This window comes from Dipodomys spectabilis, unplaced genomic scaffold, assembly GCF_019054845.1.
Source record: "Dipodomys spectabilis isolate Male_0828 unplaced genomic scaffold, ASM1905484v1 ptg000002l, whole genome shotgun sequence".
NCBI classification, from domain to species: domain Eukaryota; kingdom Metazoa; phylum Chordata; class Mammalia; order Rodentia; family Heteromyidae; genus Dipodomys; species Dipodomys spectabilis.
Genome location: NW_024870679.1, coordinates 16,521,393 through 16,649,779, shown reverse-complemented (window position 1 = coordinate 16,649,779; position 128,387 = coordinate 16,521,393). Strand labels below are relative to the sequence as shown.

The window sequence follows — 128,387 nt, the reverse complement described above, 5'->3', positions numbered from 1 at the left end:
AGTGAAGTTTTCAGGGTCCTTTCACCTCTCCTAGATCCATCAGCTATTCCAATCTCTATTCTTCAGATCTCCAACCAATCACCCAGTCTTAGTCAATGCTACCTACTCCAGCTGCTTTCTCACTGAGGTCATTAAAGGGACAAAGACTTGGAGAGGCATCCAGTGTCCCCTCTGCAAATACCACTGCTCACTCGCTATTTCTAAGGTGGTTGGGGCAGATCTTCATAGTATTCTCTTACCCGCCCAAGGACATTGCTGTTGTGTTCCCACCTCATGCTTCTTCCTCCTCCATAGCTGTCAACCTACAAACTAGTTTTTCTGGAAATTAAATTTTGAGAGAATTTGTGATTTCCTTCTTCATGTTAGAACAGGACGAGGCTCAAGCATCCAGGTTAGCTTCCCAAGGAGTGGGCAGCAGAGCTGGAAATCCTATTCCCGCTTTGTTGAAACATTTGTTTTGATTTTACCTTTTTGTATTCTAGGTTGTAGCTTTTTTTTAAAATGTCTACATGGTTGAAAATTTTTTTTACTCTTTTGTTGAAAATTTTTAGCTTTTTTTTTTAAAGAAAGATAAAACTTTCCCCTAAAGTATGCAATTCAGTGTCTTTTAGTATAGTCACTAAAGGAGAATTTTTATTTATAATTATTTTGTTTCTTTATAATTTTATATATTCTGGATCTTAACATGTTGTATTACAAATATTGTCACTTTATCACTTGTTAACTTACTATTTTGTATATAATTATGTAGAAATAAACAGTCAAAACCAATTTTCCAGTTCAAAAATTATAAGTCATTTATACATGATTATATGCAATTATTTCTTTTACAGTATTTTTTAAATTTTTTATTGTTATTGGAAAGGTGATGTACCAGAGGGGTTACAGTTCATAAGTCAGGTAACAGTACATTTCTTTTTGGACAATGTCATCCCTTCCTTGCTCTTTCCCAGTTTTCCCTTATTTTATAGTATTTTATTTATTTTCATTGTGTTGGTACTAGGGCTTGAATTCAGAGCCTCTTGCTCTCCAACAGGCTTTTTTTTTGCTCATGGCTGGTACTCTACTACTCTAGCCATGCTTCTAGCCCACCTTCTGGATGGTTAATTGCAGACTTTTCTACCTGGACTGGCTTCAAACCAGGTCTCGGCCTATTGAGTAGCTTAATTATAAGCGTGAGCCTCTGGCTCACAAGCTATTAGAAATGAGTTTCATGTAAAATTCAGAGATATTGAGAGGTTTTCCTTGCACTTTCCTAGAAGCATAAGACACTAGATTAAATCCACAGCACCATAAAATTAAATAAGAGGGGCTGGGAAGTTGGCTCAGTGGTAGAGTACTTGCATGAAGTCCTGGGTTTGATTCCTCAGCACCACATAAGCAGAAAAAAGCCGGAAGTGGTGCTGTGGCTCAAGTGGTAGGGCACTAGCCTTGAGCTGAAGAGCTGGAGGACAGTGCCCAGGCCCAGAGTTCAGGCCCCACAGCTGACAAAAATAAATAAGAATTAGATACATAATGGTTCACTGGTGGCTAACACCTGTAATCCTAGCTACTTGGGAGGCTGAGAACAGAGGACTGAGGTTGGAAGCCAACCTGGGCTATACCCCATCTGTAATTAGAAAAAAATACCATACTAGGCACAGGACCCAAGTGGCATAGTGACAGCTATGAACAAGCAGATCCAATGTGTATAAGGCCCTGAATTCAAGCCATGCTACCAGCACAAATAACAATATATTAGCTAAATATGTATGACTGAGCATGGTGGTGCATACCTGTAGTCCCATCTACTCAGGAAGTGGCGATCAGGAGGATTGCAGTTCAAGGCCAACCTAGACAAAAATTAGTAAGATTTTTGTCTCAATATACATATCAGACATGAATATTTAGTCCTAGCTACCTGGAAGGCCATAGATAGAAGATAACAGCCCAAGATCAGTCAATCCAGGAAAAGTATACAAGATCCTATATAAAAAAACAAAGCAAGGAAAGACTGAGAGCAGACTCCAGTACTGCAAAAAAGTATAAGTAAAACTCTTTCCTTCTACCCCAATTATAGGCAAGACAAAGCTTACACACTATTTTTTTTGAGGGGGTCCGGTCGTGGGGCCTGAACTCTGGGCTTGGGCGCTGTCCCTCAGCTCTTCAGCTCAAGGCAAGAGCTCTACCGCTTGAGTCACAGCTCCACTTCCGGTTTTCTAGTGGTTTATTGGAGATAAGAGTCTCATGGCCTTTCCTGCCTGGGCTGGCTTTGAACCACAATCCTCAGATCTCAGCCTCCTGAGCAGCTAGGATTACAGTCATGAGCTACCGGTGCCTGGCTAATACATTCTTTTTTAAGGCTATATATATCATTCTCTAGTATCAACATAAACTGTCACATTGATTCAGTTACAAACAACAGAGATATAAGTCTACTATTACATACACAACCTTACGTAATCAAGCTTCTGTTTATAAGTGACAGGGCTCCTGAACTGGGAAGGCTAGGTCAGAGGACAGTCACAGGGGTTGGAAGGCTTTTTTTTTCTTCTTCTTCTTCTACTTTTGTGCTGGTCCTGGAGCTTGAACTCAGGGCCTGGGACCTATCCCTAAATGTTTTTTGCTTAAGGCTAGCACTCTACCACTTGAGCCACAGAAAGCTCCACTTCTGGCTTTTTTGGTAGTTAACTGGAGATAAATGTCTCACAGACTTTCCTGTCTGGGCTAGCTTTGAATCTGGATCCTCAGATCTCAGCTTCCTGAGTAGCTAAGATTACAGATGTGAGTCTCCATTGCCTGGAAAATTGCTGTCAGATAACTGAGAAGTGTTCAGAGTCCTGCAAGCTTGAAAATACCACTTCCCCATTATCCTTTCATTGTGCATTATTGTCCTCAGTTTTTAAATATTGGTATGAAAAGAAACTATAATTTGTTTCTTTCATTTGTTTCCTCAGATATGTGTGAAGTTAATTTGCTTTTATTTATTTGCCATATGAGTCAGTGGTCATTCTTTGTCCTCTTTTTGTTTTTTGTTACTTTTAGTGTTGGCCTTTTGTTTGGGGAACATTTTCCCATAATCTATTATTTCTTTTTTTGAAGCTTACTGTCTTTTTACCCCCAATCTCAATCCCAGCTGGATGTGGCAGCCTATACTCCTAGCTGCCTGGGAGATGGACATCAAGATGATTGTGGTTTAAGGCAAGCCTGAGCCAGAAGTTCCAGTGACTCCATCCCAACCAATAAAAGCTGGGCATGGTGGTGTGTACCTGACATCCCACATACACAGGAAGCATCAAAATAGGATTGTGGATCCAGGAGGCCCCTAATAAATGGCAAGATCCTACTAAAAAATAACGAGACAAAAGGGGTTAGGGTGTGGCTCAAGTGGTAGAGTGTCTGTCTGCCTAGAAAGTTCAAGGCCCCCAAGTTCAAGCCCTAGTATTGAATAAAAAAATTTAGCCCTATAGAGTCATATGTCTTTATAGTGTCTAGAAATTCTCCCATGTCAGGAATGTGTCCCCACATCAAGATGATAAAGTACTAATCACACACACACACACACACACACACACACACACACACACACAGAGATGCACTTAGATTTCAGACACAATTTTTACACTAGCACTCCAGATGTATTATTTTTAGCTATGATATGAGGTGAGAAATTAGCTGCATTTCTTCCACATGAATTGCCCTTTATGCTACCACAATTTCTTTACTGTTAATGTATCACATTTCTAATCACTAATTCTGAGGTTGGACCTGGACCTCACACAAGAACTTTACCAAATAAGTTATACCCCAAGTCCTTTTGTTTTTGAAATAGAGCTCCACTAACTTTGCTTGGGCTGGCCTTGAACTCTTGATCCTCCTTCCTCCATCTCCCAAGTAGCTGTAATTACAGGAGTGTGTGATTTGATTTGTAAAAGCTAAATGAATTCAACACCATTAGGATTTTGACTGAAATTAGAATTAAAGGTAGAATGCTACCAGCTTTATAAATATACCCATTACAGAATGCATTTTTTTTAGTCCTGCCAGTCGAAAGAAGAAGAAGAAGATGGAGAGTTCTCTTTGGTTTGCTACCCCAGAGTTAGTTGGCACAGAGCAGTAAGCACCTGGATGGTGGGAATTCCTCAGAGTCAGATGCTTTGAACACATTCGCTGCTAACTGCATGTGGAGCCCTGGGAAGGAGGGCAAATTGAAGGAAGATCTTTAGAAGCTCTGGGACTAGAGGCAGATGCAGAATCACCACACATGAGAATCAAGAAATTTAAGATCACAGATGAATGATGTGTAAAAATAAAAACTAGTAAAAGTAGCAACAATAACACACCCTCTCACCCCACTCCCGGAATTTGGCAGAAGCCACTTTTTTGTAAAGTGTATGAAAAATGACATTTTTGGTAGTAAATGGGGGAGGGGAGAAACACCTAGAAAAGAAAGTGTTGAAATAGACTGAAAATCTCAGTGGAGCCGGGCGCCAGTGGTTCACACCTATAATCCTAGCTACTCAGAAAGCTGAGCTCTGAGGATTGCGGTTCAAAGCCAGCCAAGGCAGGAATGTCCATGGGACTCATCTCCAATTAACCACCAGAAAAGCTGGCGCTGTGGCTCAAGCGGTAGAGCGCTAGCCTTGAGCTGAAGAGCCTAGCCCAGAGTTCAAGACTCACAACCAAAGAACAACAAAAAATCTCAATGGATGGGTTAAAATAATGTACCACAGGTTACAAATAATAATAAATGAGGTAGGCCTGAGGTTGTAGTTCAATGGGAAAACATTTGCTTTGCATGCAAAAGGTCCTGGACTCAACCCCCAGCACCGTACACACAAGAAGTGAGCCAGAAGATAATGCATCCCAATAAGTATATCAGGATATAGCACAGAGAAAAAAGGAAGATGTAAATGAGATGAGAGATGACAGATGATGCACAGTCAGATCCAACCTGCTGCCTTGCTTTGTAAAGTTTTATTGGTACACAGTCATCCATTATTTACATGATGTCAGTGGCTGCTTTGGTACAATATATGGTAGAGTGCCTTGACTGACAAATCTCATGGTCCTCAGAAACAAAAAGATTTACTGTCTGTCCACTTGTTGAGAAAGTGTGCCATCCCCAGCCAGATCTTCAGAATAAAAGGAAAGGCCTCACACACACCAAGTGAAAGTCCCTGAAAACAACCAGTAGAATAAGAGGATCGTTTTCCAGGAAACAGTAATTGTGATTTCCTTAAAATCTCAGGAGATGTACTTTCACACCTAAGACATTTCTCAGTGGTCACCACAACACCCCAGAAACAAAGATTTTGCTAGTAGTCATGGAAAAGAAACTAAAGAAGCTTGTTTTTATTTTACCAAATAGAAATAAAAATGCGTTATCAGCCACAATAAGCGATGCGAATAAACCTTCAAAGTTTTGAGAGCAAAGTAACTGCTGGGCTGAATGGTAGAGAATTTTGGAGGGCTATGGTTTTCCCATCATTAAACATGCATACAGGCTGGTGGATCACGCCTGTAATCCTAGCTACTCAAGAGTCTGAGATCTGAGGATTGGGATTCAAAGCCAGACTGGACAGAAATGTCTGAGACTCTTATCTCCCATTAACCAGCAAAAATTTGGAAGTGAAGGGGCTAGCCTTGAGCACAAAAGCCAAAGGGCAGTGCCCAGTTGCCCAGTTCAAGGCCCAGTTTGGGGGGGGGGAGGGGAGCAGGCTGGGGGAATGAATGCCTGCCTTCATCTCACTATTTAGTTTTTCATTTTGCATTTATATATAAGTTTTCTCTCCTGTTTCTGTCAGAGCCCTTTGAATCACCACTGGTTATCAGGAACTGTTAAGTGTTAAGTATGAAGATACTTCTTAATAGGGTCTGCTCCTGTTTTTCCATGAACAGTTGATGCTATGTGAGCATGTAGTGTCTACCCATCCTAGCTGAAGGCCTCTCTGCAGGAAAGTGTGCTGACAGGCTCTAAGTGGTGTCATTTTCCTGCTGGAGTGAGGGAAGGAAAAGCTGTTTGCAAGTCACTGCTGACCACAGGCTTCTTTCATATTGAGATCAAATGTCTAGGTGTCCACAATAAGAATATTATGAAGTACTTGTGCTGTTTCTGATTACCCTAGGCTTTAATTAAATAAAAAAGGAAAGTGGGGTAGAGGTGGGAAGTGCTGTCAGCCTGGAATTCTGAACTCAGTAAAACTATCAATGTGAGAGTGCAATTTTAAAAAAAAAGTTGCCACAAAAAGTGTTTTATCCTAAAGGAAATGTATAAGGGGATATTCAATGGTTCTGGAAAGAAGACAGTGTGAATGCTTTGTTCCATTCTTACACCACATGGTCTGGTCTCTAAGGTTGAAGGAGCACAGAAAGATGGCTTCAGAGGATAGCACAGGGAGCTTGTAATGGCCAGACTTCCACTCACATCCTTACACCCTTCCACTCACATCCTGCTCACCAGAACTCAAAAGACCTGGCCCCAACCAATTACAAGGTTCCAAATTGCCCAGCGACACCCTGGCCCGCCACTTACAGGCTCTTCACCGTAGAGGCATTGTAGATGGCTAATGAACACGAGGAGACGTTCAGCTTCCGTAATATCATGGCCATAAGTGATCATAATCTTTACACAGCAAATTAGCTAAAATGATATTTCTGTTAACTATCAGGATCTGTGGGAACTCGTGTGGACATAAGTACAATCTCATGTGGACATAAATACAATCATTCTGTAAAGCAATTTGACATTATTTTGTAAAACTGAATAGGTGTATCATCAAAAAGCCAATTCCTTCCAGCTTCCTGCCCTAGAGAAATCATTACAAGCCAGGAAGACACGCGTATAAGAACACACAAACAGTGTACAAACAAGAGTCATAATAGGAAGACCAACTCAATACCTAGATATCAAACAAATGGAACAGGGATTGCAGAAATAAAAGAATATGATACAGGTACAATCCAACAGAGGAAGGATGGACCTTTCAAAAAATAGCACTGGATATCCATGAGGATAAGGGTTGGGAATCACAACCTAATGTCATGCTTAATTAAAAAAAAATGAACCCCAAATGGAACATGAACTTGTATATAAAATACAAAACCATAAAACTGTATGGCTAGTCAAAGAGGTTTTTTTTGTTTTGTTTTGCCAGTGGTGGGGCCTGAACTCTAGACCTCAGCTCTTCAGCTCAAGGTGAGCGCTCTACCACTTGAGCAACAGCGCCACTTTCAGCTTCTGCTTATGTGGTGCTGAGGAATCGAACCCAGGGCCTCATGCATGCAAGGCAAGCATTCTACCACTGAGCCACCTTCCCAGCCCTAGCAAAGAGTTTTTAAGACATCCAAAGCATGGTTTACAAATGGAAAAAAATGACCAACTTTATCCTAATGAAAACTTTTCTTTGAAGAGACAAGCTACAGACTAGGGGGGGAATACTTGGGAGGGGGGATCACATTATGTACAATAGTATTTTGCAAACCAGAAGCTTTCAAGAAAACCGAATTAAAAAAAAAGTAGCTGTGGATGTAGATCAGTGCTGGAGCACTCATGCAATGGCAGGGTTTCAAATCCTTCCAGAAAATGAAAGTTTGGAAACTGTTGACAAAGAAGACTATACCCTGAAATTCTGCTGCCAGCTCATGGATGGCTAAAATTAAAAAGACTTTTTTTGTTGTTATTGTTTTCTGTTTTAACAATCTCCAGTGATTTCAAGAATGCGACTAACACAGATTGCTGCTGGTATTTCAAAATTATGCATCCACTTGTGTGTGTGTGTGTGTGTGCGTGTGTGTGTGCGCGTGCTAGTTCTGAGACTTAAACTTAGGACATGGGCACTCGCAGATTTTTTTTTATTTGCACAAGGCTGGTGCTCTACCACTTGAGCCACACCTTTACTTAAGGCTTTTTTTCTAGTTAATTGGAAATAAGAGTCTCATGGACTTCTCTGCCTTATCTGGCTTGGAACAGTGATCCTCAGATCATAGCCTACTGAGTAGGTAAGATTACAGGCCTGAGCTGGGCCACTTTTTTTAAAGTAAGAATCAAACTCAGGGCCTCAAGCAGGCCAGGCATAGATCAGCTCTTACAAGTAGCTACACCCCCGGCCCTGTGCAGTCTTTTTGAAAACCTACTTGTTTTCCATAGTCAAAGGTGAACTTGTCACCTAACCAAGCCAACCCGTTTCTCCCTGTTTACCTGGAGGGAATGTGCGTGTGACAGTTTGTAGAGCAAGATTATTCCTAACAGCCCCAAAGTAGACGGAAAAAAAAATAAAGTTAATATTCCTTAACTGAGGATAGGATCAAGACACCTGAGCTGGGAGCCCATTGACACAGATTTCTTCCTAAGAAAGGGACTTTGTGAGAACAGAAGCAGCCGTTTGCCAAGGGCGGGACGGTGGCCCTGCTCTGGGGCTAGAGACTCTGGTCCTAAACATTGTCACCTTTAGGAGATATATACGTATGTATGTATGTGTATGTATGTATGTGTGTGTATGAATGTATGTATGTTCTTATACATACACAATAATGACCCCACCTTTCCCTCCAGGGGCCAAGCCAGCCGGGCGCTGGGGTCGCCCGCACCTAGGTCGCACCGCCCGCGGGGGCGTCTGCGGTGCTCCGCACGGTGAGTCTTGCTTTTATTTTTGGCCACAGTTTTAGCGATGGGCAAACAGATCGCGGAAGAAGCCCGCAGACGCCCCTCGGCGGCGGCTGGGATGCGGGCTCTGTGAGCCGCGGGCAGGCGGAGGGCCCGGCGGAGGCGCGCGGGGCCTCGCGGGCGCGGGGCCTCGCGGGAGGCGTGCGGGGCTTCGCGAGCGGCCGGGAGCAGGTGGAGGCGCAGGCGCGCGGGACCGCGGCGCGCGGGGATCCGGTGGAGCGCGCGGGGGCGTGGGCGCGGGAGCGAGGACCCGGCGGAGGCGCGCGGGGACCCGGTGGAGGCGCGCGGGGGCGCGGGCGCGGGAGCGAGGACCCGGCGGAGGCGCGCGGGGCCGCAGCGCGCGGAGACCCGGCGGAGGCGCGCGGGGGCCCGCGGCGCGGGCGCGGGCGCGGGCGCGGGGATGGCGGGGCTGCGGGGCGGCCGGCCGGGCCTGGGGGCGGCCGTGCGCTCCCTGCTCTTCTGGGCGCTTGTCTACGGCTACTGCGGGCTCTGCGCCGCCGTCCACCTGCTCAAACTTTTGTGGAGCATCGGCCGGGGGCCGGCGCGGACCTTCCGGCGGGCGGCGCGGGAGCAGCCCCCCGCCTGCCTCAGCGACCCCTCGCTGGGCACCCACTGCTACGTGCGGATCAAGGTGAAGGCCGTGCGGGAGGGGGCCAGAGGGGGGAGCCGGCGCGCGGGGTGGGGGTGGGGGGCAGAGGGGAGATCCGGAGCGTGTGCCTGGTGTGTGTCGTTGTGTCCTCTGCTTAGTGTATGTGAGAGAGACAGACTGACAGAGTGAGCGCACGGCCGTCCCTGCGCGCAGGCCCCCTCGGCGGGCTTGCGGACGCGGGGTCCCCGGGCGGCCCGCAGCCGTCCCCGCTTCCTTTCCTGCCCTCGCCCTTTTGCCCTTTGGCGCGCGGGGCCGCGGTCGGGCGCCGACCCCGGGGCTGCGCCGACCCGGGAGCCGCCCCGACCCCTGAGCTAGGACGAGGCGGCCCGTGGAGTCGCTGCGATCGGGTCGCCGGGCGGGGAAGCCGGGGAAGCGGCAGGCGGGCGGCAGCGACGCTCGCCACCGAGCACCGAAGGAGTGGACTCCGGAGTCAGTGTCGGCCGAGCGCCACGACCCCGATGGTTCCGGGCCCCGGAGCTCCGGGCGGAGGCGGGAAAGCGCGCGGGGCTGGGGCACCGCGGGAGCCCCGCGGGACGCGCAGAAAACCCGCCCGGAACCGGGGTCCGGACCCAGCGAACATTTGCCACAAAGAGACAAACTTGGAACTTAGCGCACAGGATCACTACAGTTGTTCATTAAATCCAGTCCGTCCCCCAGCATTTCATCCTCCGAGGAGGGGGGGGGGGGGAAGAGAGGGAGGAAGAGGAGAGAGGAGGAGGAAGAGAAGAGGAGGAAGAGGGAGAGAAGGAAGAGGAGAGGAGGAGGAAGAGGGAGAGAAGGAATAGGGAGGAGGAGGGGAAGAGGGAGAGGAGGAGAAAGGGAGAAGGGAGAAGAGAGGAGGAAGAAGAGGGGGAGGAGGAAGAGGAGAAGAGGAAGAGTAGCGACAGGATAAGCATTTTCAGGGATTCTGCATTTGAGGAAAAAATCCTGTTAGTTCTGTCCAGCTCAAGGAGTGAAAAGAGGTTTAGCCCCTGGACTGCTTTAAATGCCTTTCCTCTGACGGTGGCCATCTGAAGAGCTTCCCTAGCCCAGACATCAGAACCAAAGAGTGGGTGGAATATGGTCCTAGGAGTCAGGACAAGAGAGACCTAGTCACTAGTCACTAGCCACTGCCTCCCCCTCCCCCTTCCCTTCCCCGACATCCCACCCCCCTCCCCTAGGATTGCTAAGAAAGGCCCCAGGGCCCTGTGCATGCTAGGCAAGCCTTATCACCCTCTCAAGTACCTTTATGATCCGAATTAACATACCTAGGCCTTATTTAAATCTGTAAAATAATGAAGCTGAACTAGATGGTCATATATATATATATATATATATATATATATAATCTTTAAGCGGTTGTATATATGGATATTATATATAAGTGTGTGTATGTGTGTGTGTGTGTTGGTTCTGGGCTTGAACTCAGGGCCTGGGCACTGTCCCTGAGCTTCTTTTGTTCAAGTCTAGTGCTTTACCAGTGAAGCCACAGCTCCACTTCCAGCTTTTTCTGTGATTAATTGGAGATGAGTCTCCAGGACATAACTGCCCAGGCTGGCTTTGAACCATTATCCTCAGATCTCAGCCTCCTGATTGGCTAGGATTATGGGCATGAGCCACTGGTGCCAGACTTATATATCATCTTAAAGTAGTAGTTTCCCTTCAGCAAAGCAGTTTATGAATGCAATGCATCTTGGACAATGTCACCAACATTTTCATCCATCCCGCCCAACTCACCCTTTCCTTCACTTCTTTTAATTTTGTAGGATAGTCAATTTTTCTTTCCTCCTCCTCCTCCTCCTCCTCCTTCTTTTTGTAGGCTGGTGTTCTGCCATCTGAGCCGTACCTCCAACCCAAGATATTTTCCCAACTATTTTTTGCCTCCTGAATTTTTACATTGAATTTTTGACTGCGTTGTTCCCACCCACTTCTACCCTAGAGGATCTTTAAGACTCTTGCACATCTGAGTCAGTTACTTGAGTAATCTCATGCAAAAGCTAGTGTCTGTGTTCAGCTTTTGCTTCCTAGTTTTCCCTAGCTTGCTTTCTTTTAGAATGTTTGCTTTTCTTTCTTATTAGCTTCTCTACTTTGCTGTCTTCCATTTGTTTAGTATTTGACCTCTGCCTTCCCTACCCACCCCCCTCTATTTTATTTTCCTTTGGCTATCTTATTTCTACTTTGCAGAGGGAAGTCTTGAACACTCAGGATGCAGTTTGATGTGAGGCGCAGGCAGCCAAGGAAACAGTACAATGCAACACCCCAAATAATAATGTGGGAAGGAGACACCTAAAAATAAGAGAAGGAGGTGTGAATTATGTAATGGATGGCACAGCTTTTGACGGGCAAGCTGAGAAAAGTACATGGCTAGGGGGTGAGGTTGGCAGGAATATAAATCGCATCAGATTTATTTACATGGCCTACGGAAGTTGAGAGAGATAAAACGTGACACATCAGTAAGAGGAGAGCTACAAAAAGGTGACATTGCCTCAGAAGCTCAAAATATTTAAATTGACTTTGGAGAACAAGAAGGGAAGGGACTAGAAAGGAAATGTCAACAAAAGTCAATCATTCCATTCATTTGATGGATAAATCATCATTTAAAAAAAAACTGATGTCTTGAAAATGAGTAATAGTTACTTTATTTTGATGTCAAGATTAATGCAAATAAGGGTTTTGTTTGGTATTGGTTTTTGTGCTGGGACTGGGACTTGAACTTAGGTTCTAGGCGCTGTCACCTAGTTTTTTCTGCTCAAGGCTGATACTCTTAACACTTGATCCACACCTCTGCTTCTGGTTTTTTTGGGTGGTTAATTGGAAATAAGAGTCTCACAGGCCTTCTGCCTGGGCTAGCTTCCTGAGTAGTTAGAGATGTAAGCCATAGGCACCTGGCCGTAAATGAAAGGAAATGGAAACACTAAATATCATAGTTTGATAGCCAGCATCAAACATCACTGACATTCCATGTGTTCTGTTTTTAGGATTCAGGGTTAAGATTTCACTACGTTGCTGCTGGAGAAAGAGGCAAACCACTTATGCTGCTGCTTCATGGCTTTCCAGAATTCTGGTAAATTTGCCCATTGGTTTTTTCTTTTGCATCAAAACTCTATTCTGTGCAGTGATCACAGCGTGCCATTGATGGTGTAGATTCTCTTACACTTCTGGAGACTACAAAGTCAAAGATGAAAGTGCTTGTAGCCGGTAGTAAGTTCTCATTGCGTCATCCTATGGCAGAAGCTGGAAGGGCAGGGATGCAGGATGAGACCTTGTCCTCTTAGATCGGATCCCTCGTGGCCTCTTAGGGGTTCCATTTTTTAATACAATCACAATGGCATTCAGCTTGAGTTTTGGAGGGAGCAAACATTCAGACCATAGCCCTTACCACGAATTTTTTTTCTTTCAGAAAACCATCTTATTTGCACACAGTAATAGTGGAAGGGAGCTTTCACTGCTATAACTCCATAGATATGCTCCAGACAAGTTCATTCCCTCTATTAATGTCCATATAACTTCTTCCTCCCCTCCTCATTTTTCAAATGGCTTTAAACAGAATAATCATTTCCTTGTAATCACTTTTGCCGTGTCTATGAACACTCCCGCATGTTCCTGAACCACAACAATGGTTTTCTTCTTAAAGAAACATACATACACTGGGCACTGGTGGCTCACACCTGTAATCCTAGTTACTCAGGAGGCTGAGATCTGAGGATCGCAGTTCAAAGCCAGCCTGGGCAGGAAAGTCCAAGAGACTCTTATCTCCAATAAACCACCAGAAAACTGGAGGTGGTGCTGTGGCTCAAGCAGTAGAGTGTTCGTCTTGAGCTGAAGAGCGCAAGGACAGCACCCAAGCCCAGAGTTCAAGCCCAACAACCAACAAAAAAAAAAAGAAAAGAAACCTACATACTAGCCAGGCACCTGTGGCTCCTGCCTGTAATCCAAGCTACTCAGGAGGCTGAGATCTGAGGATCTCTCAGTTCAAAGCCAACCCAGGCAGGAAACTCTATGAGACTCTTATCTCCAATAAATCACTAGAAAACTGGAAGTGGCGCTGTGGTTCAAGTGGTAAAGCTCTAGCAGTGAGTTAAAGAGCTAAGGGACAGTGCTCAGGCCTAGAGTTCAAGCCCCATGACCAACAAAAAGAAAAGAAAGAAAGAAACCTACATACTACCATCCTAAATTTTTTTTAGTATTATAAAATATAGGTTTTAATGCCTCAGATTTCTGAAATAGTTTCCCAACATTTTCTCTAGGTTAACTATTATGGGCAAAGTACAACACTGTATTGGGCAAGTAGATTCTAAATGTTAAGAGTATAGAAAACCATACCGACATCCAAGTAGAAAGAATAAAGAAAAGGTTTATTGCTGGTAAAGGGACCAGCAAGACCCCTTCTCACAAGAGAGAAGTGAGAAGAGGTGCCAGCTATTGTCTGAGGTGACCTATATAATCTGCTAAGGCTAGGGGGGGCTAGAAGGGTCTAGGAGGCGGAGACCGGGCTTCATCATGGCGGACTAGGTTGATGGCTGCTGCCTAGGTAGTAGATAAGGGGTCTTGCAGCTACCTAGAGCTGAAGGTCACTCTAAGGGGCTCTTGTTGCCTTATATGGTGGTAGTTGCCCCAGAGGAGTGCCATCCCAAGGTAAAGGGGGTTGGAGGCTGATTATTTACTGCCTTTGCTACATAGGTCTAGTGTTGCCTAGGAAAGGAGCGTGCTAAGCTGTGGGAAGGGAGTGCTCTGGGCTAACACCAAACAAACCAAAATCTTTGAGTGTTTGTTAGCAAGAAGGTTTTGATGAGGCTTAGGGTGGGTTGGAGAACATAAAAAAGAAGACATGGGGTGGGAGGCATGGCAGAGCACCTACGAATGAGTGGAAACATCTCCCTAGTTCAAATCCTGGTCTAAAAAAAGGAAGGAAAGGAAGGAAGGAAGGAAGGAAGGAAGGAAACTAATATAAACTATTTCCTGTGCACAAGACTAGAGCTCATATGAACAAAGGGTAAATTCGGAGAACAACTCCGTTTGCTTTCCATGGGGGATTTTTTTATAGGAAGGGGTTTCATGTAGGTGATGTTTATCAAAGCAAGCAAGCAAGGTTACAGAAGCAAAACAGCCTCGAGTCACAAGAACATAGGCAAAACATAATCTTGACTGGTCAGCATAATCGATACTCTCAATCCTATTGACGCTATTGATACTTGATTACAAAAAGTCAAAACATATCCTTGGATTACAGAAGTCAAAATACAACCTTGGGTGGGGGTAGTCTATTTTACAGAAATGGTTTTTATTGTAAGCTCCTGACGAATACAGCAACTCAGTACAGCTGGTGAGAAGCCTCAAGGTTATCAGTGGCTTCAGCAAAGTTTGTGGTAAACTGCAGAGCTGCCGGGCCTGGGAAGCTTGAGGGAGGGAGAGATGTTCTTTTGCTTTTTAGCAAGGATGGAAAGGGGCTAAGTCTGACCAGCAGTCAACCTCAGCTGGTCAGCCTTAGCCTGGGGTTTTTCTTTACCAAGAGGTTTTGCCTTTTATCAAAAATGTTGTTCTATTTTCTGACTTCACATTTTTGTTCCCATGGATATCCTTCTTCTCCAAGGGAAAAGGGGCTCAGGGGAGAGAAGGAGGGACTGAGGCCAGACAATAGAAGGAACTTTCTGCCAATGAATGGTAACTCAGATACCTTGAATTTTTGGTGAGGATTATCCCAAAAGTTAGAGCCATGCATTTGGCTCTGGAATTGTTAGTGTTTTATTCATGAAAGGGACTCAGTGTACAAATGTACTAGGAATGTTGGTGTGCTTAGAAGTATTAGTCCTTATAAAAAGGAATGGAGACAGGTGTCGGTGGCTCAAGCCTGTCATCCTAGCTACTCAGGAGGCTGAAATCTGAGGATCATGGTTCAAAGCCAGCCCAGGCAGGAAAGTCCATGAGACAGTTGTTTTTTTGTTTTTTTGTCAGTTGTGGAGCTTGCACTTTGGGTCTGGCCACTGTCCTTCAGCTCTTCAGCCGGTCATCATAGCTACACAGGAAGCTGAGATCTGAGGATCATGGTTCAAAGCCAGCCTGGGCAGGAGCATCTTTGAGACTCTTATGCCAGATAACCCCCAAAAGCCAGAAGTGGAGCTGTGGCTCAAGTGGTAGAGTGCTAGCCTTAAGCACAAAAATGCTGGGGACAGCACTCGGGCCCTGAGTTCAAGCCTCAGTACAGACACAAAAAATGAAAACGTTTTAAAAAGGGAATGAAGGCTACCAAGGATCCATCCTCCTCATTGTTTTTCTAGAGCAGGAAGCCTGTGGGTGCCTCTTCCTGAGAAGACTTTCCCTTCATGAAGATCCCCTCTCCGGATTTAGCTGTATGAATAAACATAAGCCATTTTCATCTGTTCTTCCATCTGGAGACAACCTAATTAGGTGGTGTAGAAAAAACTGCCTCCTGCCTCTCGAGCAAATGTGTGCAGCCTCACCTCAGGGCGTACATAACACGACTGGCTCACCATAAAGCGCTCCTTGGAAGCCGTCATCCCATCTGCCCCGAGTCACCTGGGCAGTGGATCCTGGCTTAGCCACATGGTAGTTAATTCCAAAGTCAAAACATAGGAAAGACTTGTCACATGGTCCCTAATGAATACTCCAAAAATGTGGCCGACCCCATGAGTCCCCAGTTCTAGAGATGATAATAACAACAGGCAGCATTGACTGGAGCCATGGCCAGGTATCCTCACAAGGTATTTCCATGTAGTCTCAGTGGATCATCATAGCTGCCCTTCTGAAGTCGACCATGCCAGAAAGTAAGAGTCCCTTTGTTCTTTGAAACTTATTGCTGATCTCTGTTACTTGGCCTCAGTCCAAGGCCTGATCACATACATGGATTTTTTTGTTTTGTTTTGTTTAATCCTTCCAATTTCACATCATCTACAGAGATTCAAGAAGGTGTTAGAAAGCCCAGCAACAATAAAGGAATGCCTTAACTTAAACATTTTAAATTGCCACTCTAATATCTAAATACTTAGGTATTTGCTTATTTAGGTGATTATTTAAATAAGATGAGTTTTATTTGGAATGGTGGGGATAGTGAGGGTACTTGCTTCAATAAATACCCATGCTTCTTTTCCTTCTGAAATGCTGATTTCATTATGTGTGGAACAATCTACGTAAACATAAAAATGACTCTACAAGAACTTTAACCATTTGGCAATTGTCTCAGAGTCCCAGAAAAAGACACTGATATGTATTTGATATGGGGAGGTGGGTGCTGTGTGTTTTATGTTGGGATGACAGCTTTTTATATGTCGTTCATACTATTGCTCCATTATTTACTCATTATCAGAGTCTTTTTGCAAAACTTCAATGCCTGATAATTCTTTTATTTTTCTGGTCCTGGGGCTTGAACTTTGAGTGTGGGTGCTGTCCCTGAGATCCTTTTGCTCAGGGCTAGTGCTCTGCCACTTGAACCACAGCTCCACTTCCAGCTTTTTCTGTGATTAATTGCAAAGTCTCACAGACTTTCCTGCCTGGGCTGGCTTCAAACTGCAATCCTCAGAACTCAGCCTCCTGAGTAGCTAGGCATGCGCCATCGGCACCCACCATGAAATGCCTGATGATTCTTGTACATGTCCTAGAATCTTCAGTGGCCAAAACAAACTAGGAAGGGCCCGGCACTGGCCCTAGGACATTTGCCTCATTTGCTCTAGTAGTCCAGTCCTGAATGTGTCCAAAGGGATCTCATCCTTGTGAGAATACGAAGGCTCTTTTCACCCTGTATGTTAGGAAATACACTCATATATTGGGAAGTATATGCACATTATCAATAGGAACAAGTCCCCTATATTTACCATATCCAGCCTTTCTCATTCCGGCAACAGCCTTGCTATAAATGTGAAACATCAGCACACCCAAAGAACTCAGTTGCTCAAAGAAACCACACAATGTAATGAACTATATTGACCACCAATCTGAAAGCAACCTGGTTGCTCAGAGAAAGGGTCTTAAGCAAGTTCATGCAAAGTACTGGTAGCAAAATACCTCTTTTTGACTATGTCATACCCTAAACCAAGATTTTTACCTTGATGCTTATTCATTCTGCCCTTCCTTCTCATGAGAATACATCTGTTACTGTCTTCAGTGGGTCTAGTCCATTCCACTCAGGTAATCTGGAAGGACTCAACCAAAACCTGGGATGTAAGTTTTAGGACAAATCTCTTTCTTTTTTCTTCCTTCCTTCCCTCCTTCCTTCCCTTCCTTCCTTCCCTCCCTCCCTCCCTCCCTTCTTTCCTTCCTTCTTTCCTTCCTTCTTTCTCTCTTTCTTTCTTTTTCTCTATTTCTTTCTCTTCCTTTCTTTTTCTTTCCTTCCTTCCTTTCTTTTGTACATTCTTTCTCTCTTTCCCAATTAAGTTTTGCCCAAACCCACATAGATTATAAGCTTGTTTGCCTACCTGGTGGGTCAGAAATATTTGATAGAGTGAAACAAAATGACCATTGGTGCAGTGTGTGAAAATGCTTTAGAAAGAGAGGCATGCTGGGGCTGGGAAGGTGGCTCAGTGGTAGAGCGCTTGCCTTGCATGCATGAGGCCCTGGGTTCAATTCCTCAGCACCACATAAGCAAAAAGAAAAAAGCCGGAAGTGGCGCTGTGGCTCAAGTGGTAGAGCGCTAGCCTTGAGCTGAAGAGCTGAGGGACAGCGCCCAGGCCCAGAGTTCAGGCCCCACGACCGGACCCAAAAAAAAAAAAAAAAGAAAGAAAGAAAGAGAGGCATGCCATATGAGTGTAATGTATTCGCTGCATGCATCATCACTGCCTAAGAATAGCTGTGACAAGTGGTGATATTTAATGCATTCATGGTACACAGGAACAAATCCTGGGTCTTTCTTAGAACTCAAAGGAAATAGGAAAGAAGATACACATCTGTGAGAACTTGAGCTAAATTAGCCCCAAATGAGGCTGTTTGTCTGAGGATGATTTTTTTTTCTTGAGCTCTCTTCTTTTTTTCTCTTCACCTCAATTTGCATCTCTTTTAAAAATATTTTGAGCTGACCCAAGCAATTTCTGTGAGCCTTCTCCGTCCCCAGCTGTAAGGAATGCATGTGTCATCACTCAGTGCTGAAGCAAGTACAAGGCTCTTGGTGCAGACAGCTGAGCACAGAGGCCACGGAAAGAAGCCAAGAGCAGAGACCCTTCTTTGTGATGGAGCTACAGAGGACACTTGCATCTGAAAATGGCTGCCCTTGTAAAACCTGGAGCCTTCCTACGTTAAGAGTAGTAACTAAAGCCCAGCACCAGTGGCTCATGCCTGTAATCCTAGATACTCAGGAGGCTGAGATCTGAGGATCACAGTTCAAACAGCCCCTGCAGGAAAGGCCATGAGACTCTTATCTCCAGTGAACTACCAAAAGAGAAGGAAGGAAGAGAGGAAGAAAGGAAGGAAGGGAGGGAGGGTTAGGGAGGATGGGAGGGAGGCCGGAAGGCCAGAAGGCTGGAAGTGGAGCTTATCTCAAGTGGTAAGAGCACTAGTCTTGAGCAAAAGCAGCTTAGGGACAGTACCAGGTTCTGAGTTCAAACTCCAGGACACACACACACACACACACACACACACGAGTAGTAACTGAGAAAGAGGTTAATTTCTTCCAAATACCTCTGCAGTTATCCTAAGGTTACTATCCAGAAAAAAAGCTCATGACAGTGGTGTTGTTTATTTATGATATTTTCAGGATTAGTTCTTCTGTAGCATGTTTCATTCCTGTATCAAGGGACTGTTTCTGTCATATGAATGACATGCTCACCCATCTAACACCAGAGTGACTTCAGTTAGAGATAAAGTATGAATCACAATATATTATTAGTTATAAATTCCAGGAAGGGGAAATTTGTGAAGTATTCTTCTATAATTGAATAAAATTTGCAGTTGCTTCATTTCTTACAATTATTTATGATGTTGCTCAGTTCCACTCAATGTTAACAGTCATAGGTGCTTTTGTTTTTGTTTTTGTGCTGGTTCTACAGCTTGAACTCAGAGACTTAGTGCTGTCCTTTAGCTTTCTTGCTCAAGGCTGGCACTTTACCACTTGAGCCATAGCTCTACTTCTAACATATCCTACTAGTAGATTGGAGATGCTGTAACTTTTCACAATTCCAACTATATGTGTGAGTGTGTATCTGTTATATAAGGTGATAGACCTGTATTGATCTTACTGCCTGACGTCACTTCCTCTGGTGGTCTCCTCACTATGTATGGCTCCAGAATCTTATATCCTTGTGTTTGTCTGGTGCACTTCAGAAAGTTCCAGACAAGAATCTCCTACTTAGGTTATGTCAGGTAATTTCACATGTGTTTTCCTGAACAGATGTGCATGAGCATGCTTTTGTAAGATGCAGATTTTGAGTTCTATAACAGTGAGTCGCTTTGAAAAGGCTGTATCCTTTCCAGTTATCTAAAATAATTTAACTTATTTGGAGATGATCTCTTGAGTTTCTGTGTTTTCAGTTGGTTCTGTGCTTCTCTGATGAAGTATGGAGGCATGCCTGTCTCAGCAGAGGCCTTCAGTGCTTGCTATAACATTATGGCCATTATAGCTGGTCACTGAAGGGCCATTTTGTTTGCTCAATGTTTTGAATATGACCATTGCTTGTACTTATGGCTTATGATTGACTCACAGAAGAACTTACATTGCAAACAGAGGCTTATCTTAAATGGCTGTTCTATTTGATTCTTCCAGTGACAGCCTTCATTTTCATCCTCAGGCTTTTTCTATTTATGAATAAACTATTATAATTACTAAAAACACCAAGCCCTACTTGATAGTGGGAAAAGTAAGCAAAAATCAGTTTCAGAAAATATACATAGGGCTGGGAAGATGGCTCAGTGGTAGAGTGCTTGCCTTGCATTTCTGAGGCCCTGCGTTCGATTCCTCAGCACCACATAAACAAAAAGAAAATAGCCGGAAGTAGCGCTGTGGCTCAAGTGGTAGAGCGCTAGCCTTGAGCTGAAGAGCTGAGGGACAGCGCCCAGGCCCAGAGTTCAGGCCCCACGACCGGACCCCCCCCAAAATAAATAAATAAAAATAAATAAATATTTAAAATCTAATAAATGTGCCAATTTAGAGAATCAAATAATTTTGTAGCAAATGTTCTGTTTTGTTTACATTACTCTAACCAAAGCCCTGGGCCAGATAAGTACTAAGACGTTTTGATAAAACTCTCGGAAACTCATCTGCCCTCTCCTCTCATTGTTGTAAGACTTTTATCATCCGTTTATTCTGTCTAGAAATTTAGGCTGCAGAATCTGTAACTGCTCTTAGTACAAATTCCTATGTCGTAAGTATCTTTTAAGAGAAGCTTACAAAATTTATTTATTAAATATATGTATAAGGGAGGAAGTAACAAGTTAGACAAGAAATGTACTCACTACCTTACTTATGTAACTGTCATCCTTCTGTACCTCATGTTGACAATAAAATTAAAATAAAATAAAAAGGCCTAATATGACACCAGACCAACTCAAATATATATGTATATGAAAGGATGACATCGATCAAGATGTGCTGTACTCACATTCTGACTTGTTGAACTGAAACCCTTTTGTATATTATATATAAACATACCAAGCATTGTCTGGTATTTTATAGCTTCTGTAAATATTCCATTGGAGCTGGTAGAAGGTGAAATCATTTTAGTGAAGATTATCAGCACTTCTTTCTATTTTTTTTCCTGTTGTAACATACAAATATCTAACCTTTTTGCAAAATAAGGAATTTTTACAATTTTCCACTTAATGTGACTGTTTGGGTTTTTTTGTTTTTTGTTTTATTTTGGTTGCTCATGGGGCTTGAACTCTAGGCCTGAGCGCTGTCCCTGTATTCTTCAGCTTAAGGCAAGCACTCTACCACTTGAGCTACAGCGCCACTTCCGGTTTTCTGGTGGTTTATTGGAGATAAGAGTCTCATGGACTTTTCTGCCTGGGCTGGCTTTGAACCGTGATCCTCAGATCTCAGCCTCTTGAGTAGCTAGGATTACAGGTGTAACTTGGCAACTGTTTAGTTTGGATGTTTGAGTTTGAGACAGGGATGTTTCTATTCTGACAAGGTAGGGTGTGAAGTCCTGGGTTCAAGTGACTTCTCTTGCATAACTAGCTAGGATTATAGGCATGTTCCACCATAGCCTGGCTACTGTTTGTCTGTGTTAGTTGGTGTTTTTGTTGTTTCTTTTTTTCACTGCAGGTATTCTTGGCGTCACCAACTGAGAGAATTTAAAAGTGAATATAGAGTTGTCGCATTGGATTTGAGAGGCTATGGAGAAACAGATGCTCCTATTCATCGAGAGAATTATAAGCTGGACTGCCTAATTACAGATATAAAGGATATTTTAGATTCCTTGGGTAGGTTAGTTTTTTTATGTATTAATTCTTTTTAAGGAACAATTGGCAAGTTGAGAATTGCCTTCTCTGCTTGGAAGGATGTGTTTTCCATCACTGCTGGGTGCCATCAGGAATCTGTCAGCTTAGTTTTAGCTATTTATATAGCAAAGTTACATGAACACCATCTTGAGGGCCTAGCTAAGGATGACTTTCAAATTTTAATTTTTTTAAATAGACCTTTCTAACTAAACACCAGTAGCTCACGCCTATAAATCCTAGCAACTCAGAATACTAAGCTATGAGGATCAAGGTTCAACGCTAGCCCCAGGCAGACAATACTCAAGACTCTTTATTAACCAGTAAAAAGCTGGCACTAGAGGCAGGGCTCAAGTAATAAAGCACCAACTATGAGCAAAAATGTTGAGCAAGAATGCAAGATCTTGAGTTCAAGCCCCACCACAGGCACACACACACTCTTTCTCTTTCTTTAGAGAATTGAGAAGGCTACACATACACACACACACACACACACATACACACACTCTTTCTCTTTCTTTAGAGAATTAAGAAGAGAAGGCTCCAGTCTGGGGAGAGGGTGGAATATGCCTAATGTCTTCTGTTTTTTTGTGGTTTTTTTTTTTTTTTTTTTTTGGTCAGTCATGGGCTTGAACTCTGAGCCTAGGCCCTGTCCTTCAATTCTTCAGTTCAAGGCGAGTGCTCTACCACTTGAGCCACAGTGCCACTTCTGGTTTTCTGGTGGCTTATTGGAGATAAGAGTTTCATGGCTTTTCCTGCCTGGGCTGGCTTTGAACTGCAATCCTCAGATCTCAGCCTCCTGAGTAGCTAGGATTACAGGCTTGAGCCACTGGAACCTGGCTCTGTTTATTATTTTCAGAACTAATTGTTGAATATTCATTGTTCCCTTGAGGTATTCATTTTAATATGTCATAAAGAGTCCCTGCATTGTCTCTGTAGTATTGATCAGCTATAATTATTGTGTCAGATATTCCCCAAGGTCAGTGTCACACACCCATGGTCATATATTCCCGTGTTCGTGCATGTTCATAGCCATCAAGAGATAGTAGCAGAGCACCTGGCCAAGTCTCACACCAAAGATGCAATAAAGCATACTTCTACCAGAATATCCTTGAACTCATAATTTACAGTCTGTTTCTCACAAGTGCTGGGATTACAGGTGTGTACCAACACGTCTGGTCTAAAATAATCTAATCTTCTACACTCCCTTTGACTAATGTCCTCCTGCTAACATCAGTATGTTAAGGAAACAATATAGTGAGAAACACCATGAAATCAAAGACCTTTTCCATATTGATCTAACAAGAACATATATATTTCTATAATAATCTAATGCCCATAGCCAAAATTTGAGAGAAGCAAAAATGAATGGGATCTAAAGTGTCAACCTGCAGTGTTGTTAATGAGTCTGATACTCAGATGCTACTTTTATACAGTTGGCTTCATTCAGATTTTGTGATAATTCTATCTGACCAGGCCTAATTTACCATCTCAAAAGATTTTGGGGTGTATGTGTGTGTGTTGATGGTAAGAAATTCTGAAAAGAAATAATGTAATTGTAACTATTACAGAAATAAATGACAAATTCCATCTACACAAGGAAAATCTTGTATAAATCTCTAGTAATCCATATTTTAATCCTCATGTAAATTATCATGATGATTACATGAAATGGATCTTACATAGTTATGATAATGTTCCTTAATAATAGGATTCATTCTGGGAAATACCTCGGTCAGCAGTTTGGTCCTTGTGCAAATATCATTGTATACGTATGTCAACCTAGATAGTATAAGCCATTTACTCAGTATGGCCTATTGATGCCATAGTAGAGACTTTGTGAACACAGCAGCATGAGGTTACTGCAGGCATTCCCTCAGCAGCCTGGCTTACAGCAAATGGTTTTAATTAGAGCCACTCTCTAAAATAATAATAACAGGATAATACACTAAGCATATAAACTAGTTACTAAGTCATTTATTATTCTGTACTGCATACAATGATGTCATACTTTCAGTCAACTGAGCAATAGGTTTTGTTTACATCAGCATCACCACAAACACCCAGGAATGGACTGCACGGTATTTTTTAGGACAGCTATGTTACTTGCTGATAGGAATTCTTCAGCGCCATTTTGATCTTATGGGACCACCATTATATACTCCAGCATCAATGGAAATGTCTTTCTGTAGCAGTGACTGTATGGAACTGAGGCTGTAATTAAGACTTTCTGCTAGTTTAATTTGATTTCATACTTCCCAATGAATGACTGTATTTATGACATTGGATTTATACAATTTGGGAGAAAATAGTTACTTCTTGGAAATAAAGATTTATAAAATGAATCTAAGGGCTAGGAATATGGCTTAGTGGTAGAGTGCTTGCCTAGCATGTATTAAGCCCTGGGTTCCATTTCTCAGTACCACATACACAGAAAAAAACAGAAGTGGCACTGTGGCTCAAGTGGTAGAGTGCCAGCTTGTGCAAAAGAAGCTCAGGGACAGTGCCCAGGCCCTGAGTTCAGGCCCCAGGACTGGCAAAAAAAAAAAAATTTAATTGGGACATTTATAACTTGCTATACCTAGTGATTTCTCAGTATTCAAAAGTGATTCCACATAATTTTATTTATGACCTAACTTAACTACACTTGGTCTTTACCATCGTTTCCAAATTCTGGAAATGCTTAGATGGCAATTTAAGATTAAACAAATTTGTAGACTTCCTGGCAAAGAGATTCTGAATTTCTAAGTACAACATGGAACCTGGGCATCTCAATTTTATAAAAAACTATCTAGCTGGGTGCCGGTGGTTCACGTGTGTAATCCTAGCTACTCAGGAGGCTGAGATTTGAGGATCATGGTTCAAAGCCAGCCTGCGCAGGAAAGTCTGAGAAACTCTAATCTCCAATAAACCACTAGAAAACCGGAAGTGGTGCTGTGCCTCAAGTGGTATAGTGCTCACCTTGAGTTGAAGAGTGCAGGGACAGCGCCCAGGCCCAGAGTTCAAGCCCCACGACTTTATTTTTATTTATTTATAAAAATAAATAAAAAGCTATCTAGCTGACTTAGACATACGGACAAGTTTTGGAACCACTAAACTTAATATTTTTATTTCCATTTTGATTTTTATTTATATGTCAGTGCTAAAGCTTGAAAGCAGGGCCTGGTGACTGTCCCTGAGCTTTTTCAGTTCAAGGCTAGTACTACTTAAGCCATACCACTACTTCTGACTGTTTGGGTGGTTAATTGGAAATATAAGTCTCACAGACTTTCCTGCCTGGGCTGGCTTCAAACTCTAGTCCTTAGATCTCAGCCTCTTGAGTAGCTAGGATTATAGGCATTAGCCACTGGCGCTCATCTCTCAATATATTTCTAAAAGTATATCATTTATAGAGTAAATAGGGCAGAAAGGTGGAGAAGAAGGTTCTAGAAGGAAAACGATTTTATGTGAGAAAGTGATGCACCTACTTATCTCTTTTCAGTTACATGAACATTTTTCCCCTTCCTTACAGGATATAGCAAATGTGTTCTGATTGGCCATGACTGGGGGGGTATGATTGCTTGGCTAATCGCCATCTGTTATCCAGAAATGGTGATGAAGCTGATTGCTATTAACTTCCCTCATCCGAATGTCTTCACAGGTGAGTCTGAATTTTCATTAAAACGTATCTGCTGATGGGACAACTCACTATTGTTTTGGATTAAAAATAGCAAAAATTTGGTTAACATCCTCTTTTCAAAAGTTAACTGACTGGGCTAGGAAGGTAGCTCAGTGGTAGAGCTCTTGCCTTGCATGCATAAGGCCCTGGGTTCGATTCCTCAGCACCACATAAGCAGAAAGTAAAAAAAGCTGGAAGTGGTGCTATGGCTCAAGTGGTAGCCTGCTAGCCTTGAGCTGAAGAGCTGAGGGACAGCGCCCAGGCCCAGAGTTCAGGCCCCACGACCGGACCCCCCCAAAAAAAAAGTTAACTGACTAAGCTGGGTACCCGCAGTTCACCCCTATAATCCTGGCTACTCATGAGGCTATGATCTAGAGGATCACTATTGAAGACTAGCATGGGAAAAAACGTCCATGAGCCTTGCTCTCTAGAATACCAGGAAAGAGGCAGGGCCTAGAGTATGGCTCAGGTTGGTTCAACACTGGACAAATCTTGGTACAGTCAAAATAAATAAATCATAATAGCATGTGGCAATGTCATATACCTTGGTTTGGCAACCTTGGGCTTGTTAGGCAGATGTGCAACCACTTAAGTTAGACTCTTTTTGCTTTATTTACTTTCAAGATAAAGTCTTGCTTTCTGGCTGGCTGGCTTAGGCTGTGATCTTTCCCGATGCAGCTGGGGATAACACACTTGAGCCACTGCTCCCTGCTATTGCTTGAAATGAAGTCTCACAAACCTCTTTTTGTCCAGGCTGGCCTCAAACCAATCCTCTCATCTCTACCCTCAAATTAGCTAGGATTACAGGCTTGAGCCACTGTGGTCATCAATTCGTTTTCAGGTGTTGTGACTCAAGCAAGCCTGTAATCCTAGCTACTTGGGAGGCAGAGATCAGGGGATTGCAGCTGGAGGCCAGCGTAACATAAAGTTTTTGAGATACACCATCTGACTTAATGGATAGACATGGTAGAACATGCCTGTTAGCTACAAGAGAGGCACAATGGCACTACAGTGGCACGTGCCTGTCATTCCCAGAGACACACAAAAAAATCACAAATAAGAGGACTGCAGTCCAGGCCAAGCCTTCAAAAATGACCAAAGCAAAAAGACGCTGGAGGTATGACTCAAGTGGTAGAGCACCTTCCTGGCATATACAGGTCCCCCTCCCCCAATTTAACACTTATTGCCCAAAACTTTTAAAAATATGTGCAACTAATTTACTTATTAAACCAAACATTTTCAGGAGTCTCAAAGTCCTTAAGACTATATTGTATTTGGGTCTGCAACCATACTGCTTGATGTGTACTGTATATTTCATCACATGGAGTGTTAAAAGATGAATGCTCAAAGGTTGGGAATGAAGGAAAATGACTCCTCTTTGCCTTTACACATCAGTAAGTGACCCTAGCATCTCATTGATGAGCTAGTTCATTTAGGACAGCAGGGCTAGCCGCATCGTTCACTGTACTGCTTTGATATGAGGACAGCCAGCCATTGGTTGTGGACCATCATTGCCATTTTCAACCCAGTGAACAAGACAAATAATGTCTTCATTCTGAAATGGCTCTGAACATCTGTGTCCCTTCAAAGAAACTCTACTTAGAGAACCTCTGCCTTAAAGGGAACTCAAAAATCTTAATAGTGAGCAATGACCTGTGAACAATGAGTTGGCACAGTCATAATAACGATAATGTGTTTACTCTCGTTAGGTTTTCTTTGTCTCCTTTTGTCTTTATTACATTTATATTATTTTCAGGTAGTTGCACAAAGGAGTTGTTCAACAGAGCAGTTTACAAATACAGCGCAGCTTGATGCACCTCTCTCCCCCCTTTTAGCATTGTTATGCAGCCCTCCCATTCCCACCCCTTCCCTCACTCTTCGCAATTTTGCAGGATATACATTGGAGTCAGGTTTAAGCACTGCTGAGATCTGCAACACCCTTTTAAGAAACAAAAATTCAGAGAAACATATTTCTATTTCTTCTTCGAAATTAGTGCCTGGGGAAGAAAGGGGCTTCAGTGACTACATTAAGTGCACACTGTAGGTGTATCTCAAGTTCACCTGAGGCACAGCTTCGCCTGTGCAGACCCTTGAGGCCCAGTAAAATAGCTGCTTAGGGTGCAAACACCCTGAGATGAGATTCACTTTTCTCCACTGAACTAGGCACCAAAGCCATATGTGCTGGAGTGGGGTTTTTTTGGTAGCAGTAATGTGTAGGTAAACAAACTGATGATTTCAGCAAGAATATTCTGGAACTACATTCTTAATTGCATCAGATCAATAAGATGTTTTCAGTAGCATGCCTGCATTTTTTCCTATAGTTAAATCTCTTAATACAGGAGTTATTCAATGAGGACTTCACAAAAGTCTATGAAAACAGTGCTCAACTCACCTAAAAATTATGTCTAAAAACTCTAAACTGTGAGTTGCACACCAGTGGCTCAAACCTATAACCCTAGCTATTCAGAAGGCTGAGATCTGAAGATCACAGTTCAAAGCCAGCCCAGGTATGAAAGACCTGAGACTCTTACCTCCAATTAACCACTAAATAGCTGAAAGTAGCATTGTGGCTCAAGTGGTAGAGTGCTAACCTTTAGAAAAAAAAAAAAAAAAAAACCCTCAGGAACAGAGCCCTGGCCTTAACTTCAAGCCCTAGAACTGGCAAGAAGAAACAAAAACAAACTCCAAAAAAAAAGCCCAAAATTCCAACGATGAATATCATTACAAAGTTAAGAGGAAAAGAACATAGAGATTATTCTAAAGAAAAATATAAAGAATCTTACTTGTGGATCCTCTTTTAGGATCTGGGTGAATGTCCTTAGAGGTCTTTCAATATGGAAGTAGCATACCTTTTGAATGAAGTCTAATCTGGCATTTTAATTTCAGAATACATTTTACGACACCCTGTCCAGCTGTTCAAATCCAGCTTTTACTACTTCTTCCAAATACCCCGGCTTCCAGAATTTATGTTCTCAATAAATGATTTCCAGGTAAGTCAAACAAATAACATTATTAATCATGCTTTAATTTTCAATTAAAGCCCATTTTTTAGGATGAAAACATGGAATCAAAAAGTTAAAATTTAATAAATAGGTTTAAGGACATGCTTGTTTTTTGTATTGTTTTTACCGTTTCTGTTCATGTAATGAAGAGAGCTTGTGAGAGCCTGTACTCCTGTAGGCTGAGCTTTTGGTAAAGAAGGGTCTCATAGAGAGATGAGGGCCGAGAACACCAGGTGAGAAAATTTGAAGGCAGCAGAAATAGAAGCCCTACGGAACAAATAAAACCCTTTTAAATGCAGTACTAGGTAGCTTTTGGTGTGTAAGTATCCTGGATGCTTTTTGAATTCTTGTCACAACACAATGGTGTTAGATATTGAAACAATCAAGCTCATTGGGGAAAAAAAAACCATCATTTTACTAGAAATAATTCTGGGTATATCTCTCTGACAGATGAGTGCTTTTTAAATTTTAATCATTTATTTTGGTTTCGGAGAAATGAAGCCAGCACCTCACATATGCTAAGCATCTCTCTGAGCCACACTCAGTCAAGAAAGGATTTTTTTTTCCCCAGCAAGGAGAAATTTCTTTCTATGCAGAAGGGTGCACCATAGCCAGAAATCTGGTAAGCCAGCCCACAGTGTAGGCAGTTGGCTTCGGTATTTATTGCTAATGTAGCAGGCCCTGCTCCTCTGCTCAGATTGGTTAAGCCTCAGGTTCACAATCTGCTCATGATTGGCTAGTTTGAATGAGGTGAAATGCATTTTTATAAGGTGATTTTGAGATAAGATGAACAGTATACAAGTAATCTCAAAATATACCCACACTCTCTTCTGTTCCTTTTTATATATGTTTTATTGTTACTGTAGAGGTTATATACAGGGGGGTTACAGTTACATGAGTCAGGTAATGAGTACAATTCTTCCCCATCCCTCGCTCTCCCCGTTTTTCCCTACCGTCCCCACAAACAAGATGTACACTTCATTTTCCACAGTGTCTAGTGAGTATCTGTTGTATTTGTTCACCCTTTCTTCCACCTTTTCTGTGCCACTCCTTACCCTCCTAAGACAAACAAGAAAAAAGGAAATGAAAACAAAAACAGCAACTAAAAAAAAAATCTCGTTTCCTTTTCTTAGAGTTTATCTCATTAAATACTATTTATATGATCATATGCACATAGCTGTAGAGCCTTTGTGATCTACTCCTTTCACCTCACTGTGTGAAAGACTTGTTTAATTTATCATATCCCAGTGTATTTTTTTAGATCATTGTGTTTACTTGGAGATGTATAAGCACATTCTTATTACCACAAATAAGGGAATCTGTGCAACTTACGTTTCTTTGGATCTGGCTTACTTTGCTTAATGTAATTTTTTCCAACTCTTTCCATTTCTGGTAATTCCATTGTGTCTATACACATTTTCTTGATACATTCATCCACTGAGGGGCATCTGGGTTGGTTCTCTATCTCGGCTATTTCTTGAACAGTCTGAGGTATGTCCTAATTCCACCTTGAATAGAAACCAGTTTAAGACAAAACCTTACATTTCAAAAATTCTTTTTGTAAAGAAGGGATTTTTTTTCACCTGATCCCAGTGACACTTTAAAAACCTCACAAAACCAATGGCAATTCCTTACTGTCATTTAGCACCTATTCAGATTCCCTTAATGCTTTTGTCTTGTTACATTTTATTTTAATCAAGAACAAAACAAGGCCCATACATTGTACATTGTTATTACAGCCTTTTTAAGTTTAATTTCATGTACTTGTTTATCTATATATTTACAGACAGGACTTTATTCCCAGATTGGCCTTAAACTTCTGGTCTCTAGTCCTTCTGTCACAGCCTTCCAGTGTAGCTGACACTATATAAGCACAGGCCACCACCCTGAGCTGTTAGGCTTTTAAACTTTATTAAAGTTTCCTTTTTTTCTTTTGATTATTTGTCCTAAGGGAGGGCCCCACACTTTGGATGGGATTAGTTGCCTCAAGGTGAGTTTCACCTGTTCTTCTAACCTTCATTTTCCTACTTCATTTGTTCTGCTTATCTAGGAATATTTCTTGATACCTAAGACATCACCAGCCCTGAAGTATGGGCTCCTGGGTCATCCCCGTCCAAACAAACATCCCTGACAACTTTTCAACAAATGGATGTTACTATGCAGGAATCATGATAGCTTAGGCCTACTATTTTATAGCAATGTGAAAAATGGTGATTTCCTAGTTCTATTTTTATCTTCTTTTTCAGTACTGGGGTTTCACTCAAGGCCCCTCACTCGTCACTTGAACCATACCCAAATTCTGCTGCATTTTTAGTTTGTTTTTCAGATAGGACCTCATGTAATTTGGCCCAGGGTTGCCTATTTCTGCCTCATGAGTAGCTAGGATTTCAGGCATTTGTCATTGTGCTCAGCTCCATTGCTTTCTTTTAAAAAGAACAATATTTTCCCATATGTTTTAGTTGGTTAATAAATTAGATAAATGTTTTTCCCCCTTTTACTAACCAGTTTTCAGCATAAAGAGTGTACTTTTGATATATGCCAATCAATTACAATTTTTTTTTTGGTTGGTCATCGGTCCTTGAACTCTGGGCCTGGGTGCCGTCCCTGAGCTCTTCAGCTCAAGGCAAGCACTCTACCACTTGAGCCACAGAGCCACTTCCGGTTTTTTGGTGGTTAATTGGAGATGAGTCTCATAGACTTTCCTGCCAGAGCTGGCTTTGAGCCAAGATCCTCATATTTCAGCCTCTTGAGTAGGTAGGCTTACAGGCATGAGCCACTGGCACCTGGGTCATTATTCTTTTTTGTTTTGTTTTGTTTTTGGGGGGAGTCCGGTCGTGGGGCCTGAACTCTGGGCCTGGGCACTGTCCCTCAGTTCTTCAGCTCAAGGCTAGCGCTCTACCACTTGAGCCACAGCACCACTTCCGGCTTTTTTCTTATGTGGTGCTGAGGAATCGAACCCAGGGCCTTGAGCATGCAAGGCGAGCGCTCTACCACTGAGCCACCTTCCCAGCCCTGGGTCATTATTCTTATTGGTGCTCAGATTTTTCCAGATTAGAGAAGTGGAATCCCTGTAAATTGGCTACCATTTCCTGTTATATATCCCTTAAATCAGTGACAGTGCTTCTTTCAGAGGAATTTGTGTAAATGTCACTTGGTACCTGACACTTTCACTCACCTCCAGCTCTGTTATTCATGAGTTATTTTTAGGGTGGGGGCTTGCTTCCCACCTGGGCCCACACCTGGAACGTGTTGCACTGACTGTAGACTTCTTCTTCTTGTTGGGATCATGGGTATGTGCCACTGCATCCAGTCTCTCTCTGTGGCGATGACATCTTACAGATGTTTCTGCCTGGACTGACCATACATCATGATCCTCCTAAACTCAACCTCCCGTGTTGTTGGGATGACAGATGTGTGCGACTACAGCCCAGCTTGGTTTTCTTTTTCCACTTAACCATATGTCTTGGAGATCACTCCAGAAAAGTATCTTTATTCTTAGGGTAGTAGGATCTTAGAACATTGCTGTTGCATGTACTGCTATATTGAATTTTATTTGACCCATCCCCCACTGATTGGTATTTGCTTCTAGTCAGTGTGTGTGTGTGTGTGTGTACCAGTACCAGGACTTGAACTCAGGGCCTCCACCTCTCATTCAGCTTGCTTGCTAGCTTGATGCTCTACTATTTCAGCCATGCCTCCTGCCTAGCTTTTTGCTGGTTAATTACAGATGAAGCCTGATGGACCACACAGGCCAGCACAGTCTGGCTTCAACTGTGATCCTCTAAATCTCAGCCTCCTCAGTAGAAAGGAATAAAGGTGTGATTCACCAGTGCCTGGCTCTTCAAGTCATTTCTATTACAATTAATCACGTATGCGATGTCATGTCATATTTTTGCAAGTGTGGTTTTGGAGTGAGGGATTTCTATTGTAATCCTAGGTCCTAGTTATTCTGTTTATTTACACGTATAGAAATGATGCATAGAACAGTGCTTTTCAAAGTTGGGGGGTGGGGCAGGGTATGAAATCAATGTCGTAGCTTGCAATTAGAATTCATAAAGAACTAAGCATAACAGAATTGAGTTGAAAATATCAGTGTACATTATAAGAATAAGAGCTGTTTACCTGTTTGTTGTTTATATTTATGAAGTGGGTCAGGCTGTGGAAGGCATTGGTTACTCTGGGAATGCTGGTAAATCATAGTTGGGATATAAAGGAAGGTTTTTTTTTTTGGTAGGACTAGCACTTGCGCTGGACCTTGTAGTATACGAATAGACACTAAGAAGACAGGATGCTTTGTCATAAGGTGGCATTTTCAAAGGCATTTGAAGAAATGCATAGGATGCATCATGAACAATGAGGCTTCTCACCCCGCTGGCTGGGAAACCCACCATTCACTGTACGACAACCCCCCCCACACCCCGCTTTTAGAGTCAGTGATTGAGTTTATTTGACAACTGAGAGGCTTTCTTTATTCCCTGTTCACTTATATTAGGCTTTGAAACACCTGTTTACCAGTCAAAGCACAGGCATTGGACACCGAGGCTGTCGATTAACAACAGAAGATCTTGAAGCTTATGTTTATGTCTTTTCTCAGCCTGGAGCACTAAGTGGTCCAATTAATCATTATCGAAGTATTTTCAGGTCAGTATAACTTGATTTTGGTTAAGTAAAATATTTCTATTTGGGAAGTAGAGCATGGTTCAAGTGGTAAAGTGCCAGCTTTGAGCACAAAAGCTAAGGAACAGCATCCAGGCCCTGAGTTCAAGCCCCAGTACTGACACACATAAAGTTAATTATAAAAAACTTTTAAAAGAAAATGCACACTATTTTCAGCACATAAATTATTTCTAAAGACTGATTACATAGTGGACTACAAAGTAACTCTTAGCCAGTACCAAAGAATTATTATCCTATGGATTAATATTCTTTGAACACAATACAGAAATTAAAAATAATGTTGGAGAGAACTTTGTATTTTCAGAAATTTGTAAAACACTACTGTGTCTAGAAGAAAAACAAAACTGCCTGCTTTTCCTCTTCTGTCACAATGCAATTAAGACTGAAGATTTCTCTGACTCCAAGTGTGGGAATTTCTCCCCATTAATAAACAAACAGGCCAGCCTTCTGTGGCTGATGCCTATAATCCTAGCCACCCAGGAGGCTAAGATCTGAGGTTCATGGCTCAAAGCCAAGCTAGGCAAACAAGACTGTTAGAATCTTATCTCCAATTAACCAACAAAAATAGTGGAGGTATGACTCAGGAAGAGAGTGATACCCTTGGGCATAAAAGCATAGGGACAGTCCCTGAGTTTGAGCCCCAGAACCACCTTCCCCCTACACACACACACACATACACACCTTTAAACTTCTTTAGTTGTGCAGATTGATTGCCTAATGAAGTTTTTTTCAAGTATTTTTTCATTAGCACTTCCTTTATAGACTTTAGTTTTCCCTCATCACCCTTAACCCACAAAATGTTCATGTATGTTTATATACTATATGTATATGCATATTTTATATTAAGCAAACAAAGTAAAAGTTATCACCCCTTTTGTGAATGCATGGCCTGATGGAACATTCATTTTTATAATGAATCCCAAGCTTGTGTATTTTATTTTTCTAGCTGCCTGCCTCTCAAGCATCACATGGTGAACACTCCAACACTACTCTTATGGGGAGAGAAAGATGCATTTATGGAGGTAGAGATGGCTGAGGTCACCAAGATTTATGTGAAGAACTATTTCAGACTGACCATTTTGACAGAAGCTAGTCACTGGCTTCAGCAAGACCAACCTGACATCGTAAACAAATTGATATGGACATTTCTAAAAGAAGAAACGAGAAAAAAAGAGTGACTTTTCTTTATCTTCTAGGGGGAAGAGGACTGTATTGAAATTTTGTTGTTGCTGTTTGTTTTTCTTGTGCCAGTATTGAGGTTTGAACTCAGGGCCTTGCACTCTTACTTGGCTTTTTTCACTCAAGGCTGGTGCTCTACCACTTGAGCTACCCTCCACTTTCAGCATTGTGCTGGTTAATTGGAGGTAAGAGTCTTTTGGGTTTTTCTGCCTGGGCTGGCTTCAAACCATGACCCTCAAATCTCAGCCTTTTGAGTAGTTAGGACTACAGGAGTGAGCCACCAATGCCCAGCGTGAAATATCGTTTTTAAATTTTCATGGACTTCTTTACATTTTATTAGGAAAAAAAGTTTTAATATGCTTTATGATAAATAAATATCCTGAAGAATGGTATCAGAATATCTGAGAATGTGTGAATATGTAATATAATTATATCCATTTGCTGTATTTTGCACAGAACAAGGTCTGCCTTAAAACTGCTACAACTTGTACACAAAGGAAATCAGGGAAAAGTAGCTCCCTTTTGGTTTCTTGCTTTCTTTGCCCTGTAAACATGTTGTGCCTTTCATAAATGTATGTTAAAGCTTAGCTGCTGCATATTATAATAGGCAAATCTGCAATGAAACGAACTGTTTTATTGTTAAAGGATTCTTTTTTTACTGTTTTTTTTACCCATTAAATTATATTATCAAATCTGTTGGATTTACAAAATATGTATGTTTGAAAGTAAACATAACTTGCTGAATATACATCTCTAAAATGGACTCTACATACTATGAGAAGATAAACTGTTTTCTGAAGCCAAGAAATGTGAAGATTCTCATATATATGTACACATACACACATATGTGTATATGTGTATGTGTGTGTGTGTGTGCACACACAGATTTGTTCAGCATTGCAAAGCAAGGACAGATATTTACTAAATTACTGGTCTTAATTCTCCAGATTAATAACTGTGATTTAGGAAAAGGGTCCCAAATTTCTTTTTGTGTCATTTCTTACAATGAGAATTGAATACTGGGCGCTGGGAAGATGGCTCGGTGGTAGAGTGCTTGCCTTGCATGCATGAGGCCCTGGGTTCGATTCCTCAGCACCACATAAGCAGAAAAAGCCAGAAGTGGGGCTGAGGCTCAAGTGGTAGAGCGCGGGTCTACAGCTGAAGAGCTGGGGGACAGCGCCCAGGCCCAGAGTTCAGGCCCCACAACTAAAAAAAAAAAAAATTGAATACTGTACATCTATGGGCACTAGCATCATTTCTCCCTAGAGCTGGAATTTGTTGTGTTTTTGAATTGATACATACTCAGATTATGATGTATTATAGGCAACTGAAAATCTGTTTATGAATAAATGCAGTGGTCCTTCTTGTCCATGGGGAACACCTTTCAAGACCCTTATTATTAGATGCCTGAAATTGCAATTAACTGAGCTCTTTAATATCACACCTTTTCCATTAAGCACTAACACACTGTGGCTGTGGCTTTTTCACTTTGAGGTGTGGCAGCAAAATTAGCACGACTTTCTTCTTTCCATTTTCAAAAAAAAGTTCTGGTTTGGTGTAAAAAATATATATGTGTGTGTGTGTGTATATATATATATATATATATATATGTCTTGGGGCTTTAACTCTGGGCCTGGGCGCTGTCCCTCAGCTCTTCAGCTTAAGGTTAGTGCTCTACCACTTGAGCCACTGCACCACTTCCAGTTTTCTGAGTGGTTTATTAGAGATAAATGTTTCACAGACTTTCCCACCTTGGCTGGCTTTGAACTTCGATCCTCAAATCTCAGCCTCCTGAGTAGCTAGGATTACAGGCATGAGTCACTGACTCCCGTCATATGATTTTTTTTTCTTCCCAATGGAAGCCCTTCTGTGGTTTCCCTTTGGCATATTCAGATTTCCACCATCGCTATGCTCACACTTTGGGGCCATTAGTACAGTTGGAACACCAACAGTGCACTGCCAGGGCCATGTATCTGTGGATTCCATCACTGGGATGGCTACGAAGTGAGCTATTAGTAAGGGAGTCACTGGTGGGTTAAGGAGTATTCAGCTCTGATATGCTACACAAAGAGGAGGAGCTGAAATAGTGCCTGACTTCTTCATACAACTCAAACAGGCACACAAATCAAAGCTTATGATTTGTGAAATCAAACTATGGTTGAGTACAGGTACCTGAAACCACAGATAAAGCCTATTGTTAATGTTATAGCAGAAGAGTTTTTTGTTTGTTTTGGTCGGTTGCGGGGCTTGAACTCTGGGCCTGGGCGCTGTCCCTCAGCTCTTCAGCTCAAGGCAAGCACTCTACCACTTGAGCCACAGGGCCACTTCGGGTTTTCTAGTGGTTTATTGGAGATAGGAGTCTCACGGTCTTTCCTGCCTGGGCTGGTTTTGAACCACGATCCTCAGATCTCAGCCTCCTGAGTAGCTAGGATTACAGGTGTGAGCCTCTGGTACCCGGTTATAACAGAAGAGTTTACCTGAACTTCTGCTCTGCTCTGTTGAAGAGATGTAAGAGAAAGATGGCTGTGGTAACATGGAACTTTTCCTTAAGAGATCTACTTAGAACGTGGTAACATGGAACTTTTCCTTAAGAGATCTACTTAGAACGAAGTTAAATAAAGCTTAAAGAGCAGAAATGAGCCAGGTGCTGGTGGCTCATGCCTATAATCCTAGTTCCTCAACAACCTGAGATCTGAGGATCACAGTTTGAAGTCTTCCTGGACAGAAAAGTCCATGAGACTCTTATCCCTAATAAACTACTCAGAAAAAAGCCAGAAGTGGTACTGTGGTTCAAGTGGTAGAGCACTATCCTTGAGCAAAAAGCAGCTCAGAGACAGTGCCCAGGCCCTGAATTCAAACCCTAGGACACACACACACACACACTAGAAATGAACATTCAAAGTAAGAGTGGGAAGAGCCACCAGAGAGAGAATAATGACAGCCTGAGCCAGGCACCCATGGCTCATGCCTGTAATCCGAGGATTACGGTTCAAAGCCAGCCAGGCTTAAAAGTCCATGAGACTCTTAGCTCCAGTTAATCACAGAAAAAGATGGAAGTGGTGCTATAGCTCAAGTAGTGGAGTGCTAGCCTTGAGCAAAAGGAGCTCAGAGATGGCACCTAGGCTCAGAATTCAAGTCCCAGGACTGGCACAATCAAAAACAAAGGACTACCTTCATTGTCTACGGTTGTTCTCCTATAGGAGACAAATGTGACACTGCCAAATCAGGGCATGGTACAAACTACTCAGATCCCATCACACATGTTCTAATTGTGACAGAAGTAGAATGTCTCCAGGAATTCTCACTATACCATAGCAACCTGTACTGTCAACAGAAGTTCAGTTCTTCATGTACTACATTATACTGGAGCCTCGGGAACACATTACAAGGTAAGGAGTGTCATCAACTTCTAGACATGAAAATGAGTTTGAATGAGTCCCCTTGCCAGTGGCCCCAGTGTAAGCTCTGCAGCCAGAAGCTGAGCTGGATCCTTGGTGGTAAAGCCGAGGATTTCCCACCTGCATCTCATTTTTATTTATTTTAGTAGAGTGCCAGACTTGAGTGAAAAAGCTCAGGGATAGCTCCCGGCCCTGAGTTCAAACCCCAGAACTATCATAAGAATGAAGGAGGGGTGGGAAGAGGGAGGGAAGGTGGGAAAGAAGGAAGGATGGAAAGGAGGCAGGGAAGGAAGGAAGGAAGGAAGGAAGGAAGGAAGGAAAGATGGAAAGGACGGGAGAGAAGGAAGGGATCGAGGGAGCGATAGGAGGAAACATGGAAAGGGAGGGAGAGAGGAAGGGAAACGGAGGAAGAGATGGAAGCGAACATGGAAAGGAGGGGAGGGAGGAAGGAAGGAAAGAAGGAAGGAGGAAGCATATCCTCTCTGACTCTCCAGACTTTGCGGGCCCTACGCCCCCGCCGCCCCCCCTCCCGCGTCTGCCCAGCAGGGTCGTGATTATTGATTATGGGCAAACAGAAGGAGCACGGGGACGTGGAGGACGGGTGTGCGGGGAGCCAGGCCGGCCCCGAGCCGCTTGCCACCCGCCTGCAGCTGAGCCCCCCACGCCCCGGGCTCCATGGCGCTGCCCACCGGCAGCCAGAAGGAGACGTGGACGCCCAGAGTAGTGCACGACAGGACCCGCTCCCTGTTCCCGCCGGCCGTGGACAACCCCTTCCTGCAGCAGACCCGCCTGAGCCGGTGGCGCTGGGCCTCCACCATCCTCCTGGGCCTGGTGCTGGTGCCGGTACGCGTGTCGTGCATCGCCGTCCTCTTCCTCTTCCTCTGGCCCGTGGCGGCGCTGTCGGTGCTCAACCTCCCCGCGCGGCCGGCCAGGCCCCCCAGGAGCTGGCGGCGGCGCGTGACGAGGCCCGCGCTCGCCTTCCTGTTCCGGGTGGGCTTCTTCTTGGCCGGCTTCCTGGTGAAGGTGAAGGGGAAGAAGGCCAGCCGGGACGAGGCCCCCATCTTCGTCACCGCGCCCCACTCTTCCTTCTTCGACGCCATCGCCTGCGTGGTGCTGGGGCTGCCGTCCGTGGTGTCGGCCAGCCAGAACGTGCAGATCCCGGTGGCGGGGAAGTTCCTGCTGTCCACGCAGCCGGTGCTGGTCACCCGCGAGGACCCGGATTCCCGCAAGAACACGCGCAACGAGATCCTGAAGCGGGTGACCTCTTGCGAGAAGTGGCCGCAGATCCTCATCTTCCCCGAAGGCGTGTGCACCAACCGCTCCTGCCTGGTCACCTTCAAGCTGGGGGCGTTTTCCCCGGGGGTACCCGTGCAGCCCGTGCTGCTGCGGTACCCCAACAAGCTGGACACCGTGACCTGGACCTGGCAGGGCTTCACGGGGCTGCAGGCGTGCGTGCTCACCCTGAGCCAACCCTTCACCCGCGTGGAGGTCGAGTTCATGCCCGTGCACGTGCCCAGCGCGGAGGAGAGGAGGGATCCCCTGCTCTTCGCCAACGCCGTCCGCGTCAAGATGGCCAACGCCCTGGGGGTCCCCGTGACGGACCACACGTTCGAGGACTGCCGGCTGATGATCTCGGCGGGGGCCCTGCGGCTCCCCATGGAGGCGGGCCTGGTGGAGTTCACCAAGATCAGTCGGAAACTGCAGCTGGACTGGGACGACATCCACAAGCACCTGGACAAGTTCGCCGCCATCGCCCTGGCCTCCAAGGGCGGGAAGATCGGCATCGAAGAGTTCTCCAATTACTTGAAACTGCCGGTGACCGAGCCCTTGAGACAGCTCTTTGCCTTCTTCGACCGGAACCACGACGGCACCATCGACTTCCGGGAGTACGTGATCGGGCTGACGGTCCTGTGCAACCCCGACGACACCGAAAAGATCCTGGAGGTGTCCTTCCGGCTCTTCGACCTCGACGCCGACGGCTTCATCACCGAGCAGGAGTTCACCGCGATCCTCCGAGCGGCCTTTGGAGTGCCGGATCTGGATGTTTCCAGACTCTTCTGGGAAATGGCTGGGAAGAGCTCGGCACACATTTCCTTCAAGAGCTTCCGGAAATTTGCCCTCAAGCACCCGGCCTATGCCAAGTTATTTCATTCATATTTAGATCTCCAGGCGGCCTATATCTATTCCTTACCGCCAGAGGTCCAGCCCACTTCCCTGCATTCAAGTGTCCCAGTGAGCTTAGGAAATGGATCCAGTACTTTCCAGGTAGACACGAGTAGTGAAATAAAAATGATCCTTTGAAAAGCTCCACTAACAGTAATAGATTATCATTTGTATTCCAAGAAGAAGAAGGAGGAGGAGGAAGAAGAAGAAAGAAGAAGCAGCAGCAATTCTAGATAAATATCTCTTTGCTCTTTTACAAAGTAGTCGTGTTTTACTACAGTAGTCTCCGGAATACATCGAAACAGTTATAAATGTTTTGGCTTCCTCTTTTTTTTTTAAAGTATCGAATTTTAAAGTATAGAATGAGAAATCACAATAGATTGTAATTTCTGGAAAGCTAATATAAGCATTGGTTGTAAATGCAGGAATTACGACATGTTCTAACTTACATCAAACAAGAAAATATGGTTATTGCACATTCTACATTACTGTGAATATTCCTTGCTCTGAGTACGCATCCATGAGGACTGAACCCTTTACTTTCTGGCCCTGACACTTCCAATACTTGCTGTTACAAGATGTTATCACATTGTGAGATGACCTTGGGCCTCTCCTCTCTGCCCCACAGCTCTCTTGTGGAATGAATTAGCAAACGATTCCTGGGATTCAGTCCTACACCAGGACAGAGAACAATAAACTATCAAAGCTTGGTAGTGATTCTGAATCATAAACATGCCTCATTCACCCCAAGTTATTGTATCACCCCAAGTTATTGTATCTCTAACTAGTTTCATTTTGGTTGCATCCCTCCCTGTAAAATGTCTTCAGGAACACTGTACCCCCACATGGTTAGCAATATTTAGTCAGAGAAACAGCTGAGGTCAAAAATCTCTTTTGTATGCTTTACAAACCATACCCAAGTAAACGTATCTCTGGAGACCCTACTAGAGTCATTTAAGGGGCTTATAAGAGTAGGGCCCTGTGTAATGTTGATGTTTAACTTGGTTGGACTGAGAATAACCTAGGAGCACTCCTCTGGATGTGTCTTCCAGGTGTTCTCCCTCAGAGCATTAACTACTACCTTGAAAATAGGTAGTACCACCTCATGGGGGAGGAGATATGGAGGGAAAAAATGGGGAAAGGAAGAAGAAGCCAGCTAGACTGAACTCTGAAACCATTACTCCCTGGCAGTTGGTTTGGTTTGGTTTGGTTTTCTTTTTTCTTTTTTTTCTTGTTGGGGCTTGAACTCGGCCTGGGCCCTGTTCCTGAGCTCTTCAGTTCAAGGCGAGCACTCTACCACTTGAGCCACAGTGTCACTTCTGGTTTTGAGGTGGTTAATTGGAGATGAATCTCATGGACTTTCGTGTCTAGGCGGGCTTGAACCATGATCCTCTCAGATCTCAGCCTCCAGAGTAGTTAGAATTACAAGCATGAGCCACAAGGGACCTGCTCAGTCAGTTTTCTTAGGGATGTAGACACACTGACAATAAAACTAATATAGGCCCCTAAAGTTTACACTTTCTTAACTTTTTGCATTAAGAAAATGAGACAAATTTGTGTGTATGTGTTTTGGTGGTAACACCAGTTATTTTCAACCTAGAGCTCGTTGGATCAGACCTATAGAAATAATACAGAAGACCATCTGCATATTATAAAAAGTAATCTACATTCTAAACAATTGTTTTTAGGTGAACCCTCTTAAAACTTATACTTGGATTAAGAAAAAAAATCATTGTGGGGGAGGGGATAAGGTTCAAGTGGTAGAGTGCCTGCCTAGCAAGCTTGAAGTTCTGAGTACCACCAAAATACAAATAAAACTTATCCAGCCAACCTCCTCACTTCTCCATACCCTGCATCAGAACTGAAACTCCTCCTTTCTTCCAAAATTAGTTTTGTGACATAATTTTGTTTCCTGTACTTTACATTTTTCTCAAATGTACATATCTCATGGTGGTTCTTTTATAAGTCAACTTGGCTATGGTACCCAGATTGTTGTTCAAATATTATGTTTCTATAAGGGTTCCCCTCCCCCCTTGTGCTTGGAATTGAACCACCAACTCTCCCCGCTTCCCTAGCTATGTCATTCCCCTCCCAACCCCACCAGTTTCACGAAGCTAGTTTTTAGATCGGATAAACACTTAAATCAATAGACTGGGCAGGAAGTCATAAGGTGAGGGTCCTCATTCATTTAAAGCCTCATGATTGACCTTCCTGAAAGAAGTGGGATTTCTGCTATGAAAGAGGAATTCCCTTTTTTTTTTTTTTTTTTTACCTTTTTTCTATTGTCCAGGCTGGCCTCAAACTTTTGATCCTCCTGCACAGCCTCCTGCTTAATGGGTTACAGAGGCATGCCACAACATCCAATTCCCTGGGAATTTACAGCGCAACTGGCGCATGGGCCAGTACTGGAGCTTGAACTCAGGGTCTCTCGCTGTCACTAAGCTTTTTCACTCAAGGCTGGAGCTTTACCATTTGAACCACACGTCCACTTCCAGCTTTGTGCTGGTTAATCGGAGGTAAGCGTCTCATGGACTTTTCTACCTGGTCCGGCTTCAAAGCGTGATCCTCAGATCTCAGCCACCAGAGCAGCTAAGATGGCAGGCGTGAGTCACGCACCGGCAACCGACACTCGGGCTCACACAAAGCATATTAAAAAGACGATTACACCTAGGTCCGGAAGGGGGCGTGGCTAGACGGTCTTCGCCAGAGGGGATGGCGGGAACTCAGGCTGCCCGCGCAGAGGTAAACAGGGTGACTGCGCCTGCGTGCACCGCGCGGGTCACGTGGGCTCCGGGAGAGGAGGGCGCTTACGTCATACCCCGGGGACGTCCCGTCGCCTCCCAGGGGCGGGCTGCACGGCGAGGAGGGTGGCCGCTTTTTCCCTCAGGGGGCGGGATCGAGCCCGGGTGCCGGGTCCTGTCGGAAACGCCCCCTCGGTTCCCCTTAAAGGGTCTGGGGTGGCCGAGCCCAGGGCCTGCCACGCGTGGGGGTTCCTGGGTGGGCCATGGCCCGCTGTGAGGAGGGGGGCGCGCCCCCCACGGCACTTGTGGGGTCCCCTGGCGTTTGCGGCGAGGGGTTACAAAGGAAGGGGCCCCGGGAACGGCGCCGGCTGAAGGCGACGGAGTCGGAGCGGCTCGGCGGGGACTTGCTCAGGTAGGAGGCGGCGGGAGCCGGGCTGCAGCGGTGCCCGCGGCGCCCGCGGGGGCTCCCGCCTCCTCGGCCTCCCCATCCCTCCCCACCTCCGGCGGCCGTGGGGCGCTCGCCTGCTCCCCCACGCCTCCGAGGGCGGCTTCGCGCGCCCTAAACAATCAGCCTGCTGCGTTTGGAAACCACGTACCGGCTTCGGAAGGAAAACAATGGTTTAAAATAGTAGTTACGTGCAGCACCAGTTGATGCTAAAGTAGTCTGAACACGGGCGTGTTGCTTGGTTGGTGTAGTCTGGGTGGAAGTTCAAAAACAGTTTTTGAGGATTGTTTTTTCTCTTTTTTTTTTTTTTTTTTGGGGGGGGGGTCTGGTCGTGGGGCCTGAACTCTGGGCCTGGGCACTGTCCCTCAGCTCTTCAGCTCAAGGTTAGCGCTCTACCACTTGAGCCACAGCGCCACTTCCGGCTTTTTTCTTTTTGCTTATGTGGTGCTGAGGAATCAAACCTAGGGCCTCATGCATGCAAGGCAAGCGCTCTACCACTGAGCCACCTTCCCAGCCCCTCTCTTTTTTTATTGTTAAGAAAAATAATAAAATTAGGAAAATTTGGAATGAGGAAAGGACCAACTACTAGAGCTAGGGTTGTATTGAAGTTAAACATCTGTAAACCTCATGAATATCCACCTCAGACTGTAAGAAATGCAGTTAAAGTAAAAAAAAAAAAAATCAACTGAGATTCCAAGACGACCTGGTTAATTTCCATTTCCAGCAAAATATTTTTAGTGCAATCAGAATCACTTGGAACCTTGGAAGGCTTGTTAAATACAGGTGTACCGTATCCCAGCCTATAGTTCGGATTCAGTTAGTCTGGGAGAAGGGCCAAGACTTTGCATGGGTATAGCAAGGTCCCAGGATTGCTGATGCCCTTGGCCACATCTTGACAGCTGTGTAGAATTCATTTAACTTTTAAGTTTTTATTAGCATAAATTCTGCAAGAGTTTCATGTGATATTTAGATATATGTGTGAAATGTACTTTGAGCATTCATTTAAAAAAGCATTTTCTGTGGCTCAAATGGTGGATGGCCTGCTTGGCAATTACAAGGCCCTGGGTTCAAATTTTAATACGGAAACAAAAAAAGCATCTGCCATCAGAAACTTTCCCACACTTAACAACCTCTTTAGTCATAGATAAAATCAAACTTAAAAAAAAAAAAGTTCTAGCTGGGAATGTGGCTTAGTGGTAGAGTGCTTGTGTGTGAAGCCTGGGTTGGATTGCTCAGCTGCCACATAAACAGAGCCAGAGTGGTGCTATGGCTTATGTGGTAGAGCACTAACCATGAGCAAAAGAAGCTAAAGGACAGTGCCCAGGACTGGCAAAAAAAAAAAAAAAAAGTCTTTTCATTTGGGCCTGTGTACCCAGGCTGTCGCTTTATCTCCCTAATGGGAAGCTGTAAAAGATGGAAAAACTAAGACTGAAGTTGTTCTGTTTCTAGGATGACTCTCTTAAGGATGAGACACTCCCTTTCTTAAGTGGCTTTATTCTGCCTGATTTGTGAGCTGTAAAATAGGATTTTAAAGAAGGTAACATTCTTAATTTATAATAAGGAAAATGAGGTTGAAAGTATAGCTCATGAGCATTTTCTCCTCATCCTCGTAACTTTCTATTATAAGCAAATGAAAATAGATGTAGCAGTATTTTTTAAACAACTATAAAAAACACAACCACCTTTCTAGCTATTCTAAATTTCCAGGTGTAGCAATATCATTGGTTTATTCCACAAATATTAATCAGCTATTACCTACCATGTATCTATCTTGTCCTGAATTTGGAGAGTAAGCCAAGGAGAAGAGATTTTACGCAGGAGATTTGGAAGGACTTCATTTATTTTTGAGAAGATAAATTGTATTAGATTTTAGGTTACCTCAGAGCATGAGAAATGTTGAGGGGTGAGAAAAAACAGGAATCAGTTTCAAGTTTAAAAATAAAAATAAAGGCTGGGAAGGTGGCTCAGTGGTAGAACGCTTGCCTTGCAATGCCTGAGGCCCTGAGTTCGATTCCTCAGCACCGTATAAGCAAAGAGAAAAAAGCCGGAAGTGGCGCTGTGGCTCAAGTGGTAGAGCGCTAGCCTTGAGCTGAAGAGCTGAGGGACAGCACCCAATCCCAGAGTTCAGGGCCCACGAACGGACCCCCCCCCAAAAAAAAAAAAATAAAAATAAAAGCAAGATCTGAGCTTGCCAGTTACTGGGTGGCTCAGTCTAGGTTACACAGCTAAATCCTGTCTCAGAAACAACCTTGAAAATTACTAGGGATTTGACAAAACAATCACATTTACTTGATAAAGGGTTTGTTATTCAGGAAATTTTTAAAGAAAATAGACAAGAAAAGCAAATACCCTATTATATCTACTAAGTACTGGGCTTTGAAAGATGCTTTATTTTCTCCTGCTGTCCCTGGGGCAAGCTATTTTATCCTTATCTAACAAATTGAGATTAGAGTAACCTTGAATTAACTTTAAAGAATTTATAGGGACACAAAAGTTCCTGCCTGTAAGTCTCAGCTCTAAGGCGCCAGAGGGAGGAGGAGGTTTTCCTCTGGCAAAAATGAGACCCTATCTGAAAAATAAAAGCATTTTAAAAGGACTCTAGGAATAGTATCCTACCTTAAAAGTGCAAGGCCCTGAAGTCAGTCCCAACACTGCAAAAGATGGAACCAGAATAAGAACTTTAGCAATCTGACTCAATAAGCATTAAAATGCTTATTGATCACATGGTCAGCATAGGAATCCAAGTCTACCTTCTCTATTGTCACTGTACAAACTGATATTGTAGCTTTGTCTCTTCATTTCTGCTTCACTCCTCTCCCATTTCCTTTTTATTTATTTATTTATTTATTTATTTTGCTGGGCTTGAACTCAGTGTCTCGGCACTGTGCCTGGGCTTTTTTGCCTCAAGGCTAGTGCTCTACCACTTGAGCCATAGCTCCACTTCTGGCTTTTTAGGTCTTTACTTGGAGATAGATAAGAGTTTCTTAGAGCCAGGGGCCATTGACTCGTGCCTGTAAACATAGGTAAGGATCACAGTATAAAGCCAGCCTGGGCAGGAAATGCCCTGAGACTCTTATCTCCAATAAACCACTCAGAAAAGTGGAAGTGGCACTGGAAGTGGTAGTGCACTAGCCTTGAGCTGAAGAGCTCGGGGACAGCGCCCAGGCCCAGAGTTCAAGCCCATGACTGACAAAAAACAACAACAACAAAAGAGTCTCATAGACTTTTCTGCTTGGGCTGATCCTCAGATCTCAGCCTCCCGAGTAGCTAGGATTATAGATACGAGCCACTAGCTCCATTTCTTTTCTTACTGCATCATAGATTTGCTTTGGCATGCTCTCAAAGTGCCAGGAGTTGGTCCCTGTTTATCAGACATCTCTACTGAGTTATCTTGCCACGGTAGCCAATGACTAACCTTGGAAGTTCCATCTGTCATCCATTTCAGATGTGGTTAGGGCAGAAGGGTATATGGTACAAACCAGAGCCATGTACAAACAAATTAATTTGGCTGCTTTATTTAAGAGAAGATTATTTGGGGCAAAGAGTCAAAGTGACAATACATGGATATACTTAAGACTAGCTGACTTCAGCCTTTCTCCATTGAAATGTACACTGGAAGCAATGGAGACAGCTTTTGTACTTTTAAAGGAGAGGTTAACATGTTTGCATTCTGAATTTGAAAAAGAAATTGGAGACAGAAATCAGCTAGGAGACTTAACACTGGAAATGAGACAGTGAAACAGATTGTTCACTGAAAATGGAGGAGGTAGGGAAAGTAGGCCCCCTCATCTCAGGACATTTGAAGGGGGGCTGGGCGGGGGAATAAAGGAACACCTAGCCAGGAGACAATTGAAAGTAGATTTATGAGTTGGAGAGTATGACTAGCAGATAAAGACTAAAGGTTGGTGGTAACAGCATAAACATTATTTCCTTCTACACCCAATTCACTCCTTCCAGTTTTATTGCCTAACTTATTTTAATTCCACACCTTCATCACCATTCATCATCTACCTCTGCTACATAGTTTTCTCATCTTCATTATCATTTTCTTCTTTAAAAAAAAAAACTTACTGTAAAGATGCTGTACAGAGGGGTTACAGTTACACAAGTAAGTAATGAGTACATTTCTTTTTGAACAGTGTTCCCCCCCCCCCCATTTCATCCTACTCCTTGTCTCCGAGCTCCCCCCACCCCAAGTTGTAAAGTTCATTTCCAACATAGTGTTCGTGAGTATCACTGTTGCATTAGTTCACCCTTTGTCTCACCTTTCTGTGATCTCCTTCCCTTCCCCAAATCAGATAAACTTATATACAAGACAAAGGGTGCAGAAATAAAAAAAAATAGTGACAACAGGGAATAAACCAAAGGCTGGAAAAAAGAAAAAAGAACTGCAAACAGTACAATTAAAAAACAAAACAAAAAAACAAAACAAAACCTCTTGCTTCCATTTCTAGGAGTTCATTTCGATAAGCATCATTTTATATGGTCATGTCCACATCACTATTGAGCCATTGTCATCTTCTGCTAAGAATATCCTAGATGTATTCTAATTATTAGAAATGAGGGAAACCATGCAGCCTGTATCTTTGGGTCTGGCTTACTTACTATAATTTTTTTCATCTTTCCTTTTTCTTACTGATGGAAATATAGAATTCCATTGTGTGTATGTACCACATTTTCTTGATCCATTCATGTACTGAGGGGCATCTGCTGCAGTGAACATGGTTGTCCTGGTAGCTTTGGTGTGGGCTTGTTTGTGGTTATTTGGGTAAATGTCCAGGATCATAGGCTAGATCATAGAGAAGGTCTATATTTAGTCTTTTGAGGAACCTCCATACTGCTTTCCAAAGTGGTTTAACAAGTTTATATTCCCACCAGCAGTGTAGTAATGTTCCCTTTTGGCCACTTCCCACCAGCATCTGTTACTATTAGTTTTCTTGATAATAGCCATTCTAGCTGTAGGGAATCTCAATGTTGTTTTGATTTGCATTTTTTTTTGGGGGGGGGGGTCTGGTCGTGGGGCCTGAACTCTGGGCCTGGGCTCTGTCCTTCAGCTCTTAAGCTCAAGGCTAGCGCTCTACCACTTGAGCCACAGCACCACTTCTGGCTTTTTTCTTTTTGCTTATGTGGTGCTGAGGAATAGAACCGAGGGCCTCAAGCATGCAAAGCAAGTGCTCTACCACTGAGCTACCTTCCCAGCCCATGATTTGCATTTCTTTTATGTCCAGAGATGTTGAACATCTCCTCATGTGTCTATTGGCCATTCTTATTTCTTCAGAGCGCACTCTCTTTTAAGTCTTTAGCCCATTTAATAATAGGGTTATTGTTTCTTTGAGGATTTGTTTTTGGGGGACTTAATTTTTTGAGTTCTAAGTATGTTTTAGATATGAGGCCCTTGTCTGATTGATGTATAGCTAGTAGATCTCCCATTCTCTGGCCTTTCTATTTATCCTGCTAGCTATATCCTTTGCCATTCAGAAACTCTGCAGTTTAATGCAATCCCATTTCTGTTCCTGCTGCTTAGTACAGTAAATGTTTAGTGATAACTGGGTTTTACCATAAACTGGGTTTATGCTTTAGATAGGTTATGCTATGATTTGAATATTTATCCTCTCCAAAATCCAAGCTGAAATTGAGCTGCCATTGTTAGTGATTTTAAGTTGAAGGACCTTTGAATAGTGATCAGGAAATGAGTGAGTTTGGTGTTTTTATTAAAGTCTGTAGTTGAATGTGCACAGCTAAGGCAGCATGATCAAGAGTTCATGGCCAGCCTGGGCTACATAGAAAGACTCTGTCTCAAAGCAAAAACAGTATAGTCTCCTCTTGTTCTCCCTTTCCCTTTTGTCTTCTGTCATGCAGTGATGTAGCAAGGAGGCCCTTGTCAAGTACCAGCACCTTGAGACTGCTCTTCTAGTCTCTAGAGCTATGAGACAACAAGTTCCTGTTCATTATAACTGTCCACTATGGTGTTCCGTTCTAACAGCACAGGATGGACTAAGACAGGCTAATAAAGTATTTGACAGAGCTGGAGAGAACATGGGCATTGACAATAATGAGACTTTACTCCAGTCTGCCCTTGTAGACTTTCGGTGAGCCTTTAATGTTTAAACCAGTTTGAGTCAGATAGTTGTTGTTGGTATTTGTGAAAGATACAAGACATTGTCACACATATTATAATAAAGATTATATTTTTCACACCAACAGTTTTTTATACATGTTAGCTTTTATTTCATTTAGCAAATACTCATGAGTATCTAGTATGAACTGGATTCCCTGGTGAGAGTTGTTGGCTAACATCTGCAGTGCTTCCTTTTCATTTGAGGAGGGGTAGGGAGTAAGGGTAGGGAAGCGGGGAGGAACAACTTGGGAGTACAACTTGAATTTTCAATTGAAATACAAGAGAACATACTTCTGTATGATTTTAAAGTTTCCTATGAAAATAATTTGCTGATGGAAATATGGACCAAACTGTTTGCTCATTGTTTCCAAGATTTTGAAAGTGTTTGTACTCTGATGTATTTTTTTTGTTGTTGTTTAGCATAAAGTTGGATCATTCAACAAGCAGATACTGAACTCTTGCTGTATATTGAAGATCCAGTTTTTGGCCTTCAGTTCATTGTCTAGTGGGGGAAAGACAACATAGAAGTAATAATGATGCAACAGCAGATGTTCTGTAATAGAGGCATGTACTGAGTATAATGGGATTAGAAGAAGGAACCATTAGTTTGGTCTTCAGGGAGTGTGAGTGTCATTGGCAACTCTCCAAGCTCTCACAGTAATGGATATCTTTACCCATTACTTGCACTTCCTATGGTGTACTGGTGTGATTGCCAATTATATCTTGCAATACAGAAGTCCTCTGAGAATATATACCTTGATGATATAGATGGCATTGCTATAGTGATGATATTGCCATAGTGATACAAATTATTAGTATTTAGAGAGAACAAATACATAGTTACTTCAGAGTGTCAAAGATTATAGTATGAAAGTTTCTATTATAAGGTTGATTTCTGTTCTTCCATCACAGGGGAAATCAGTCAGTGATATTTACCATAATGGTGTCTGCCTACTAGCAGAGGGATTTGAATAGGTTCACCCCTAAATCCATCATTTTAAATAATAGATTAGAACATGATTAATTCTGTTTGGTGGGAATGGAAAAGGATTTAAATGTCACATTCTTGACATCCAAGCCTGCATTTCAGACTTGGTAATTAACGGAACAAAGTGAACCAGTTTCTAATCTGAATTGTCTATTGTTATGTCTGGTTTGTTTTTTGTTGACCACTCACTTTTTTTTGCTTCAGTTTTAGAATTTTTAAAAATTATATTAGTCAGAAATGATGTTAATTTTGTGCTCTGTGTAACGAATGTATATTTTAGTACAGTGTTGTCACCTATGGAATTATCACAGTGAAACTGCGTATCATTAATATTTGCTAATAAAAAGTAAGAAAGGGGTATATATTAAAGGAAAATCAACCTAAGTAGCAGAAAGTAAATTGTAGTACTAGAATGAATTATTAAGAAAACTATATTTTGAAAGAAGTCTACTTGTTTAGTGAAATTATCTTTGCATGAAATGATTAATACTGAATTAAAACCCTTTTATACAACTATTTAAAGATAATGAAAATAATAAAAAATTTAGATTCTAAGACAGTGTTCTTTGGGATGAACCCAGAACAAATCTTGCTTTCTATTTTTGTTTCCTCTGTATTTTTAAGAGTATATGTTATTTTAAACCTGTTTTTATAAAAGAATAAATATTACATATTTTAGCAACACTAATTAAACTGTTATTCCTTACAGGCTTTTAAAGGAAGAAATTCATACAGATGTTACTTTCTCTATAGATGGCACTTTGTTCAAAGTACACAAAGCAATCCTTTTAGCAAGAGTTTCTGACTTCTATTTTCATATTATTGGAAAGTCATCAAATAGTTTAGCAAATCATGGGCCTTTTCCTGTGAAAAATGTTGAAGCTTCAGAATTTAGAAAATTTTTACAGTAAGTGCTTTCTTTTTTCTTATTATATTTAATGTGGAGTTGTTTAAAAAATATGTGTATGTCTATTTAATCTGTTTTACAACCTAATAGGAACTATTTATTTAAGTTTTAAACCACCTTAGTAATTTGTGAAGTCTAAGTAAAATAGTAGAGGCTTAGTATTGGACTGATCTGCTGAGTGTGATGGTGCATACCTGCAATCCTGGAACACAGAAGGCTAAGGCAGAAAGACAGAGTTTGAGGCTAACCTCTGTTATATTGCGAGATACTAGCTCAAAAAAAAGAAGAAGAAGAAGACTAATTTGAGGTGAGAATGTAGCGCAGAGGTCAAGCCTTGGGTACGGTCCTCAAAATCAGATTTTTTTTTAATCTTGAGAAAGGGGGATGGGCAAGGAAGAAAGAAAATGAATGATGTTTTCTCTGGTAATTGTTTTTTGTGGGAACAGGACTTCATGCTAGGTAAATGCTCTACCACTTAGCTACATTCCTAGCCCTGTGGTAATTTAAATGATGATTAGTATTGACATTTTGGGTTAAATAATTTCTTTTGCTGTAGTATTGTATATTTTATGATGTTTAGTTGTGACTACTAAAATGTCTTCAGACAGTGCCAGATTTCTTCTGGAAGGACATGTCCTCTGTTGAAAAACATTGCTGCATATTGACTTCTGTGTTATTGATATTCAAAGCTTAACACAAGTAGGGAAACATTTCTGCCAAGGACCTCTTGAATATCACATCATTACGGAACATACAAAATTATCAATAAAGGTAGATAGGATACAGGCAACCAGTGTAAAGCATATTTCATACCATGTACCAAATGGTTTCAAGAGCCTTATAAGTGGGCTCGGAAGGTGGCTCAGTGGTAGAGTGCTTGCCTCACATGCGTGAGGCCCTGGGTTCAATTTCTCAGCACCACATAAACAGAAGAAGCCAGAAGTGGTGCTGTGGCTCAAGTGGTAGAGCACTAGCCTTGAGCTAAAGAGCTAAAGGACAGCGCCCAGGCCCAGAGTTCAGGCCCCACGACTGACCAAAAAAAAAAAAAGAAAAAAAGCCTTATAGCCCCATGGATTGATGTTTTGCACCCCGGTTTTAGATACATTATGCATGTAAAGTATGAGGTCATAACTGGTTTTATTCCAATGATTTATATCTTAGTCCATGTGGGCTGCTATAATAAAATATCTTAGATTGAATAACTTAAAACAGCAACAATTTATCACCATGGTTCTGGAGGCTGAGTGCTCCTGGTTAAAGATGCCAGCGGATTTGGTGTCAGATGAGGACTAGTTCCTCCAGGTGGTACCTTCTGTGTCCTCATAGAGCAGAAGTGGTGAACAAACCCCCCTTGGATATCCTTTTAATGGGCCCTGCCATTATGATCTAATCTTCCAAATGTCACACCTTTTAATACTACCACATTGGAGATAAGTTTTGACACAGAATGACATTCAGTCGTGAAGTCAGAAATTTTTGAAAATGGATCATCAGTTGAATATTTCAGTAATTTTGGAGACTGGTGTTTTATGAAACTTACCAGCTAAATAATAGGAAAATCTAATTCTGTACTTCATTTGTTGAATGATATCTAATTTATACCTATCTACATTTGTTCATTCATAGTTGATGGCCATTTAAGTTTTTTCCTATTTTTTTGGCTATTATGAATAATAGCCAATGTGAACATTCATGTGCAGTTTTTTTGTTTTATTTTTTTCCCTACAGTGGTAGGGAAGGAATGCAGGGTTCTGCATTAGTGAGGCAAGCGCTTGCTCCTGAGCTACATTCCCAGTACTTACAAGTTCTTGCGTGAATCTATGTTTTCAGTTCTCTTGGGTAAATATGTAGGAGTGAAATTGCTGGGTTATATGTTAGCTAATGTTTCACCTTTTTGAGGGACAACCAGATGCTTCTAAAATGGCCATTAGTCAAGGCATGTCTACCATTTCTGCATGTATGTACAGACTTGTACTAATCACTGACCATTAACTCCATCACCTGAAAACATGGCCCAGTAGCCTGGAATATAGTAAACAATGAACAAATGTTATTCATAGTAGTTTGCACTATGAAATTATACATTCCTGAAGTTGTTGAGTTTTAGATGTTGAGCTTAACAGAAGATCCTGGGAATAAGTCAAAATTTTATGCATTAGAGAAAGAGAGATATTTTATCAATATTATCCTTTATTAGTCATCATAAGAAGTAACAGGGAAGGGGCTGGGAAGGTGGCTCAGTGGTAGAGCGCTTGCCTGGCATGCATGAGGCCCTGAGTTCGATTCCTCAGCTCCATATAAGCAAAAAGTAAAAAGCCGGAAGTGGCGCTGTGGCTCAAGTGGTAGAGCTCTAGGCTTGAGCTGAAGAGCTGAGGGACAGCGCCCAGGCCCAGAGTTCAGGCCCCACAATGGACCCAAAAAAATAAGTAACAGGGAAGAAAAGATTGAATTAGAGGTAGTGTGGGAGAGTAAAGGAAGCCCTGGACTTGGCAGCAAGACAGCGAACTGCCTTCTGCCTCTGCATTATCTTGTTTTATTTTTTTTTCAGCCTCTTTCTTCTTATCTAAAATAAGAAGTTAGAATAACTGGTATTGTGCTTGGTAGCATTTTCACCTTGTACTGTCTTAAGCATTTAATCACATTCTGTTTGTGTATTAGACTAGTTATCTATGTCTATGGTTGCATAAGCTCCTTGAGATTAGGTTGCTTGTCTCATTGATGTCTATACCACAAATGATATTTCATCCATTGGCTTCCACATTGAAAGTACGTGTGTTGGACTTTCCTTTTTCTTTAGCTGATTACCTTGAAATTTGTCTTATGTTAAGACAAAGCATAAAGAGGATGGAAAACAGTGCTTAAAGGGTTTTAGTAAAAATGTTTATAAAATAGATTTTGCATATTTGCTGTATGAAATTCAGTCCTTTGGAAGTCTCTTCATTTTACATTCTTTCTCTTTAAATAATTAGTAAAAATGTAAACTATTGCTACTTTTTGTTGTGTTCTTGATTATAAAATGATTTTTTTGAAATGTTTTATATTCAGTGACCAGTTATAGCTCGAGTGAATGGAAAGTAGTATTTACTTTATGACTTTGTGATTAAAATCCAATGAGGATCATAAAAATCTTTGACTTCCCAAGAAGAAATACACTGTTATTGTTTTGAGAAGGTGTATATGTATGAAAGAGAAAGAAAAGAGGGAGGACTTGGAAATTTTCAATTTAACATCAATAACTGGGAGGTATAAAAATAAACCATCAATCAATAATCCGTCAAGCTACAAAATAGCTTTCTTAGGTGTTATCTATTTTTTCTCCACTATATCCTTTATATTTCTAGGCCTGGAAATAAGTTTAGACTCAGTGCCTCATGCTTGGCAGGCCACTTGACCAATGCCTCAAGCCATTTTTTGCTTTATTTTTTTCTGGTAGGGTCTTTTATTTTCCTTAGGGCTAGCCATATACCTCCCATACAACTGGATGTACGACTGTGCAAAACTGTGGGAGGTTTTTTGTTACTAATTTACTCTTTTTAAGGTCTATTCATATTATCTGTTTCTTCCTTAGTCTTGATGATTTCTTCCTTAGGCTTGATAATTGTGTCTTTCTGGGTTTGTCTAGTTAGCTACTGTTTTAGTATCAATATCCCTTTTTAACATTAAAAATTTTATTGACTGTTTTTAAACTTTTTATTATTTTGAATTGAACTTTCTATAGTCCATACTAAATGGTTTTAAAAAGGTTATGTTTTATGTATGTATACGTATATGTAATTGTATATGTTTTGTATAAAATAGATACAGGTTGTATATGAAAGCAGCACATTGGAGAAATTGACCTTCTATTTAAAAATCACTTATTATTGTATATTTTGTCTTTTAGGATTATATATTCATCAAGCAGAAACATAAAAAACTATGAAGAGGAAATGATTAGAAAAATGATAGTGGAAAGTGATGTGCCTCAAATGAAACTTGACTCTAATTTTCAAAAGTATAAAAATTCATCTGAATGTTCTCTTGAGAAGCATGAAATTCTAGAGGATGTCACTGATAAAGATGACAACTTAATTTCCAATGGTGAGGTATTTTTTGTTGAATTTTTATAAACTTTATAACCATGGAAAAAAATATATCCAGACATAGAGAAAAGAATTCTTAAAAAGCTGCTATACCTTTATTTTATTCTAAGTAGCTATATAAAGCCATTAAATATAAAAAATATAGAGAAAGGAAAATACTAGTGTGGTCCACTCCCATTTTTCCCCAATTGAAAAACTGGAATGGGATTATTATAAATATTATTAATTACTATGAATAAATCTACACATAATTCACAATTCTTTTACCTAAAAGAACTTCTACCTGTTTTTGTATCTATTCTATACCAATAAAGATATCTTAGTCAGTTATAGTCAGCTAAATATAATATGTACATTCTTTAAAATGTATGTATTCCAAAAATGTACTAACAAAAAATTGCTGTTGGGCTGAGAAGGTGGCTCAGTGGTAGAGCGCTTGCCTTGCATGCCTGAGGCCCTGGGTTCGATTCCTTAGCACCACATAAGCAAAAAGAAAAAAGCTGGAAGTGGAGCTGTGGCTCAAGTGGTAGAGTGCTAACCTTGAGCTGAAGAGCTGAGGGATAGCTCCCAGGCCCAGAGTTCAGGCCCCACGACCGGACCCCCCCCCCCAAAAAAAAAAAAAAAAGATAATAACCTAAGCAAAATGGTAGTCTAGTATTACCATATAACTATGTTATATGGTTAAGAAATATACAAATATTTGAAGACAATAATTGAGGACATTGCCCGTGTAATTGTAACTCCTCTGTACAGTATTTTCACAATAAAAAAAAAATTGAGAATACTGCAAAAGACTTTTAAATTTGCTTATAAAAGTAGTTATGACTTGGTAGAAACAGGGATGGATGCACATGCGGGTTTGTGTGTGTGTGTGTGTGTGTGTGTGTGTGTGTGTGTGTGTGTGTGTGTGTGTGTGTGTGTGTGTGTGTGTGTGTTCGTGTGTTCTGACAGGAAACCTGTGTTCTCTGGACCATATATTAGCCATAAACAGGGATGGATGCACATGCGGGTTTGTGTGTGTGTGGTGTGTGTGTGTGTGTGTGTGTGTGTGTGTGTGTGTGTGTGTGTGTGTGTGTGTGTGTGTGTGTGTGTGTGTGTGTGTGTGTGTTCTGACAGGAAACCTGTGTTCTCTGGACCATATATTAGCCATAGATCATCTTAGTACCCGTCTCTACCATCAAACTGCTTATGTTCTGGCAGTGTATCACAGGAGTGGAATATTAGAATTAGGAAACACCAAAATTTTATAGGCTATAATCAGATCTCTGTGACATCTTTTCCAGAAAGGAGCAGGGGAGGAAGAAAGGAGGGAGGGAGGGAGGAAAACACCAACCTTAATTTTGGAACTCCCTGAGAAGCTTTATCTCCAATTATCCACCAGAAAATTGGAAATGGAGCTGTGACTCAAAGTGGTAAAGGGCAGAAAAACTCCATATATAGCAAAACATAAAAATAACTAAATATTCTTAAGGACTTCATTTTCTTTAATCTGCCATTTTAAACTTTGCCATTTTGTTTATTTTTTATGTTTTGGTGGTGCTGGTGTTTGAACTCAAGACTCATGATTGTTAGGCTAGCACTCTGTCACTTGAACCACACTTCCAGCCACACATTTTTTTCTGGTTATTTTGGAGATAGGGTCTCTTGGGTTTTTCTGCTTGGGATGACCTTGAACCATAGTCCTCTAGATCTCCGCTTCCTGAGTAGTTAGGAATATAGACATGAGCCACATGGTGCCTGGCTCAGAACTTTGCCATTTTGCTTAGAATTTAAAACTAAGTAGTTTCCAAACCCTAGTTCTGCCACCCTCCATCTGTGTTGTATAGAAAAACATTAATTACAAGTCTGTTTATGTCATTCATGTCATTCCTCAAGGTGTCCTATAGCCTAAGTTGGTTTTTTTGTTCTTTGGATTTCTTTTTTTTGTACAATTTTTATTGTAAAAATACTTTACAGAGCGGTTACAGTTACATGAGCAAGGTAACGAGTACATTTCCTACTGAGCATTGTTGCCTCCTTCTTTATTTTGTCCCTACCTTCCCTCCCACCTCCACAGCTACCCCTTCTCCCCCATAGCCTAAGTTTAAATCACTTTGCTGCCGCCTCATTCTAAAGCCCCCTCAAACCTCTTTTTTTTTTTTGTCAGTCTTGGGGCCTGAACTCTGGACCTGGGTACTGTCCTTCAGCTCTTTAGCTGAAGGCTAGCACTCTACCACTTGAGCCACAGCGCCCTTTCCAGCTTTTTCTGCTTATGTGGTGCTGAGGAATCGAAACCAGGGCCTCATGCGTGCAAGGCAAGCACTCTACCACTGAGCCAATTTCCCAGCCCCTCAAACCTCTGAAGTTATACTCTTACTGAATTATTTGGTGTTTCCATTCAAGAAATCTGTCTGTTCCCTCTGTGTCATTGCACTTGCTACTTAGTCCTGGAACGCCATTCTAGTGCTCACACTTTTAATTATCTACTCTGTGCTATCATTAAAGATATAAGAATGAATGATGTTCCTTCTGCAAATCACTTGAAGATCTAGTCAGGTGGATAATGTACAACTTGTTAAAAGGCCATAAGTAGGATGCTAAGGGTTCTCGAGAAAGCTACATGGAGAATAGCTTTATAATTGAATCCCAAAGAAAAATCAGGTTAACTATGCAAAAACACTTCAAGAGAGGAGTGTCCCAGGCAAAATAAACATGATTATATGCCTGGAAGCATAGGGAACCAGACATACAGCCTAGAAAATCAGAAATGGTTTGTTGTAGGATTAGGGTACATTAGATGACAGGAATGGAAGCAGTAAGAAGTGAAATGAGTCTAGAAACATAAGCAGAAGCCACATTATGAAGTCTTATAGGAAGTATGACTTTTTCCAGTGCAGGACATTTCTGAGAGAAAAAGTTTTTAATAATAACTTACCCCATCTGTAGATTACTTATACCTAGTACAATTCAAAGGCTATATTAGTTGGTTTTATACTTCATTGTCTAGGGAATACTGACAGGAAAAAATCTAAACATGTTCAATACTGATGCAGCCATCTCAGGCCTACTCAAGAAGTAGCCAAATAGAAGGCAGATATACTACAAAGTATGAGGCAAGGTACATAAAGCTGCCTTGACTTCTTAAGTTCTCTACCTTTGCAGCTTGTTACTATGTTCAGTGACCTGGAAGAACCCTAAATCACTGTTCATGAGTTTTGATAACTCAGACTGTGAATATATAATCAGTGGTAGAGTGCTTCTGTAGCAAGCAAGCACTCTAACATCTAATAAAAACAAAACAAGCTGGGCGCCCATGGTTCATGCCTATAATCCTAGCTGCTCAGGCGGCTGAGAGCTGAGGATCATGGTTCAAAGCCAGCCCCAGCAAGAAAGTCCATCAGACTCTTATCTCCAATAAATGACTCAGAAAACCAGAAGTGGCACTGTGCCTCAAGTGTAGAGCGCTAGCCTTTAGTTGAAGAGCTGAGGGAGAGCGCCAGGCCCAGAGTTCAAGCCCCACAACCAACAATAATAATAATAACAACAAAAACAATTTACATGTTGTTTGGTTTTTAATCTCATTCTCCAGCTCCACCCTGCCCAGAAGTTGGGGTATAGGTTGTCTTTCTAGAGACTTTTCCTGTATTGAAGGTTATCTAGAGGACCCACAATAATTCACTTCACTGGCATAAACATAGGTGTGGTCAGAGGGCTTATTTATGAATGACAAAAGACACTCCTTTGGCCAGGTGCTGGTGGCTCACACCTGTAATCCTAGCTAATCCGGAGACTGAGATCTGAGGATCACGGTTCAGAGCTGAGCCAGCTTGGGCAGGAAAGTCCATGAAGCTCCTTATCTCCAATAAACCACCAGAAAACTGGAAGTGGCACTATCACTCAAGTGGTAGAGCGCTCACCTTGAGCTGAAGAGCTGAGGGACAGCGCTCAGGCCTAGAGTTCAAGCCCCACGACCAACAAAAAAAAAAGAAGACATTCCTTTGACTGCAGGAGTGAAATTCCAAGGATTTTAGGTGCCTATGCAATGAACCTGGGACCAAGACCAAATGTATGTATTAAGCCATATACTCAAATTCAGTAGACTATTTGAATATGTTAATGAGAGGTGTCATACTTTACATATTACAATCTAACCAATTAGTTTTAATTTTTAAATTTCTAATATTTTCATTTCTCCCAATAAATTATATACTTCAGCTGGGTGCTGGTGGCTCACGCCTATAACCCTAGCTACTCAGGAGGCTGATATCCGAGAAGGTTCAAAGCCAGCCCAGGCAGGAAAGTCCATGAGACTCTTTTTTTTTTTTTTTTGTTGGTCGTGGGGCTTGAACTCTGGGCCTGGGCGCTGTCCTTCAGCTCTTCAGCTCAAGGCAAGCGCTCTACCACTTGAGCTACAGCGCCACTTCCGGTTTTCTGGTGGTTTATTGGAGATAGGAGTCTCACGGTCTCTCCTGCCCGGGCTGGCTTTGAACCGCGATCCTCAGATCTCAGCCTCCTGAGTAGCTAGGATTACAGGCGTGAGCCACCAGCGCCTGGCTTCCCTGAGACTCTTATCTCCAGTAAACCACTAGAAAACCAGAAGTGGCTTAAATGGTAGAGCACTTGCTTTGAGCTGAAGAGCTGAGGGATAGCACCCAAGCCCAGACAAGAGTTCAAGCCCCACGACCGACCAAAAAAAATTTATATACTTTAAATCTTCTAGGAATTCTAGAGGAAATAGAATCTCTACCTTCATTCTTCTAATTCTGGTTGAGGTATTATATTTTTCCTTAAATTTTTTATATATGATATATTTATTCAGTCAATAAATACTTTGTATCTACTGTATCAGGCACTGTTGTAGATCTGGGGAATACATCAATGACTAAAATGGATTTCCAGTCCTATTGGACCTTACATTCTGGTTAGAAAAGATAGAGTGGGGTGGAAAAATAAACAATTAACATTGTGAAGAAGTTAGAAGATGGGCACATTTAAAAATATCAGTATGATAGAGGAAGGATTAGGAAGGGTAGTGAGGGAGGGATAATTTTAGATAGGGCTGTCAGACTTGGCTTTATTGAAAAAATAAGTGTTCAAGACAGAAGAAATGTCAGTACAAAGAACCTACAATAAAAGCATACCCGTCATGTTGGTGAAACAAGAAAGAGCTCAATATAGCTCTGAGCAAAGCAGTAGACATTCAAGTCAGAGAGGCAGTGAGCCAGAGTTTCTAGGGCCTTGTAAAACAATGCCAAAATTGCTGATTTTCACTCTAAAAGAAATGGATTAGAACCATAAGAATGCTCTCAAATGAGATAGACCAGGATCTGAATTACATCTAAAAAAGTATCTGGATATTGTTTTGAAATAAATTGTATGGGTCCAGAATGGGATGCCTCTTAGGAAGTTATTGTAGGAATCCAGGTGAGAATTGGTTGTAGCTTGGACTAGATTATAACAGTAGAGATGTTGAGTAGTGATTGGATTCTGGATCTCTTTGGAAGATAGAGGTAATATTGGCATTGTAGTTTATATTCTAGGCTTATAATCTGGTTAGTGGGAGCCTTGTCAAGTGTGCCAAATAAAATTTCTGAACTAGTGTTGTTAAAAGGAAATCTTCAGACAAAGCAAATTTAATGTGAGTTGAATTGAGTTTAATTGAACAAGGAACAATTAATCAGGCAGAATTTAGAACTAGAAAAATCCTAGAGAGCTCTACCCTACAACCTGAGCACTGAATATTTATAGAAATATATAAAGAATGGAAATAGTATGATAGGTTACAGGTAGGTCTTAGCCTTATTTGGACATAGTATGGTCAGTTGTCTGAGTGTGTTAAATTTGTCTGCTTGTGATTAGTTGAGATATGGTTATGTGTTATCAAAAATATATAGTGCTAAGTTATGTTGTGGCATGTTTCTTAGTAAACTAGGTTGTAGTTCACTGTGTAAGAACTCCCAAGTGTGGAGACAGCCTCATGTCAAACTTAATTTAGTAAAAAAGAGAAAGAAGAAAGAGAAAGAGGAAAAGACTAGGAACACACAGTCTCCTTTAAGGGCATGCTCCTTATGCCTTAAGGACCTCCTGCTTGGCTCCTAGGGGTCCATAGCACCTCTAGTATCACTACTCCTGAGACTAAGCCTTTAATGCATGGACAGTCAACATCCAAACTGTAGCATAGGGAAAGGGAAGAAATTAGATATTGGAAAGAATATGAAAATTAGAAAATTTTCTGACTTTCTAATTCATATGTTCATGAAGTAAATTCATTTTGATATATAATTTTGTTTAAATGTGTGTAAAGGTCTATCAATATTTAAATGTTTCAAAGAAAAAATATAGATTATTTAAATTTTTGTTTTATTTTGAATTTACCCTTAAATATTTCACCTAATTGAGATGACTATGTAAAAACTTCTTTGAGGGAGGGAAGGATAGTAGGAAAAAAAACAAACAAGGGAGTACACAATATTCTACAAGAAATGTACTCATTACCTTACTCATGTAACTGTAACCCCTCCGTACAGCATCTTTACAATAAAATAAAAATTTTTAAAAAAGTAACAAAAAACACTTCTTGCTAATATTAGTGAACAAAATTTGGGGGCATTTATAATATAAAACTTTTGAGTCTTTATTTTTCTCTTTTGAAGATAATTATGGCTTGGAACCAGCATCCGAATTAGGAGAAGATTTATTGAAGCTTTATGTGAAACATTATTGTCCAGATATTGATATTTATGTTGATGGGAAACGTTTTAAAGCTCACAGGTAAATAGAGATGTGATTGATCTGTATTGGTTGTGACATTGGAGTATAGAAGAGGTGCTATACTGATTCTTTAGATTTCTCTGATTAGGGAAGAGGTTGGGCAGCAGACTGCTTGCAGGCTCATGCATGCAAATACACACACATGGGCATGTTTCAGGCAGAACAGATCTACTCTCATGCTAGTTCTTGCATAGAGCGTGAACCTAAGATTTCATTACAAGAAAATGTTCAGTTGACTAAAATAAGTTTAAAGGCAATCACAGAAAATGTAAACACAGTTCTAATTTTTTTTTTTTGGTCAGTCATAGGGCTTGAACTCTGGGCCTGGGTACTGTGCCCCAGTTCTTCAGCTCAAGGCACGTGTTCTACCACTTGAGCCACAGCACCACTTCCAGTTTTGTGGTGGTTTATTGGAGATAAGAGTCTCATGGACTTTTCCTGCCCGGGCCAGCTTTGAACTGGGATCCTCAGATCTCAGCCTCCTGAGTAGCTAGTATTACAGGCATGAGCCACCGACACCTGGCCACAGTTCTAAATTTTACAGGCATTATAATATTGAGAATGATTATTTCTTCATGAATGAGATGTACTTTTTCTAAATTTATTTTGGTTCAAATTCTAGGATTTGAGGATATTCTTGAATAGCATTGATTAGGAGGTTTAATGTTTTGTACTTTTTTTTTTGGTCCGGTTGTGGAGCCTGAACTCTGGGCCTGGGCGCTGTCCCTCAGCTCTTTAGCTCAAGGCTAGCGCTCTACCACTTGAGCCACAACACCACTTCCGGTTTTTTTTTCTTTTTTGCTTATGTGGTGCTGAGGAATTGAACCCAGGGCCTCAGGCATGCAAGGCAAGCGCTCTACCACTGAGCCACCTTCCCAGCCCTGTACTTTTTTTTTTTTTAAGTCATTGTTTTGCATTAGAATTGGGTTGCTTAGGTATTCCAGGCTTTTACATTTCAAATTAAAGCCTGCTTCTTATTTTGATCAGGCTTTTTTGAGTGTAATAGCTAAAATCTGCTTCAAGCTGATAAAAGGTATGTTTTTAAAAAATTTTTATAGATTTTTTAAATTTTATTTTTATTAGTATTATAGACATATAAAGGAGATTTCATTGTAATATTTTGCCTTTTTTTTTTCCAATCATGGGCCTTGAACTCTAGGCTTGGGCGCTGTCCCTGAGCTCTTTATTTTTTTTTTTTTTTTTTTTATTTTATTTTATTTTTTTATTGTAAAGCTACTATACAGAGGGTCACAGTTACATGAGTGAGGTTATGAGTACACTTCCTCTTGAACATTGTTACCCCCTCCATTGTTTTCCCCCTACCATCCCCTCCCTCCCTCCCTTCCCCGAGGTTCTTTTTTTTTTTTTTTTTTTTGATTGTGATTAAATGATTACATAATTTCAAAGTCACAAGTTCATTCTAACTTCCCTGGAGCAAATTGTCTACCACAGTCTGTAATATATAACAGTGTTCACATGTTATATACCATATTTGTGATCAGCAGCATGAGGATATTTAGTAGTGATTCAACCAGATGAGCGGGAGTTCTTTGTTTCTTAAGTCCTGTTAGTTTTGTCGTATCACTAACCTTTTGGATTTAGCATCCACTTATGAGGGAGACCATGTACCGTTTGTCTCTTCGTTCTTGGCTTACCTCGCTCAACATGATTCCTTCTAGCTCCATCCATTTCCCTGCAAATGCCATTATTTTGTCATTTCTAATGGCTGCATAATATTCCATTGTGTATAGATACCACAATTTTTGGATCCATTCATCTGTGGTGGGGCACCTAGGTTGTTTCCATATCCTAGCTATTGCGAACAGTGCTGCAATAAACATGGAGGTGCACGTGTCCTTGTATATTGGTTCCTGTTGTTCAGGGTAGATGCCTAGAAGTGGTATGACTGGGTCGTAAGGGAGGTCAATCTTTAGCTTTCTAAGGACCCTCCAGACTGCTTTCCAAAGTGGTTGTATAAGTGTACATTCCCACCAGCAGTGTAATAGGGTTCCTCTTTCTCCACATCCCCTCCAGCATTTGTCGTTGGCTGATTTGTGGATGTGGGACATTCTGACTGGGGTAAGGTGGTATCTCAGGGTTGTCTTTATTTGCATTTCCTTCACCACCAGGGATGATGAACATTTCCTCATGTGTTTCTTTGCCATTTTTATTTCTTCATTTGAGAAGTCCCTCTTTAGTTCCCTTGCCCATTTAGTAATTGGTTTGTTAGGTTTGGGAGGGATTAGTTTCTTGAGTTCCCTGTATATACAGGATGTTAACCCCTTGTCTGATATATTGCTGGTAAATATTTTTTCCCAATTAGTTGGTTGTCTTTCTAGCTTAGTTGCGATAGATTTAGCTGTGCAGAAGCTTTTTATTTTAAGGTAGTCCCATTTGTCGAGTCTCTCTCCAACTTGTTGTGACCCTGGGACTCTGTTCAGGAAGTTCCTTCCTGTGCCTATTAGTTCAAGTGTCTCTCCTACTCTGTCCTGCAGTAGTTTCAGAGATTCAGGTTTAATGTTAAGGTCTTTAATCCATTTTGAGTTGATGTTGGTGCATGGTGATAGGCTGGGGTCCACTTTTAGTTTTCTGCATGTGGCTGCCCAGTTTTCCCAGCACCAGCGGTTGAAGAGGCTGTGTTTCTTCCATTGTATGTCTTTGGCTCCTTTGTCGAATATCAGCTGGCTGTAGGCCTGTGGATTTATATCTGGATCTTCTATTCTGTTCCATTGGTCTTCGGGTCTGTTTTTGTGCCAATACCATGCTGTCTTTGTGATTATAGCTCTGTAGTAGAGTTTGAAGTTCGGCATGGATAGCCCTCCCATATTGTCTTTATCCCCTAGAATTGTTTTGGCTATTCTAGGTCTTTTGTTGTTCCATATAAATTTTTGGACTGTTTTCTGTATTTCAGTGATGTACGTCATTGGGATTTTAATAGGAATTGCATTGAATTTGTATATTAGTTTTGGAAGTATCACCATCTTTACTATATTAAGTCGGCCTATCCAGGAGCATGGGAGGTCTTTCCATTTCCTAGTGTCTTCTGCAATTTCTTTCTTTAACTTTTTATAGTTCTCATTAAATAGTTCTTTTACATCTTTGGTTAGGTTAATTCCTAAATATTTTATTTTTTGGGAGGTTATTGTGAATGGGGTTGCTCCCTTTATTTCCCTCTCTTCCTGTGCGTTATCAGTGTATAGGAAGGCAACTGATTTTTGTGGGTTTATTTTGTATCCTGCTATTTTGCCGAAGTGACTTATGATTTCTAAAAGTTTGGGGATGGAGTTTTTGGGATCGTGGAGGTATAGTATCATGTCGTCTGCAAAAAGGGATAGTTTCACTTCTTCTTTCCCTATGCGGATCCCTTTAATGTCTTTTTCTTGCCTTATTGCCCTGGCTAAGGGTTCTAGGACTATGTTGAAGAGGAGTGGAGACAGTGGGCATCCTTGCCTTGTTCCTGTTTTTAGGAGGATTGGTTGTAGCTTTTCCCCATTAAGTATAATATTGGCTATTGGTCTGTCATAAATGGCTTTTATTGTTTTTAGAAATGTTCCTTCTATTCCTATTTTCTCCAGAGCTTTTAGCATGAATGAATGTTGAATTTTATCAAAGGCCTTTTCTGCATCTGTGGCGATAATCATGTGATTCTTGACCTTGGCTCTGTTGATATGCTGGATTACATTTATTGACTTACGTATGTTAAACCATCCCTGTGTCTCTGGGATGAAGCCTACCTGATCATAGTGTATTATTTTTTTTATGTGTTTCTGGATTCTGTTAGCTAGAATCTTGTTAAGGATCTTTGCATCTGTGTTCATCAAGGAGATTGGCCTGTAATTCTCCTTTTTGGTTGGGTCTTTGCCTGGTTTGGGGATGAGTGTGATATTGGCTTCGTAGAATGAGTTTGGGATAGCTCCCTCCTTCTCTGTTTCTCTGAAGAGCTTGAGGAGTATGGGTATTAGTTCTTCTTTAAAGGTCTTATAGAATTCTGCTGTGAATCCATCTGGTCCTGGGCTTTTTTTTGTTGGAAGACTTTTGATAGCTTCCTGTATCTCATTATAGGATATTGGCTTATTTAATTGGTTAACTTCTTCTTTGCTCAGTTTGGGTAACTTGTATTTCTCTAAAAATGCATCCATTTCCGCCAGATTTTCTTCCTTTAGAGAGTATAGCTTTTGAAAGTAGTCTGTTAGAATTGTTTGGATATCTTGGGTACGTGTTGTGATGTTTCCCGTGGCATCCCTAATCCTATTAATATGGGTTTCCTCTCTTCTTTTTTTAATTAATCTTGCCAACGGGCCATCAATTTTGTTTATTTTTTCAAAGAACCAGCTTTTTGTTTGGTTTATTTTGGTTATGGTTTTCTGATTTTCTAATTGGTTAATCTCTGCTCTCAATTTGGTTATCTGGCTTCGTCTAGTAGCTTTAGGTCCCATTTTTTCTTGTTTTTCTAGCTGTTTTAGTTGCAACATGAGATTATTTACTTGGTCTGTCTCCATTCTCTTGATGTGGGCACTGAGGGCAATAAATTTGCCCCTCAGGACTGCTTTTGCTGTGTCCCACAAGTTTCTTTGTGAGGTGTTTTCATTTTCATTGAGTTCTAGGAAATGCTTTATTTCTTCTCTGATCTCTTCTGTTACCCAGGCCTTGTTAAGGAGTGTGCTGTTCAATTTCCATGTATTAGAGAAATTTCTGCGGTATGCTTTGTTATTCAGAGCTAGCTTGATTCCACTGTGGTCAGATAGGATACAGGGGATTATGTCGATCCCTTTGTATTTGCTTAAGTTCCTTGAATGAACTATGATATGGTCTATTTTGGAGAAAGTTCCATGAGCTGCTGAGAAGAATGTGTACTGTGTTGTTTTAGGGTGAAATACTCGGTAGATGTCAGTTAATTCCGCTTGAAGTATGGCCTCACTTGATTCGGTAGCTTCTTTGCCAATCCTCTGGTTGGTAGACCTGTCCTTTGGTGAGAGTGGCGTGTTAAAGTCTCCTAGTTTTATCGTATTGGGATCTATTTTATTCTGTAAGTTTGAGAGCATTTGTTTAACATATCTGGGTGCACCAATATTTGGGGCATATAAGTTGATGATGGTTATATCCTCCTCTTGGATTGTTCCCTTTATTAATATGTAGTGTCCGTCCTTGTCTTTCTGTACTGATTTTAATGAAAAGTTTATTTTGTCAGATATCAGGATAGCTACACCTGCTTTCTTATTGGGGGCATTTGATTGGTAGATCCTTTTCCACCCCTTCACTCTGAGTTTGTTTGTATGTTTGGCTGAGAGGTGGGTCTCCTGAAGGCAACAGATGGATGGGTCTTGTTTTCTGATCCAGTCCTCAGTTCGTTTTCTTTTAATTGGCGAATTCAGCCCATTTATATTAAGAGAAAGTATAGAGAGATGCATTGTTGTCCCTGCCATTCCGTTTTCCTAAGTTTTTCTTCTTTCCTTTCCTCCTGTGCTTGCTCAGTTAGACTTTGAGTAATGCCTGTTTGGGGCAGGTCCCAGTTCCTGGTTGCTTTCTTCAGGTTGTGTCCCCCCTCTTAGAATTCTTTGTAATGCTGGCTTAATGTTTATGTATTCATTTAGTTTTTCTTTGCTATTAAAAGTTTTCAGTTCTCCATCGAATGTGAATGCTAGCTTTGCCGGGTATATCAGTCTGGGTTGGCAGTTATTGGCTCTCAGGGCTCGTATGGTGCTTTCCCAGGCTTTTCTTGCATTCATTGTTTGTGTGGAGAGATCTGCAGTGATTCTAATTTTTTTCCCGTTGTAGTATAGCTCCTTCTTCATTTTTGCTGCATGCAGGATTGTTTCCTTATTATTCAGATCCATCATTGTTACTATTATGTGCCTAGAAGTGTTTCTCCTGGGATCTTGCTTGTTGGGTGTTCGATAAGCTTTTGTGATGTAGTTAAGATGGTCGTTTTTGAGGTGGGGAAAATTTTCATTGACTATCTTGTTAAATAGGTGTTGCATTCCCTTGCTCTGGAATTCCTCACCTTCGTCCACTCCGATTATGCGAAGGTTAAATTTTTTAGCATTATCTGCTTGCTCTTGAATTTCCCTTTGGTTTAATTTGAGTGATTTTTCCATATCTGTCACTTTTTGGTCCAGTTGGTGTATTCTGTCTTCTGTATCTGACACTCTACCTTCCATTTCATTCACTCTGTTGACCGTGGCTTCTATTGTGGTTTGCATGGTGGAAATGGATCCCTTTATGGATTCAATGTTGGTTCTCAGAGTACTGATCTCACCTCTCAATGAGGTGATATCAGTATGCATTACCTCTAATTTGGCGTTTATCTCACTTCTTACTGAGGTTTGTGCAGCTTCTATTTTTGCATCCAATTTTTGTTTGATATCCTGTATATCTTTTGATAGTTCATCCTTGTGCTCTTTCAATTTCTGATCCATTTCTCGCTTTATTTCTTGAGTCATTGCCTCCAGCAACCCTTGGATGTAGTTTTTGTCTTCCATTCCTGCTTTGCTCCCACTGGGGCTCTCCCCTGCGTGGCTGCTGGCTTTTGAGGTGAGCTTGCTGTCCTGGGTAGTGGTAAACCTTGTGATTTTTCTCTGTGATTTTCGCATGGGGGTTCAGGAGACTGCTCTTCAATCTTGTTTTGGTGTGTCTGTCTTTGCTTGGTTGCTGATTCTCTATTGGTAGAGAGAGTCTGTGTCTGATCTGGATTCTGTTGGGAGCCTATTTCCAGCTGCTATTCACTTAGGATTCTCAGCTCTCTGCTGTAGCAATTCCCGCCTTTGGAAGGGTTGAGCAGCCTAGACTGCTTGTGTTTGCTCCTGCGGGTGCTCTTGGGAAGATCAGATGCTCTGGATGCACTCTCCCAAATACTGGAGTCTGCTATGGGCTCCTGATGTGTTTTTGTTTGTTTGTTTTGGGCTGGTTGTGGGCTTGAACTCTAGGTTTGGGTGCTGTCCCTCAGCTCTTCAGCTCAGGGCTGGCACCCTACCATTTGAGCCACAGCCCCACTTCTGACCCTTTTTGCTTTGTTCAGGCGCCGGTCCCCTGGCCTGGTTCCGGCCCCAGCCTGGAGCGCGCTCGTTAGGCCTGTGCTAATGTGTATACCACCTTGGTTATGCAGCCTGGAGGACACAGTTCAAATTTCTTCTACTGTTGTTAGTCTTGACCCAGGGGCACTGTTCCTGGCTTGAGCATTTAAGCTCCCTTCCCGGGGCGCTCTTGCTCTGGCCTGGCCAGCAGAGTGTGCTCCACCGGCTGGTGGGGCTCTCGAACAGTTCCCAGTTTTAGTGGGTCCTGTGGTCCGGGTGTTGGGGTAGGGAGTCTAGGTCAGGGTCTGGGGATTCCCTCCAGCTCTGGTCTCCCTTGATGGATTCCCTGTCCCCTGATGGGTACTCACCCTGTAGGTCGTCAGTTGTTGTTGCAGTCCGTCAGTTGTTGTTGCAGTCCGAGTTCAGTTGGGGTGGTTGCGGGCTGGGTTGGGCGGCCCCCCGCCGGGTCGTTGCGATCGCGATTGGGCGGGTGGTCTGCGGACAGGTCCCTTTGTGGCGCTGCTGGTGCCGGGCGGCTTTGGCGGGATGGAGCCTCTCCGCTCCGGTGGAGAGTGATGGGTGGGGTGGGATCCTCCTGGAGACTCCCGGCTGGTAGGTTTCTCTGTTCCTGGCGATCCGCTGTTCTGCAATCCGGTACCTGGTGATCTGCAAGCAGCCCCCTGTGTCTCTGTGGCTCCGGCAGCCCCCGCCGGGCCGGCTGGCCGGCAGCTTGGCGCACTGCCGCGCGGCCAGTAAAGGTTGGGGGAGGGGTCTTCGCTCTTCTCTGTTCTGAAATTCTTCTTTTCCTCTCTTTCTTTTTTTGTTATTTTCCACCTCTGGTTTTTCTCTGAGTGTTCGTCTTTTTGTTGTTGTCGGTCTCTTGGGGAGATTAAAGGTTGGAACTCGAACTCTCTTTTTGGTTGGAGAGAGCTGTGGCGTTTCCCTACTGCCCCGTCGCCATCTTGAGAACTCCAAAGTCTAGTTTTTAATCCTGCTCTCTTAATTGGTAGGGTCAAGTAAGGAGCTACAGTTTCTCAGCAGAAGTGATATGGGGTTAGTGGCCCTGAGCTCTTTAAATCAAGGCTCTACCACTTGAGCCATAGTGCCACTTCTGGACTTTTCTGTTTTATGTAGTGCTGAGGAATCCAACCCAGGGCTTCATGCATGCCAGTCAAGCACTCTACCACTGAGCCACCTTCCCAGATCATTGTAATATTTTGACACATGTATACGATGTATCCCTATCAACCATATCCCCTCTATCATTCCCTTGATTTCACTCCTCCCTTCTTAAAACAATTTCAAAAGTTTCCTTGTTCTCATTCCAGACATGCAAATAAACTACTTGGACTATATTTATCCTCATTTACCATTTTGGTTAGCTCTCCTCCTCTTGCTGGTATCTATCCCTGGAGGGAATTTTGTGTGTATATGCCAGTGCTGGGACTTGAACTCATGGCCTGGGCACTGTTCCTGAGCTTTTATTCTCAAAGCTAGTGCTCTACCACCTGAGTTACAGCTCCACTTTTGGCTTTTTTGTGATTAATTGGAGATAAGAATCTCACAGACATTCCTGCTGAGGCTGGCTTTAAACCAAAATCCTCAGTTCTCAGCCTTTTGAGTAGCTAGGATTACAGAGGTGAACTGGTAGCACTCAGCTGTAGGAAAATTTTTATTTAATAAAGTGTTTAAGAAGTACAAGCAAGGTGCAGGTGGCTCACGCCTATAATCCTACTTACTTAGAAGGTTGAGATCTGAGGATCGTGGTTCATAGTCAGCCCAGGAACAAAAGTCCATGATACTCTTATCTCCAATAAACCACTAGAAAACCAGGAAGAAAAGTCCATGATACTCTTATCTCCAATAAACCACTAGAAAACCGGAAGTGGTGCTGTGGCTCAAGTGGTAGAGCACTCACCTTGAGCTAAAGAGCTGAGGGACAGCGCCCAGGCCCAGAGTTCAAGCCCCATGACCGACAAAAGAAAAAGAAAAAGAAATACAGATCGTCTGTTGGAACTCAAAGGAAAAAAGTACAGCTGAGCCTCACTATAGACTAAAATCAGAACCAGAAATCTGAGGAACAGAGAGTTCTTTCTAATGTTTATTTTTATTTTTTGGGGGGGAGGGGGTTCCGGTCATGGGGCCTGAACTCTGGGCCTGGGCGCTGTCCCTCAGCTCTTGAGCTCAAGACTACCACTCTACCACTTGAGCCACAGCGCCACTTCCGGCTTTTTTCTTTTTGCTTATGTGGTGCTGAGAAATCAAACCCAGGTCCTCATGCATGCAAGGCAAGCGCTCTACCACTGAGCCACCTTCCCAGCCCCTCTTCTGTTTATTTTGAATATGAATGCTGACAATTTATTCTGGAATTCCTGAGCCAGACTTTTCACTGGCAAGAAGCAGTTTTCTAAGCTCAAGGGTTCATAGCCCTTAATAAGTTAGCACAATTTACAAATTCCAAGAATCTTCCAAGCTTAGAAATAGTACTAGTTTTGCCAATTACTTAACAGCAGTACATTGATGAACTCTAGAATTGCTAGTTTGAACCAAACTACTATTCAAAAATTGAAGTTTCTACTCTGGGAATATATATTTTAGAAATGTTTATACATACATATATATCTCATTTGTGTGTGTGCAGGTGTGTGTGTGTGTATGTATGTATGTATGTATAGTTTTTTCAAGAAAGATGAGGCTCCAGTCAGTGAACCTATAGAGAGAAGATAGATGGACAGACAGACAGACAGACAGAGAGTATTGATGTTTGAACTCAGGGCATCATGCTTGCTAGTCAGGAAGTCTACCATTTGAGCCCCTCTGCAAGCTTGACTCCATATTATTTTCACAAGTTTGCCAAATAGTGAAAGAATTGACAGTAAAAGCATGTGTATTTGTGTGTATGCACATTCAAGTATGTGTTGGGCACTCTTGGGATCAAATGGTGGGCCTCATGCATGTTAGGCAAGTGCTGTACCACTGAACTATGTCTCTAGCCCTGCATATTTTTTCAGGATAGGACAAAGTGATTATGATATGTAGAAGTTACTCTAAAAATCCTGACAATCCTGATTTTTTAAATTAATCAAGCACCTATACTATTTAGTCCTAATTGTGTTGTGTAATAGAGCATCCATTATACTCAAACTTTCTATGAAAGCTCTAGTTGATGTATGTTACAAAATTCCCAAGAGACACTTAATTTTCCTTTTATAATGTTCTCTAAAATATTTGCCCCAAATGGACAGCTTCCAAAGTTTGTATTCACTACTCTCTGTTTGATCTTTATTCATTTATGTGGGACTGAACCAAGATCTGTTTGCTCCCATACCTCCACCCCTTGTAACAAGAGTACTTAAAATCAGTCCCAGTTAAAAACTCCTACAGGATCCTGTCTGAGTAATTCAGGCCATTATTCTGCCTGGAATAGGTGAATCTAGTTCAGCTAATGCTTGGAAGTATTGAGTGGCAATGTACTAAAGCAATAGCAAGGAGGAAATTAGGGCATCTTGATAGAGCCAGAAGCAGCATTGTCAGTTGAAATTAAATTTAATCAAAAGGATAAAATAGTTTCTGGCATGTTGGAAAATCAAAAAAATTGAGCAAACATTTCTAATGCACCATGCCATCTATAACATTTTTTTTTAACCTGAGGCACATTTCTTATATAGGAATATTTTCTAAGTTTCTATTTTAAGGTCAGAATAATCACTTAAGCCTCAGATGCTTTTTCTCTTACTCAGTTGGAAATAGCTAATGTTTCATGTTAGGTCAGGTCTTTTGAGAAGCAGTGATAGCATAGGCTTGCAAGAATTTTATTAGAGTGAATGCATGAAGACCATGAAGAAGTCAGAGAAAACTGGGAGCTTTAGACACAATGCTGAATTGAGGCTGGGTGAAGGAGAGAGAAGTTCCACTAAGTATCACCCATCAGATAAAACCTGTCTTCCTCAGTTAGATGCGCCTGCTAGGCTCAGACAGACATCCACAGGAAATAGCTTAAGGACAGTGGTCTTGGGGATTGCTGTGCTTTAGAACCTAGTGCTAGCTGGATCCACAGATCATTTATGCAATCAGTGATCTTCAGAATGCATTATTCTGGTTTTCACATTTTTAAATCATGACATACCATATATTTATATCTTTATCACAGGTATAGTATACAGACAAGATATTTAGGTGGAAGGATAGTTGCTGCTCTTGTTTTTAAGACAAGGTCTTGCTATGCAGCCCAGGCTGGCCTTGAACTTTAGATATCCCTGACTTAGCCTCCCTAGTGTGGGATTATGCATATGTACCACCATGCCTGGCTTATCTTTTTAAAAATTTTAAATTCAGTATTCACTTTCTTTTATAGTAATATAATGATTAATTATTTGGGTATGTCTACTATTCTATTTTCATTTCTTCTTTGTTCTGTTTTGTCCTTTTCCTGTCATTTTTGAGTAATTGAGATTTGAGTTGTGTTAATTTGCAGTGTATTTTAATTTTTGACTCATTAGCTAGTGTGTGTGCTTTTACTTCTAGATCTGGCAGTCACCTCAATGGAAGAAGTTTGTTCAAATGCTTGAGTTTCCTCATGTGTCTTTTGTAACTTCTCTAACCACCATGGCATTGTTCTGATACCTTCAAATCATGCTTTCTTTTAATTTTGAATATATATGTATAAATATGTACCCCTAAACATGATATAATTCACATATTTATTTATATATAATCAAATATACATATGTATATTTACAGAGATGCACATATGAACTATTTGATATATAGATGTATATTTAGGTTTTACATATAGATATGTTTATGTAGATGTATGTGGGTATGAGAAGGTATGTATATAAATAAGCATTGCCAAAAGTACTTCCCTTATGCCTGTCCTCCATTCTCCCATCCTCCACTAGAATAATGCCTCACAGAATGGAAGTCGGTAGATATTTGTTGAGCTAAAACAATAGATATCATTTCAAAAGAAGATATCTCTTCAGTCATTTTCTGAAATTGAAAATACAGACTTTCTTCAGCATAACTAGAAGAACTGGAACTCAGAACCATTATACTTGTTTCTCTTTTATAAAACTTTAACTGGCAAAATAGTAATTTTAGGTTTTTTTATTGATGGTTTATTTCTATTTGTAAGTTATTTGTTATTTATCTTAGTGAAGGAAAAGTTATGTTACCATTAAAATTGAAGAAATTTCAGCCAGGTGCCAATGGCTCACAACTGTAATCCTAGCTACTCAGGAAGATCACAGTTTAGAGCCAGCCCAGGCTGGAAAGTATAAGAGTCTTATCTCCAATTAACCAGCAAAAATCCAGAAGTGGAGTTATGGCTCAAATGATAGAGTATTAGCCTTGAGCAGAATAGCTCAGGGACAGTTCCCAGGCCCTGAGGTAGAGCCCTAGGACCAGCCCAAAAATTTTAAAAAATTAGACATTTCAAGAGGGAAAAGTGATAATATGGGCCTTATTGTTTCATTTTATTTTTATTAACTTTCTGAGACAGGATCTTGTAATATGCCCAAACTGGCCTCAAACTCATGAACCTCATGTTCTAGCTTTCCATGAAATACCAAGCCCAATTTTGGAGTTAATATTTTAAATAAAATACTTAGGATTATTACAACAAAAATCATTTATATAGATATATTTATATCTACCAGTGACTATAAACAAGACAAATAGATGGTATGTCTTAAGAGATTATAAGAAGCTATATAAAAGTTTACACAATATCTAATGATTTACCTGTGTTCTTCCCCTCTCCCTCTAGGGCCATTTTAAGTGCCAGATCCAGTTACTTTGCTGCAATGCTGAGTGGCTGCTGGGCAGAAAGCTCCCAAGAGTATATTACTCTTCAAGGGTAAGCAAAATTTTCACACGGCAAATTGACTGCAAGTTATTACAAATAATACTTCATACGAAGCACTTTTTATGAATCTGATTTCCCCATACATTGAAATAATTCTTGTTTAGTAGAACTCAACAGAGTATATTTTCTGAAACGTGATAGTAAAAGCATTTAGTAATAGAGATAGGCTCAAGCAAAACCAACTGGCTTAAACAACAAATCAAGTTTCTTGGAGTTTTAGGGACTGAAAGTCCAAAATCAAGGCATCAGTAAAGTTGGTGGCGGGTAAGAGTTCTGAGCTGTAACCCTTTGGTTTATGGATTGCAGACGGCTACCTTCTTGCTGTGTGTTTATGTGGCTTTTCCTGTGTGTGTACTCTGAGAGAGAACTCTTATGATTACTTACAAGAGCATTAGTCCTATATAATCTAGGCTTCATCTTTATGACCAAATTTCAACTTAATTTCTTTGTAGAGGACCCTATCTCCAACTATACCAGGGGTTAGGGTTTTAACAAATGATTTAAAGAAGGACACACTCAGTCCACAAAAAGTAGTTTCTGATTATGGAAATTTAAATGTGAAGATAAAGTAAAAGTAAAAGGAGTGCATAGATGGATCTATTGGTAAAATTTAAACTTGACTGTTGAAACAACTTAAAAGATGTATGCATCATACTATCTTCCTTTTTGATGAATTTTAAATATCCACTAAACTTAGGAAAAGTAGTGATGACGGTTGAGTCTCTTAAGTGTAACAATCCTAAGGATTGTCATTTTTGTGTAATTTTATTAAACTTATCTGTGGTCTGGGTTTCATGTATTTTTGACATTTTTAAGTGGTTGTTGGGGTTTGAACTAAGGACCTTATACTTTCCTGGCAAATACTCTACCATTTAACCCACACCTCAACCCTTTATACTTTAATCACATTTCAGATACGTCCTTACTTTTTGTTATTGTTCTGGCTTGCCTTGAACTGCCATCTTCCTACCTATCCCTTCCTTATAGCTTAGATTGTTCACCATACCAGCTTGACATCTTAGAATTTAAAAACAAAATACAAAAAACCATTTCAGCTAGGAACCATTGGTTTACACCTGTAATCCTAACTACTCAGGTGTTTGAAATACTGAGGATCTTGGTTTGAAGCCAGCCAGGGCTTTTATCTCCAGTTAAGCACCAAAAAGGCCAGAAGTGGAGCTGTGGCTCAAATTGCAGAGCATTAACCTTGAGCCACAGTGCCACTTCTGTTTTTTTGAGTGGTTAATTGGAGATGAGTCTCATGGGGACTTTCTGCCCAGGCTGCCTTCAAACCATGATCCTTAGATCTCAGGCCTCCTGAGTAGTTAGGATAATAGGTGTGAGCCACCAGCACTCAGCTGGATACAAAATTTATCCTCATCATTTATCTCTGGTATCATCACACAATATTATGATATATTTTTCCTTTCCCTATTGTATCACATACCAAATTGAGTATCTCAAATTGTCACTGAAGGGACTGGGAAGGTGGCTTAGTGGTTGAGTGTTTGTCTTACATGCATGAGGCCCTGGGTTCTATTCCTCAGCACCATTTAAGCAGAAAAAGCTGGAAGTGGTGCTGTGGCTCAAGTGGTAGATCGCTAGCCTTGGGCTGAAGAGCTGAGGGACAGCACCCAGGCCCAGGGCTCAGGCCCCACGACTGACAAAAAAAAAACAAAAAACTCATCACTGAAAATTTTATTAGTACCATGGGATATAAAGTTGTTGGAAAGCTAAAGGAGATTGAGAAATTGAACTTTTTCAAAAACTCACATCTTTTAGGAATATTTAAATAGCAGCAGAGTAATCTATAAAATAAATTCTGTTTTCCGATTAACTTACTTACAAACTTAGATAGATGTTCCTATGAGGAGAGTAAGTAGTCTGATAGATTGTGAACTTTGGGGTCCTTGTGCTCTATATGTAACCCTAACTTGTTATATGACTCCAGGGACATTCCTTAAGTTTCCTGAGCTTCCTGGGATGTTGAAAGTATTGAAAGAGATACAGTAATGGAAGGATCTGGCCTAGTGCTTGGCATATTATATGTAGTTCTCATTAACATTTGTCTTTCCCTTTTTTCTCTAAATTAGATCATTCTCATTTTCTAGAGAAAAACAAACAAAACACAATTTATATGAGGACCATTTCCCAGTACCAGGAAATCAGTGCCTGCTTTGCATGGTAGCAGCTTCTTTGGGAACTGTGCAGCTAGCTGTCACATGTCTGCAGGATGGTTTTGTACAAATAGATTAGAATGAAATCTTGGCTGTCCTTACAAAAGAACTACAGTATTTTCAGTGTTACTCAGAGTTCTAATACATAGGATATTTTTCAAGAGGGACAACCTTCAAAACATTGACTTGGGTACAGTAGAGTTGTATAATCCTAGTGCTACTCATGACCCAGAATAGGAGAATGGAAGCTTATAGTAGAGAAGAAATTCTCCTGTTCTGCTGAGAGGAAGGGAAAGTTTCCTACATAAGGGAAATTGAACCAAGCCAACAAACTGAATAAAATCTTTCCATGTCTTCTCATAACAGAATTTTGGTTTACCAAAATTCTTTACCATTACCTACAAGACCCTATGACTTCTTCATTTTTTATCATTCTCCTGCTTATTTGTTGGTCTTTTCTCCAGTAAGCTCATTCCTGACTTAAACTCAGATCCTCGGGCTTGCTAGGCAGGTCCTCTACCACTTGAGCCATGCCCCTAGTCTTTTTTGCTTTGTTTTATTTTTGAAGTCTCACATTTTTGCCCAGGACTGGTCTCAGACTGTTATCCTCCTACCTATGCTTCTGCAAAGCTAGGATGTTAGACAAATATTACCACATCTGGATTATTTATTGAGATATGAGTCTCAAAAATCTTATTCATGTTGGCCTTGAACTTCAATCCTCCCAATCTCGGATTTTCTAATAGCTAAGATTACAGAAATAAGCCACTGCACCTAGCTTTCAGTTCATTCTCTTTTATAGTGTTATCTTCATGACACTTTTCCCTATCAAAATCATTTTCATATATTTGTTTATATATTATTCATGTTCTCCCTGTAGAATGAAAGCCTCTTTTATCTCTAAGGTCGGAACAGAGCCTGTTATTAGATAAATTGTGAATGTGTATAGACTGACCGACCAACCCTTGGATTACCTTAGCTCACATACATAGGGTGTTTGGAAGGCATGCACAAAGCACAGAGGTTTCATACAGCAAGTGTGTGTTTAGTCACTGAGATTGGATCTCTGTCCTTTCTAACTCTAAAAATATTTAGAAGAAGATGCTCAAAAAATAACCAATGAATTTGATAATATACTAAAAGCATATAACCTATTTTATACTCTATAAAAATCCATAGCCACAATTAACTTTAAATTAAATGATATTCCTAACAGAGCGTTATTTGAAAAATGGAGACTAGAACTCTATCTTGGCTAAAAGTGTATAGGAAAAGAAAATGTACCATTTATGTTAATTAACCCTAATTATTTCTGGATTTGAGTTGTACTTTATTTTACAGTATAAGCCATGTAGAAATGGATGTTATGATGCATTTTATATATGGAGGAACTTTGGATTTTCCAGATAAAGCAAATGTTGGGTAAGTATTACTTTTAAAAATTTTAGTATTTTGAGGGGAGGGAAGGGGCGGGAAGGATTGGGAGGGGGGTCGGGAGGAGGATGGAAAGGGATAGAAAGGGGAAACAAAGGAGGAGGCTACAATGCTTGATAAGAAATGTACTCATTATCTTGCCCATGTAATTGTAACCCCTCTGTATAGTATTTTCACAATAAAAAAAAAAAGAAAAAATTTTAGTATTTTATAGGTTCTGCTTTTTGAAGTATATTGCAAAATGTCAATGAAGGACAAGCTTCACTTTTATTATCTAGTTTGCTCTATCTTGAGAATATGTTTGGGGAATATCTTTAAACAATAAGGAGGTCACCTTATGCAGAAGAAAAGGTGTTTCATAACTCAATAATATTAAGAAGCTTTTATATATATAGATTATATTAGAAGAACTTTTTTTTTTTTTGCTTGGAAAGAGATAAGTTCTTTTTTTTGGTTTGTTTGCTTTTTGTCAGAGGTGAGGCCTGAACTCTGGGCCTGGGCGCTGTCCCTCGGCTCTTCAGCTCAATGCTAGCACCCTACCATATGAGCCACAGCACCACTTCCGGCTTTTTCTGCTTATGTGGTGCTGAGGAATTGAACCCAGGGCCTTATGCATGCAAGGCAAGCACTCTACCACTGAGCTACCTTCTCAGCCCGAGAGATAAGTTCTTCTAAAGTTAATCAACCAGTAAATCTTTGAATCTTATCTTTTTCTTTTTTGTTGTACTCTTTCTCTTGTTAGGCAGGCATTCTACCATTTGAGTCATGCCTCCAGCCACACTATTTTTTTAATTTATAGGATTTTACTTCTTTGAAACAGCATATCTCTATGTAACCCATAGAGATATGGATGGTCTCAAACTCTCCTTCCTCCTCAGCCTCCCAAGTGCTGAGATTATAGGTATAAAGCACTATATCTATCTAGTTTAGGATGTCTTTTTCGTTTCTTTTTTATTGGGACTGGGACTGGAACTCATACCTACTTTTGTTAATTAGCTAATTCTCTACCAACTGAGCCATGCCTTTATTCCAAGGATGTCTTTTTAAACAGCAAAAAAAGAAAAAGGAAAAGCATTAAAACTTAAGAATATGTGAGACTCTGCAATGGTAGGCTCATGCCTATAATCCTAGCTACTCAGGAGGTTCAAAGCCAGTCAGAGCAGACAAATCCAAGAAACTCTTATCTCCAGCTAACTAGCAAAAAAGCTGGAAGTGAAGGTATGGCTCAAGTGGTAGAGTGCCAGCCTTGAGCAAAAAAAATAAAATAAAATAAAAGGTAGTAAGAGTTTAAGGCCCTGAGTTCAAGATCCAGTACCTGCGCACACACCTACACACATAGGCAACAACAGCACAACAACAACAATATATGGTATCTTAAAGACCAACAGTTATGTGAATCTTACATATTTTATAGTAAAATACTATTAGAGCCCCTAAAATATTACTGAAGAATGAAATCCCACCACCTACCATGCTGTTTCAGTTTTCCAAATCTCTCTCCTTTTCTTGCTGTTTTAACATAAAATAAGTGTAAGGTGCTTTTCCATTTAAAAAAATTCACTGAGATTCCTTTAATTTTGAACTGAATAAATATATTTTATATATTTTTAAAATAAATATTATATTAATATATTTAATATATTTTACAATTGATATAATAATGAATATATATTTAATTATATATATCATATTTCAAATATATAATATATATAAATTATATATAAATATATTTTATATATATATAAAATTATATATATATATAAATTTTATATATATAAAATTATATATAAACATATATGAAATATATTTTAAATGTATTAAATATATTTTATATATATTTTAGGGAATAACAATATGTTTTTACTACGATTTTATCCTCTACAACTTACATGAAGTTTTTTCATGCTCTGAAGGCTTCTAGGCTTCCTAAGTATCTAAAGTATGTGTAGGTATTCTACATTACTTACTAAATGAAAGGAGTACTCTGGTTATGGATACTGTCTCTAATTTTAAAATGATTGCTAGGCACTTTCAATATAATAAGCATCAATAAATTTCCTTTCCTTATTATATAAATTAATTACAAATTTTTGTAAGATTCATACCCATCAGAGCAGTTTCATTTGTTCTGTATGTCGCTGAACATAAGAAAGCAATTTGGAACAAATTTTAGCTTATTCCTTGTTATTTAACACTAAGCAAATTATATGTCAGTGCTTTGAACTCCTGCCCTGTGTCCTTTCTATAATCAATAAGGAATATCTATTAGGTAAAGTAAAAGTTAGAATTAAAAGAATTCAGATTCCTTTTTCTAAATAGTTCACATGTTATCAGTAATTACTGTATATTATGCTTTGATTTTAAATTTAAGAATTAACAGTACATCTATTTTTATTTTAGACAGATACTCAATGTCGCTGATATGTATGGGCTAGAAGGATTAAAAGAAGTAGCAATCTATATTTTAAGAAGAGATTACTGTAATTTCTTTCAGAAGGTAATTATTCTCAGAAATCTTTACTCAGTACATTAAGTACTAGATTTTTAAGTATTAGATTTTTAACTTTGATAATAATAGTGCTTTAAATATTAAAAATATTAAATCAGTGTAAGTAATGGGAGTTCCAGTTGAGAAATAATGTATGGTATGCTTTCAAAACATCAGAAACACTTTAAATAATTTTAGGTAAAATAAATTTATGTGGAAGGGTTTATTAAAAGGAGGTAAAAATATCCAAAAAACTCAGAATGTACTTCTAGAATAAAGGGTTTGGTAGAAGGAGAAAGCAAGGCAAGAATTACAGACACCTCTATTAATCTGAGAGCTACACAACAATCACTTCATTAGTTGCATTCATCTCCTCTATACCACTGCAGCTTTTACTTGGGATGAAACTTAGTCCTTCCCAGGTGAAATCTGAGCACCATTTTTAATTTTAGTTCATGTGAATTTCAAACCCATTTTGCACATTATTCTTAGATTTCTCATTGCTTTAATGTACTTTGATTGTAGGTTATTTGTATTGTTACTTGTTGTTCTGCATTTTCTACAATGTGCATATATTATTTTAATCACCAAAAACAATTTTCATAAGAATTGTATTTCCTTCTTCTTGGGTACTTGATATAATATGCATTGTATAAATTCTAATTTGGTTATTTGAATAATATTTAAATTTCAACTTTTTGCGTTGGATAGAATTGTTTTGTGTGGATGTTGGGTAGAATTTTTCCTATCTTCTTAAACATTATATCTAAGGAAGCAATCCATATGCTATAAAAGAGCCATGAGGAGTTGGATCTAGTACTGCCACAGTGAGCTCCTGTGCAAAGTTTACTGAGAGTTAATGAACCCCTTAACTGTCTTTAATCTTCAGTTTACTCCAGTCTCCTTAATTAAGGGAATTGAAGGAAGGGAGACTGCTGTGATTTTTCTCAGGTTTGTAGAATGAAGAATTGTGGAAAGTTTTTTTCTTCTCCTTTTATATGCCTCCCTGTCTTCCTAGCCAAGAACAAGGTAGGGAGATCCAAGTAAATCTACTGTATCTGTAAAACCAGGTCACCTTGGAGCATCTCTATAAGCAGAAAAGAAAGTGGGAAAACATTTCTTGGGGGAGGTTTGAATAGACCGGAGAAGCCAGTGAGAATATCCCAAGTATGGAGATTTCTAAAGAGATAAGGCTTTCTGTAAAAATCAGTGCGTCTAGATGATAAGAAGAAAAAGGATAGAGATTCCACTCTACACTCAGTTTACTCTGGGTCCATAGGGAAGGAGGAAGACCTTAGTGGTTACATGAACACTAGAGGTGACTGATTCAGGGCTAAATAATGGTGTTTTACCTTGGAGACATTGTATATAATGAACCATTGGAAAAATTTTGTCCACCGAGATGAATTGAAGCTTGATTTGCTCCTAAAAGAATGATCATGTTGGGGGCTGGGAAGGTGGCTCAGTGGTAGAGTGCTTGCCTTGCATACATGAAGCCCTGGGTTCGATTCCCTAGCACCACATAAGCAAAAAGAAAAAAAGCCGGAAGTGGTTCTGTGGCTCAAGTGATAGAGTGCTAGCCTTGAGCTGAAGAGCTGAGGGATAGCTCCTAGGCCCAGAGTTCAGGCCCCACAACCGGACCCAAAAAAAAAAAAAAATAATAATAATGATCATGTTAGCCAGAGACACCAGCATCTGAGTTAGAGCAAAGTCAAGGACAACTACCTACTACCATCTTTTCTGTTTAATTATATAAGGTAACCAGAGCTATCCATGCCCTTTTACATAGGAGTTAGACACAGAAAATGGAAGAGCAGGAGATCATACCATGTGCCATGCCCCTTATTCCAGATCTCACCAGCTGTAAATCTAGTCAGTGATGGGGAGACAAGATTTTAATCAGATATGAGATAGGGATTAAAGCAGCACTCTACTGAATTTAAAATTAGAAAATAAAGCTATGGCATCTGCTTGTAATGTCATCAAGGAATAGAAAAAGGGGATTAGATATCTCATGGTTAAAAGCATTAGTTGGAAAAAAAAGTTTTAATATTTCCTCTGAACTGAGATGTCTCAAACTAGTTATATGTGTCTTAACATCGTTAACCTCTTTTTTTTTTGGTGGTCATGGGGCTTGAACTCTGTCCCTCAGCTCTTCAGTTCAAGGCGAGCACTCTACCACTTGAGCTACAGTACCACTTCTGGTTTTCTGGTGGTTTATTGGAGATAAGAGTTTCACGGACTTTCCTGCCCGGGCTGGCTTTGAACTGCGATCCTCAGATCTCAGCCTCCTGAGTAGCTAGGATTACAGGCGTGAGCTACCAGCACCTTGCCAACCTCTTTTATAAGTAGTTATTCCTCTTTTATTTGTTCATGAGGCTATGGGGTACATCCTTGTGTATTTTGCTTACAGAAATTCTATCCTATTTTACTTACTTGTTTCTGACATTATAACTCAGTTTGAGAGGCATACCCCACACATGGCATTAAAACCCAAAAATCACAAAAGGATCTCCATTTTTTTTTTTTTTTTGCCAGTCCTGGGGCTTGAACTCAGGGCCTAAGTGCTGTCCCTGAGCCTCTTTCTGTCCAAGGCTAGTGCTCTACCACTTGAGCCACAGTGCCACTTCCAGCCTTTTCTGAGTAGTTTATTGTAGATAAGAGTCTCTTGGGCTTTTCTACCCCTGCTGGCTTCAAACCTTAATCCTCAGATCTCAGCCTCCTGAGTAGCTAAGATTACAAGTGTGAGCCACTGGTGCCAGCTCCACTTAATTTTTATATGTATTTATTTATTTATTTGGTTGGTTAGTTGTGGAGCTTGAACTCTGGGCCTGGTTACTGCCTGAGCTCTTCAGTTCAAGGTGAACACTCTACCACTTGAGCCACAACAGCACCACTTACAGTTTACTGGTATTTAATTGGAGATGAGTCTCATGGACTTCCTGTGAGGGTTGGCTTTGAAACACGATCCTCAGATCTCAGACTTCTGAGTAGCTAGGATTACAGGCCTGAGCCACTGGTGCCTGGACTCCACTTAATTTTTTTTTTTTTCCATTGGTGGCCTCTTCAGCTCAGGGCTAGCACTCTACCACTTGAGCTACAGCACCACTTCCAGCTTTTTCTGCTTATATGGTGCTGAGGAATCGAACCCAGGGCCTCATGCATGCAAGGCAAGCACTCTACCACTTAATTTTTTTTGGGGGGGGGGTCCGGTCGTGGGGCCTGATCTCTGGGCCTGGGCACTGTCCCTCAGCTCTTCAGCTCAAGGCTAGCACTCTATCACTTGAGCCACAACACCACTTCCGGCTTTTTCCTTTTTGCTTATGTGGTGCTGAGGAATCGAACCTAGGGCCTCAGGCATGCAAGGCAAGCACTCTACCACTGAGCCACCTTCCCAGCCCCTCCACCTAATTTTTAAGAGAACACAAAAGCCAGGAGCTGGTGGCTCACACCTGTAATCCTAACAACTCAGGAGGCTGAGATCTAAGGATCCTGGTTCAAAGCCAGCCCAGGCAGGAAAGTCAGTGAGACTTTTATCTCCAATAAACCACCAGAAAACAAGAAATCATGCTGTGGCTCAAAATGGTAGAGTGCTAGTTTTGAGTAAAAGAGCACAAGGACAGCACTCAGGCCCCTAGTTCAAGCCCCACAACCAACAACAACAATAAAAAAACACACAAAAGGCATAATTGTCTCTGTTAAAACAGCAAGAAATATTTCTTTTTATTATCACCATGATATTGAAAATATTTTTACAGTAATTCATTAACTTTAATGTCATCTGTATTACTGTGATTATGAATATTTGAGAACAGTTTCTAATTTTGTTGCCCTGTTACTTTACATATTGGAATAATATGTTTTTATAAAGATGCTTTTGAATATATATAGTTTTTAGTTCTCATTAGTGCAGTCTTCTCAGTGACTTACAATATCACAAACTTCTAATAACACTCCACAGTAATACAAATTTGTATATAATATAATAGATAACTGCCTTAGAACTGCTGAAGCTAGCTTGTTATGTAAAGGGAAAAGCATGGGGAGCCTACTCTGCACCCCATTTATAGTGGGTCCAGAGGGAAGGAGGAATATAGAGATACCCCATCTACCCACTGCCTCCCCTATTAGCATCCATCACCAGGTGGCTATATTTGAAACTACATTGGCTGTTGCTATCAGTGTCATTTACATTAGGGTTTATTCTTGGTGTAGGGTTTATTCTTGGTCTTGGGCCTTATTGAGGTTTAAAAAAATGTATAATAACATGCAGTTATCATTAGAGTGTCATATAGAATATTTTCAGGGCCTTAAAAGTTCTTCCCCTCTCCCCTGGCCCTCAGCAACCACTGAATTTTTTTATTTATTTATTTATTGTCGGTTGTGGGGCTTGAACTCTGGGCTTGGGCGCTGTCCCTGTGCTCTTCAGCTCAAGGCAAGCGCTCTACTGCTTGAGCCATAGTGCCACTTCTGGTTTTCTAGTGGTTTATTGGAGATAAGAGTTTCACGGACTTTCTTGCCCAGGCTGGCTTTGAACTGTGATCCTCAGATCTCAGCCTCCTGAGTAGCTAGAATTACAGGCGTGAGCCACCAGCACCTGGTTGAATTTTTTTTCATGTCCCATAGTTTTGCTTTTTCTAGATTGTTATGGAGTTAAAATCATACCCCAACTTTTTAAATTGGATTCTTACTAATACTCAGTAATATGCATAAAAGTTTCTTCTATATCCTTTTCATGACTCAGTAGCTCAATTTTCAATGCTGAAGATTCCATTGAATGGTTTACTGATCCATTCACCAGCAGAAGTTGAGTTGTTGCCTAGTTTGGACAAGTACAATTAAAGCTGATACAAATACTTGTATTCAGGTTTATGGAAAGGTTTTTTAAAGAAAAAATAATAATTTAAGACATTGAATAGAGAATGACTACAAACAGTATGCTGGTGGATTCCAAATAAAGAATTAAGTGTAAAACATTGAATCTTAAAATTCATCCAATTTTAGCTATATGTATGTATTTGGTAGTTTAGGTGTATACATCATGTTGTCTTTATGAACCAGCTGGTCCTCTACAAATTGAAAAAGAATAAATGTGATGTTTCTTATCAATTTTAGCCTGTTCCCAGAACATTGACATCTATTCTAGAATGCCTCATTATTGCTCATTCAGTTGGAGTGGAAAGTCTTTTTGCTGACTGCATGAAGTAAGTTATCTTAAGTAGTGTTGCTATTAATAACTGAGATATTTTATTATTTTATTCAATTTTGCAGAGAGTTTTAGACTCAGACTATTTTCTTGGATACAATGCATGTGCTTTAGTGCTATTAGTTACACCAGTTGAGTAGAAAGTATTTATTTAGATATTATTCAAGATATGTGGGATCAATGTTACTTAACCATAGTTATATTAAAGCCAGTGCACATAACCCAACATGGGTCTAAAATACGTATTTCTAAGAAAGCATGTAAGTCATGATAATAGTAGCTGGTCAAAACATACATGTTTTAAATTTTATAATTAAAAACAAAAATATGGCTGACTTACATTGAGATGTAGTTTTAGTACTCTACTTTGAACTCCTTTTTTTTTTTTTTTTAACAGGTGGATTGCAAAGCACTTTGCAAGGTTTTGGTCCGAGAGAAGCTTTGCAAATGTACCCTCCGAGATTCAGAAAAGTTGTCTTGATATGTTGATTCAATCTTTAGTAAGTGTAACCTGAATTCCCATGTTTGTTTGTGCAGTCAAAAAGTCAATTCAGTTTTGTATAGTCTCTCAGTGATTGAAATGTCAATATAGAATGTTATTTTTAAAGTAAAATTGGAAAAGCAATTCCAGATAAACTCAGGACCACTTAAAGGAAGCTAGATTTCAGGACCCCATAACCAGCAAAAATAATAATAAGAAGAAGAATGGCTGAAAATTTCCTTTATCTAGAGAAAGAAAAGGATATCCAGATCAAGAAGTCCAAAAGGCCTTAAGTAAGATTGCGGCGAACGCCTTCTCGGCCAGCGAGGAAGAACGACCACCACACCAGGAGTCTTCTCAGATCACACTTTATTGAAGAGCCTTTGCGTTGATGGGAGAGCTTGAGCGAGAGACCCCGTGTACAGAAACGTGGCCGCTTATATATGGAATAGGAACACGGGTCGTTCTATCATTGGTCGTCTGCCTTTCACCGTCACCAGGTGCCACGGGATTGGCTGGGGACTCTGCGTGGCTCGCGCTTGCGCAAAGCCCGGGACCCACAGTCCCGCCAAGCACTGCCTAATATGGAGTTGTTTACCTCAAAGCTGCAAGGAAGTGGGCGCCATCTTGTAATGGCGTTCGCCCCTGCTCCCCGCAGTTCCCCCTTTTTGTTTTTGGCAACAGGTAAGAGTAGAGGTCTGTTCCCTGAATAGAAGAGGACAATGCAAAGCCTTCGTTCCAGGTTACCTCTCCCCAGAGGATGGCCCGCCAGTCCGATGCCTTTTTTCCAGGGGTGGGGAAAGCACGGCATCAACCCACATGCAAACAGACTTGCTCTTCTTGAGGAGATGGAGGTCTTCCCCAAGTGCAGTGCATACGCCTAGCACCCTGTCCCGTATTGTAAGCTGCATACCTGTCCCGGGGCAATGGGATCCCCTGATCCCTCGGGGTGCTAAGGCTATGCAGGATGGCAGGGCTTAATTGCCCTTTAGGGCTGACAGCCAAATCTGGGGTGAGGATCCACTTTCCAAGGCGGCTAATGCTTGTGAGATAACAACCTTGTCCCTTCTGGTTTGGGCTCGAAGGTGACAGACCAACCATAGGCAGACTACGCATCCTCCCAAGCAGCAGGCCAAAAACATCCCAACTCCCACCCACTCTTTAAACCAGGAAACAGCAGAGGAGATCCAAGACTGGATTCCCTCCACCAATCCGGGGTCCACTCGCGTTGAATTCACTGTGACAATGGCAATCCGCAGCTGATCCAGCATCTCATCAAATTCGCCAGTCCAATTACCTATAAGATAACGACGTCTCCTCTCCGTGTGTTGAGTTCTGGCTCCTGTTCGGCCTCTCGCGTGATCCCGGGTTTCGGCACCACTTGCGGCGAACGCCTTCTCGGCCAGCGAGGAAGAACGACCACCACACCAGGAGTCTTCTCAGATCACACTTTATTGGAGAGCCTTTGCGTTGATGGGAGAGCTTGAGCGAGAGACCCCGTGTACAGAAACGTGGCCGCTTATATATGGAATAGGAACACGGGTCGTTCTATCATTGGTCGTCTGCCTTTCACCGTCACCAGGTGCCACGGGATTGGCTGGGGACTCTGCGTGGCTCGCGCTTGCGCAAAGCCCGGGACCCACAGTCCCGCCAAGCACTGCCTAATATGGAGTTGTTTACCTCAAAGCTGCAAGGAAGTGGGCGCCACCTTGTAATGGCATTCGCCCCGGCTCCCCGCATAAGATGAATAAAAATCTACACCAAGATACCTTTTAAAAAAAAAATTGTGAAAATACCATACAGAGGGGTTACAATTACATGGGCAAGGTAATGAGTATTTTTTATTTTTTATTTTTTTGGGTCCGGTCGTGGGCCTGAACTCTGGGCTTGGGCGCTGTCCCTCAGCTCTTCAGCTCAAGGCTAGCGCTCTACCACTTGAGCCACAGCCCCACTTCTGGCTTTTTTTTTTTCTGCTTATGTGGTGCTGAGGAATCGAACCCAGGGCCTCATGCATGCAAGGCAAGCACTGTACCACTGAGCCACTTTCCCAGCCCATGAGTACATTTCTTATCAAGCATTATTGCCTCCTTTGTTTCCCCTTTCCATCCCTTCCCTTCACGTCTCCCCCCCCCTCCCCCCACCGCCAAAGTTGTAAAGTTCGTTTTTCCACATAATGACTTGTACATCTCATTGTTGCAATGGATCCACCTGTATCCCTATTTAAACAATTTGTTTTTTCCCTTCCCCTCCACAAAGTATACCAACATCAAATACAGGGATAATGGGTTATACCGTGGGGGAGGGACAAACAAAGCAACAAAGAAATCACCTTATAAATATGTTAGAAACAATCACAAGAAAGAAAAAACATTTGAATCCCTATCTTGGGGTTCATTTCGCCTAACATCAACTTATCTGACCATTTCTGTTTGACTCAGATATATACTAGTTATTGCAAATAAGGGAAACCATGGGACCTGTATTTCTTTGGGCCTGGCTTACTTCACTTAATATAATTTTTTCCAAGTCTTTCCATTTCCTAATAAATAAGACAATGTCATTCTTTTTGATGGAGGCATAGAATTCCATTGTGTATATATACCACATTTTCTTGATCCATTCATCTACTGAGGGGCATCTGGGTTGGTTCCATATCTTAGCTATGGTAAATATTGCTGCAATAAACATAGTTGTGCTGGTAGTTTTAGTATGGTCTTGTTTATGATCATTTGGGTAAATACCCAAAAGTGGGATTGCTGGGTCATAGAGGAGCTCTATGTGGAGTCTTTTGAGAAACCTCCATACTACTTTCCAAAGTGGCTGAACAAGTTTATACTCCCACCAACAATGCAGTAGGGTTCCTTTCTGTCCACATCCCCTCCAGCACCTGTTGTTATTAGAGTTCTTGATTTCTAGCCATTCTAACTGGGGTGAGGTGGTATCTCAATGTTGTTTTGATTTGCATTTCTTTTATGGCTAGGGAGGTTGAGCATTTCTTCATGTGTCTATTGGCCATCCTTCTTTCCTCTTCAGAGAAGTTTCTCTTTAAGTCTTTCCCCACTTATTTATTAAGCAGTTGTTTCTTTGAGGGTTTGTTGTTGGGGGATTTAATTTTTTGTGTTCCAGATATATTTTAGATATGAGACCCTTGTCCATTGTATGGCTAGTGAAGATCTCCCAGTGCGTGGACTTTCTATTGATCTTGCTAGCTATGTCCTTTGCCATGCAGAAGCTCTGCAATTTCATGCAATCCCATTTGTCCATCCTTTCTTTAATTTGTTGTGTTCAAGATACCTTTTTTTGTGTGTGTATACCAGTCCTAGGGCCTGAACTCTGGGCCTGGGTGCTGCCCCTCAGCTCTTCAGCACAAGGCTAGCACTCTACCACTTGAGCCGCAGCACCACTTCTAGGTTTTTCTGATTATGTGGTGCTGAGGAAGCGAACCTAGGGCTTCATGTATGCAAGGCAAGCACTCTACCACTGAGCCACCTTCCCAGCCCCAAGCCGTCATCATCTCTCTTACCTCCTTTGGAATTTCTATAATGTGTGTATCGATCTTATCTAGGGTGTCCATAAACCCTTGTTCTTTCCTTATTTTCTTTTTTTGGGGCTCTAACTCAGGGCCTCGATGCTGTCCCTGAGCTTTTTGCTAAAGGCTAGCACTCTAACACTTGAGTTACCACTCCTAGCTTTTGATGGTTACGTGGAAATAAGAGTCTTGTGGACTTTCATATCCAGGCTGGCTTCAAACTATGATTCTCAGATCTCAGCCTCTTTAATCATTGGATTAAGTTCTTTGAGTTTGCTGATCCTTTCTCCTATTTTAGTTTGTTTACTGTTGAATCTTCCTAGTGAATTTTTAAATTTATAAATTACATTTTTCATCTCAGTGATTTTTGTTTGTATTTCATGTTTTCTATCTCTTAACATCCTGAGCTTGGTGATTATCTTTAGTAGTTATTTTGAACTTCTGTCAGGTAAATTATATATAATTGCATTTCTCCTCTGTTTATAGTTCATCTTTTATTAATACTTCATTTTATGCAATTGTGGATATTTTGAGTTTTAAAGATTGAAAATTTGTAACAACTCTGCAGTAAGTCTTACTAGTGTCATTTTTTCCAATAGTAATGTGTCCTTACTTTGTGCCTTTATGTCATTTTTTTGTTATTTTCAGTTTCTTTTTCACTACTATTAGTCTATTACAGTTATATGTGATCAGTGATCTTTGATGTTACTATTGTAAATTTTTTTTTGGGGGGGTGTCAGTTGTGGGGCTTGAACTCTAGGCTTGGGCCCTGTCCCTGTGCTCTTTACCTCAAGGTGAGTACTCTACCGCTTGAGCCACAGCGCCACTTCTGTTTTTCTAGTGGTTTATTGGAGATAAGAGTCTCACTGACTTTCCTGCCTGGGCTGGCTTTGAACCATGATCCTCAGATTTCAGCCTCCTGACTAGCTAGGATTATAGGCATGAGCCACTGCTGCCCAGCTTATAAATGTTTTTGAGTTACCACAAACTACCCACATAAATAGCAAGTTTAATGTGTGTGTGTGTGTGTGTGTGTGTGTGTGTGTGTGTGTGTGTTGGATTGTTCCACTGACCTTCTCTCTCCCCATCTCTCTCCATTTCTTGCTCTCCTCAGCCCTTCTTATTCTCTGAGAAACAGCAATATTGAAATTGGGCCAATTAACAACCCTATAATGGATCTGAGTGTTCAGTACAAAGAAGAGTCACATGGTTATCACCTTTAATCAAAAGCTTAGTGAGGAAGTCATGTCAGAAGCCAAGATAGGCCAGACTTGGTGGTACATGGTATAATCCTAGCACTTAAAGATAGAGGCAAGAGGAGTGTGTCTTTGAGGCTAGTCTGGGCTACATAAAAGACCCACACTCAAAAAAAAAAAAAAAGACTGAAAATCAGGTCTATTATACTAAGCAATTAGCCAAATTGTGAGTACAAAGGAAAAGTTTTGGAAGGAAATTAAAATCTCGGCTCCTGTGAACACACAGATAAGAAAGCAAAACTTTTTTGCTGATACAGAGGATGTTTTAATGGTCTCTATATAAGATCAAATCAGCCACAACAAACTTTTATGAAATCCTAATCAGGATCAAGGCCCTAATGCTTCACTTCTGTGAAGGCTAAGAGAAATGAAGAAGCTGCGTTAAAACAATTTGACTAGCAGAGGTTAGTTCATGAGTTTAAGAAAGAATCTACAACTGTAACATATCAATATGGGTGAAGAGCAGGTGTTGATGGCAAAGAAGCTGCAGAAAGTTATCCAGAAAACCTAGTGAAGATAATTGATGGACTAAAGAGCTTTAAATTGGAAGAAGACGCCATCTAGGACTTCCATAGCTAGAGAGAATCAATGACTGACTTAAAAAAGCTTCAGATAACATGCTATCTCTTGTTAGGGACTAATGTAGCTGATTACTCTAAATTGAAGCCAGTGCTGATTTACCATTCTGAGAATCCTAAGCCCCTTAAGGATTGAACTAAATCTCTGTGCTTTGTAAATGGAGCAGCTGGGCCAGGGTAATACATCTATTTACAATATGGTTTGCTGAATATTTTTAAGTCCACTGTAGATCTTTCAGGGTATTACTGCTCATTAACTATGTACTTTAAATTAGTATTATATAAACTTAGATGATAAAGCAGAGATGAGGTTTGAGAGAATTGACTCAAATTTTGGAAAATGTTCTATTGGTAAACTATTACCAAACCATAACTTATTGTAGAGAAATCAGTCATGATAGCGGCAAACTTATTTTTTGTCCTATTATAAGAAATAACCACAGCTACCTTAACCTTCATCAATTACTACCCTGATTAGTTAACAGCCAGAAACACCGAACACAACCTCCACCAGCAAAAAGTCTGTACTCATAGAGGCTCCAATGGTTAATATTTTAGCCATAAAGTGTTTTTTTTTTTTATTGTAAAGCTACTATACAGAGGGTTACAGTTACATGAGTGAGGTTATGAGTACACTTCCTCTTGAACATTGTTACCCCCTCCATTGTTTTCCCCCTACCATCCCCTCCCTCCCTCCCTTCCCCGAGGTTCTTTTTTTTTTTTTTTTGATTGTGATTAAATGATTACATAATTTCAAAGTCACAAGTTCATTCTAACTTCCCTGGAGCAAATTGTCTACCACAGTCTGTAATATATAACAGTGTTCACATGTTATATACCATATTTGTGATCAGCAGCATGAGGATATTTAGTAGTGGTTCAACCAGATGAGCGGGAGTTCTTTGTTTCTTAAGTCCTGTTAGTTTTGTCGTATCACCTAACCTTTTGGATTTAGCATCCACTTATGAGGGAGACCATGTACCGTTTGTCTCTTCGTTCTTGGCTTACCTCGCTCAACATGATTCCTTCTAGCTCCATCCATTTCCCTGCAAATGCCATTATTTTGTCATTTCTAATGGCTGCATAATATTCCATTGTGTATAGATACCACAATTTTTGGATCCATTCATCTGTGGTGGGGCACCTAGGTTGTTTCCATATCCTAGCTATTGCGAACAGTGCTGCAATAAACATGGAGGTGCACGTGTCCTTGTATATTGGTTCCTGTTGTTCAGGGTAGATGCCTAGAAGTGGTATGACTGGGTCGTAAGGGAGGTCAATCTTTAGCTTTCTAAGGACCCTCCAGACTGCTTTCCAAAGTGGTTGTATAAGTGTACATTCCCACCAGCAGTGTAATAGGGTTCCTCTTTCTCCACATCCCCTCCAGCATTTGTCGTTGGCTGATTTGTGGATGTGGGACCTTCTGACTGGGGTAAGGTGGTATCTCAGGGTTGTCTTTATTTGCATTTCCTTCACCACCAGGGATGATGAACATTTCCTCATGTGTTTCTTTGCCATTTTTATTTCTTCATTTGAGAAGTCCCTCTTTAGTTCCCTTGCCCATTTAGTAATTGGTTTGTTAGGTTTGGGAGGGATTAGTTTCTTGAGTTCCCTGTATATACAGGATGTTAACCCCTTGTCTGATATATTGCTGGTAAATACTTTTTCCCAATTGGTTGTCTTTCTAGCTTAGTTGCGATAGATTTAGCTGTGCAGAAGCTTTTTATTTTAAGGTAGTCCCATTTGTCGAGTCTCTCTCCAACTTGTTGTGACCCTGGGACTCTGTTCAGGAAGTTCCTTCCTGTGCCTATTAGTTCAAGTGTCTCTCCTACTCTGTCCTGCAGTAGTTTCAGAGATTCAGGTTTAATGTTAAGGTCTTTAATCCATTTTGAGTTGATGTTGGTGCATGGTGATAGGCTGGAGTCCACTTTTAGTTTTCTGCATGTGGCTGCCCAGTTTTCCCAGCACCAGCGGTTGAAGAGGCTGTGTTTCTTCCATTGTATGTCTTTGGCTCCTTTGTCGAATATCAGCTGGCTGTAGGCCTGTGGATTTATATCTGGATCTTCTATTCTGTTCCATTGGTCTTCGGGTCTGTTTTTGTGCCAGTACCATGCTGTCTTTGTGATTATAGCTCTGTAGTAGAGTTTGAAGTTCGGCATGGATAGCCCTCCCATATTGTCTTTATCCCCTAGAATTGTTTTGGCTATTCTAGGTCTTTTGTTGTTCCATATAAATTTTTGGACTGTTTTCTGTATTTCAGTGATGTACGTCATTGGGATTTTAATAGGAATTGCATTGAATTTGTATATTAGTTTTGGAAGTATCACCATCTTTACTATATTAAGTCGGCCTATCCAGGAGCATGGGAGGTCTTTCCATTTCCTAGTGTCTTCTGCAATTTCTTTCTTTAACTTTTTATAGTTCTCATTAAATAGTTCTTTTACATCTTTGGTTAGGTTAATTCCTAAATATTTTATTTTTTGGGAGGTTATTGTGAATGGGGTTGCTCCCTTTATTTCCCTCTCTTCCTGTGCGTTATCAGTGTATAGGAAGGCAACTGATTTTTGTGGGTTTATTTTGTATCCTGCTATTTTGCCGAAGTGACTTATGATTTCTAAAAGTTTGGGGATGGAGTTTTTGGGATCGTGGAGGTATAGTATCATGTCGTCTGCAAAAAGGGATAGTTTCACTTCTTCTTTCCCTATGCGGATCCCTTTAATGTCTTTTTCTTGCCTTATTGCCCTGGCTAAGGGTTCTAGGACTATGTTGAAGAGGAGTGGAGACAGTGGGCATCCTTGCCTTGTTCCTGTTTTTAGGAGGATTGGTTGTAGCTTTTCCCCATTAAGTATAATATTGGCTATTGGTCTGTCATAAATGGCTTTTATTGTTTTTAGAAATGTTCCTTCTATTCCTATTTTCTCCAGAGCTTTTAGCATGAATGAATGTTGAATTTTATCAAAGGCCTTTTCTGCATCTGTGGCGATAATCATGTGATTCTTGACCTTGGCTCTGTTGATATGCTGGATTACATTTATTGACTTACGTATGTTAAACCATCCCTGTGTCTCTGGGATGAAGCCTACCTGATCATAGTGTATTATTTTTTTTATGTGTTTCTGGATTCTGTTAGCTAGAATCTTGTTAAGGATCTTTGCATCTGTGTTCATCAAGGAGATTGGCCTGTAATTCTCCTTTTTGGTTGGGTCTTTGCCTGGTTTGGGGATGAGTGTGATATTGGCTTCGTAGAATGAGTTTGGGATAGCTCCCTCCTTCTCTGTTTCTCTGAAGAGCTTGAGGAGTATGGGTATTAGTTCTTCTTTAAAGGTCTTATAGAATTCTGCTGTGAATCCATCTGGTCCTGGGCTTTTTTTTGTTGGAAGACTTTTGATAGCTTCCTGTATCTCATTATAGGATATTGGCTTATTTAATTGGTTAACTTCTTCTTTGCTCAGTTTGGGTAACTTGTATTTCTCTAAAAATGCATCCATTTCCGCCAGATTTTCTTCCTTTAGAGAGTATAGCTTTTGAAAGTAGTCTGTTAGAATTGTTTGGATATCTTGGGTACGTGTTGTGATGTTTCCCGTGGCATCCCTAATCCTATTAATATGGGTTTCCTCTCTTCTTTTTTTAATTAATCTTGCCAACGGGCCATCAATTTTGTTTATTTTTTCAAAGAACCAGCTTTTTGTTTGGTTTATTTTGGTTATGGTTTTCTGATTTTCTAATTGGTTAATCTCTGCTCTCAATTTGGTTATCTGGCTTCGTCTAGTAGCTTTAGGTCCCATTTTTTCTTGTTTTTCTAGCTGTTTTAGTTGCAACATGAGATTATTTACTTGGTCTGTCTCCATTCTCTTGATGTGGGCACTGAGGGCAATAAATTTGCCCCTCAGGACTGCTTTTGCTGTGTCCCACAAGTTTCTTTGTGAGGTGTTTTCATTTTCATTGAGTTCTAGGAAATGCTTTATTTCTTCTCTGATCTCTTCTGTTACCCAGGCCTTGTTAAGGAGTGTGCTGTTCAATTTCCATGTATTAGAGAAATTTCTGCGGTATGCTTTGTTATTCAGAGCTAGCTTGATTCCACTGTGGTCAGATAGGATACAGGGGATTATGTCGATCCCTTTGTATTTGCTTAAGTTCCTTGAATGAACTATGATATGGTCTATTTTGGAGAAAGTTCCATGAGCTGCTGAGAAGAATGTGTACTGTGTTGTTTTAGGGTGAAATACTCGGTAGATGTCAGTTAATTCCGCTTGAAGTATGGCCTCACTTGATTCGGTAGCTTCTTTGCCAATCCTCTGGTTGGTAGACCTGTCCTTTGGTGAGAGTGGCGTGTTAAAGTCTCCTAGTTTTATCGTATTGGGATCTATTTTATTCTGTAAGTTTGAGAGCATTTGTTTAACATATCTGGGTGCACCAATATTTGGGGCATATAAGTTGATGATGGTTATATCCTCCTCTTGGATTGTTCCCTTTATTAATATGTAGTGTCCGTCCTTGTCTTTCTGTACTGATTTTAATGAAAAGTTTATTTTGTCAGATATCAGGATAGCTACACCTGCTTTCTTATTGGGGGCATTTGATTGGTAGATCCTTTTCCACCCCTTCACTCTGAGTTTGTTTGTATGTTTGGCTGAGAGGTGGGTCTCCTGAAGGCAACAGATGGATGGGTCTTGTTTTCTGATCCAGTCCTCAGTTCGTTTTCTTTTAATTGGCGAATTCAGCCCATTTATATTAAGAGAAAGTATAGAGAGATGCATTGTTGTCCCTGCCATTCCGTTTTCCTAAGTTTTTCTTCTTTCCTTTCCTCCTGTGCTTGCTCAGTTAGACTTTGAGTAATGCCTGTTTGGGGCAGGTCCCAGTTCCTGGTTGCTTTCTTCAGGTTGTGTCCCCCCTCTTAGAATTCTTTGTAATGCTGGCTTAATGTTTATGTATTCATTTAGTTTTTCTTTGCTATTAAAAGTTTTCAGTTCTCCATCGAATGTGAATGCTAGCTTTGCCGGGTATATCAGTCTGGGTTGGCAGTTATTGGCTCTCAGGGCTCGTATGGTGCTTTCCCAGGCTTTTCTTGCATTCATTGTTTGTGTGGAGAGATCTGCAGTGATTCTAATTTTTTTCCCGTTGTAGTATAGCTCCTTCTTCATTTTTGCTGCATGCAGGATTGTTTCCTTATTATTCAGATCCATCATTGTTACTATTATGTGCCTAGAAGTGTTTCTCCTGGGATCTTGCTTGTTGGGTGTTCGATAAGCTTTTGTGATGTAGTTAAGATGGTCGTTTTTGAGGTGGGGAAAATTTTCATTGACTATCTTGTTAAATAGGTGTTGCATTCCCTTGCTCTGGAATTCCTCACCTTCGTCCACTCCGATTATGCGAAGGTTAAATTTTTTAGCATTATCTGCTTGCTCTTGAATTTCCCTTTGGTTTAATTTGAGTGATTTTTCCATATCTGTCACTTTTTGGTCCAGTTGGTGTATTCTGTCTTCTGTATCTGACACTCTACCTTCCATTTCATTCACTCTGTTGACCGTGGCTTCTATTGTGGTTTGCATGGTGGAAATGGATCCCTTTATGGATTCAATGTTGGTTCTCAGAGTACTGATCTCACCTCTCAATGAGGTGATATCAGTATGCATTACCTCTAATTTGGCGTTTATCTCACTTCTTACTGAGGTTTGTGCAGCTTCTATTTTTGCATCCAATTTTTGTTTGATATCCTGTATATCTTTTGATAGTTCATCCTTGTGCTCTTTCAATTTCTGATCCATTTCTCGCTTTATTTCTTGAGTCATTGCCTCCAGCAACCCTTGGATGTAGTTTTTGTCTTCCATTCCTGCTTTGCTCCCACTGGGGCTCTCCCCTGCGTGGCTGCTGGCTTTTGAGGTGAGCTTGCTGTCCTGGGTAGTGGTAAACCTTGTGATTTTTCTCTGTGATTTTCGCATGGGGGTTCAGGAGACTGCTCTTCAATCTTGTTTTGGTGTGTCTGTCTTTGCTTGGTTGCTGATTCTGTATTGGTAGAGAGAGTCTGTGCCTGATCTGGATTCTGTTGGGAGCCTATTTCCAGCTGCTATTCACTTAGGATTCTCAGCTCTCTGCTGTAGCAATTCCCGCCTTTGGAAGGGTTGAGCAGCCTAGACTGCTTGTGTTTGCTCCTGCGGGTGCTCTTGGGAAGATCAGATGCTCTGGATGCATTCTCCCAAATACTGGAGTCTGCTATGGGCTCCTGCTGTGTTTTTGTTTGTTTGTTTTGGGCTGGTTGTGGGCTTGAACTCTAGGTTTGGGTGCTGTCCCTCAGCTCTTCAGCTCAGGGCTGGCACCCTACCATTTGAGCCACAGCCCCACTTCTGACCCTTTTTGCTTTGTTCAGGCGCCAGTCCCCTGGCCTGGTTCCGGCCCCAGCCTGGAGCGCGCTCGTTAGGCCTGTGCTAATGTGTATACCACCTTGGTTATGCAGCCTGGAGGACACAGTTCAAATTTCTTCTACTGTTGGTAGTCTTGACCCAGGGGCACTGTTCCTGGCTTGAGCATTTAAGCTCCCTTCCAGGGGCGCTCTTGCTCTGGCCTGGCCAGCAGAGTGTGCTCCACCGGCTGGTGGAGCTCTCGAACAGTTCCCAGTTTTAGTGGGTCCTGTGGTCCGGGTGTTGGGGTAGGGAGTCTAGGTCAGGGTCTGGGGATTCCCTCCAGCTCTGGTCTCCCTTGATGGATTCCCTGTCCCCTGATGGGTACTCACCCTGTAGGTCGTCAGTTGTTGTTGCAGTCCGTCAGTTGTTGTTGCAGTCCGAGTTCAGTTGGGGTGGTTGCGGGCTGAGTTGGGCGGCCCCCCGCCGGGTCGTTGCAATCGCGATTGGGCGGGTGGTCTGCGGGCAGGTCCCTTTGTGGCGCTGCTGGTGCCGGGCGGCTTTGGCGGGATGGAGCCTCTCCTCTCCGGTGGAGAGTGATGTGTTGGGTGGGATCCTCCTGGAGACTCCCGGCTGGTAGGTTTCTCTGTTCCTGGCGATCCGCTGTTCTGCAATCCGGTACCTGGTGATCTGCAAGCAGCCCCCTGTGTCTCTGTGGCTCCGGCAGCCCCCGCCGGGCCGGCTGGCCGGCGGCTTGGCGCACTGCCGCGCGGCCAGTAAAGGTTGGGGGAGGGGTCTTCGCTCTTCTCTGTTCTGAAATTCTTCTTTTCCTCTCTTTCTTTTTTTTGTTATTTTCCACCTCTGGTTTTTCTCTGAGTGTTCGTCTTTTTGTTGTTGTCGGTCTCTTGGGGAGATTAAAGGTTGGAACTCGAACTCTCTTTTTGGTTGGAGAGAGCTGTGGCGTTTCCCTACTGCCCCGTCGCCATCTTGGTCCCCTATCCATAAAGTGTTTTTAATTAAGTTGTTTACATTTCTTTAGGCATAATGCTGTTGCACACTTAATAATCTGCAGTACAGTATAAATAACTTCTGTGTGCTCTACACAATGAAAAATTTCATGTGACTTGCACTACTGTAAGTCATTGCACAACATTGTGACAGTCTGGAACTAAACTCTTCTCTGAGGTATGCTTGTAGTCATTTCACGTGAGTTGGCTTCTGTCCTTGCCTTCTTATTCTTTTGTTTGAAGCTTATCTCTTTGACTCTTCATTTTCCTTGCCATGTGTTGCACACACCCACATTTTTTTCCCTGCATATTAGACAGAACAGCCAGGCTTTTTGTACTGGCCTTCTGCTGGAGAAGACCTTTGCCAACCAGCTCAGCTAGAGATACTAGCACTTTGTGCTATGCTAAGGTAAGAGACTGATTCCCAGCCCAAACCACCTTCTCTTTTCTCAGTAATCCTCAAGCATAACTGCATTATTCTGGGGTTTTATTACTACCCCAAGACAAGCAAGACAAAGCCAGTCCTCTGGGAATGATCTAGAAAAATTAAGATGTTTTTGGTAAGCTCCAACTCTTTGTGTCCCAGGACAGAAACTGGGAGCTGGACTTGTAGTAAGAGATATCTCAGATTTCCCTACCAGCTTTATAATGAATTCATTTGTAACATTTCAAGTCATGGTTTAACTATTTTCTTGTTCTTAAACTGTTTAAATCCTTTAAAAATATACAAATTTTTGCCCTGTTGAGCCAAATTAAGCTGATATATGTGTGAATATATATATATATATATACATATACATATATATATATATATATATATATACACATACATGCTCAGTTACTAGTTTTAAGGCTAAAGGATAAATGCCTATTTGACTAACTTGATATCACAAGTATTAAGAAATAGTATGAATTATAATATATAATGTTAGGATAATGGAAGGCAGCTGGAAAAAATTCAAGTTGAATTCACACCTCATATGTCATAGTAGGGATATATTCCAAATAAGTCAGATATTTGAATGTTAAAAATTCAGCAATTAAAATCCTATAATATATAGTGTCATTACTTTGTAATCTTGCACAGAATGGAGCTACAAAATTCAGAAGCAACAAAGGAAATTTGATTACATAAAAACATACCATCTCTACATAGTAAAAATGCCCTAAAAAGAGTTGGATTTTTGTTTTTTGTTTTTTTTTCTAGTTGTAGGGCTTGAACTCAGGGTCTGGGCGCTGTCTCTGAGCTCTTTTGCTCAAGGCAGGTGCTCTACCACTTTGAGCAATAGCTTCACTTCTGGTTTTTGTATGGGTAATTGGAGATAAGAGTCTTATGGGGACTTTTCTGCCTGGACTGGCTTCAAACCATGATCCTCAGATCTTGGCCTCAAGAGTAGCTAAGATTATAGATATGAGCCACTGGTGCTCAGCTAAAAGAGTATTCTTTTTTTAAAAAGATCTTAAGCACTGTCAGAAAAAACAAGTTATATATAGTTCATACATTTATAGTATAAATTCTAACAGAGTTTCTACAGATTGATTTTTTTTAATGGAAAGCTAAACCTAGTATAGAATTAAAAGGTCACAAAAGAAATTCAGTATCTTTTCATATGAATAGTAGACTCTGTACTTCATTTAAGAAATGGTCATTGAGGGCGGGGTTGGGGGGGGCAGGGAGATGGGAAGGGATAGGAAGGGGAAACAGAAGGCAACAATGCTTGATAAGAAATGTACTCATTACCTGGCCCATGTAATTGTAACCCCTCTGTATGGTATTTTCACAATAAAAAAAAAAAGAAAGAAATGGACATTGAAACTATAGCATCCTACCATTTTCTACCTTTCAAAATGGTAAAAATAAGGAAATTGGTTCTATATTGTGTGATGTACAGAAATGTATTAATTAATTCCTGGGAGAGCATGAGTTAATGTGGCTTTTGCTCTGTTTTCCAAACTTTTTTGACTGGCTAAAACTAAGTGGGGTTTTTTTCCCATTATAGCCCATCTGATAATATATATAACTGAAACGAGTTTCAGAACTCTTTCTTTCGTTCTTTCTTTTTTAGTACTGACTTTGAACAACTAAATACATGTCTCCAGACTGATAGGGAAGAATCTGAATCTGCCATTTTTAAAACAGTGCTGCATTGAACATACGTTGGCAGTATTTGGCTACCATGGTATCTTAGTTCATATCTTCTTGGCCCATATTTATACTCTGATCATTGCTGTAGCAATCTAGCTGAACACAGGTGTGATCTGATAGCACTGTTGCTCAGCTATTTCATATTCTTTCTCACTTCCTATTCTGTGGTGTCAGAGCTGGCCCACATGAGATACCTACATCTCAACAGTTCTTTACTTAGTTTGCTTGCTTGTTTGCAATGCTAAGATTGAATCCAGGGCTCATACATGCAAGGCAAGCACTCTGTCAATAGCTATATCTCCAGCATAGCCATGCTGAACCTTGTAATCCTGGCAATGAAAGGGAGTTGACACTCCAGAGGGTAAGTTTTGACCAAGGGAGATGGGAACCAGTGGTTAAATGTTTCTTCTTTGTCTCTTGAATGGTTAATTCAAAGTTCATCCTCCATATTCATCATAAGGGAGTCCTACACAAGACTAACTCCCAGGCAGTGAATACTCTGTCAGTGTTTCTCAAACTGATGTATATATAAACCACTTAGCAATTGTGTTTAAATACAGATTTAAACTCAGTAACTGAAATGATGACCCACGGAGCCCAGATTTGTAACAGGCTATGACTGATGCTAGTACTGCATGCACACTTTGAATATAAGAAGCTAGAAAACATACCTGTAGCCTCACTTTCTTCCCTTCCCTGTTTTTTTCTCCCTGGGCCTTGAATCCCCTAAAATAAGCTATCTATGGACAAACCTATTTCTCCCTTTCAGTTTTTCTGTAGAACCCATGCTAAGAAATACAGTGTTAACCCATTAACTCTATAGATAAAATACATATATATGTAAAATGTTTACACAAGGTAATTTGTTAGTATAACAACAAAACATTGGAAACAATCAAGAACTAATTAAATGATGTATCTATATTATGGACTATTAAATAGCTATTAATACAATAACAGGACCAGAAGTGGTATTGCATACCTATAATCCCAGCACTCAGAAGGAGAGGAAGGAAGGAGGATAACATCTGGGTTACATCATGAATTCAAGAATATTATAGGCGGATGCAACAATGCTTGATAAGAAATGTACTCATTATCTTGCCCATTAGTTGTAACCCCTCTATATGGTAATTTCACTATCAAAAATATCATAGGCTACATATTGATACCCAGTCTCTCACAAAAATGAAATCCCAAGATAGTAAAAGGGCTCTCCATACATTGACAAGAAAAAATTTTAAGATGTATGCTAAGTGTAAAAGACAAAGTAGAATGTATGGTATGCTGTCTCCATTTGAATTAAATAAGGGAACACAGTGTGTGTGGGCGTGCGTGTATGCGTGTGTGCATGTGCGCGTGCCCACGCATGTACATGTGATTGTATGTGTGTTGTACAAAATCATTCTGGAAGGATAAAGAAAAATAATACTGACTTGAAATTGGTTAGTATGGGACAAAAAGAAGGACTTTTCCTAGTATTACCCCTGGCCTAGAAGTATATTTTATTTCTTCTTTGAAATTCAAGATACTCTGACATTTAATATTTGTCATATGTTCAAATCATTATGAAAAATATTATTTATATTATCATTTAATTGTATCTGTATTTTAGTTTTCTAAGAAATTCTAAGCTATATTATAAACTGTACTCTGTATCTCTACTGTAAAAAATTACTGTTAGAGCACATGGCATTATGCATATAGTAAGCACTACTGCTATCTGCCAAATTGATTTGCATACCCTGCATTTGGTTCCACAATCAGAATAATGCCTATAGTGGAATAAATTGGGCTTACTGCCTAAGATTCTTAGTAATTGCACTATTACTCAGAAAGTCACTATAGGAGGAAAGATTATAGTACTAAAAAAATAAAAGACTTGAGCTGGATGTTTATGCCTGTAAACCTAGCTACTTAAGAGGCTGAGAACTGGATAATCAAAATTCAAAGCCAGCCTGAGGAAAAAAAATGTCCACAGATTCTTATCTCCAAAAATAATCAACAAAAACAGACTTGAAGCATGCCTCAAGTTGTAGACCACCAGTCAAGCAAGCCAAGTGAGCACAAGGACCTGAATTCAAGCCCCAGTACTAGCAAACACAGCAGCACAACAAAAACCTCAAATAATGGCAAAGTATGTTCTTTTCTCTGTTAAAGCAATGGAAATACATTACGCATTTTAAAAAATTCTTGCTAAGCTGGGCGCCGGTGGCTCACGCCTGTAATCCTAGCTACTCAGGAGGCTGAGAGCTGAGGACTGCGGTTCAAAGCCAGCCCGGGCAGGAAAGTTTGTGAGATTCTTATCTCCAATAAACCCCTAGAAAACTGCAAGTGTTTCTATGGCTCAAGCGGTAGAGTGCAGGGACAGCGCCCAAAGCCCCCCCGACCGACAAAAAAAAAAAAAAAAATTCTTGCTAAGAATGTAAAAATGTTAAGGTTTTAATGTTCCAGGATTAAACTTAAGTTATCTTAGAAATCCACTTACATCCTTAGTCTCTATGTTAAAGGACCAGTGAGACTACCTGAGTGTTTACTATGACCTAGTTCCTTACTAGGCCCTGGGGAGACCAGACATGGTTTCACACTCATTGAACATACAGCATAGTGAGGGAGACAGACATTAATCATGTGTTCATGTTTGAATAACTGCAAATGATTTAAGCACTTTAAAAAAAAGGACCAGTTCTTTGAGACAAAGGAATCTGGTGTAGGTGTGGGATCAGGGAAGACATACTATAGATTGAGAAGGTGTGGAAAGCCCATCTCTTACAGTCAGTGCTAAGTCTTTCTTTCATTCCCATTGCTATATGTTAAACCTATCTCACAACTAAAAGGCTTAAAACTAGGATTTGTTATCTCTTATATTCTGTGGCTTGATTGGATGATTCTTCTGCTGATCTTGCTTGTGGCAAGATCAAGTTCCTCTTGTGGGTAGGCTCAAAGCTTTGTTTTCTGTTCTCTTCTTTCCCTTCTTCTCCTTTACTTTTCTACTCCTTTCTTTCCTTCTGTTTGTTTGTTTTTAAGTATTGAAATTTGAACTTAAGGCCTTTTACTTGCTAGGCAGGCACTCTAGCATTTGAATGATAATACTACCCTTTTTTGCCCTAGTTATTTTTCAACTGAGATCTTGCATTTTTGCCCAGATAATGATCCTCCTAGTGGGAGATAAAGGATGGGGTAACAGTGATTAAAATCAAATGTACTTATTGCCTTACCTATGTAACTGTAACCCCCAGATCATCACCTTTTCAATTAAAAAAATGATTCTCCTACCTGTTCCTCCTACATAGCTGGGATTACAGATGTGAACTACCATGCCCTACTTATTGAGATGGGATCTTGCTAACTTCTGGACCAGAATGACCTAGAATCATAATCTACTCTGCCTTCCAAACAGCTGGGATTAAAAAGCCACCATATCCAACTCACACAATCTTTCTTTCCAAGCTTTTTTCTTAAAAGGCTTTTCCTAGTGGTTCCAGGATTCTGAGGATAGAGGCAGAAGCTGCAAGATTTCTTGAGACTTAGGCTCTGAAACTTGCACTTCACCATTAAAACAAATGAAAAGATCAGTCCATATTCAAGGCGTGAGGAAATAGAGTATACCTCTTGGTGAATGGAGCTGCAAAGACTTTTTGGCCATGTTGTTGTTTTAATCTCCTGTAGTCTGTAAGGTAATAAATTAATGTTTTCTAAGCATTGTTTTAAGAACTAGAAACCCAACACCAACAAGATGCGTCATATTTGCCATTTTTCCCTGTTCCTTGGATTTGTGAGATGTCATTCCACTTTTCATAGAAATTAGTACTTGTGAATATATATTCTGTGGCATAAAATGAATCATCACTAAATGAAAAAATATAACAAATAGAATCTTTACAAATTAGAAAAGAGAAAGAATAAGTAATTTTTAGCCTTTCTGAATTTTTCACTTAAGGACATATATTTTATGATTATAAAAGAACTCCTGCCAAATCAGTATAGACCTATAGTTATAGATTATCTCTATAGACATATACTTTATTTGTTTGTAAAAAGGTTTCCCTCTGTCATCAAGGCTGGCCTAGAACTCAGGTAGAGCCCAGGCTTTCTCAAACTCACAATCTTCCTGAATGCTGGGATAACAGGCATGAACCTCTACACCTGACTCTGCACACAAATGAACTCAGTAATGATAATCTCAGAGAAGTCAATTTTGTTTTCTTTGTAGTTCTAAATTTTATTCTCAGGTTTATTTAGCTACCTTTCAGAGTTGGTTTTTCTAGTTCAAAATTTGCCCTTTTGATTAATTTTGAATGAATGAGTGAACGAATGAATATTTTAATTAAAGTTACAATGATAGTATCTATCTGATTGAAGCGAGTCATGGTGGGAGGGAGAGTGGACCTGAAACTTTTTTTTTTGTTTTGTTTTGTTTTTGGGTCCGGTTGTGGGGTCTGAACTCTGGGCCTGGGCACTGTCCCTCAGCTCTTCAGCTCAAGGCTAGCACTCTACCACTTGAGCCACAGCGACACTTCCGGCTTTTTTCTTTTTGCTTATGTGGTGCTGAGGAATCGAACCCAGGGCCTCAGGCATGCAAGGCAAGCTCTCTACCACTGAGCCAACTTCCCAGCCCCCTGAAACTTTTTTTGTTATAAGCAGTAATTCCACCTAACCTTTTTGTTTTTAATTCCATTTTTTTAAAATTCCTGTATATTTTTTTAAAATTCTAGAGTGATAAGAATGCCGCTTTTCTTCTGATGGAAAGTGATAAGCTGATCCTCAGTTTACCCAGAGTAAAATGGACAGAAGCTGCATTGGCCATGGCATCTCAGCTCCAAGAACAGTGCATTGCCTTTATTGTAGAAAACTTCCCCAGCATCATTCAGAGTGAAAATTTCACTCTTTTCCTACAGGTACTATATCTAAAATTTCATCCTTTATTTAATCCTTTCTTTGTTTTCTAATTTTAATTATGTAAGAGATTTTTAAGTGCAGGTTGCCTTTGATTAAATTAGTGTGATTTAAATAAATTCCATAGCAGATGGCAGAGTTAGCATGATGGACAGGATGTGGGCTCGCAACACAAGGCAGGCAGGAAGGACAGGTTTGAGTCCACTGGCAAGGCATACCGTGACACTAGCCAGCTCTGTCAGTCACCAGAGCCACATTTTAGAAATCAGAATCATAGATTTTTCTTTCCCTTTAGATTAAACCCAGAGCATATGCTTGCTTTGCTACACCTCTACCCATGATATTGTTTTGATCAGTAATACAATTATGGTCCCTGCAGAATTTCCTCTCTGACTTAGCAGCTACCTTCTCTAGAAGTAGTCATTGCATAAAGAATTCTTACTGCATATTTCTGATACTAGAACTGTGTTGTCTCTTAAAAACAATATGCATGTAGGATATATAATATGCAGATTTTTTTAACAAAGGAATAGGAAAAGGCACCTATGATTTCTGGTGTTGAACTCATATAGTCAGTTAAGATGGTTATTCTGCTTTCATGCTAGGCTTTCATATTTCTTACATATATTTTCATGTTTCTACTGAAAATCACTATGTATGTTTTGCAGTCACAAGCGATGAGCAGCACAGCTGATTTGTTGGACAAAATTTTAAAAGCAATTGAAGAAAATATTACCACTGAAAATAGTTGCTCTCTTTTTATGGCTCTGGAAACATTACTGAACTCTGAAAATACACAAGAAATGGTACTAAATGTAATATAGTTCATTAAAATAATGTAATATTGGAAGTGTTTAGAGATTTTAAATTACTTGTGTGGGTTTTTTTTTCTTTTTTCTTTTTCTTTTTCTTTTGTCGGTCGTAGGGCTTGAACTCTGGGCCTGAGTGCTGCCCCTCAGCTCTTCAGCTCAAAGCAAGTGCTCTACCACTTGACCCACAGCACCATTTCAGGTTTTCCAAGTGGTTTATTGGAGATCAGTCTCACGGACTTTTCCTGCCTGGGCTGACTTTGAACCATGATCCTCAGATATCAGCCTCCTGAGTAGCTAGGATTACAGGTGTGAGGCACTGGCACCCAGCTACTTGTGTGTTTTAAATATTGTATGAGTCAATGAAGCGCTAGGCAGTAGATACCTGGGGTTGATTATCTTCTCTACTTCTGTGTGTTTTTGCAATTTTCTTTTAAAAAAAATTATATTATTATTGTTGTTGTTAAGAAGTTGTACAGGGCTGGGAAGGTGCCTCAGTGGTAGAGCGCTTGCCTTGCATGCGTGAGGCCCTGGGTACGATTCCTCAACACCACATAAGCAAAAAGAAAAAAGCCAGAAGTGGCGCTGTGGCTCAAGTGGTAGAGCGCTAGCCTTGAGCTGAAGAGCTGAGGGACAGCGCCCATGCCCAGAGTTCAGGCCCCATGACCAGACCCCCCCCCAAAAAAAGTTATACAAAGGAGTTACAATTCCATAAGTCAGGTTTTGAGTATAGTGCTGGTTGGTCAATGTTACCCCTTTCTTCATTTTCCCCTCTTTATCCTTACCCTGAAGATGTTTGGAATTTTCATAATAGAAAAATTATTTATAGTCTATTCATTTCCAAATGAAATTCTTATAAAAGTTTAGAATTTGGCAGTTTGGCTATTTAATTCTAAACATAGTTTGGTACTCAGCAATATTTTTTGGCAAGATGTAACGAGTATTTCTAGTTACTATACTTAATTTATAGTTATGAAATGAATATTTCAAAAAATATTAATTATGTTCTTATATGTTCTTAATTTCCTTTCTCTTTAAAATCCTATTTTAAAATTAGACTAGGAAAAAGCAAATTATAAGTATTTCTTATTTTAAAATGCAGTTAATGACAGTAAGCTAATTGCAAATTATTGGCATTTTTAGATAAGAATGATAAAATAGTTTAGCATATTTATTAACTTATTCAAGAGTAATAAAATATTTCAACATATTTATTACACTAGTATAGAGTATTTGACCTTGTAATGTCATAGTTGATTTGGAAAGACTGTGGAAGGTATCTATATAAAGGCTTCTGATGCTTTAAAAATGTTCAGCTGTTCAGATTTAGCTTCATGTTCACTATTAAATTCTATTAATGAGTAAGCTTTCATAAATAACATGTACCCAACGATCTTAAAAATCTAAGTGATGACATCATTGATCTGGCTTAGGAGTAAGTAGATTCGGAAAGGAATAATGACTGGTTGCTATGACAATGTGGCTCACACCAGCTGCTGATTTGTTGCTTGAACACAGGGTTTTACGTGCACGATCCAAGCTCTGCGTGATAAGCTGTGGATCTTCCTGGTTCAGTCTTTCTATGCTGTTCGTCACACAGAAAGCTGGAAACTGATGAGCACAGATGATCAACAGAAAATCAAAGCAGGTATGTTAGCCTTGAATTTTTTAAATTATCATATTACAGTCTTTGTATGGAAGATATTTTGAGGACATTCTGAATAGTGGTTAGATTAATATTTGTGCTTCTGTTCAATATTAGGATGCTAACCAAAACTAGTGATAGTATGTTAGACAGTTTCAGTAAATTATGCTTTTTTGCTGCTTTTAGAAAATGAAACTCATTCTCTTTGTATGTATCAATTTTTTGTCCTACTGTAGCAGCCAAATTTGCTTAAAAGCATTCTTGTGAAGAGGTTAGAAGTATAAAAGGATATAATTCATGTAGAAGAGATTACTGAACATACTTTCATCCCTCTTTTAAAATACATTTTGCCACTAAGATCTTCCTTTTTTTTCATAAGATACCCTTTCTTGTGGTTTTGCCTAAATTAGATGGCTTTATTTCACAATTGATTGGTTCGGTGATGTGGTGTGTGCTATTGCGGAGTGTCCCTCAGGAGCTGCACAGTGGTCTGTACATTTAATGGATACCATTTGAAACATTAGCATTAAACAAAAGATGTATATTGATCAGAATATATACTTATTTTAAAATACTACTATAAGAAATTCAGGGTGGAACCAAAAATGGCTTCATGACTATTTGGGGGTTAAAGCAGGTAAATGTCTTAAGCAATAACACCAGCATATTGAACAAGTATACTTTTAAAAACACTTAAGCTGTGACAATATTTTATGAAACAAACATTTTAATACTTTGAAAAGTGGAATCTGTCTTTGATAAAATATTTTCTTGATAATGCATAGGTATATTAAATGATTTAGAATGTGACCTGCCCTGTCTTGCTATTTATAGCATGATGGTACAAATAGACATAATTTGAAGAACACTTTACAAAGAAGTTTTTATTATCTTGCAAATTAAAAACTCATGAGATATTTAGAAATTTGAATTTTTTCCTTGTGACTTTTTCTGTGCTGATTTTTATCTAGTTTATCCTTACTACCAAATCTGTACAATATGAAGAAATAAGATGAACATTCCTTGAGTAGGTGTCCTTCACCCTCCTGATTAGTAGCAAATTTTGTTTTTCTCTATTTTAGAGGATCTCATAGCTAAGTTGAATTTCAGACAATGATATTTAAATCTTCAAAGTACTAATTAAAAAATATATATATACACATACACATAGACATACCTAAACAAAATGCCATTGGTAATAGAACTAGTTATCCCAAAGAACTTTTCAATGTATTACAACACTGTAATAATATTTTTAAATCTTAAGTATGTGAATAATAATGAATACTGTTACATAATTACAATGAAAATCAAGGAAAAGGAATGTTTCTGGGTTGTCTTTGTTGTAACATCGCTTATATTCTTATTGAGTTACTACTGACCTTTTGGAAAATTTCTTGATTCCTGTGTGTTATTAAGTAGAGTCATTTGCTTACTGCAAATCAGTTTTTACAAATGCCATTTCGAGGATTTTGCTTCGTCTTACAGCACATATTTACAGAATAGACATTGTAGAAGAAACATGATAGAGTTACCGATAATTTAAAGTATTTTACATAAATTATTTTAATAAAAAAATAAAAATTTTAATATATAGAGATATATTTTTAGTATATATACTTTTAGTATATATACTTTTTCAAAGTATGTCTTAAAGCCCCATAATCTTCAAAAAAAAGAAATATATTAACTAAACTATATAGCCCCTATACCACTATTCCTGTATACTTTCTGATACCATTTAAATTTAAGATTATTACTCTAAAAGCATAAACACTAATTTTTCAGCATTTTCCAGACCTAAACTTACACAGTGACTTTTATTTCATTTAAGAATGATACAAGTTTGAAAATTAATTCTTGAGTTATTTTTTAGTATAACTTTATTTTTTTCTTTTCTCATATTCCATGATATTTCTCCAAAGCCAAAAAAACTTTTAGTTTCAACAGAGAATTTTATATTTTAGGACAATATTACTTCATTTAATTGTTTATAAAACATTTGTCATAATGTATAATTTTTTGAAATTTGGAAAACTAAAAGCAATTATCTAAAAATTCACAACTTGACAACAGTCTGGGTTTCTTTTAAAATAGAATCTTCAGTGTGAGATTTTACCATTTTTTTATTCACTAATTTTAAAAACAAAGTTTTAGAAGCCAAAAAAAGATGAAAATGAGATTTAAAAAAAATTTTAAATGTAATAGTTAATCATGCTCATATACAAAGTTGGTTTCAAGTTTTTTGTTATTTCCTACAAATACAATTTTTTTCTGCTAGCATTTTATTTTTCCTGTACTTCTATACTAATAATAATGCTTCATATAAAATGAATTGCTGTTTTTGTTTTTTGTTCTGCAGCTGCATTTGACAAAGGTGATGATCGAAGACTTGGCAAAAAGCCTATATTCACTAGCTCTCAGGTAAACTTTCAAAAATATATAGGTATGGATGAAAAAGGCACCAAACAATGTCAACTTTATTATTTTGTATGTCAAAATAATTTTTAAATGTTTTCATTAAAGCTGTTTGTAAGTGGAAATAATTCTGAGTGTTCTTTTTAACCAAATGAACATTTCATATAAGTTTTACATGCTGTGAATATTTTTATCCAGCTGTCATGAGACATGTCTACCTTTTTCATTTCCTTGAAAACCTTTTTGGCAAGTAATATATTGGAATTCTTCCAGTACATTAGAAATTGTTTAGAATTCTAGACCTAATTCAATGTCTATTTTTCTAATTAACCTACTTCTTACAAAAGAAGATTTTACTTGTTCCAGTTTTCTCTATTCAGCATTTTAATTCACATAATTTTTTAGGGGTATGAATAAAGATAGTTAGCACTAAATACAGTTGTACTTTAAGAACTGCTTACATAAGGTATCTAAAGTAATTACAGTCTTAAAAACAGAAAGTAGAAAGGTGATTGCCTGGGACCAGGGGCAGAAGGTGGAGCATCATAAGGGGAGTTGTGTTAAGGGGATGATAGTTTGTTTTGCAACAGGAAAAAAAAACTAGGGATCTGTTGTATAACAATTTAATATAGATAATAGTACTTCGCCTGTGCTTAAAAATATTAAGATGGTAAATTTCATTATTTTTTTAAACACTTGCAGACACACACACACTTACACGATATACTTATTATAACCTGAAACTTTAATTTTCTTCCCCATAATGTTATTAATGATTATTAACTTTAATTATTGTGGTTATTAATATATTGTGGCTATTTTTTGTTATAATATAGGTTCATGTAATCAAAATATGTTTGAAATAGAAAATTATACTAACTTCTGTGCATTCCACTGATAATATTGAGGTAACACTGAGACTTTCAGTTTAGAATGTGTACAGAATTCTCTTTTTTCCTTAGTGTCCACTGGACAGAAATTGATGTAGCCCATGCCATAACAGAGTTCTCATGGTTTAAGACTTAGGTCAGACTGGGAAGGTAGCTTTTAGTGGTAGAATGCTGGCCTAGCACGTATGAAGCCCTGAGTTTGATTCCTTAGTACCACATAAACAGAAAAAACCAGAAGTGGCTCCGTGGTTCAAGGGGTAGAGTGCTAGCCTTGAGCAAAAGAAGCTCAGAGACAATGCCCAGGCCCCAAGTTCAAGACCCAGGACTGGCAAAAGAAAAAAAAAAAAAGAAAAGATTTAGATCAAGCTCTGAATGTCTGATGTGAGAATCTGAGAAATGGCCTTGTGTCAGTCAACCTCCTTGGACTAGAGTGTGCTTCACAGTATCTGAGTACCATCAGATGCTCTACATAAGAACACTTAGCATCTACTAAATCTAATATTCACCATAACTCCTCCTACAGACTGAAAAACACTAAACACTTTTGAATTCCATTTCACATAGAATTTCTAATTGCATAAGTATAGAATATGTGAAAGCTGCCACTCAACCCCTTTTAAGCATATTACACATTACTACTTTAGAAAATCATACTTATCTCTGTCTATAGATATATAGGTATATATATTATTTTATATAAACATAAAGAGGCACATAGGCATAGTGCCTTTATAGTTCTCTCCTAAGAGTAGATCTAAAATACGCTGGGATATGATAAATTATAAAAGATTCAGTCAGCTTTTTTTTTTGCTCATAGCTGGTATACTGTCACTTGAGTCGGGTCTCCACTTCCTTCTTTTTGCTGATTAATTGAACATAAGAGTTTAGTAGATTTGTCTACTTTGCCTAGCTTTGAACCTTGATTTTCAGATCTAAACCTCCTTATTAGCTAATATTATACAAGTGACTGACACCCAGGGTTGGGTCTGTTTAAAGGGTAGGAAAGAGATCTAAAAGCTTGGTATGGCTTTAGGTATTAAAAATAGAGAACTAAGACTTGACCAAGAAAACAAAAAACTTAGGTATAAATGTGTTCGTTACAATCCTAGAACACTGCTGTATGGACCACTTTCTACACTATAGATAGGCACAACCTAAGGCCCAAAGATATTAAAACTGCATAAATATCCCAGACTCCTCAGAGGCAAAGCCATAAGAAGAATCTAATGATTTCTTTATAACTATACCAGTTGTATCCAAAATTCAATTTGTTTCATTTATTGCCTTTATACACATACTTGTATGCATACACACACACACACTAGTTTATCTTACACAATTCTTAATGTCATTAGGATCTTTCCAGATATAGAAAATAGACTTTGAACTATATGTCAATATATGCACAGTTTTAATAAGTTAACATTTTTTTCAGTCCTTCATATATAATAGGCATAGTGCCAAGGATTTTAGATTCAAAAACCCTTGCTTATACTTCTACAGTTTCTAATAGCTTTATAAAGAAAAAAAAGCATTTACCAAAACAAGCAATGACGATATAATCTTAACATTTAAAAATTCCTACCAACTTTCAATATTTTGTTGTTACCTTATCAAAATTGAGTGTAGAAAAATGATGAGGTATTGGTTACCTTTCTTTTTCCTATTTCAGCTGTTTTTTAAATTCCTTTTTTTCTACATCCTCTAGATAGCCAATACTATACTACTATCATTTGTTTCAAAACCCACATTTTTCAGATGTAATGTGTTGTTTTCTAGGAGTTTTATTTTAAATACCCAAAAGGAACTACTCTTCTCAAGGGATATTAAACCTTTAATGATAAAATATCTGACATTTGGATAGGATTGAAGAAATAAATTTTGGTAACTATCTTCATAATGTCCCTAATTGTATACCATTTCTATGACTACATCCTTGAGGCAACAACTCTGAAGCTCAAGGTCTAATCCTATCCCTTACTAGCATTGACCTTGTATGAGTTATATACCTATTTTTAGTCCCAATTTCTTATCTATATGACTTAGGAGTGCTGTAATGTTAAATGATATATGACATAATCCTGAGAGTAAGTCATGAAGAATTCTTGGATTTTGTTATTTATTCAAGATATCTTGAACTTAGGTGTTAACCATAGATCTAGAAATTAAAATAACAAGCCTTTTAAATAAGCACCTAATGTTGTATTACAAATCCAATTGGATATTAAGGTCAGATACACCGTTTATATGAAAACCACCAAAGATAATTCAGATTTTAAGATACTTTAAATCATACAATGGACTTCACTGTTTCCTTCCTCTGATAAATTGGTTTATTTTGAAACAATATTACGTATCAAATACTTCAGTCAATTTACAAAATGTTTTTTCTTCTTTGTAGCAAAGGAGACAAGTTTCTGATTCTAGTGTCGTAAAAAACAAATCTTGGAGGGCAAGTAATAAAAAAGAGGGTTGGAATTCTCTTTCTGCTAATCAAAAAATGAAATCCGATGGATTAGGAGCATCTGGACATTCCTCAAATGCTAATAGAAACAGTATAAGTAAAACTTCGAAGCATGATGAGTTTAAAGAAAAGCATGGTACAAAAGTAACATCTAAGATTACTAAAGAACTGAAAAATGGGGAAAAAAATATTTCTGGAAAGCCCAAATCTATAATAAAGCCCAAAGTAGAAAGCAATGATAATGCAAAATCAGAAGCCATGTCACAAAAAGGTGTGGAAAGATCAACAGCAGTGGCAGCAACTGGACAAAAAAGTTCATTAAATGGAAAAGGAATTAGAAATCAGGAAGGGCAAATTACAGGAGCAAGACCCAAGCTACTCACTGGAAACTTAAATTTGCAAGCCAAAGCAAAGCCTTTGAAAAAAGTGACAGGAAAAGACTCTCCTTGCCTCAGAAACACAGGTACATCCAGTAGATCTACAAGTTCAAGTATGGAGCTACTGGTTTCCACCAAAGATCTGGATGAACAAAAAGATAGTAGATCAGTAGGAGAAGAAAAGTCTTCGGGTGAGAAGCTATACTTTTGTGATTCTTCAGGACAAATGGCGAACAGTGTAGATGGTGTCAAAACTTCCACTGAAGGTAGGTTTTGTTCGTTTGTTGATTTTGTAGTACATGGCATCAGTACAGAGCCTGGCACAGGCTGGCAAGCACTCCACCCCTAACTCAGCACTACTTTTTGAAACAGTCTGGTCTCATGATTGCCTAGTCTCACTCTCCCAAGTTCAGGAATTCAAGGCATGTACCGCCACAACTGGATTCAACATTAGTTTTGTATTGCTTTGTTTTATTTTCTTGCTTTGTTGGGGAATAAACACATCAACTTTTAATACTCCTGATGGTTAAAATTCCTAGAAACAAGATTCCCTGCGGGTTTTTTTTACTTTACAATTCTAAAAAACTACATTGACATATAGTCATGCAACCTGAGAGAAAATGTAGTCCTTCTCAGTTTAACAATTTTATTTATACAAACCGGTAAATTTACACTAATTTGTTATGTATTTAATGTATTCTACCACAAGCCTGACTTATTCTTAATTTATAACAGTAAAACCTCGACTTGTTTCAAGAATTACCAATGGAACTTCCAATAAAAAAAGCATTCATGAACAAGACACTAATATAAATAATAGGTAGGTCTCTATTTAAAATATTTTACCTGTATGTTAACTTTTTTTGAAAGTTAACTGTTCTGACTTCAGCTAAAAATTTTAATGAATCTTTTGTTAAAAATTTAATGTATACAATGGTATTTTTGAGCAATTTTCTTTACTGATGTACATACTAATGGCATGTTATACACTGCTTTATTGTACATACCTTTGAAAGACTTATGAACAAATGGTTTCTCTATTTTCAAAAGGGGTATATTTATTATTTCTTGAGAAATATATTTCATATAAGAGTCTTATAAGTCATGCTTTGGAATCTCATTGTAACACTGAGTGCAAATCATTTTTCTTAGTGTAATAAAAAAGGTCAATGGAAAAGGATGCACTGATCCAGTACCACAGGCCATTTTGAAGAAAAGAGGAAATAGCAATGAATGTACTACAGCTCAGCAAAGGACAAAGAGTGCCCCGTCTAATCTTGCTAAAACTCAAGGTAAAGCTGAAATAGTTCTGAGTGTCATATTACTTCCTTGTGTAAGTTAAACAAAACTGATTTGGAATGTCAGTAGCAAATAAGCATGGTTTCATTATTTCGTATTTGTTTCACAGTGTAGAGGTGAGAATTAGTACTTTCACTTTTTAAACAAGTATTTTAGTGTTTGTAGGACTTAATTTTAGTTTTTATTGTCCTTTATGATAGAAGCAAAAGACTCACTAGGTTAATCTGCATTTCTGATCTTTTAATACAGTAAACCCATGTTTCTTAAATGTTTCATTGATGGCAATATGAATTCCATTGGTAAAACTCTAACAAGCATTAAAATGATGCCACAATCTAGAAAGCCATAACAGAGGAAGGAAGAATTTCACTCCATTGTTTTTCAGTGTTCTAAGAAAGAACGAACATTGGTTATATTATATAATATGCTAAGATAATCTAAACATTACTTTTCTTTATGCATTAGGTATTTTCATGTAAAAGTAGTTTGTAAAATCCAAAAAATAGTGTGGATTACCTTATGAATTAATACTGAAAATTAAAAATAAGGCAGACCTATTTAACAAAATAAATACAAGTAAGCAGGAACATGTTGGGGGGAGAGAGGGAATATATGAATGGAGGGAGGAAAAATGAGAAATACAGTCAATTGTATTCAATGTACATTATATAAAAATTGAACTACATAACTTAAGGGTAGAGATGGGAAAGGGAAAATGGGTGGGAACCTTAGAAGACGTAACATTGAGCAAGATGCATTGTACTCATAACCTAACTTAGGGAATTGTAACCTTTTTTTTTTTTTTAACAACTAGTTAATAAAAAAAAAAACAAACTAGGACTGGGAAGGTGGCTCAGTGGTAGAGCGCTTGCCTTGCATGCCTGAGGCCCTGGGTTTGATTCCTCAGCACCACATAAGCAAAAAGAAAAAAGCCAGAAGTGGCGCTGGGGCTCAAGTGGAGCGCTAGCCTTGAGCTGAAGAGCTGAGGGATAGCGCCCAGGCCCAGAGTTCAGGCTCCACGACCAGACCGAAAAAAAAAAAAAAAAAACCTAACAACATGTACCACCATGCCTGGTAGGAAGGTAATTATGAAGAGTATCTTCAATATACCAGTTTTCGATTTAGAAAAAAAAAAATGTATTTAAAAAAAAAAAAAGAAGACTGAGGAAGTAGCGCTGTGGCTCAAGTGGTAGAGTGCTCGCCTTGAGCTGAAGAGCGCAGGGACAGCACCTAAGCCCAGAGTTCAAGTACCACAACCAACAAAAAAAGAGAGAGAGAAAGAAACAAGGCTGAGAAAACTTATTCTAGTAATATCTAAAGAGTAAACATTTAAGCTGGGCACTGGTAGCTCATCCCTATAATCCTAACTTCATTAGAGGTTGAGATGTGAGGATTGCGGTTCAAAGCTAGTCCAGGCGGGAAAGTCTGTGAGGCTCTTATCTCCAGTTAACCACCCAAAAACTAGAAGTAGAGCTGTGGCTCTAGGTGGTAGAGCACTAGCCTTTAGCAAAAAGCTCAGTGAAGCACCCAGACCATGAGTTCAAGCCCCACAACTGACCAGGGGGGAAAAAAGGGTAGGGCCAGGTGTCAGTGACTCAAGCCTGTAATCCTAGCTACTCAGGAGGCTGAGATCTGAAGATCGTGGTTCAAAGCCAGCCGGGGCAGGAAAGTCCAGGAAAGTCCGTGAGATTCTTATCTCCAATAAGCCACCAGAAAATCAGAGGTGGCGCTGTAGCTCAAGTGGTAGAGCACTCGCCTTGAGCTGAAGAGCGCAGGGACAGCGCTCAGGCCCAGAGTTCAAGTCCCACGACTGACAAAAAAAAAAAAAAGAAAGAAAACAGGAAGTGATGCTGAGGCTCAAGTGGTAGAATGTTCACCTTGAGCTGAAGAGCTGAAGGACAGCACCCAAGCCCATAGTTCAAGCCCCATGACCGATAAAAAAATAAAAAAGCTCAGGGATGGCATCCAGGCCCTGAGTTCAAGCCTCATGACCAGCAAAAAAAAAGGCGGGGGGAGGTTCTTTCCCAGTTTGCACAAGAACCTGGACTTAACTGCCAGTACTGGGGAATAAAACACAATTCTATTTGGCAGATATGAATACCCAAAATATCATTTTTAAGACTAATTAGCATCAATAAATGGGTATCCAAATTAATCCCTTGTTCCCTCTAGTTAATAGCTCTGGTTTCCACTACAGCTCTAAATGGTTAACCCTAATAAGCTACAATAACAATCTGATTATGAGAAATAAAATGTTTTTATTCATGTTTGAATATGTGCCAGTCCTGGGGCTTGAACCCAGAGCCTGGTCACTTCCCTGAGTTTCTTTTGCTCAAGGTTAGTTCTCCCACTTAAGCCACAGCTCTACTTTAGGGCTTTTTAGTAGTTCATTGGAGATAAGAGTATCATGGACTTTCTTCCCTGGGTTGACTTCAAATTGCAATCCTCACATCTCAGCCGCCTTGAAACAAAAAGGATTACAACCATGAGCCACCAACATCCAGCAATTTTTGCTTTTATAAATAACTTGATTGTCCCTTTTAGAAGACTATATAAAACGGTAGTTTCTTCTTTAACTATCCTTTCCCCCTTCAAAACTTCATAGGGATGGCTTTCTTGCTCCTTTAAAGCTTATCCAGATATTTGTACTGTCAATATTTATGCAAATCTATCTTTTTTTACTTGAGAAATTCTATTTTGACAATTTCTACTACTACCCTGACATGGTCATGCTATATTTTTATTTATTTATTTATTTATTTTTGTAGGCCAGGGGCTTGAACTCAGGGCCTAGGCACTGTCCTTGAGCTTTTTCCACTAAAGGCTAGCACTGTACCTCATTGAGCCACAGTGGCATTTCAGTTTTCTGGTGGTTAGTTGGAGATGAATCTCACAGAATTTCCTGCCCAGACTGGCTTTAAACCATGATCCTCAGATCTTAGCTTCATGAGTAGCTAGGATTACAGGCATAAACCAGTAGCTCCTGGCCCTCTATATTTTTAGCAGAAAAATCTTAAAATATTTTATCATAAGACCTTCAATCTGTAATTATCCATTGAATGGTAGATATTAGATATGTTATCTTATTAGTTATATTTTAAAACACTAGCTTTTACTTTCAAGCAGAGACTATTATATCTTCAAACTTTTTTTCCTTTAGGACCCCAAGGAGAGTCACCAAATTCAGTAAAATCCTCAGTCTCTTCAAAGCAGTGTGATGAAAATGTGACAAAGTTGAACCACAATACTACTACAGATAAACAGATACCTAAGAGAAAAATAGTCAAGCAAGGACATACCACTTTGCCAAAGGTTAATACAAAAATGGTGTCAGTGCCTAAAAACCTAAATCTATCAAAAAAAGGTGAAAGTTCTAACAATAAGGATTCAAAGCAAAAAACACTTCATGGACAGATTGTATTGAAAACCCAGACTACTCAGAAACCTTTAAAAAGTGAAACACTGGTTGTCCAAAAAAATATGCTTCGTGATGTGCATGTTAATAACAAGTCCAGCGTCGCTGAACCAAAACCTCACAGACCTCTGACTAATCACACTCCTAAAGTCAGTGGTATGGAAGCATTCCAATCATCATGCAAATCCAACCCACAAAAGTCATTAAGCAATCAAGAACAGAATTTGATGTTAGAATGCCAAAATGTTTCAAAGCTGGATAAATCAATGGAGCATGAACTGAAATCAAAACAGATTTGTTCAGATAAAAATGAAACAAAATTTCCCAGTCACAAAGACACAAACCATGGGAATGCAGTTAAAAGATATTTTCTCTCAGATGGGAGTGATAATTTAGATTCAAAATTTGATAGCAACATTGCTCTAAAATCCATCATTTCAAGTCCAAATGAAAACTCCTTAAGCTTTAATCCAACTTATGATTCAGACTCCTCCAATGCAGAACAAATCCATTTAATATCAGATGGAGAGAAACAAGTAGGGAGAAAAGATAAAAACAAAACTTTAACCATGATGACACCTTGTGTCTCTGAAAGGACAGATGGTACTTTAGATTCTGTTTGGGATGACAGAGAATCTAAAGTCCATGCAGATCTGACAGTTTCGAGTCAGTTGTCTGATGACTCTGCTATGAAAGGAGATAAACATGCTCAAGCAGATACATGTGTTTCCTCCAAATGTGTTTCAGTACAACCATCTGGAAAAATTTCCCCTAAAAATATGGAAACAGCAGAAACTCCGGAGAGCCATGAAACTCCAGACACTCCATTCATGGGCCACTGGAATTTGAGTACCACTGCCGGACACCAGAGAGAGAGTCCTGAATCTGACACAGGCAGTGCTACCACATCTTCTGATGACATAAAGCCCAGATCGGAAGATTATGATGCTGGAGGGTCTCAAGATGACGATGGGTCGAACGACAGAGGCATTTCTAAATGTGGCACTATGCTATGCCATGATTTTCTTGGAAGAAGTAGCAGTGATACTAGTACTCCTGAAGAATTAAAAATATATGATAGCAATTTAAGGATTGAAATAAAAATAAAAAAGCAAAGTAGCAATGATCTTTTCCAAGTTAACTCAACAAGTGATGATGAGATTCCCAGAAAAAGGCCAGAAATTTGGTCTCGACCTACAGTTGTTCACCAAAGGGAAAAAGAGAGTGCTTCTCGAGGCAGTGTTCAGTTTGCTCAGGAAATAGATCAGGTTTCTTCTTCAGCAGATGAAACAGAAGATGAAAGATCTGAAGCAGAGAATGCTGCAGAAAATTTCTCTGTACCCAATTTAGCTCCTCAGCAATTTCAAGGAATCATTAACTTAGCTTTTGAAGATGGAACTGAAAATGAAAGCCGTGAGTTTTCTATGACTAAAAAGTTTAAAAGATCAGTTTTACTTTCAGTAGATGAATGTGAAGAACTAGGGTCTGATGAAGGGGAAGTACACACTCCCTCCCAGCCCTTTATGGATTCTCTTTCACCTTCTGATGTTTTTGATGTTGTTTCTAACAAACAACATGGGGACACCTGCTATTCCAGAATCCCACGAGAAAGAGAAGATAGAGTTTTACAGTGTAAACAAGATAAAGGCAATAGTGCCTGTAAAAATGAAAGCACCCTTTTGAGTTTTAATAACATTGACTCTTCAAGGAAAGATAAACATAGTGATTCAACCACATACCAAAATAAAGCATTCAATGTCCTGTCCAAAGAAGGACAACTTTTTCCAGAAGATAAAAATGTAAACAGTAGAAGTGATATGGAAAATGACTTTCAGCAACGTAGCAAATTCTTGAATAGTGATATGAAGTCTCAAGAAAGACCATGCCATTTGGAGCTTCATCAAAGAGAACAGACTTCTGACATACCAAAGATGAGCTCTACAAAATCTCTGGACTCCTTTCGGAGTCAAGTTCTGCCTCAGGAAGGTCAAGTGAAAGAGAGCCATTCTACATCTACCGAAAAAGCTAATATTGCTTTATCTGCAGGTAATGTACAGAAATAGAAATGCTAATGCGTAAGAAAATAAGTTTACAGAAATGTAAAGTTGTATGTAGCCCTGAATATTATATTTTAGTTAGATAGACTAATTATTCAGCAAGTTTCAAAATTTTAAGGGAAAATCTAAATTTCTTGATAATATGAAAATCAGATCGTTATTCTTTCTTGCACACTTAAAATCCTAGTGAAGAATTAATACCTAGTAAAAATTTTGATTGTTTATTAAACAAAGATAACCTACCAGGAGATTTTACATGAAAGAACAAAAAGGCTTAGTTTGTTGTTACTTCATTATGTATGTCTAATTTAATATCAGAGTTCTTGACTGTTAGAAATTTTATTATGCATTAATAAAATTCATGAAGTTGCTAGTTTTTATCTAAGAGGTCTGTGCAATAACTATAGTAATATGTAACTAAAAGCACTAAACTATTTTAACAGCTAGATGAATTATTACAATTTATATACATTTTACAGAGGTTAAAACTTTCAGGATCAATATAATTCTATTCTAAAATTTTCAAATAGATAAATTTCCTAAAAGAGATTATATTTAGAAGCAGTGATGATATATGAAAGAAGCTTAGGTTTGTTTCATATGCTTAGATGACTTGTCTAATTGTTTTATGTTTTTTGTCTTTCATATTACAATAACTCAGATTAATGACCCGCACTTAAAACATGCAATAATGGCTGACTGAGAACTATTTGTATATCATAACTAAGGAAAATACTGGTTAATAATCCCTGTTCAACAAAATTATAAGAATAGGATAGCTTTAAAAGTTGTACTTTTTTGTTTGTTTGTCCTTGCTTGCATCCTCCTTTGCATGTGAAATAGACAAATAAGTCTTTAGATACAATGTATTTATTCTCTCTTTTGGAACTGACTTATTTTAAAAGTCACCATCAAAAAATTGTCTTTTTTTTTCTCTTTAAGTTTCTACTGTAGTGAATTAGATATATGTGTACTTCCTATGTTTATGTTTAAATACTTTATTTTCTGTATCCTAAGTTTTCAAATTCAATATGAAGAATTATTGTTAGTTATTTATGTTGATTTTGCTGCTAAATATTACCTTTGAATTTTTAACATAGAAAAATAAATGCCTCAAAAATTTGTCAATTTTGTATAAATGTTATTTTTCCCATTCGGTGTTTTTTTGGAGGGCTATCACTGTTATATTGTGTTAATATTGTTCTACAAAACTGACTGGTACCAACATGAGCAATTTTTACATTGTGTAGTATTATGAATTATTACAGGAGACATAGATGATTGTGACACACTGGCCCAAACCTGCATGTGTGACCTCCGACCTTCAAAAACCCTCTCTCCAATATATGAAATGGATGTAACAGAAGCATTTGAGCAGAAAATGGAAACAGAAACACATGTTGTTACATCTGTGGATTTAGAAGATGACCAACACTTTGCAAAACAAGACTGGACACTACTAAAGCAATTGCTGTCTGAACAGAATTCAAACTTAAATATTACAAACTCTCTTCCTGAAGACCTAAATCTAGCACAGTATTTAATCAATCAGACCCTCCTTTTAGCACGAGACAACTCTAAACCTCAGGGTATAGCACATGTTGACACTTTGAACAAATGGAGTGAACTAACATCTCCACTTGATACTTCCTCAGCAAGTATCACAATGGCTAGTTTTTCCTCTGAAGACTGTTCCCCTCAAGGGGAATGGACAATTCTAGAACTGGAAACTCAGCACTAAAAGTCTTAACATTTTGGAAAATTTTAAACTATACCACCCCTTTATTTTTGATGCCTATATTATATCCAAATTATAATTAGCCAGAAATAGATTGTCTCAATATTGCTGATGTCTTTCTAATTTATTGAGGTAAACATTTATTTATTAAGATATTACATGTAGGAAAAGTTTTTCTGAAGTTTTGAGCACGTTTTCTATAATTAGAGAAATTAGAAGACCTGTAAGAAAGCCCTTGCTTTGGTTTTCCTTTCCTACCTGAACCTTTGTTCTTGTTTATTATTCAAGACTTAAAAATGTGAATGCACAAATAGATCAATCCTTTTACTTTTATCTCTGCATATGGTACCCTAGTAATTTAACAATAAAAAACCTACTGTGTTTGTGTCAGATTATGTAAAGTGAATCTGTGAAATATCATTCAGACTCATATTGGGGTGGATTAGGCTGACAGCTGAGTGTTGGAAGAAAACATCAGCTCTCCTAGGGAATTGTGAAGTAATTGAACCTTAAGTTTTAATCATGTTCCTGATAAAAGACCAGCAAAATGTCCTTTAGCTCTCTTAGAGTATATGCAGAAAGAGGCACTTGCACTTGTTTAAAAGCACTGTGAAAATTATCTACATTGTTAGACTTACAGTTAATCATTTTCCATTTTGCATTTCATGTTAGAAATGCTTTGGAACTGCACCTGCAATAAGCTGTTAACAATGTTAACATAAATTGATAATGGGTACATGATGCAATTGAGATGAGTTAATTTTGATTGTGTGTATGTGTGTGTTTACCGGCCTGGGCTATACAGCAAGGCCTTGCCTATATACTTACATACTTTATTATTTTCTTAGAAAAATTGTCTTGTAATTTTGGTAGAAAGAGATCATCTCTTCTACAAAAGGCTATTAAGGAGTGAATACTTAGACCTTTTATATTGGTGGCTGCCCTTTAGGCTAAGGGGATTTTATGCATCAGCCTCTCTAAAGCTGTATAGTGAATTCATAATCCCACTAATATATATCAGAAAAAAGGAAATTTGGGTGTGTGTGTGTTCACATACACACATTAGTCCTAGAGCTTGAACTCAGAGAGTTTTGTACTCAAGGTTAGTGCTCTATCACTTGAGCCACAGCTCCACTTATGAGGTTTGGTAGTTAATTGGAGAAAAGAGTGTCACAGATTTTCCTGCCAAGGCAGGCTTTGAATGGTGATCATCAGATCTCTACCTCCTGAGTAGCTAGGATTAAAAGCATGAACCACAGAACGAGGCTAGGAATTCTTCTTTAATTAGCAAGATTTTCAATAATCAGTGATAGACAATCTATAAATATGACCAACAGTAGAATCTGTATGTTCAACATCAGCAGTCATTAATGCACATTTGTTCTAAAATAACATAATTACATTAGCATTAGGTACCAGTTTGTTTTAAGTTTTGTGCCTTTTTTTTTTTTTTTTCTGGTCGTGGCCAGTTGAACTCTGGGTCTGGGCACTGTCCCTCAGCTCTTCAGTTCAAGTCTAGCACTCTACCACTTGAGCCACAGCACCACTCCAGCTTTTTCTATTTATGTGGTGCTGAGGAATCAAACCCAGGGCCTCATGCATGCAAGGCAAGCACTCTACCACTGAGCTACCTTCCCAGCCCAGTTTTATGCCTTTTTAACTGGAAGTTCTGTGCAAAGAGCACTTACTCATCCCGAAAATAGTTTTGTTGACGGTGTTGGTAATGATGATGTTTTTGTTTTTTGTTTTTAGGCAAGATTTTTCTGTACACCCCAGACTAGACTTGAATTCATGATTTTCCTACCCCAACCCCCCCCCCCAACATGGCTGAAATTACAGGTGTGTAACACCACACCCAGCTTAAGAAATATTCATTAATTCATTTGTTCTATGAAGTGTGAAGATAAATTATTATTCCTGCAAACTTGTCAGTTTCTAGTGGAGGGGGAAGACATGTAAGAAAAAAAATTTAAATACATTAATCTAAGAGGTGGAATTGGAGAAACAAAGTGACTGGATGTGAGAATGAGAGAAGGGACTCACTTTAGAAGACGCAAGTTTCTGACTAGAGTGTCTGGGTGGTTGATGATGTCAACCACCAAAAATTGAAGCAAGTGTAGGAGTGAACATGAGTTTAATTGAGGACATGCTGAGTTTGAAATGTCTGTGGGACATTTAAAGGGCTGAGGACAAAAATACCATTTAATAGTCAAGAAAGAAAAACTTCAGCACATTTGAAAGAGTATTCAGAAATAGGAAACCAAGGTAAAGAAAAGGAAGTGATGAGTGTATAATCTTGCTGCCAATCCAAGAGGGGTGAATTAGAGCACAAGGTTTCACTTTGACCTATCAAATCCACAAGGATCTTTATAGGAGTAAAAAATGTTAGTATTAGCAAAGAGGACAAGTTTGAGATGTTCATATGTTGCATTGGGAGTATGTTATCTTTCCAGTAATCAATTAATCCTATATTGAGAATGTTCGCAACTTTATATCTTTAGTCATTTTCCCTTTGGGAATCTATCATTAAGGAATAAGTATAATCTTGGGGCTCACTGTGGGGTTCACACCTATAATCTTAGCTACTAGAGAGGCAAAACTCAGAAGGATAACGGTTCATGGCTAGCCTGGGCAAAAGTATCAATGCTTTGTACCAACAAAGAAGTTTGTTGTGGTGGTGTGCCCTTGTGATGGCAGTAGAGGAGAGATAGGGAAATGATGACCCACGGCCAGGTCCCAGCAAAACTGAGGCCCCGAGAGCTAAAATAAAAAAGGTTTGGTGTGTGCATATCTCAAGCGTAGAGTACCTGCTCAGCATGCATGAAACTCTGAGTCAAACCCTGTACTACCAACAAAAGTAGAATCTAAGGAGGAGGTGATGGTCCAAATCTGAAATCCTGAGGTAGGGCAGTCACAATTTTAAGGCTAGCCTGGGCTTTGTAGCAAGGCCCTGTCTTAAAAATAATTAACATGATCATCATCTCAGGAATTTGTCTTCAAAAATGTTTATTGTAGTTATAGATACAGTAATGAAAATTGAATAGCGAAATGTCAATGGTAGAAGAAAGGCTAAATAACTTTTGGCACATTGATATAATGCATTATGCTGTTATTAAAATTACTTCAAAAATCTGATTAATAAGAAAAATGCTGGTATGCCAGACACTGGTGGCTCATACCTGTAATCCTAACTACTCAGGAGGCTGGGATCTAAGGATCATAGTTCGAAGCCAGCCTGGGCAGGAAAGTCCATGAGACTTATCTCCAATAATCCATCAGAAAACTGACTGTGACTTAAAGTGGTAGAGTACTATCCTTGAGTGAAAAAGCTCAGAGATAGCACCCAGTCCCTGAGTTCAAGCCCCATGACCACCATCATACCAACAACAAAAAAAAATGTGTATTGTCCCAATTTTTTGTGTAAAGGTATTTAATATAACTCAGTAAATTTAAGTATATGGTAGTATTAACTTGTCTTTTGTCCTTGAAATAACCATTTTCATGAGAGCAAGGTACTACCTCATTGTGGGTTTTTTGTCTGTTTTTGTCAGACCTGGGGCTTGAACTCGGGGGCTGGATTCTGTCCCTGAGCTGCTTTTGCTCAAGGCTAGCACTCCATCACTTGAGCCACAGCACCACTTTTGTTTATAGCACTTTATGTGGCACTGAGGAATCAAACCCAAGGCTTCATGCATGCTAGTCAAGCACTTACCACTAAGCCACATTCCCAGCCCCTCATTGTGGTTTTTATTTGCATTTCCCTGTTCATTATTTTAATTCTTTTCTAATTTTAACATTATTTAACAAATATTCAATATATACCATTCCAGTGTGCTTCACTGAAAAATTGAGATATGTGATATTCTACAGGTACTTGATAATTCTGTATTCTTGTTTGTGAATTGCATTTCTGTACTATTTGGTGTGTGTTTTTCAATTGCAGCACACCTCCAGTTCTGCTCACAGCCTTTTCCTTTTTTCCCCAAACTCTCAGCATGTTTTCTTGTTTTCCACAGTTATTATTTTCTCATCTCAATATCTTCATTGTGGAATTTTAACATATAAGAAAATTCACTATTGCTGGTACAGAGGTCAATACATTTTCAGAAATGCAAGTAACTGTACTATGAATATGCCAACATAATACATGAAATGATTAATATAAAAGTATATCAAAATTAAGAATATGTTATGAAATTAAAATAATGCTATTTGATAGTTTAATATATTAAACTATGCCATGAAATTGAGAAAAGGCAGCACTATTAAATTATGCCATGAATTAGTTACTATCCTTCTATAAAATAGTAATGTTATGTCATCGCTCCCATCTTTCTTTGTAAAGAATTTACTCTTTATAGTAGCTCTCACTGGAGACCTTTCCCTGGCATCCAGTGGACTGTTAGATGTCTCTAGAGTTTGGGTCACCTGCCAGCAGCCCCTTGCTCTTGTCTGGCCTACAGTTAGCCCTACACCCTTCTCCATTGTAATTAGGCCTGAGAATGCCATCCAGCTCTCATACCCCAAAGTATATTTCAGAGCATAGGAGTCTGCTTCTGGTGGAAAACTGCGAGGTCTTCGAGCAATAAGTACTTCCAACTCATCATTTGCCTCAGTCCTGTGGAACAAAGGAAAGCAGAGGTTATTGCCCAAGCCTGCAAGCTCTGCAGCCTGTAAGCAGGTGCTGGATATCAGGGTGTGGTGGACAATCTGCTCTGTAGTGGGTCTTTGAGGGGCCAACGTACTCCAGCCTTTCCTTGGGCAAACTATGTTATTTTCAAGCTTCACCTTTTCAAAAGCTTGCCACTCTTCCAAAACATCCCTGTTTGTAGGGCCTGAGAGGTCTGAGGGGACCTCAGCAGCAGGAGTCTGGTTGGATTCAGTCCTCGTATTCTGTACCTTCACCTGTCCCTCTTTTCCGGGGACAGCTGGTTAACATACTCTTCTTTCTCCTGATACAGCTCATCCAGGATTTCTGTTCTTTATAGAATAAACTGTGGACTCTTCAGTGGTGGTCATGTGGTCTGAAAGCTGGCTGCATCGACGTTGGACTTCCTGGTAGTCTACCTTGTCCAGCAGGTGGTGGCTGAATCGGGTTTTCAGCTTCT

General features: G+C 39.9%; 3 protein-coding genes across 6 annotated transcripts; all 3 read left to right on the top strand.

Annotated features, from left to right (window-relative positions):
- Positions 1-8,511: 8,511 nt before the first annotated feature.
- Positions 8,512-34,169, top strand: Ephx4 (epoxide hydrolase 4). The gene is made up of 8 exons (XM_042684437.1): positions 8,512-8,611; positions 8,719-9,275; positions 12,251-12,336; positions 21,475-21,632; positions 25,159-25,287; positions 28,192-28,295; positions 32,800-32,948; positions 33,931-34,169. Exons 1-8 carry the CDS (start codon positions 8,512-8,514, stop codon positions 34,160-34,162), a joined length of 1,515 nt encoding a protein of 504 aa, XP_042540371.1. The 3' UTR covers positions 34,163-34,169.
- Positions 34,170-38,236: 4,067 nt separating this feature from the next.
- Positions 38,237-39,862, top strand: LOC122111629 (lysophosphatidylcholine acyltransferase 2B-like). The gene has a single exon (XM_042684434.1). It carries the CDS (start codon positions 38,237-38,239, stop codon positions 39,860-39,862), a length of 1,626 nt encoding a protein of 541 aa, XP_042540368.1.
- A 2,816-nt stretch (positions 39,863-42,678) lies between these two features.
- Btbd8 (BTB domain containing 8) lies at positions 42,679-123,671 on the top strand. Of its 4 annotated transcripts, none has more exons than XM_042681756.1 (18): positions 42,679-42,877; positions 50,726-50,923; positions 54,807-55,003; positions 61,638-61,755; positions 74,536-74,625; positions 78,153-78,233; positions 80,646-80,742; positions 85,849-85,937; positions 86,337-86,439; positions 105,987-106,169; positions 106,836-106,973; positions 108,495-108,624; positions 110,984-111,045; positions 114,331-115,036; positions 115,506-115,590; positions 115,923-116,062; positions 119,230-121,530; positions 122,810-123,671. In XM_042681756.1, the coding sequence occupies exons 1-18, from the start codon at positions 42,729-42,731 to the stop codon at positions 123,280-123,282; spliced, it is 5,340 nt and encodes a 1,779-aa protein (XP_042537690.1). In that variant the 5' UTR covers positions 42,679-42,728; the 3' UTR covers positions 123,283-123,671. The 4 variants fall into 4 exon arrangements, with proteins under 4 accessions (XP_042537690.1, XP_042537698.1, XP_042537680.1 ...); XM_042681764.1 differs by having other exon boundaries at positions 115,503-115,584; positions 115,920-116,062; XM_042681746.1 differs by having other exon boundaries at positions 115,503-115,590.
- Positions 123,672-128,387: the final 4,716 nt, after the last annotated feature.

What these genes read in the sequence shown, in the direction of transcription:
- Ephx4 (XM_042684437.1), top strand. Translation starts at nt 8,512, where the DNA reads ATGACCCCACCTTTCCCTCCAGGGGCCAAGCCAGCCGGGCGCTGGGGT. An exon ending in CGTCTGCGGTGCTCCGCACG is followed by an intron (nt 8,612 to 8,718) that starts GTGAGTCTTGCT and finishes GGGCTCTGTGAG; the next exon opens with CCGCGGGCAGGCGGAGGGCC. An exon ending in CATGGCTTTCCAGAATTCTG is followed by an intron (nt 12,337 to 21,474) that starts GTAAATTTGCCC and finishes TTTTCACTGCAG; the next exon opens with GTATTCTTGGCGTCACCAAC.
- LOC122111629 (XM_042684434.1), top strand. Translation starts at nt 38,237, where the DNA reads ATGGCGCTGCCCACCGGCAGCCAGAAGGAGACGTGGACGCCCAGAGTA.
- Btbd8 (XM_042681746.1), top strand. Translation starts at nt 42,729, where the DNA reads ATGGCCCGCTGTGAGGAGGGGGGCGCGCCCCCCACGGCACTTGTGGGG. An exon ending in CTCGGCGGGGACTTGCTCAG is followed by an intron (nt 42,878 to 50,725) that starts GTAGGAGGCGGC and finishes TATTCCTTACAG; the next exon opens with GCTTTTAAAGGAAGAAATTC. An exon ending in ATATGTTGATTCAATCTTTA is followed by an intron (nt 86,440 to 105,986) that starts GTAAGTGTAACC and finishes TTAAAATTCTAG; the next exon opens with AGTGATAAGAATGCCGCTTT.